Source organism: Mustela erminea, chromosome 5 (genome assembly GCF_009829155.1).
Source record: "Mustela erminea isolate mMusErm1 chromosome 5, mMusErm1.Pri, whole genome shotgun sequence".
Taxonomy (NCBI): Eukaryota; Metazoa; Chordata; class Mammalia; order Carnivora; family Mustelidae; genus Mustela; species Mustela erminea.
In genome coordinates, this window is record NC_045618.1 from 139,351,777 (window position 1) to 139,495,955 (window position 144,179).

A 144,179-nucleotide genomic window follows, 5' to 3' on the forward strand; every position below is an offset into this window, starting at 1 on the left:
GCCGGTTCCCCGTGGCCCAGGAGGGCGTGTTTCGGTCTGGAAAACAACGGAGGATCTGGGTCAGAGCTTAGGATCTGGACAGGGAGGCAACTCAATGCCATCCCCTTCTGTTCTGTAGTCTTGCCCTGCAGAGTTCTCTCCCGCACACACACCTCCCTCCTTCCTCCTTCCTTGGTGCGTCCTGCACGCCTGGAGATCCACACCATTAACCCCAGTGAGTGCCATCTCAGGTGGCCCTCGCCTCCGAGCTTCCCACCACCACACCATGGCAGTTGGGGTTCTTTCTGCAAAAAGAAAACCTAACGGGATGGGCTAAGACCCAGCAGCAACGGGAGAGCAAAGGGACAGGTTTCCGTATCCTCCAAATCGTGAATGTATTTTTCTATCATTATGTTTTTCTAGCTCCAAAACCCTGTTTCAAGGAACGTTTCAGGAACGCTTGTTGAGAAAGCATCCGTTGCGAAAGCCCTCTGACATAGTAGTGCCATGGTAGCGGGGATGGCTCAAAATAACATCCTACAAGAGAAAAGAGGAATAAAATAAAGGTGATAGTTCTATCAATAATGGTAAAAATATGGCAATCGGCACGGCTCCTTTCCAAGTGGAGCGTTACTTTCCTGGTCGAAGCCGTGATGTATTAATATCACTGCCTGTAACTACCGGGTTTTATTTTCTTTCAGGGCAGCTGACTGACAAGAGGTGAGGAGTGAAAATTGCAATTTGAGAACCTCTTTGGTCAGCTATTGGAAAAGAACTAATTCTCTCCTGTTAAAACAAGCTCAAGGTTTTTCAAGAAGCCAGCGTGAGCAGCTTGGATTCCAAAGCCCAGACAGAAGTGAGTGGCAGGACTTTCGGGGCGGGGGGTGGGGGGGGGGAGGAGAGGGGCTTCTCCTGGATGCTTCTCCACTTTACCGGGGCTTTCACTGGCTGGCACTATCTACTGGAAAACAAGATCCATTCTGTGAGTCCTTCCCTGGGTAAAGCACAGAGCAGCCCTCCGCCCCCCCACCCCTACCCCCACCCCCGCCCCACTGCCTGCATCCACGGCAGCTGTTTTGTTCTTTAAATATATTATCACTTTTAAAACTGATGGTAAAGGAACGAATATATTCATCTTTCAGCCCAACGAGGCTGCAGGAAAAAGCAGGTTCTGCTGCCGAGGAACAACATGGCTTAATGTTTTTCAAAACACCACCAGCTCTGTCTCCCTTCTTTTAATGGTATTCATTTTCCTTCTTAGAAAAGGGGTTAAAATTAGTAGGCACATTTCATATTAGCGTATTTCATGCAATAAAGCATAAATTATTTAAAATAACACGACCTTTTATCTTGCACCTTTTGAAGGAAGCAAATTAAAAATGTAAATTGGGAGCTAATTAATATGCAAATGTATTCATTCGCAGTTAACAATTAGCAATTAAACCTGCAGTGTCTACAAAGAGCACGGACAAAATTAGTAACTTAATTTATCATTAAAAAATGAAAACGTACACAAAATTTTAATTGACTTTCAAAATATTTCCCCTGCTTCTTTCCTTTCATTTTTTAATACCAAAAAAAATATTTTTTTATATTACGCCTTAGCTCTGCAGATGAAACTGGGTACATGCAGCATTTGGGGGAGTTCATTAAATAGGATCGGAGGAAAGCATGTTAGGAAAAGTTTGCCTTTTATATGAGGTATTAAAAGATGACATTTAAGAGTGTTGACTTGTGTTTCGTCGTTGAGTTCAAGAGAGAAATAAATACATAGATTCTCCTGTGTTTGGGAATATAGAGATGCCAGACATTTGTACATTTAAGGGGGGTAACACTCTGCCTGTGTGCATAGACATGGGACTGGATCTGTGTGTGTGTGTGTGTGTGTGTGTGTGTGCGCGTGCACGCGCGCGCTCGCACAAGCCAGAGCCTTCTAGAAGACACAAAACAAATGCACAGGGTCATTTAAATGCTTCTGGTTCAGCTTTGAGAATTCCAGTACAAAACAGTTGCATAGAGAATCAGTAACCAATAGCTTCAGATGTAAATAAGACAGCATAGGTTGGTCACGATGCATATTAACATTCTGTGTTTCATCTGTCCTTCCTCACTATGGCCGGGACACCTTTTTTCCACTTTCTGTTCTTCCCCCGGATTTAAAGCACAAACCTTTTGCATATTTTCCTGAATTGGGGGTTCATTCGCTATATCTCCTTGCCACCAGCCCAGCTCTGCCTGCAGATGTGGGCTTATATTTTTACACACTGCCTCTCTCATGTCATGCAGCGGAGGGAAGAACCCAGCAGACATCAGATCTGTGGCTCGCAACCTTATTTTGGTTATTTAAACAGCACCTGCTGCTCCAGCTCCATTGAGAGCTTGCTAAGTTTCATTCACAAGTGTTCTCTTTCGGCTTTTCTTGACTCAGGGCTGACTTAGGCTAGCTGTTCCGCATCCTCTCCCTGGTGAACTGTATTCCTGTTTCAGACAGGGCTGTATCTCGCTCCCCGTCCCTGCAGGGTGTCATTCTGGTGAGAGCTGGACGGGGTTCTCATTTGCTAGAGCGGGATTTCACAGTCAACAGGACATCGCCATGTGTCGCTGCAGCACTCGGAGGGTACTCTGAGCTGGGATGGGGCTCTGGCTGCTTTCCTCGCCAGGCCCCAAACTGGCTTGTGTACAATTTAGCCTGCATGTTCCACCAAGCTCTTCGCTTACAGTCAGAGAAAAACAGCATCGAGGGCGAGGAAGTCAACGACCACGAGGCCATGGCAATCCACATTAAGTCGATTTCACTTGGTTTCACAAAAGGCATTTCGGCCTTCCCGACTGATGGAACAACGCTGAGAAATTGTCCTCGATGAAACTGTTCTTATTCTCTTGCATTTATTTAGCTGTTGGCATACTTCTAGGGAAGATAAATGTGTTGGGGCAAAAGGAAATATCCTATCTTTTCATAATTGTACCAAAGCTACACTTTTTCCTTCTCCTAATGGTCCTTCTTGGGGGCCCTGTGATATCTGTCCAATATATCCCATACTCCACAACCTCCCAGCCATAAGAATGGCCAGTAGAAATAAATTTTAAAAAATCCTTAGTTTTAAGGGAAAATTAGATAATACACTAAATACAGCTCTTGACTTGGGTAAAATTTCTACTTGCCAGGAGGGAATTTTAAATCAGATCCCCCAACCCCCACTCTAGGGATAGAAAAGCTTTTTATTCTGGTGAACAAGATGATACCCCGGCCAGAAACTGTGTGACTTGGAGGTTCATAGAAGGCACTTAGAAACCAGCTTATAAAAATTGATGCGTTCTCTTTTTGTAGCAAACAGACACTATTCTATTTCAGGGTGGAGAAAACATGGACCTCTTCAACCATCACTTTTCATGCACTACTTAGATTTTGAGCATCTCAGAAGCCCCTTTATGCCTTCTGCTCTCCTTGGGATGCTGAAGAGAATAAAGATTTCTCCCTTCCAGAACGCACATTTCATGATAGGCACCGTCACCAAACTCAATAAAAATCGAAGCCTGCACACCTTCTCACGCATCTGCCCCCAGAAGATCCAAACGGCCTTCCAGGCTTGCTGTGTGTGTATGCGCTGGGGCGCCTGTGATATTAAGCAGCTAACAACGATCTGAGAATTAAGTTACCACAATTAGGAATTAGAAGCAGGTGGCATAATAATGGTGCTTTTTTCATTTCATTTATTAGCAAAAAGAGAGAGAGGAGCTTCATTTATTTTCATCAGCGCCTCAGTAAAAGCATAGCAATTTGCAACACAAAAATCATTTCAAGTACCTCAGCCTCTCGCAAACCTCGTTTTTCTTTTTTTGCTTTAAAAGCCTTTTAAAGTTCACCCCTCCCTCCCCCCATCCTGAAAGGGTGTTCTGTGTCTTCTGTGCGGTGGTGAGTGCAGGTGGGCTCTGACTCTCTCCTCCTAAGCAGTTTTGGGGCGCAGTTTGGAGACCAGGGTTAGAGGTGCGGGGGTCCCGGGGGTAAGTAGCATCACCCCGCCCACCGTCCCCCCACCCCACGTATCCCCCTCCATTTCACACGTGCTTGTCTCAGCCTTGCCAAGGCTCCACGCAGAAGAAGCATCTCCCCCAAATAAAGTGCACGACATCCCGACATCCGTTTGCAAAGCATCAACCAGCGTGCCAGCGCCCCCGCCCCGCGGTGCCGCGCACCCCACCGCCTGCCGACACCCGGCTCCCCGCAGGGCACCCCGCTGTGCGCGTGTCTCCCTGGCCGCTCCTCGCGGACCCGGCGCGGCGCAGCGACCCTTGCGCGCCCTCTAGCGTCGACATCTGGGATCGCCGCGGGCCGGCTGGCCCTCCCCGGCCCCGCACGCAGGGTCCCGGGAGAGGGGCCTGGAGCTGCAGGGGGGGTGGGGGTGCAGGGCGGGGAGGGAAGTGTGCGGGCGCGTGAGTTTGACACGAGTCCCCTGCCAGGAGAGGGGGGCCGGGGCAGATGCTACTAGTCTAACTTTGGCGAACTCCTTCCACGGCTGGGGCCTCTCGATCGTGGTGCCCCGCACCCGAGATGCTCTGGGCGCAGGGCGAGTGGACCCAGGTGGGCCAGCCGCCCGCGGTCGTCCCATCCCGCCGCCTGAGTTCGCTGGGACCCCGCGGAGCTCGCAGCGGGCCGCGGGACAGGATTTCCTCGCGGGCCCCGGCTCAGGGCGACCCTCTTCTGCCAGTCTGCACCCTGCTCTCGGTGTCCCCTCGCCCTTCCCGTACTCGCCCCTGCTGAGTCGGGGCGGGGGGGCTGCCCCAGTGCTGCGCCCCGGCCGTCCGTCGTCTCCATCCCCGGGCTCTCTCCTAATTCCGGTCTCGCGGCCTCGCCTTTCTTTCTCCCCGACAGTTTTCTCGCGGCTTCTCCTCTCGGGTTTCGCGTTTTCTTTCCCCACACGATCGCCCCACGATCTGTTCGCTCCTTCTCAATTCCTGTGTCTTAGCCTCCAACTTCTAATTTCTGATTGTATTTTCTTTGCCCCGTTCCTCTCCTTCCTCTTCCTCCCCCACCCCCCTCTCTCTCCTGCTCCCCCGGGAATTTCACAAATAAATCACGGGCCTCCAGTTTAATCATCTCTAATGCAAGCCGACTTCCCCGTCATCCACTGCATGCGAATGAGCTGCGGCCCGGGCCTTGCGAGATGAGCCACGCTCTGTCTGCGGGGGTCACTGTAGCCCGGCCTGGCCAGGCTCTTCCGACTTCTTAAGGCTTTGTTTTGCTTGCTTGTTTTTGTTTGTTTTGTGCTTTTTTTTTTTTTTTTTGTCTTTGCTTAAGGATCACAGATGAATAGGCACTCCTTTGGAATCCGCTGCTCTTATGGGAGGGAATGACATTAGGTAAGGGTGGAAATGTAGCTGGGGGGTTGGCCCCCCACGCTAAGTGACATCCCTAGAGTCACTTGTCAGGGAGAGAATGGGGGGGGGGCAGGGCTCACAGTGTGGACTTTCCAGGAACCACTGGAGACTTGGCAGCCTCTAAACCCAGCACACCTTTCTTAACAAATACATCCAGCTTGAGTCGCCAGGAAACTTTGGAAGGGTTGCTGAGCCTTGAGAAAAGCATGGACTCCTCAACCAATGAAAGGAATTCCCGTTCCAACAATGAGTCACCACCTCCAGCCACCAGGCGGGCACAGAGGAGCATAAAGAAACTCCAGGCAGGTGAGGGGGAAGAGAGGAAGGAATGCACGCACAGCTTTGGAGAATATAAACCCATACAACCCTTTTGGAAAGAAACTTGGCAATCTGTATCAAGGACCTTTAAAATGCTCGTACCTTTTGATCCAGTAATTCCACTTCTGGGAATCTGGCCCAAAGAAATCATCTGAAATGTGAAAGCGCTTTCTGCCCAGAGATGTAAATTGAGCTGCCATTTATGAAAGAAAAATTGGAAATTCCAGAAGTGGAATGTTTAAGTCAACTGCGGTCTGTCCACTGCCCGAAATTGAGGCAGGCATGGAAAGCCGTGTTTGGAAGAGGACAGTGACCTCGGAGATGCCGGTGGTCAAATGTCAAGACAAAAGCAGGATTCAAAGCTGCATGGACAGTGTAATTACAATGCTGGCCAGCAGAGTAAAAGTGACACGCAAAAACCATGCTACAGCCTGCCTCTGTATGGTGGAACTAGGTTGATCCCCCCCCTCCCCGCCACCTTCTCCTTCTACCTCTCTTTTGCCTTCTGGTTTTCTGGAAGGAGTGCATATTTCCCTTTAGAATAGAATGATACAGATATATTTTGTGTTTTTCTCTTTTTCCCTTTTGCAAAGCGGTTGTGAAAGTATCAGGGGCTAGCAGAAGAAAGTTCTAGATGACTGAGACCCCATTCTGGATGAGCAGGGGCTGTGGCATAGAGGAGTTGGGGGAGCTCAGTTTCTAGGATGATGCAGGGGTCAGGGACAGGGCTTGCGCGTTAGAGATAAAGGGGCCCCGGGCTTGAAGCTGGCTCTACTCCCGGACCTGGGCAGTGCTAATTTCCACCCAGTACTTGGTGCCACCTTTGCTGTCCAGTGCGCGGTTGTTTTCTGAAACAGCTGACCCGATGACCTCTTCGTGTCCACATCTGATGCGCTCCAAGGCCATCACCCTCCTCCTTCATGCTGATGGCGCCCGAGGAGAGAAAGCTACTTCTCAAATGGGGTTTCAGCCAAAGCCAGACCCTCGGTTGCCCGGCAACTGCGCATTCCCACGGTGTAGCCCCAGCTCTGGGTTCCAGGGACTGGAGACAGCTACGCGTCCGGACAGGCATCTCCCAGAGTGTGCTGTGGGGAACGCTGTTCTGGAGATGGCTCCAAATGCTTGGTGTGTGCGTTGAGCACCTGCTCTGTGCCAGGGCTGTAAATTCCTCAGCGAAAGGTGGTAGACTCACCCAGCACGTTGACTTTGCTTTCTTTTGCTCAATCCATTCTTCGTTGCAGGCTGGCCCTTGGTAAAATTGGGAAGTCCAGGAAGTTTATTTTAGATGACCTTGTCCCTCCTGTTTTGGAATTTCTCTTCCGTTGCTGGGAACTCACACTCACCCTCCCTTCTACCCGACAAGCCTTGTCCAATAGGACATTCTGTGATGCTGGAAACATTCTGTAGTCTGAGCTGTCCGGTACGGTAGCCGCGAGCCACATGGGACTACGGAGCACTTATGCCGTGTCTAGTGCCACGGAGCGACTGAATTTTTAGTTTAATTTAATTTTAATTAATTTAAATTTAAATCAAATAGCCACATATGGCTAGTGACTGCAGTATTGGACAGTGCCGCTCTATAAAAACCTGTCCTCAGTTCTGCCTCTAGTCTCACTCAAACTCAAATCTATCTTTTATAACCACATGGTATGAGCTCTCTGAGGCTCAGCTGGACGCCGCGTCCGTGGTGTGCTGGAGCCGGCTTGTCCTGGCCACACAGGCCTGTCCCAGCGCTCGAGAGCTGGGACTTCTTATTATAGCTTGAAATCGGTTGTCGTGGGAGTCTTTGTACCACAGACGTGGGCCAGTGCTGTACACGAGGTCTGTTTTCTCCATGGGGCCAGTTGTTTGGTATTTACCAGCAGGTGACAGGGTAATGGCTTGCATGCTCCGAAGAGCCAGGACCCCCTTGAATTTTGCTCGCTGGACATACCGCTGCTCTGGCTCTGTTGAGTAACCTCCTGCCAGCTTCCCGGGGCAGATGGAGCCCATTGTCTGGGAGCCAGGGACTTGCAAGGCTTGCATCTCTCAGTGGACTGTCCCACGGCATCTTTTTGTCTGTCTCCTCCATTAGATTCAGAGTTCCTTGAAGGCAGGTAGTGGCTGTGTCCTGCGAGATGCTGAAGCTCCAGGGCCTGGTGCACAGAAAGGAGTTGATAAGTGCTGGTCGGAGTCACAAAAAAGCTTCATGGAAAGACTTTGGAGCCCCAGTTGGAGTCTTCCTCTGGCTCTCCCCAGCTCTGCGATGTTGACCCTGTCCTCTCTGAGTCAGGGTCTTTGTGTGTTCCTTGGGCATAATGAACGATCTCTTTCCTGCCAAGCATACTGTAACAAGGTCGGTAGCATAGAAGGAGCGCTTTGAAAAACCATGCAAATAGATAACTTGCTTTTGAATGTCCTAGGGCACTTTGAAGTCTCTGTGGTCCTTTGCCTTCTTAGGTTTGTGGGCAAAGAGGACCAAAGGGGTCTGTATTCTTCCCCTGATTTAAATGAAATGGGCCCAGGGCAGCAACCCGCCAGGGAGGACGAGGACTCCGGACGCAGGCTTGCATTTGCAGCTCAGCCGACAATGCTCTCCCGGGAAAGGTTGCAGCACGTGGTTTTCTCTCCCTCACCAGGGAAGGTAAACTTGGCTTCGACCGGAGAGCATTCTCTCTGTTTGTGGACTTCCGTGAGGAGGGGCGGGCCGTGGATGGTGAAGTCTGAACTCTCCGATGAGAAATGGTTTTCTTCTGACATTTAGGGAAGAAGTTCTCTTTTTCTAAAGCCCACAAATATTTGTCAGTTATTTTTCTCTTTGAAACATGTTTTTCTCAAATCGGCAACGCTAAAGACCATCATGGGCATTTCAGCTTCTGCGGCCTGTGAAAGTTGACTGCTTCCCAGGGCTGCTCCAAAGGGGTTAATTGCATGTAAGCATTGGAAAGTGATTATCTAATTAAACTTTGAAATGGAATGGTAAAAACACTGGGTGACAGACTGTCTGTAGGAGGGTCCCCTGAGGTGCTCTCCATTTATTGCTAATCATCATCCCTGCCCAGGCTGTGCCTGTTTCCAGTTGAGCCCAAGCTCAGACCTCGCTCTCCGAGCTCAGGATTCACTCAGAGATTTGCCAGGCAGATTTCCCACCTCCATGTTCTGTGCCCTGCCTGCCCTCTTGCTGAAGTGCCTGGCTACCCCGAGACTTCCATCACTGGTCTTTGGCTCCGCGATTCCTATTTCAAACCAAAAGCTTATTTCTATACTTAGGAACACGAAATCAAAGAAATTGGACGTGTTCACAGTTAGTCTGGATATTTTTGGACACTGCCCAGGGAATGGGGGTCCAAGACCCAGAGCGCACGTGTCGTATCCCTCGTGTTTAAAATCTGCCGGCTATATTCAGTCCTGCGGAGTGAGGTCCCTGGAAGGCACCTGCTGGATGCAGGGGTGACTCAGAAAACCGCGTTCTCGAGCAGCTTGCAGGTGGGAGGGAGACTGGCTGGACGGGCAGGCATTAGGATGGTCGTTGTGGCTCAGAGAACTACTTCGTCCGCTCCTCGTTCCTGCCTTGTGATGTGGTTATCTGCAGTGCTGAGGTGGAAACTGAGGCTCAGGCTTCTTCCCCTGAGCTGCTTCCTCAGATGACTTCCCCGGGGCCCTCAAAGCAGGGTTTCTGACGCTGGGATCCACGTCTCTTCACCCACTGCCCACGATCAGCAGCAGCCTGTGCTGGTCCAGACCTTGAGAAGGAGGGGGTCATCTCCCCTGGGGGCGAGGAGGAGAATGTCATAGAGGAGGTGGCGTATGAGGACAATTTTCACAGAGAGGGCTTGGTCCGTAAGAGGGGACTCACGGAGAAAGGCCAGTGGCATCCAGTTTGGGGACCAGCAAGTTGGCAGAAGTGACATAAGACTTTGTGCTTTGTTTTGATTTCTTATTTTTGAATGATCCCTTTATCCAGAAGTGAATGCTTCCTGAGCACCTGTCTCATGCCACATGCGGGGGCTTTAGAGATAAACTGAACAGTCAAGGCTCTGCACCCTGGGGGGACAGTGGCCGTGTTTTGAGCACGGGAAGGTGTGCTCAGATCTGAGGGTTAGGACCATCACCTTGGTGGCAGTTGGGGGGAGGGGCTGGCGGTGGTGGGGTTAGAAGCTGGGAGACCTTGAGGAGACTTCTGTGTGATAGGCTAGGGAGAGACGGGGACCTGCCCTGGGGCCATGGCAGCCTGGACAAGGAGGAGGGGACAGATCTGAGAGAGGCTTAACTGCAATTCCTTTGTCTAGAATCAAGGCGCTTGAGTGACTTAAATTCCCCTTTAGAATTGCGTCTGTGGACCAACACTTTAACATTCTGTCCTCAGCAAAGATTACATGATGGTGTAAGAAGAGCCACCCAAGGAACATCATTTCTTTTTTTTTTGAAACGACTATTGGGGACATCACTCATTACAGTGCTCAATGCCACTTATGCAAATGTCCCTATGACAAATGCATCCTAGGGCACTGGGCCAAGGAAAATCGGTCCTCCTGCCATGCAGGCTGGATCCTACCTCTCGACGAGAAGGACCCCGGGGCCGGCCATCCTTCCCTCTAGACTCCAGGTGTCGGGAGCTGAGAGGGCAGTTTGGGGCTTAATTTCTTCAGTGTCACCTGGACTCTTGTAGCCCGCGCTCCATTAAACTGTATTTTTTTTTTTAAAGATTTTATTTATTTATTTGACAGAGATCACAAGCAGGCAGAGAGGCAGGCAGAGAGAGAGAGAGAGGGAAGCAGGCTCCCTGCTGAGCAGAGAGCCCGATGTGGGACTCGATCCCAGGACCCTGAGATCATGACCCGAGCCAAAGGCAGCGGCTTAACCCACTGAGCCACCCAGGCGCCCCCATTAAACTGTATTCTATTTGTATTGTAAGCTGCTGTTTGGAAATGGAGGTGGAGAGAAAGCCCAGTGATGCAGGCCGTCAGCACGTGGTTTAATACACCTTCTGGCAGCATTAAACGGAGTTTGCGAACACCATTTCCCAAACTCTGTTCCGTGGCATACGAAGGTTCCGAAGGAGGGACATGATCACGGCTGGTGATGTTTTTCATCTTCCACTTATTTTAAAGTAAAATGTTAGAAAAAGGCTAAGCTTATCGACAGAGCTGTTCTAATGGTTAAACAAGAGAGGCTGGACAGCATGACGGCTCCGAGTGCAGGCTCTGGACCCGGAATCCTCAGGCACAGCCTGACCTGGGAAGTTCCTCGACTTGTTCGTGACTCAGCTCCTTCATCTATAAAATGGCACCAGGGGTGGGAGCTGCACCCGAGGACTAGAACAGTGCCTGCCCCTCAGCGATCCTCCGACTTGGGACAGCTGTTCTTGCTAAGCGATCATCTACCTTTGGGAAGGAGTCTGCATCACCTGGCAACCCCTGGAAGTCCCATGGCAGATGGCCGCAGGAAGCGTGAGTTTCGGGAGCACGTTGTGTATTTGCCTCCCCGCTGCCAAGCTGTGTGTTTCCTATTTGACAATTGCTGGTCTTTGTTAGGCATTTTATCTCATAATTTTAACATTTATGGGTGCAATTATTCAATGTTTACTTTATTTAAGCATATGGATCACATTTTGATCATTTCTTACCGCAATTAATTCAACTGCGAGACCATTTTGGTGCTGTCGACTTTCATTTAAAAGATATCGCAGGAACTTCCATCGGCACCCCGACAAAACAGTATGATTTGAGTCATCTTCATGGTCAAAGACGTTTGGGAAATACTGCCCGAGGTTACATCGTTGTTGCGTATCATAGTCTTTGCGCAAGCGTGCTCAGGTACATGACTAGACAACTTGGACCTTCAAAGCCTCACTGCTCTTCATCATGAAAATTTGATCTATCTAAGCCATGGGTGTTCTTACCATGGATTTGATAGACCAGATTTTCACCACCTTTAAAACAATGCCTTTGTGTTTATCACTGGTTCATTCATTTATTTAATAACTATTTATCGAGTCCCTGGGAGGTGGCAGATGCCACGCTAGGCATTGTTTTCTATCATCCAAATTCTAGACCCGTATTGTCCGGTATGGTAGCCATAAGCCACACAGGGTATTGAGCACTTGAAATGTTAGAAACACATCAAACTTCGAAGACTTCATGTGAAAAGGGATGCAAAATATGTATTTTTAAAGATTTTATTTATTTATTTGACAGAGATCCCAAGTAGGCAGAGAGGCAGGTGCGCGGGTAGGGGAGGCAGGTTCCCTGCTGAGCAGAGATCCCGATGTGGGGCTCGATCCCAGGACCCTGAGATCATGACCTGAGTTGTAGGCAGAGGCTTAACCCACTGAGCCACCCAGGCACCCCAGGAATGCAAAAATCTTTAAAATAATACGTAGCTCATGTCATATTTGTTATACATTAAATATATATAAGTATAGTTTAATATCAGTTACATTTTGAAATAGTAATATTTTAGGCATATCGGGTTAAATAAAATTTACTATTAGAATTAATTTCAGCTGCTTCTTTTTACTTTTTGAATGCAGCCATTAGTTAGCTCACATTCTCTTTCTACTGGACAGAGCTGGTCTAGAAGGTTTGCAGACATGAAACTGGTTGATTAGAGAACAACAAGGGGAGTGCTGTCACTTTCCACACCTCCCTGGAGCTGGAGCCTGACATCAAGAGGCTTCCGAAAAGGCAGGCAGGGGAGGGCAACAGAAGCCCTAGCTCTGTGAGAAGCCTCGAGGCGCTCACTGGGGTTTGGGTGAGGAGGTTGGAATTGTAACCCACGGTACGGAGAATGAGCACCAACATCCTGGGATCCGATGGTGCCTTGAGAGTATATACGTCAGCTTTTGCTGTGTAACAAACAGTCACAAAACCCTGAAGACATAAAAGATTATGCATTTGCTTCTCATTCATGGGATTCGACGGGGCTTCTGCTGATCTAGGCTGGGCTTGGCTTCTCCCTGACAATTGGGCTCAACTTCAAGGCCGTTCAGTTCAGGGCCCAGACTGAAGGGGCAGCAACGAGCCGAGAGAAGCAGTCACATGATGGTGTAGGTTGTGCTAGTGCTTCCAACCTTCAGCTCAGTCACACTGGCTAACATCCCACCAGCCACAGCATGTCACATGGCTGTGGCCCAATGTGGCAGCAGAGAAGAGTACTCTGTGCCTGTGTATCCGGCCAGGGCAAGTCATAATGGCCAAGCCCTACACGTGTTGAACAGAGGAAAATACTCCTTCCTTGATGGTGGGGGTGAGGCAGGAGTGCATTCTGTGCAACTATAATCAAATCTCTGAATGTGGGGCCGCGATTAGGGGTGGGGTTGGGCAGGTCTGTTCTGAATGGCTGGGATAAAAGGGGCAGAGGACTCATGGTCCATGGGAAGGGTGACCATGTGGTTCACCAGTCCTTCTGAGAGTGAAGGGGAGCTATTAGTGATTCCATGGATAGGGATAAACGGGGATGGTCCCAGGACCACCGTCACTGTGAGCCAGATCCCCAGCACAGATGTTCTTTGTTTTACTGAAATATTTTCATTTTTTTCTTTAAGAATAAATTTGAGGGGCATCTGGGGGGCTCAGTCAGCTAAGCGTCTACCTTTGGTTCACGGCGTGATCTCAGGGTCTGGGGATCCAGCCCCTCATTGGGCTCCCTGCTTAGCAAGAAGTCTGCTTCTCCCTCTTCCTCTGCCCCTCCCCACTGCTCATGCTTTCTCTCTCACCCACCCCCAAATACATAAATAAATAAATGAAATCTTTAAAAAAAAAAGAGAGAGAGAATAAATTTGAATGTTCTTTAGGGAAGCCTGTGTTCTCAAGCTCCACACAGCCCAGGCACTCTGTTTGGTCTTCATCAGATCACCTGCCTGGCACCCGAGTTGCGGCTCCCGATGAAACAGCCGTGGCTTGCTCTTAGCGGCCACACTGCGCGGTTCCCGCATTGGATCCCCAGGGCTGCTGTACCAATTACTGCACATTTGGTGGCTAAAACAACAGAAACTCATCTTCTCACAGTTCTGGAAGCCAGAAGTTTAAAATCAAAGATGCCAGCAGGGTTGGTTCCTTTAAAGGCTCTGAGTGAGAATCCATTCCATGCCTCTCTTCCCACTTCTGGGGGTGGCCAGGAATCCTTGGGGTGCCTTGGCTCATGGCTGCATCTCTCCCATCTCTGCCTCCACCTTCATATGGCCTTCTCCCTGTCTCTTCCTGTATCCCCGTGTCAAATTTTCCTCTCCGTTCTCTTATAAGGACACCAGTCTTGGATCTGAGATGATCTCATCTTGCGATCCTCAGTGTAATTGCATCTGCAGAGACCCCATGCCCAGATACAGTCACCTTCACAAGTACCAGAAGTGAGGATTCCAGCGTATCTTTTCTCAGGAGCACAATTCAACCCAATACAGGTGGACTGCCAGGTGCGCTGGGGAGAGCACAGCGTGTGCAGGGGTGAGTGTGAAGCAGGATGGTGGTGGGAGGACTGTCGGCTCCCCTGGGAGGGCTGGGGAGAGCTCTCCAGGAAGAAGCCCTTGAGATGGGTCTTGAAGACTGACTGGAGTTTGGGGGCCGGAGCGAGAGGCGGTGGCAGCAGAGGAATAAGCAAACCACAGAAGGGTGGAAAAGCCCGGGGGGGCCACTGGTGCAGGGTGTGTGTGTGTTGCGGGGGGAGGGCTCCGAACTCGCTTGCAGTCCTGGAGCAGAGGGTGTAGAAGGGAGGACTGCAAAGGGCAGTTGGCCAGGCAGGGCTCTGGGTGTCCGGTTATGGTGTTTGGCCTTTATCGGGAGCACGCATGAATGCCTGACTCTACGTCCTCATTGCTTTACGTACAAGGTCCCAGATGGAAGTGGCAGAGACGGCGGGTTGTCCACCCACGGAATCTTGTTTCCTCCCGGGCACATTAAGTGAACTACAGGCCCCAGGCTCCCTTGCTGTCTGGTGACTCCCTTGCTGTCTGGTGACCGTGTGAATTCTGGCCAATGAAACATGGGGGAAGCCATGTATGCCCCTTCCAGACCTGGCCGTGGAAATCGGCCACGCAATCCTGCTTCCTCTCTCCCCTCCCTCGTCGGCCTGCCAGCTGCAGATATCGGGGCGTCTTGGAGATCAGACAGAAGAGGCCTGGGTGGCTCACAGACTGCACGAGCCGGGGGCCCCACCAGCCCGTGTTGGGCTGCACTGTGGGTACAAATAAACCTTATTCCGGGAAGCCACTGACATTTGGGAGTATTCCTAGGGCACAGTCCCCTACAGACGACGGGAGCCCGTGCGTGGAAATCCGCGGGATTCAAGAACGGGGCCAGCCGGGGGCTCGGAGGGGGCCGCCTTCAGACCCCTTACTCCTGCCCTGTTTGGACCAGGTGAGCTCACCTGGTAAGACGAAGTCTCTAGGGACTGGCCACGGCAGGCCCCCTTCCCAGGGAGGTACGTGGCAGAAAGACCAGAGGGGCCAGAAGCGTTGGGGGGGGGGGTCCGCTGGGAGGGAGGCCCCTGCCGGAGGGCGCGGTTGCTGGAAGCGTGAGCAGAAGCCAGGGCTGGAGGCCGAGGCGGGGAGCTCAGCGCGGCTCAGGTGCACGGTAGGACCGTGGGAGGTGTCGGGGCTGCATGCGGGAGTCCAGCCCGCGGCAGCACCTGCGGGCTGCGAGGCGACGGCGCTGTGACATGAGGTGTGCCGGGGGTCCTCACGACACGGGACGGAAACGGCGCGGAGCCCCTCCGGAGGCAGCCGTGGTCTCGGCGCTCATTCACTCGCTCACTGATTCATTCCACCCGCGGGCCGGCGCGGGCCGCTCACACAGCCGGGCCTCCGAGGCGCAGCTGGTGCGGACGGAGGCTCACGGGCCACCGTAGGTGTGTGTGTGGGGGGGGGGGTCCTAGAGCGGAGCATGCGCGCTGCCCCGACAGAGGGCGGACCGGGGTGCGGAGGCGGCTGTAGGTGGCCCCTGTCCAGAGCCCCGGGGCAGGGTGCGCCGGTCACGGTGGCGGAGTGGACCCCGCCCTCACCTCCGGGATGGCGCAGGGCGTGCTCTCCAGGAACAGACTGTGCCTTCCTAAGTGACCAGTGAAAGCCTCCTCTGTCCTTCTTCCTTAGGAAGGACAGTGTCGTGGTCTGGTCCCCTTGTGCTCAGGGACCGGAAGGCTCTTGGTGGATGTTAAATGCAGTAACACCCACTTATTTTAGCAGTGTCTGCTTTGGTGCCCACTGGTAGCTAGAGAGCTCGAGAACACACACATACACACACACACACACATTTTAGCAGTGTCTGCTTTGGTGCCCACTGGTAGCTCGAGAACACACACACACACACACGCTCACACGCGCGCGTGCACACACACACACACACACACACACAGCCCGTGGGGTCTGGCAGATGCAATTAGCCTCTGGGTCCCTCAGAATTAGATGCAGGTGGCTAATTGTCCATGCCAGGAGGCAACTGTGGGCACAATTAGTCATGTCTCTCCCCCCACTCGGGGCTAATAATGGGTGGGGAATCTGAGGGGGGAGGGAGAAAATCCGATGGGGCTCGGTCTCTCTCTTAGCCCTGGGCTCTGACAGGCAGCCTTGAGTGGGAGTGCTCATCCTTTGGGCCTGGGGAGGAATAGGGTTTCCAGGGCAGGGGAGGGGGAGGGAGGCAGCTCTTCTGAGGATGCAGGGGCTCCTCACCTCCCCTTCCCCGCCCTGCTGGGCAGACTGGAGTCTCCGCGTCCCAGTCTGCTAATGATGCCAACCCCCTGCTTTTGTGTAGCTTGTTCGGGCTTTCAAAGCCCTTTTGCATACATTATTGCATCCAACAACCCCATGACTGGGAGGGGCTGTGGTTATTACATCCCACTTTACAGATGAGGAAGTGGAGGTTCACTTGGCCATCGGCAGAACCTCGGGTAGAACCCAGGCCTGGGACACTCTGCCCCTGAGCTGCCTTTGCCATTCTCCTTTTCTCCCCCAATGGGGGCAAAGAGGCAGCTCCCCAGGGGCCAGAGAGAGCTGCTTAGAGCCAAGCAGGCTGTGGAAATTCCAGATGTAAAGTTCTATAAATTTTAAACAACGATTGTTCAAGCAATGAAGGTCTTCCCTGTCCAAGACCTGTTCAAGGAGCCATGGGTGTCTTGAGATGGGGCAGGCACAGTTCCGGCTTCTGAGGAATGTACGATCCAGTAGAGAGAATAAGTTGTGGGCATCATATCCATCACCCCAGCCAGAATTCTTCCCTAATGAGCCCCCTAAACTGCGGGGTGACTTTGGTCACTTCTTCTTGTCTCTCTGGGCCTCCGTTTCCCGAGTTGCTAAAGTAGGGTGTTGAACCTCAGTAATGTCTTGGGCTCTGACCAGTTCTTCCAACTGACTTCTAACGGTGCAATGCAATCAAGAAAGATAGAATTCCTATGACTGGGGAGGAGAAACTGGAGAAGGGGCTGCACTGAGAAGCATATTCCATTTGGTCTTGGCAGGTAGGATTTCAACACGGAAGAGGGCAGAGCAGGTCTGTATTCTAATTCAGGCTCTGCTCAAACTTGCTTTTGGTTGCAAGTAGTGGAAATTTAACTCAGAGGGCATCAAAGGGAATATATTGGCTAGCATATTGTGGTAACCAGTGTCTAAAACTGTGGTCTCAGCAAATCAAGCCTGTCAGCACACATGCCTTGTGTAGCAGCTCCTCCTGTTGAATCTAGGTTGATCCAGAAACTTGCTTGCAGCCAGAAGTGGCAGAAATGACGCTGCCTGGCTCCTGAGACTGAAGTGTTGGAGCTTCTGCCTTCTCTTGGAACCACTCATCCCAAGGTAAGACAGACGTTGTATGAGGTTCACCTCTGATGATACTTCCACGCTGTAATGAACCCCAAACCAGCCACGTGGACAGGCTGTGTGGAGAGAGATGTCTGACCAGCCCGCAGGGGGGCCACCTAGCCAACAGACATGTTGGTGAAGATGCCATTTTACATATTAAGTTTGCTTGATATTTGAATACAACAGCATGAATGATTCTGAATCAGAACCACGTAACTGAACCCATCAACCCACAGAATCCTGACAGTAATGATGAATTACTGTCATAAGCCACTAAATTTTGGGATTGTTTCTTAAGGCAGCAATAGATAACCAAAATACGTATGTAATGCAAAAGTCCAGGGAAGTTTGGTTTCAGATATGGCTAGATCCAGAGGCTTAAATAATACTGCTGGATCTTGTTTTTCTCTCTTTTTCATGTCTTTTTCTCTTCCATGATAGCTTCTTTCTAAAACACTTCTCTCCACTGATATTGTCCAAAATTTTCAGACTTGTATCACCCCTGCTTCCAGAAATCCCAGGAACACACTTGTTCTGTCTCAGTAGGTACATGAAATTCCTGGAAATACATCCCATCAGCCTAGTACGTGATCTTCCTTCAGGTTAAGGGTGCAGAGGGAGCATTCTCCCCCTCTAGAAGCAGGACTAGGCAGCATCCAAAGCCAAAACCATGCTTGAGCATGGGGGGTGACACTCTCTAAAAGGATCTTTAAGGGGAATATTGTCATGGGGGAGTGGGAAACGGATCCTGGATAGGCACAACATAGGTTTCATTTCTGTCATCTTGTGTAAGATACAGAACTTCCCTACATCTTTGTCTCCTTCTGTTTTAGAAAAATTCAGGGAATAATTCCTATTCTGCCCAAGTTATGGTGAGGCTCTGGGTTGGGAACCATGTGCTGGTAGGCTTGTGAAAGCTGTCCATGGAATCTCTCTGGAAGAGGTGACCATCAGCACTAGTGGCAACCTAGGGATGTCTTAAGAGCTGAGTAAAGCAGGGCAAGATGTGGCTCTCCCAAACCCAAATCCTGTTTCTAGATCAGGAGGCAGATGTTTGTGTCACCAGACACTCTGCCTTTCAGGAGTCTTTTACCCCATGTTCCCTGGGTCATGCATTTCTTTGCACTAACCGAGTCTGTGGATTTTCTGAAATTGGGGTCCCAGCTTGAAGTAGGGGTGAGGAGAGGTCCACCTGTTCAGGTTTTCCCTAAACCTGAGATCAGAGACCCAGCGCAGGAGGCCCCAATCTAGAATGATCCATCTTACCTGAGAACATATGTACTCTCTTCTCTCTAGCCATCAATATCAAAAGGCCAGGAACATACCTAAAGAAAAGAGACTTTTCCATTAGTCAAGGGCACAGGGCGAAAACACAAGGCAATATAAAAAAAATAATAAAAAGAACTGAATGCTAGAAGTAAGAAAACCAACACTCTTTCTACTATGAAAGCAATTCAGTTCTTAAAATCTGGTGTGCACTCAAATGCTATCGTGCGTTCATCCATGTGTTGATGTGTTCACGCGTCTGTCTTTCCCCCTAGCCTTTCACCCTTGGCTTTTTTAACATGGTCAACTATGCCCCTAGTCATATCCATACTAGCCTCAGTCAGAGAAAGACTCCAGTGCCTGGTAGAGGCCTAGAGAGAAATTCTCAGAGCAGAGAAATAGTTAAAATAAATCAAAATAAAATCGGAGTTGGCTGCGGTGCTTATTCTTAATGACACACAGGAAACTATAAACCAGCCATGCTACATAATTGACCACTGAGGATTTTTCACTCTCAGTCAGTTTGAGATGTACCGAATCCAATATCATATCAGTGATTTGATTTGTTAATAATCAAATTGCAAATACCTTTTCATTTGGCTTCAAAAAGCAAACAGCCATTCGGAATAATTTTTATGGGTCTCGGAAAGCAATATAAACTTAAAATATTGTGTTTGCAAGTCCTATTGGCATGACCATATTATAATTTATATTGGCCTATTTTGATGTACAGTGGCATAATGAAACTTTAAAAAATATATTCTGCAAAGCTGCATCTAAGCCCAAGCTAGCGGCACAGATTAGTGTGAGAACGTCATGGGGATTCTTTGCATATTTTCTTAAGGAGATTTCTAGGGAATGATGGTTCTACTCACCAAAATTCTAACTGAAGCAGAGATTGCAAAGTGTTTCAGAGTTTTGCCTCTTGTCACCTTCTCAGACCCCCCGTCTGACACTCCTCCTCCTGCCCTATGCACCCACACCCCTGCCCTACTACTTGCTTTTTTCTGAATGTATTGTGTTTGTACATTTCCATATTCAGTTTCCCATTCCCTCTGTCTGGATTGCTCTTCCTCTCTTCTCTGCTTGGAGAATATCTCTTAGCTACTCTTCAGCTCCTGGGTAAAACGTCGTCCCTGCTGAGAACTTTTTCTTACCCTCCCCATGGTTATTACTTCCATTCTCCTATAGCAATTTCAAGGGGACTCTATTATAGCACTTGTCACAGTGTGTTATTGTTATCTGTTTACACACACAAGTATCTTGACCAAGATGGATTCAGTTTGAAAGCCCCAGTGTCTACCACTGTGGTTCATAATACATGCTCAGTAAGTGTCTGTGGAATGGTGCTGTGGATGGGTAGACGGGTGAATGGGTGGCTGGGTGGGTAGTAGGTGTGTGGGTAGGTAGATGAATGGGCGGGTAGATAAATGGATGCATGGGTTGGTGGATGGATTGAAGGAACAGATCCTCCTAGAGGATAATGTTTTCTTTGGCACTGGAAGCATTCCAGCACAGGTTGTAGAGAGCCTTCAGGAACTAGATGCGTTGTCAGACAAACTAATCTGTTAGATTTCTTCCACCCAGAGAGCCCCTGATTCCATTGTATTCCTGTAGGGTTTTGCCTCAGCACAGAAACGCAGTAGAGACTTACTTCCCTTTCAGAAACTTAGAAATATCCTTTTCCTCTCGTAATAGATAGATGTGTGGGATTCCCGATTATAGCTGAAAAAGAAAGAAGGGAAGGAATAGAATTTACTGAGTGCCTACTATATGTCAGGCATGGGGCTAGGCATTTTCCAGTCATTTTCTCATTTAATCTTCATGAGAATCCCATGAGGAACTATTATTCCCATTTTGTAAGCAAGGAACTGAGTCTCAAAATCTCTTATATTTTAGCACTTATCCATTTCTAGTCGTTCTTAGTAGGAAAGCAGATAATGTTGCCCACACATAATGGAAATCTTACTTTTCCTTTCTAAGAGTTTTTATTTTTTCTCACATAATTGCTAGGACATCCAGCAAAATGTTGAATAATACAGAGAGCAGGTATTCTTTTCTTGTTCCTGATTTTAATGAGATGCTTCTATGATTCACGACTTAAAATTATGTTTGCAGTGACTTACAGTAACTACTGCGTTCCCATGCTGGTTAGGGCCTTGGTTACCGGGCACAACGAAGCGAGTCTAGACTACTGTGGCTTAAGTAAGATAGACGCTCATTTCTCTCCTACATAAGAGTTCACGGTGATGGTCCAGGTTAAGCAGCCCAGGGCTAGTTCCTCCAGTCTCCCTAAGAAGCTTCCACCCTCTCCAGGAAGTGACATTTTCCGGCCAGCTGGAACGGGAAGGGGAAATTCAAAGGAAAACAGACAGTTCCCTCTTTAGGGCCATAACCTAGCAATTGCAGGTATCATTTCTACCCACATCCTATGGGCTTGAAATGAATCACCTGATCACACCCAACTGCAAGGAATGCTGGAAAATGTAGTCTCTGGCTCAGTGGCCATAGTGCCCTCTAACACTGGGGAGTTAGCTTCAACTGGTGAAACGGAGAATGTTTGATGGGGGACTAGAACAATGTCTGCCACAATACCCTTTATCTACTCACATAAATCTCCTTCTATTTCTAGTTAACAAGCAGTCTTGTTTTATTTTTTAAATGTAGGATTAGATGCTTGGTTTCACCTGATGATTTTTCAGTAACTTTTGAAGCGACCGTATGATTTTCTACTTTAATCCATAAGTGAGGTGGACTTCCTCATGTTGAACCATATTTGCATTTCTAGCATCCGACTCTACTGGATTAAACTGCATTGCTCTCTTAAGAGACCACTAATCATGTTTTATTTAGGATTTGCTTCTGTATTCATAAGAGATATTGACCTATAGTTTTAATGCATCATTCTTGGTTTTAGTATTGGGACCACCCCATCCTGAAAGGTCGAACTTGGAAACTTTCTGTCCTTTCCCACACTCAGTAACAGAGGACTCTGGAGAATGTATCCCAAAACACTCTATTTCTTAAAGGTTTGGGATAATTTGTTCATAAAATCATCCAGCATGGTGTTTTAGATTTTGTTGTGGTTGTTTGTTTGTCTGTTTTTAGAGAAAGATCTTTGGCTCCTGTGGCCCACACTGCTGGTTGTCCACAGTATGTGTTCTCTCATTTTTCAATTTTTAGCTGGGTATAAATGCCTGGAATGAGACAACTTTTCCTAGATTCTCTTAATGGCTGGATGTGACTAAGTCCCAAAGTTCAGGTTGGGGGAGATTTCAGAATCCAGTTTGTAAAGGAAGTGAGGTTTGTGCGCAGTTCCTGGCATGTGCCTTTAAATGTGGGAGTGTTTCCCTTCTTTCCCCAATGTGCTGCTTGGAAGGGCCACTGAGAGCTGACAAGGAGCTGAGATGTGGATCAATAGAAGGAGCCCAAGGTGAGACCTTAGTGATAAAGCCTCTTTGTTTTTTGCTACAACCACTGACCCATATCTAATTAATATAAGCTACATTTTCAAAAGCTTCTATTTAAAAACAAAAAACCAAAAACAAAATAAACCTCCTCTTTGCCTCTTTGTTGTATATTTTTTCTCACCCCCCGCTCCCCATCAGTATCTTTCTTGCCTCCTTTGCAAACATACCAGGTATATGCCTCCTTGAGGGTATTTGCACTTGGTCTTCCCTCTGCCAGGAATAGTTTTCCCCAGATATCTTCAAGGCTTTGTTCCCTCCTTCCCCCTGGTCTTTTCCCAAATGTGCCTTCTCAGTGAGGCCTGACCATCCTCTTTGTAATTGTGAACCGACCCAGCCTAAGGTTCTGTATCTTTCTTCCATGCCTTTTTCCTCTCTAGAACATTCATCCTCATCAGACATTTTAAATTGACTTGCTTATTAGTTTATTGTCTCCCCACTTCCACTAGAGCATCATCTCTACAAAGGTAGGGGCTCTTTGCTCTGCTCAATTTCTTTTCCAGTGCCTAGAACAATACCTGGTTCATTGCCTATGTTCCAGAATCTTCAGTGAATCTCTGATGAAACATACTTGCCGAAAGTATTTCTATTCCATCTGCCTCTCAAAGTACAAGTGTTGGTTTTTACTGACTGCCTATTTTCCGGTTTTCTATTTAACTAATTTCTGCTTTTGTGTTTATTAATTTCTTCCTTCTGCCATTTTTTTGGTTTATTTTCTTGTTTCTCCCAGCTCTTCAGTCTCCTGAGTTAAATGTTTAGCTCATTTATTTTCAATCTTCCTGATAGAAGGATTTTCAGATAGAAGATTTAGGACTATAGGTTTTCCTCTGAGTATTAATTTGGCTGCAATCCATGGGTTTTTATATGTTGTGCTCTCATTATTGCTCATTTCTTAACAGTTTTTAATTTTGGTTTGCTTTTCTCTTTTATTCAAGAATTACTGAAAATGACATTTTAACACTTTGCAGCAGTTTGACTCTATTTAGCTATCTTCACAGTTGCTGTTAATTTCTAACGGTATTGATTTGTGGTCAGAAATGTGTTTGTGTTCACTTTTTTTTTTTTTAAAGACTTTTTATATGGCTTACTATATGATCACATTTTATGAGAATTCCTTGAAAAGAACATGGGTTCTCTGCCTGCTGGTTCAGATTTCTATGCTTCTATTATATGAAGCTTGTTAATTGTGCTATTTGAATCTTCTACACATTTCTTTCTTCATTTGATGCCTTCATTTTTGAGAAAGGTATGTTAAAGACTTGCAGTATGATTTTATAGGAGTAAATTTCCTGCTCTGCATCCGTCTTTTAAAATACTGTTGTCAGGTGCAAAAAAAAGTCGTCACTATTAACATTTTCTTGTATATTGTACTTTTTTAAAATATGAAATATTGATTTGGCTTGTGTTCAATGTAGTCTTCTATTAACATTATTACCACAATGGCCTTCATTTTTGACTCGCTGCTGGTCTTATGTCTTTATTTCAGTCTTTGCGTGCCATTTTTAAATTGTACCTCTTGAACATGATAGGTATTTGCATCGAAACAACTCATTCTGAGCTTCTGACTTTTAACATAAGAATTTAATGCATTTACATTTCTTTTTCTACAGACAGGATTTTATGTTTTTGAGTTGCCATGCTCCTTTCCACTCTTTCCAGACTTTTACTGAAAAGATTGGGTTTTCTTTGTTCGATTCCTTTTTCTTTTCCTAGCATTTGGAAGTTCTGTGTCTCATTCATATCTAATAACTTTCACCCTTTAACCGCAGTGTGCATATTTAAACATATAGCGCTGGCATCACTAGAATGGATATTTTCCTTCCACACAAGACAAGAACTGCTGTTGACTTGATGTGTATCCCCGCAGAGCCTTTCCTGGGCATTTATACACATGTGGATAGTCTCCTACGAGGTAGACAGACATCTAAGAATGACTGCTAATCACCCTTTTCCTATATGCGCCTTCTGGCCTGTGATTGAAACCCGCCAATATGGTGAGCTACAATTGTGTCCCCTTCCATGACAGAGGGAGGTTACCAGGGTGGATCTAACCTAATTACATGAGCTTTTAAAAACAGAGTTTTCTCAGGCCAGTGGCAGAAGACAGATCTGAGGCACAAGAGGGATTTAATTTGCTGTAGCTGATTTGAGAATGGAGGGGACCCCTGGCAAGGACCAGAGAGCAGCCGCAAAGAGCTGATGTGACCTCCCAGTCCAAGACAATAAGGAAATATGGGTCTTGGACTAAGAACCATAAGGAACTGAATTCTGCCAATAACAGAAATAGCTTGGAAGAGGACCTGAGCTCCAAAGGAGAAGGCAGCAGACCAACACCTTCATTTCAGCCATGAGAGACCCTGAGCAGAGAGCCCAAGCACAACATGTGTGACATCTGACCTACAAAGCTAACTCCTTCCTTCCTCCCTTCCTCCCCACTTCCCTTTCTCCTTCTCTCCTTCTTTTCCTTCCCTCCCACCTTCTCTTTCTTCTTTCTTCTTCCGAGGTCATATTACACAAGACACCATCTACATATGCCATTGCGTAAGACACCTAGACCCCAAGGTGCTATTAAAATGCTCACAGCTTGGGAGGGAAGGCCCCAGAAGGCACACTCAGGTGCCTACATTGAATGGTACAAGACAGCATCCTCCAGCTTCAAAGCAGGTGGGCCTTGACTAACCAGGAGCGGGGAATGAAGATTCTGGTCCATTCAGTGACCTGCTTTTTGGGTGTATCCTTCTGGTAGGGCCACAATACCAAAGCACTGCACGCTGGCAGCTTAAGCCACAGAAATGACATCTTCCCGGTTCTGGAGGCCAGAAGTCTGAGATCAAAGTGTCAGCACCAGAGAGGCCTGCAGGTGCTCTGGGATGGCTGACGCTGCTTCCTGGGGTGGGCATTTGGTGCCATGCAAAGCTATTTGAGGTATGGTCTCCTGGAAGTCACATGGCTGACCTGTCTGACTCTCTGTCCTGGACCCCCAGGGACTGGCTTTTGAGTTGTTTTATGGTCCCTTCTGTTGATGAAATACACCCAATGTTATGTCCTTAATAAGGATGCTTCTAAAGAAAGCTTTGAGTAAGGACATTCTCCTCAGATCTGAGCTTCCTTCTCTCCCTGTCAACTTCAGCTCTTCAAGTAGGTGGATAAAGGGGGTTTTCCTGAAAGGACAGGCCTCTATGAAAAAACAAAGCCACTCTTTGAACACTTTGAAGATCTGTCTGGGGCCAAAGGCAAGGCTCTATCTCGACGTGCACACACAGAGGTGTGTATGTGTGTGTGGGGGTCATGGCCAACCCACCTGGAAAAGTCGAAGTCCCAATTTTACAATTTCTCTGGTGCGGGTTTTACTTTTGAGAGTATTATACGTGAATAAACTGACATACAGCGAGGAACTAATAAGGAAAATGAGGTAAATTAACATAAAAGATCAATTCATAATAGGCCTCCATTTCACAATAATGTCTACGCACAAAGGCCCCAGGTTAGAGCATTCATTTTGAATTTGTTACTCAATAAGAATAACATAGATGAGGCTTGAATAATTGAAAATTCCCAATTACAGTTCCGACGAGTGGGGTTTTCCAGCCTCTCGTGAGTGACGTGCGAGACAGTCTCGCTAAGCCCAGTCGTCACGGGAGAGGGAGATGCTATCCGTCCTACCTTTCTTCCTGCGAACAAAAGCCATGATGGCTTTGTCAGGTCCCACTTGGAAACACAATATCAATCTTGCCTGATCCATGTTATTGATGGGTTGTGGGTATTCTACTGTAATTATGTCAAAAATGAAATATTTCAACATGTGATTGGCAGGCTGATTACAATAATGCATGTGATTAAAGCCAGGGCTTGCTTCTGTAACTAAAGGGAGAATGTCAGTGGCAATTAACTGTATTTTCTTTAAAGTTTGCCAAGATTTCTCTTGTTTTTCATTGTGTCGTTGGGAAATAACCCACCGAGGCACCTGGCGGTAGACACACTCAGTATTCTTCCTCGGAAGAGCCAATGGGATTGGAGGCAGCGACAAAGGGACTCCTTAGCTCCTGTCTCCGTCCGGAAACTTGGACAGCCTCAGGAAGGGACTAGAACCAGGGACAAAGACCATTCAAATTCCCTCTCCAACTCTCTCTCTCTCTTTCTCTCTTTCATTCTCTGTTTCTCTCTTTCTCTGGGTCTTCATTTCTGTCTCGGGCTCCTTGGAGTCCATCTGTCTCTTTCATTATCTTTTCCTCATCTCTTTAGTTGGAAACCCTTGGAAAATGTACTCCCTGGGTTTATCAGTGAGTATAATGCATCAGGTCCAGCTGCCCGCCATTTTGCATGATGCACCATCTCCCTCCTACTCTCGTCCATCGCATTGGCCACGGATGCGTGGACATGATGAATAGGTCCACAGCTGGCAGGAAGGAGCAGGTGGTCTACATGAGCTGTGCAGACACTCCTAGGCCCCTTGGAGCCCAGTGACCCCGGGAATGGGCTGGCCTGGAGTTCAATTCTGCTCTCATTTCAGTTCAGGAAACACCTTCAGAGAACCTACCAGGTGCCAGGTTCTGATCTGAACGCTGTTGGGCTTAGAGTCCATGTGCTACAAACCTTCCCTGCCCCAAGCAGTTCGTATGGAATCATGAAATCACTAGGAGTCCTCACTGACCTTCTCCAAGCTTCCAGCTGTTCCCTCTGCTAACAGGAATCCCTGTGTAGAAAAAGGATTCTTGTCTTGGATACATCTTGCCACTTGAGGTTTTATCTTGAGATGGAAGAGCATGAGTGAAGTGCCAGAATCCTCCAGGGGAAACATAACAGTGGGGCTTTTCAAGTGGGGAGCCTGTCCCTCACAGCCTGATGGGTTCCTCAAATCTGCTATGTCACTTCCTCGCGGAGCCTGCCCCGACCCCCTGGGCTGGGGGAGGTGCCTCTTCATGGCCACTTTTGCACCTGAACTGGTTTTGAACTTAGTGTGTGACCTTGGGATGAGGTTTTCTCTTTGGAAGGCCCTTGAGTGCAGGGAAAGGGGTGTGTCTCGGTTGTCTCTGTGTATGAGACCTGATGTGTAGAAGAAATGGGGAACACAAGTTTATCAAATGAATGGCCCATTGTATGCGTTTCCTCTGGCTGCCATAACAAAGCACCACCCGCTCGGTGGTGTACAACAATAGAAACTAACATTCATGCTTCTGGAGGCTGGGGCTCTGAGGGCAAGGTGTCTACAGGGTCATGCTTCCTCTGAAGGCTCTAGAGAAGGATGTGTTCTGGGCCTCTGTCCCAGCTTCCTGTAGATCCTTGGCTTGTGGCAGATTAACTCCACTCTTTATGTAGCATTCTCTGTGTGTGACTATGTGTGCATATTTCTGCTTTCTTTCTTCTCTTCCCTCTTCTCCTCCTCTTCCTCTTCCTCCTCCTCCTCCTCCTTCTTCAGTAAGTGGGCTCTACACTCAGTGGAGTGTGAACTTGAACTCATGATCCTGAGATCAAGACCTGAGCTGAGACCAGGAGTCAGATGCTTAACTGACTGAGCCACCCAGGCGCCCCATACTTCTGCTTTTCTGCAAGTTTACCAGTCACATTGGCTTAGGGGCCCACTGCGCTCCAGTATAACCTGGTCTTAGTGTAACAAATCACCTCTACAATGACCCTGTTTCCAAAAAAGGCCATCTTTGTAGGTACTGGGAGTTGGGACTTTAACATGAATTTTGGGAAGAGGCATTCCAGCCTGAACAACCCTCAAGGAAGCTGATCTCAAGGCTCCTTGTCCCGGACAGAGGGTTTGCAACCTTGCCTCTTTGCTGTGTTCCCACAGTATCTCCGAGACAGGTAAACAGCTGTCATGTTACAGAGACCCTTAGGTTCAGAACCAGAACCTGAATTCAGCTCTCTTGATCACAGAGCATGGCCAGGGCCTCTCTGGGTTTGGCCTGGTAGGGAGGATGTTCTCTGCAAGGTCCTCTGGGACTATGCTTCTCCCTCCTGCAGAGGTTCCCCACCCCCCACCCTTGCCCCAGTCCCAAGGCCTCTCTCAGCCCCTGCATTTCCAGTACAGAAAGCCAGGGTGAAGCTGAGCTTTGCCTTTGGCTATGCTAGGCTGACTTTGAGCCTTGGGAGGAGATGAATGGCTTGAAATTCCCCCAAATACCTTCCTTGAAGGGAGGTTTTTGCTGGCTTTGCACTGAGGTCTTGGATTTGACCCAGGAACATAAGAAAGTGCTGCAGAGATGATCTCACCGCCCCGACTGACATGCTGTTCTTGCTGGGCTCCTGGAATTGCACTAAATTCTTATCAGCGAGACCCACCTACTAATAACACTCTCCATATTTACATTGTGTTCCTTGTCCAATTGGCCACCGTCCCTACACCTTCAGAATTGTGGCCACAGAGAGACTCATGCCGGAGTGGAGGTCAGAGCAAGAAGGAACTATGACATAGGAGCTGTGTCTGAGAAGTGTGAGTACATATGTGTGCACGTGTGTGTGCACATGTGTGCACTACTTCCTATTTGTTTCAGGATATATATATATGTACATATACATACATGTACATATATATTCATGTATATATACACATGTATATATGTACATGTATATATGTACATATATATGTATACATAAATGTGTGTGTGTGTATATATTTATTTATTTATTTATTTTACTAGATCTGATGCTTTGAGCTTGTCCAGTGCTCTATTTAGCTCTTGCTGTGTAACAAACCACCCCAAAACTTAAGACATAAGACAATAGCCATTTAATTAGATGCACAATTTTGTGGGTTAGAAATTGGGGCAGAGAGGCATGCAGGACAGCTGGCTTCTGCTCCACGGTGGCTTGGCCTCAGCCCAGAGGACTTGAGCAACTGGAGATAGCTGAGCAGCTCGACTGGGGCTGTGGTGCTTGGCCTTGTCCTCCCTGCTGGCTGGGTTCCTTTGGTTCTTCACATTGTATTTACTTGGGCTGGATTATCTAAGATGGCATCTGTCCTCACATGTCTAATGACTGGGCTGGGGTGACTAGAGCAGCTGGGGAGGCCGGCCATCATGCTCTCAACACACAGCTCCCCACGTGGCTAGCTTGGGCTTCCTTACAGCATGGCTGTCCTCGGGGAGTTGGACAGCTGGTCTCCCTCCAGAGTGAGTATTCCAAGCAGGCTGAGTGGAAACACCAAGGGCTTATTAGACCTAGACTTAGAATTCACATGCTGTCCCTTCTTCCATGTTCTATTGGTTGACAAGTCACTAAGGACAGTCCTGATTCAGGAATGTAAATGCACCCCACCTCTCAGTAAGAGGATCGACAGTGAATTTGCAGCCATCTCTAACCATCCAAGCACACCCTGCCTATTAGCCATTGTCCAATGCTTTAGTTGTCTTTCCAAGCCCTTCTCCATGGGGTTTCAGAGCTATTGTTCTTTTTTTTTTTTTTTAAGATTTTATTTATTTGACAGAGATCACAAGTAGGCAGAGAGGTAGGCAGAGAGAGAGAGGAGGAAGCAGGCTCCCTGCCGAGCAGAGACACCAATGCGGGGCTCAATCCTAGGACCCTGAGATCATGACCTGAGCAGAAGGCAGAGTCTTAACCCACTGAGCCACCCAGGCGTCCCCAAAGGCAGAGTCTTAACCCACTGAGCCACCCAGGTGCCCCAGAACTATCGTTCTTAATCACAGATCTAATGATGTTGTTCCCCTGCCCCTTCACACACACACACACACACACACACACACACACACACACGCACACACACTCATAAATATGCAGCTCTTTACTTCCTCTGAAGGATTCCCACGCTCCCTGGCACACATGCTCAGTAAATTCTTCATGGTCTGGCCCCTCCTCACTTTTGTACTCCTTTCCCCTCCTCCTCTATTCTCCATCCTAATTTTATTCCTTGTGATTCCAGAAATCCCTTTATCTTCCTCCTGGGCCTTTGCACATGCTGTCTGTGCAGTATTCCTGCCTCCTCTGACTGTTTCTTTGGGCAGCAACTCGTTCAAACAACACTTTCCTGACATCCGCCCTGCGCCCTATCCCACCCCACAAGGTGCACATTTATCCTATGGGCCTTGTCACTCTGAATTATCTGTTCAGGTGTCTGTCTTCCCTTTTAGACAATGCGTTCCTTGCAGCCAGGAGCTGAATTTGGAGGGTGTTCTCTTTGCCTCGGACACACATGGGAAGCCGAGAATGCTCTGTAAATATGGAATACACGCGTGAAAGACTGTTTTGGGAATGGACGGGTGGTGTGGCCCAAGGAATGGCTTCATAGCGAAATACCTGAATGAAGTATTGGCAGGGATAGCACAACTAAAAAATAGCAGGAAAATTCCATTTCTGCTCCTGAAATCTTGGAGCCTTGTTCCCCAAGTGTGCTCTGCCCTCCATGAGTGCTGTGGATCGGTGACAGATGTTCCATGGTGGAGTTTGGGAAGCCCATATTAAACAAAATGAATTTTTTCCCTTTGACTATAAAAGCTAATTGGAGATCTCACAGAAAGTATAGCATGCCATGCTTCCCAAACTTATTTCATCCTGGAACCCTGAAAGGGCCACTGGTCCGTGCTACTTTCTCCGGGAAGTGTTGTTCAGTTGCTCCGACTTCTCGCTGCTCTCTGACCGCAGCTCCTCTCGGGGACACCCCTGCCTTTAGCCCCTGACAACCAGGGAGTGAGCCAAATGTCCCTTGTGCTCAGCTATTAGCAAAGCTCGGTCAGTGGCCGAGAAGTGCTAATCATATTCCTCGTTTCCATGGCAGGTGACTGAGCTGGAGGCTCTCATGGAGTCATGGTTGCAAGTGGCCATATTGGCCCATGCACAGCATGAGTGACCATCACAATTCTGTGACATATTCAACTGTCCTTTTACAACAAGGAAGTGGGGGCTTAGAGAAGGGAATGGCCTGCCCAGGATAAAGCTGAGAGATGGGTGGTCTCTGGGCTCCAAGTGTGGGGTTCTTTCCACTACACCACGGCTCCTGGGGGGAACTAGGGTTAGGGTTAGGGTTAGATATTGAAGAAAGCCTCAGTTATTGAAGAATCACACCCACCGGGACAGGGACCCCACATTCACAGAGCACCTATCTGTACCAGGCTTCTTAGCAACTGTACTCAACTGACCCCTCACGGGGACACTGGGAGCTGGTCCTGCTAAACTTACTTTGTAGATGAAGTGACCCGGTGAACACAGGGAGTGAAGGGGACTGAGAACTGGAACTCTGGGCATTCCGCATGGCTGGGGGTTTTTAGCTTGAGCACTGTGCTTGAAGAAGCTCATTACGGTCCAGCCAGAATGGCTTCAATATCTGCAAACGGGTGCACGGGAAGTGTGTCTCACTCCCTAGCTGGAGGTCCAGCCCCGCCATGGGATTTGCTACCGCATGGGCTGCTTCCAGAGCGGTCTTCTGGGGAAAAGGATCAATGGCAAAATTGGTGGATCCAGCAAGGCATTTGCAATAAAAGCTCTTTATGCCTCTTGTTCAAAGCGTTTAAGTGCCTTTTAGATCACAGATTGAACCATCGACATTATAAAGTGGAGCCTTTTAATACCAAAATACACTTCCAGAGTAAAATTCCATTATGGGAAAAAGCATTTCACGGCACCGGGCTAGATAATAATTCTCTCACGTGTAATAGGATGTATGAAATGTTTGATGATAAACAGAGTTTCTCAGCATTGTAATAAGACGACTCACACAGCAGAGTGTGTGTGTGTGTGTGTGTGCGCGCGCGTGCACATGTGTGTGTGCGTGTCTGTTGTATACACATAACAAGACACGTCTCATTCCGGATACCATTTTCTTTATCTGTAAAGAGTGGAATTGGACTTGATGGGTCCTGAGGTGCTTCCTGCTGTCAGATTACAAGGAAAAGCCACTTTCCACTCCCAGCTTCCATTCCTCATCCTTAAAATGAAGGCTTTTGTATCAATCAGGACACTTAGTTGCAATGACAACTTAAAGTGGCTTCAGACACCACGTGGGGACTAAGCAGCTCTTGTAACCACGAATCTCGGAGGTGTCGTGGGTTCAGGCAAAGGTGTGTCAGATGCTCCAACAGGCTTCCCAGGGCTTGGTTTCCCTCCCTCTCATGACATCTCCGCTCCTCAGACACACAACCTTGTGCTGCCCTCCCTTCGCGTCAGGCTCACATTCTCACGCGTGGCAACACCAGCAGAAGGAGAGCTTCTTTCTCTCAGTATCCAACCCTGGGATTGGATCTCACTGGCTCTGATAGAACCACACTCCTGTCCCTGAACCGCTCCCCGTTTTCAGGGTGCAAACTGCCCCGAGAGGTCAGACCTAGGTCACAGGCCCACTCGGGGGCAGAAGCAGGAATGGGGTCAGTCCCTCCCCACCGCAAAGTCAAAGTTACAGAGAGCAGTTCCCCCTTGGAAGAGAGAGGGGCTGCTCTCAGTGGAAGGGTGAAAAGATGACAGACCCAACACCAGACATCTACTGGGGGATTGAACCAGGTCTATTTGGCCCTGAGGCTTGCACACATTCTAGAAGCTGATGAACAAGGCAATTTTGAGATGATTAAATTCAACATTTTTGTTTCAACTTGAGGAGACTGAGGGAAGACGTGACCTGCTCAAGGTCACTTGATTTTTTTTTTGTAGCAGGCCTATCCCTAAGACTCAGGTCTCTAACCCTCAGTTCCCTGCTCTTTACTTCTCCTCTCTGAACTCTGCAGGGAGGGAGGCCTTCTGGGAAGGGTCAGCCCAAGGGAGCCTTTTGGCCGAGTCTGGCGAGGACCTCGCTATTACCACTTCCTTCCACCAACAGCGAACCTTTGGCACAGCCAACACAGGATATGCCAACCTGGATGATGTTTCCAGGTTTTCTTGTGCAGAATCAGGACTCCCGGCTGTGGTTTCCGGTTAGGCTGCTGAATTGCTGCGTATTCTTGCTCAAGTCACTTAACCTCTTTATGCATCGGTCTCTCAATTTGCAAACTTACCCTCCTCCATAATACCTCTCTCCCCACATACACACTCTGGGATCTCTTGTGTTCTTAAAGAGGTGAAATATGCATCTCTACAATCTGGGGTTCTACAAAGGCTTGTGTAACCTCTGCCAGGAAGTGTCTGCATTTTAGCAAAGGGGTTTAAAGAATATGGCGACTCTCAGGGTGCCTGGATGGCTCAGTCGGTTAAGGTCTGCCTTCAGCTCAGATCATTATCTCAGGGTTCTGCAATTAAATCCCACGTTTCTGGCTCCCTGCTCAGCAGGGGGGTCTGCTTCTCCTTTTCCCTGTGCCCCTCCCCACTGCTCATGCTGTCTCTCTCTCTCTCTCAAATAAATAAATAAAATCTTAAAAAGAAAAAAGAGTCGGGCGACTCTCTAATAATGGGAATGTTTCAGGCGGTATGGGATGGAATCTCGCTGGCTTTGGAGAGGACATACCTAAGGTCAACCTTGACTTCAGCATGTATGTGACCTGGAGCTGCTGATTTAACCTATTTGGCCTCTGTTTCCTTCTGTGGAGAGTGGAGACCTTGCAGAGTAGAGGTACATGAGCCCCTCCAATTTGGGGAGGATGCGTTGCAGCAGAACATGCCCAAAGCACCTGGGGGTCAGTGGGCAATTGTCAGAGCAGGCTCCTGTCTTGATTCCATTAAAGGGACTGATGGCAGCAACCTTGGCCATGGCTGTTGTAGTGGGTTCAACAGTGTTCGCCCCAAAGATATGGCCAAGTCCCAATCCCCTCCTGGGATTGTGACCTTGTTTGGACATAGGGTCTTTTTGCAGGTGTTACCAAGGTAAAGATTTCAAGATGAGATCGTCCTGGATTTAGGGTGGCCCTAGGTCTGATGACTGGTGTCCTTAAAAGAGGAAGGAGAGGCCGATTTTGTAGACACAGAGAGAAGGTGGCCATGAAGACAGAGGCAGACATGGGGTCTATGCAGCAGCAGGCCAGGAAATGCCTGGGGCACTGGGAGCTGCTGGAGACGAGGAAGGATTCTCCCCTGGAGCCTCCAGACGGGAGCACAACCCTGCGCACACTTTGATTTTGGACTTTGGGCCTTCAGAACCATGTGAGAATAAATGCCTCTTAGGTCACCAAGTTTGTGGTCATGCACGTGGCAGCCACAACCTGTTTATGATAAAACAGGAACTTCGGAAGTTCTGTAGCATTGACTCAAACTGCCTTTCTGACTACCCAAAAAAAAAAAAAAAAAAAAAAAATCTTATCTCTGTCTGTCTCCCCCCCACTCAGTCTCAGCATGCCCTATCTTTATGTTCAGTCTGATTACCCATGGAAATTTTCCCTACTGAGCTGATTAATCAAAATACTGAGTCATTCCTATTACGCTTAGAAATTCCTGATTGTGCTTAAAAATAATTGGTAGCAGATATGTACAAATAAGCCCAGCTACAAACCAGAGTGTTTATTGGTGATTTAATTCACTCCAGGATCATAAGGGGGTGTGTGAAATTACATGGCAGGAAGGCATTTTTAATCATATGTCTTCACTAATAACAAATATATTAATGCATTATACACATGCAGGCTTTGGTGAGTCATTTATGTGTTCCACAGGTACGTGTTGGACAGTGTGTCAGGCGCCTGGCCAGCCCTCTGCTTGTAGGGAGCTTTGGTTCAGTGCGAGGGACGCTTAGCAATGTCATGGGGTGTTGAATTTGGTGACGAGTGCTTTAGAGGAAGGATGTGGGCTGCTTGGGTTGAGGGCTGAGTGCGTGGTTGAGGTGGAGGGCTTGAGTTCTGGAGCCGGGGCCCCTGGGTTTGAATCCCAGCCCTGCCTGGACAAGCTAATGACACGGTGGGGTCTCTGTTTCTTAGCTCTCCAGTCCTTGAGCCTAGCCTTTCTTCTCAAGTCACGGTCTTTTGTGAATTTCAGTGGGGGGGACAGTCTGACATGTTGATCAAATGCCACCAGCTTGGTGAGACTGGAACCCCTGACTCAGTCTCCCCTGTGGTGGGCAGCAGCTGAGATCCCTGCCTGTTCTTCCAGCCTGCCAATTGTGCCCCCTCCCCTTGGGCTTCTTGGAGTCTTGCTCCTGCAGATGGAATTCATTAATCAGCCAAAGATTTCAGGGGTCTTTGTATGGGAGTCTTCGGGCTGCCCCTGTGGCTCTCTTCTGCCGTCCTTCCCCATTTCCAAGTGCTCCAGCGTCCAGATCCCATCTTCCGACTCCTCGGGCTCGTGAGATTGCAACTTTCCTTTGGAGTTCTAGGCACCTCGTGGTGTATAGACCGGGGAATGTCCTCAGCGGAAAGGTCAGAAAATAAACACAGATCTTCCTTTTCTTTCCAGGATCACAACCCTTTCAGTTTCTGCGTACTTTTGGCTGCCATCCCGCGGGAGGTTAGTATGCAACAAGCTCCTCCCCGTTACCAGCAGGACTGTCTGACTTCCTTCAGTCTTTACCCGCTCCTTAGGTTAGTTCCCCCGTCCTCACAAATAACCCATCCTCATTTCTAACGAGCCAACTATGTGCTGGTGACCTCTAAGTTTTTATCTCTACCCTCTGAAATCGGTGTGGATTTGAACAGAATCTCCTGGAAGACTCAGAAATTGGAGCCAAAGAAATGCTAGCAAAAGGCACAGAAAAGAAGTTTTCAGGAAAGGAAACAGAAACCAGGGCCGAAGTGTATTCTAGACACCAAGAGGAGAAAATGCCTCAAGAAGTGGAGATGGGGGGCGCCTGGGTGGCTCAGTGGGTTAAAGCCTCTGCCTTCAGCTCGGGTCATGATCCCAGGGTGCTGGGATCGAGCCCCGCATCGGGCTCTCTGCTCGGTGGGGAGCCTGCTTCCCTCTCTCTCTCTCTCTGCCTGACTCTCTGCCTACTTGTAATTTCTCTCTCTCTGTCAAATAAATAAAATCTTTAAAAAAAAAAAGAAGAGGAGATGGAAGCTATGGCAGCGCTGCTGTGAGGAGGCCCAGTGACCTGAGCAATGGTCACCATGATTAGTAACATGGGGTCATTGCGACCATCACCAGGATGCTTTTGGTGGCATGAAGGAGGCATGACCCGAGAGGGGTCAGAGAGAGGGTCAAAAAGGAGATGAAGGAGCAAAGACATAGATGTAGAGAGAGGGCCACAGGTAAGGAAGGTGTAGCCCATGGAGCATCATAAGACAAGAGTAGCTTTTTTACTGTTTCTCAAAAGCACCAAGCCTCATACTCCCATGCCTTTGCATATGTCCTTCCCCTGCCAGGAACTGCCCTTCCCAGCACTGTCTGCTTGATTCATATCTAAACCTCCTTCAAGACTTCATTCAAAGATCCAGGTCTGGCTACTCTCCTACTCTCCCTGCTTGGTTAGATATTGCTATTCATTCATTCATTCATTCATTCATTTTTATTCTCCTTCAGCTCCTCCTGTTTACCCCTGGTCACACCTACTGGAGTTCAGGAATCTAGTGAACGAATGCCCCATCTCTTTTCTTCTGAAATAAATTAGAATATAGACTTAGGATCAAACAGATGAAGAGCAGGATGCCACCTTTACAATTGGTAAAGCTTCCCTGGAGAATGCGGTTTCACCTGGGGACTTGTGAGCTTCCTTGAGACTTTGGTCCCCAATCTAAACCTTAGCTTGAGCTCGCTGAGCTGCAGACAGCCAGATGCCGGGGTGGGGTGGTCTCTAGCCCACACCTGTTAGCCTCAACAGAGAGGTTCGTGCTTCCAGCCCTGAGTCAAGAAGGCAAGGCCAGCTAGGACCTGAACCTTCTCCCTCTTTGGTGGCAGGAGCAGTCAGATCAGAAAAAAAGGCCCCGAGCCCTATCTTCGTGCTCAGCGACTTCTCAGTCTACCCATCCGATGAGTCCCTTCTTATTTGCGAGGAGTCAGTTGGGGAGAGGGCTGAAATTCCTTCCGATTGCTGCTTTTCCTGGGATGTGGGATGGAATTGTCCTTGTGGGAATTTGAGGGAAGGAATAGCAACCTCATTTCCTAATGCAGCCATCACTGTCCTGTAACAGTCACTTTGTGTCCATCCGCCCCAGCAGAGCATGGCTTCTTGGGGACAACAATCTCATTTTGTTCCTCCCCATCCTGAGAACCAACACTGTGCCTAGGGCATAGTAGGAGCTCAGTAAACTTTGTTCAACAATGCATGTGTAATGTTAAGCAGGCAGTTGCATCAAAGGTATGCGACAAATGGACGCCAAATGTCCTGAGTCCTCTTAAAGCTGCTTGACAAATTTTTAAAACACCTGAGTCCTTATCATTGCGCTCACCTAAGACCAATGACAGTTGCGGGGAAGAATGATCACATTCACAAATTATCCTTTGGCTTGTATTTTCATTCCCAGAGATAAATGTTACCACAGTTAAGTCATGCCTTATGCTTCTGTTGCAGGTGTTAGCTTATGAAAATACTGGCTGAGCTCAGCTCCCTGGTGTGAAATGCAAATCCGGGGAAATTCAAACATACTGGTGGATTGCAGCCCGAGCTTCTTTTATTAATGGTCACTAATGGTCTGCAATCAAGCCACACCTGCTGGCACAAAACGATTGGCTTGTTTGCTTGAAGCGAGTATAATCTATCAACCTGCTGATTCTTCATCTCTCTCAAGGCATCAGCCAGAAAAAGAGAAGAAAAAAGTCTACTTACCTCGTTTCAGTGGGCGGTGTGGAGTTACCATAGTTCTGGAGTCAGACCGTCCTGAGTATAAAGCCCCATTCGGTCACTAACTAGCTACAGCCACAGTCAACAGGTCGGTGCCTCATGTGCCAGGTTATGATAATCACACCTGCCTTTCAGGGTGGAAAGTAAGGATTCAAGAGGTCAACTCCCTCTCAAAGTCTCCCTTAACAGACATATGGCGCAGAGCAACAGGAGAAGCACGGGCGCTTGGGCTGGTGGTCAGCGGGGTTGCTGCACCTGCTGGTGCCCAGTAGAGACAGAGTGCTCAGCCCAGAGCCGGGTCCTGGAACCTCAGGAACGGGCAGGAGAAGTACCCCGGTGCTGCGGGATTGGCAGCCCAGCTCTGCAGCTCGAGGGCTTGGTTACAGTGTGTATTCATTGGCTTGAGCTGCTGGAGCAAAACACTGCAGACTGGGCTTCAACAGAAGAAATGTATTTTCACTGCAGGTCCAAGATTAAAGTGATGACAAGACTGCTTTCTTCTGACGCCTGCCTCCTTGGCTTGTAGGTGGCCCCCTTCTCCCTGTGGCCTCACGTGGTTGTCCTTCCGAGCTTGTCTGTGTCCTAACCTCCTCTTCTTACAACACCAGTCATGGTGCCTGGGTGGCTCAGTGGGTGAAGCGTCTGCCTTTGGTCAGGTCATGATCCCAGGGTCCTGGGATTGAACCCTACGTTGGGCTCCATGCTAAGCATGGAGTTTACGTCTCCCTCCCTCTGCTGTTTCTCCAGCTTGTTTATGCTCTTGCTCTTTCTCTCTCTCAAATAAATAAAATCTATAAGGAAAAGAGGACACCAGTCATATTGGGTCAGGGCCCACCCATATGACCTTATTTTAACTTAATCACCTCTTAAAGACCCAATCTATAAATAAAGGCATATTCTGAGATGCCAGGGGTCAGGATTTCCAAATATAAACTTTTGGGGGACCCCCAAATCAGCCCAGCCCAGAGCACCATGGAAGCAGTGTCCAAGATCCAACAAGCAGTCCAGGGTTTGGGAGACAAGGTGGGCTCCCATGCTTTGAGGCACATCAGATTTGTCCCACATGGGGTTCTAACACACTCACTGTCTGGGGTAGGTCTTGGGAAGGGGCAGGACACACACAGGACCCTTCTCGAGGACACCTCGGCACCTCATCCTTTTGCTTCCCTCTGCCTTCTCTGCTTCCTCCACCCTCAGTGCTGGTCTTACCTCTGAGACCTTGACCTTTGACACTAAAAAATCCAACCTTTTGAAACTCACAAATCTTTTCTGAATTATATTGCTTTCGGCCATGAGTTTCAAAAGTTAAAATTTTAAAATTAAAAAGCTGAGAATTGCTGTCTCCGTTCTCCGGCTCTCTTCCTTGTGACCTCCTGCCCCTGAGGCAGCGGGTACAGAGAGATTAACGGGGGGAGGGAAGAGGAGTAAAGGAATTCATATTAACAACATCCAGCCCGCTGTACTCGGTCTTCTCAAAGAGCCCTGGCTCACTCAGATTTCTCCTGCGGCTGACCTTGACATTTACCTCAATGACCAGATCCCAGATTTCTGAAGGTCAGGGGCCCTGTGCCAGTCTAGACTGTGAGATCCCACATTCCCTTTGACATACAGGAAAAGCATAAGCATTGACATTGTACAGCTGAGTTCAAGTCTGCCTCCATCACTTACTAGCTATGTGACTTTGGGCAAGTGGCCCAACTTCTTTCTCCAAGACTCAACTTCCTTGCCTGCAAAATGAGTTAATAATGGTACTTACCCCCAGAGCTCCTGGGAAGACCAGATGAGATGGATATATATCGTGTACTTAGGACCATGCCTGGCACAGGGTAACTGCTAAAATCTTTCAGTTATTTTTTTAAGGATTTATCTATTTTATTTTAGAGAGAGTGAGCAAGCACATGCGTGTGTGCGTGTGTGCAAGTGGGGGAGGAGCAGAGGGAGAAGGAGAGAGAGAATCTCAAGCAGGCTCCCCACTGAGCACAGAACCCAATGGCGGGGCTCGATCAGGACCCCGAGATCATGACCTGAGCCGAAATCAAGAGTTGGTTTCTCAATTGATTGAGCCTCCGAGGGACCCCATCTTTCACTTAATATTATTGAAAAATATTTGCCTATAGATTAATTGACAGGCTATGGGTTTAGTTAAAGCAAGGTGGTGATGGTGATGATGTGTGGAAAATGGGAAAAAATGCATTTTCCGGGCAACGACTACATTGGGAAACAAGTCTCTCCAATTCTTTTGTGATAAAATGATTTTGTTTTGCTCAGGGCCCCTTTGAGTCTCATAACAATACTCACAAATAGTGTCTTTTGTTCCGGAATCTTGGAGCAGCCCTGAAATCAAAACATAATAAGAGTTGGATGTTTGAAAAGAAAAGCAACAATTTGCTTTTGTATTGGAAGAGCACTCCTTCCTTTCCTAGTTTGCAACCTGGCAGCTGATATGAACATGTATGTGTATTGAACTTGAGTCTGTGGCTAGTCACCGGCAATCAATGATGACAGCCTCTGGCAGGGGTTCCTGGAGGTGTACCTCCTGATGTTTAGAAGGAGAGAAGTAAGAGAGGGATGAACAGGAGAAGGAAAACAACTTTTAACGAGTGGCCAAGGAGACATGAATTTGGCAGGCACTGTCTCATTCAATCCTGACAACTACAAGCAGTTCCAGAAGAAAGAGGCTCAGTGAGGTTAATAATATCTACAAGGTCACCCAGCAATTAAATGGCGGAAGGAGGTTCCAGACTGCGCTCTGTCTCAATCACAACACCCATGCTACTATCATCTTACCACCCTGCTTCTCTAAGGACATTTGTCTTCACTTTCAGAAAGTGTGGAGTGGAGAAAGGAGGAAAGCTCATGCCCCTGCGTGTTTCAGAGTGTCAAATCTAGTGTGCGATGTGGGAAGTGGAGTGATCTAGAGAGAAGTTCTAATGAAGCAAGCACCGGATACCCTGGAATTTATTCAAATCCACCAATCATAACATGCCCCATTATTTTATATGGAACTGGTAAAGAAAAAGAGGAAATCACTGCCAATTACAATTGGCATTGATCATGAGACATATTCTGGTTTCAGAGATGTTAAATAGTGAAAAGCCTTCATATTAGAATTGATAGGAGAGGCCCATTACCAAGGCCAGCTCCTGTCCTGTCTTAAAGTTTAACACAGGACACAACAACCATTCAAGGTATTTTAAGCACAAAGCGGTTTTTTAAAAAGATTTTATTTATTTATTTGAGAGAGAGAGAGAGCACGAGAAGGGGAAGGGTCAGAGGGAGAAGCAGATTCTCCACTGAGCCGGGAGCCCAACATGGGACTCGATTCCGGGACTCCAAGATCATGACCTGAGCCGAAGGCAATCGCTTAGCCAACTGAGCCACCCAGGTGTCCCAGCTCAAACTGATTTAATACAAGAGGTTAGTGCTTTATAAGATTTTGGAAGGGGTGGACTAGCGGAACTAGCTGGAACTCTGCAGAACTGCCTTGCCAGTTGAAGAGGGGAAGGATGAGGAAGATGCCACAGGGGCTTGCAAGTTTAGATAAAGTTGTGAGAGTTCTAGCCAATTCATGGTATACTCATGGGTAGGATATGGATTAAAATTGCCAAGGGAACGAGCAGAGCCCAGGATTCCAAGTGTAGAGCATCAGTTGTCCTCTTCCCATGGGGTTAGGAAAGCGTGGCTTCCCAGCATCAATATGGGATCATACTGTTGGTTTTGCCCACCAGACACCCAAGTCTCAATGTCCAGAGTTCTTATTGGGGCTCGGCCCCAAAGTGTGATCGATGGCCCACATGGCTGATCTCGGTCTCTAAACCTTCTGGGGGTTGACTGATATTGCATGACCCAAGGCACCTGCCGTAAGTTGTGTTGTTGGTACTTCCAACATGGCCCTACCCTAAATCATATTGTTGGACCATCTGGTGACCCAAGGCTCCCAGGCAAACAGAGACACTCCTATCAAACATGGCATTTCAAGGTCTTCAAGATCACCTCCCAGAAGCTGGGATGAAGGTCAGAGCTCTTTTGGGCAAGGTTAAATTCTTTACTACACATACTCAGAACTGTAGCTGCCATCCAGGGATCAGGAAGCTGTTCCTGCCACCAGAGCAACCGCCTTCTGACACTTGTGAAATAAGACACGTGGGATTGGAACGCGGTGGCATGAAATCCCAAGACTCCATGACTGGGTTGATGCCTCACTCTTGTCCTCCAAACCTTCTTGAGGAGTTTCGCCTGGTAGAGCCTAATACACATTTCGAGTCCTAAACACTTAGGGGGTTGGGCAATGCAGGTTTGAGCTTTGCAGCCTCTGTAGTAAGAAGGGGCCACAGATGATGGTAGATGTGTCTGCTGAATGTCAGTGACCCTATTTGTCACTCCTCCCGAGTAGGCAGACAGTAACGCATCTACCAGCGTCCTCCACTGAGAGCTGGTGAACCAGGACACTGAGAACAGCACAGTCGTTCTTGGAGGTGCACACATTAAAATCTCCTGTACCATTAATCTCTCAAAACTTGGGGAAGACAAATAACTATGGTGTCTTGAAAACTGGCTGAAGAGATAGAAGCACATGAAATAATAAATGGTTGGTGCGCTGCAGGGGAGGTGGTTAAACATTCAGTCTTCTGAGCTGGTTGAAACCTGGCTTAAAGTCCACTGCATCACTCACTAGCTCTGTGAGCGTGAGCCAGTTGCTTTCCTTCTCTGAGCTTTAGTTTCCTTATCTCTGCAGTGGGGGAGGGAGGGGTAATACTAACGTCCAAGGGCTATTGTGAAGATTGCTTAGAATTTGGTTGGGAAAGTATTAGCACAATTCCTGGAAAATGCTTAAAACGATGCATGGAAACGGTCACCCTCACCATGACCTCCATAGTCATCCTCATCAGGATAAAGACAAGGAGGAGGAAGCAATTTCCCAGGCCTTTAAACGCCCCCTTGTCCACTTCTGACCTTGGAATAATCTATAATCTTCAATTATTGTGTCATTAAATCCAAAAGGACCTGTTTCTACTGTGGTACTCACCAGATTAGTTCAGTAGAGTAACTAGGTCAGTGTCTGTCACCTTGTTTATGGAGCTTGGCAGAACAACGTGCCCTTCTTTCTGGGTTCTCCCTGCAGAGTCTGTGTGCCACCCGTAGTTCATCCTTACATCATTACCTTTTCCAGTATCAGCAGCTGGAACTGCTATCAGGATGAATATGGAGTCAGACTGCTCTATTGGTCAGCAGCAGTGACCTTGAACAAATCAGTTCATTTTTCTGGGGCTTTGTCTCCTCACCTGGACACTGGGGATCGTATTATGCACCTCTCAGGTTATTGGGAGGTAGTTTTCCCACACATAATGCATGCTCATAAAGACTCATGGCTCCTAGAATTTGTAGACATGTCTGGCTTTCCCACTGGATTATACATTTTTTAAGGAAACTTGTGCCTGGCACATGGTAGATGCTCAAAAGCCCTTGATAAAATGGAAGTAATGGCTCTGGGAACCTGGGATGAAAGGAGACATGGAAACCAGGGGCAGGGGATGCAGAAGACCCTCATACACATTCTACCCTTCCCTCTTCTCCCTTTCCCCTCCTCTCAGGAGGCAATATTCCCTGGGGTTGTTGTTAGGTTGCCTATATTAACTAATGATGCCCCAGCAGCTTTGTTCCAAGTAGATCAAAGTCCTCTCAAAGTACTGGGGAAGTCAGAGAACTGGTTGGCCCAGGATGATTATTCCCATCCTACAGATGAAAGCAACAAGGACCAGGACTCATGAACTGACTCATGAGCAGAACCAGCGACTGCTGGGCAGCCTGCCAGGGCAATGTTTCCTCTTGGTGACTATATTTGTTTGAACTTTGCAGACAGTTTCCACCATGGTCTAGCTAATACCAACATTCTCTCTCGTTGTCAAAGTGCCCTGCTCTATTGTTACCTTTCTATGCCTTTGTATCAGGGTTACAGGAGCTGGCAGGTCTCCTGGAAATAATAAAAAAAAAGGGCAATCTGGGGCATGGCTATCTGGCAAATCAATAAAGATCCCATGCATAGATTTTTGGCTGGTCTCCCTTTGCTAGGATGCTGGAAAATTTTTATTCATTGAGCTGAGCCCACTTACGGGTCACCCTGCTTTATCTATGATGATCTGTGAGCCAGGAATCCTATTAACTGACTATGACAGCTTTTTGTACAAAGCTCTATTCCTGCATTGAAAATGTTTCTTTCTAAGAAGTTTCCTAATATATACTGGGGCTGTGCATAAGGAGGGAGTGAAAACAATACTTAGTAGATTCAGGGGACCTGGAATAATTTAAAGTCTTGGAGATATTTTTTCCCCCTTTAAGAACTGAAATAATGGATGTGAAAAAGCACAGTGTCTAACAGGTGATAGAGGCTCCTTAAACATTAGTTAAAACAGAATCCCTAGAGTCCCCAGAGGTTAGCTCATACCCTGGCTCAGAGTAAGAGCTCAGTAAGCATCTGTTTGGACTGTAGAAGATTTTTGCATAGATGGGAGGGTTATATTCATGAATCTGTCCTCTCTAGTTCAGTTCTGAAGTTCTAAAACCCAGCCATAGCAAGTTCTCATGGGTCGACTTTCTGCGCAGCCCTGATCTTGTTACCAAGCTACCAACTCCTCAGAATTCAGTGATGTCCCAGGGGTGTATCCCCATCTATAGAGGTATATCCCAGGAGTGTATCCCTGGGATACCTATGTCCCAGGGGTGTATCCCCATCTACAGCATTTCAGACACACTGTCTCCATGACGGCATCTTGGACTGCTCCCTTGCCACGCTCTGCACTGGAAGGACATCTCAGCATGTGTGGGTGGTGTTGGAGGTGTTAGCAACTGCCTTGGAACACAGCTGCACTAGAGTAGCATTTAACAGTAAGCCATCCAACTTCGGGTGATGTAACTACAAGCTCCAGAATAAGTATATTCCATTCTCACCTTGGAACACTCCAGGCACTGCTGCTGGCCTAACTGTGCTTTAAGGCCAGCAGTTGCGAACCCAGCATGGAAGCAGGGACAGTCCTTCTGTGTGTGTATGTTGAAGTTAGGGGAACATGGTCACAGTGTGACAGATAAATCCTCTTCCAAGTCTTAGCAGAGGAGTGCATGTGCGTGTGTGTGCATGTGAGTGTGTAGAGTGTAATTTTCTCAATAGATTCTGAACATATTGTCTTGCTGGGAAATTCCACACTCATGAGATGTGTGATCTTGAGACCTCTTTGGTGACAAATATTTGAGTGCTCACCTTGTACGTGTGTTTCCTTTGGGGTCTCAACAGAAAGCAGATGACACGTTTGAGATAAGATGATCTGAGGAGGGTTCATTTGCAAAGAGACTATTAACAAAAATGTGGGTGTGGGAACCACAGGGGTGGGACAGTAACTTGTGGCTCAGAATAGTTGTGGTGCTTGTCTGCAGATCTGAGGCACAGAGGGAAGAAGCTGTCATTGTAAGCTGGAGGGGAGGGCTGGGGATCAGTGACCTTCCACTGAGGCACCCAGCCAACTGGAGGTGCCTTGCCAACAAGGATCCAGGGGAATACCCACCCTCCTCAACAAACCTCCTCACCAATATCCTTCTGCCTATGGCTTTGGTGATTTTGAGCTAGAACATTGTTCCAGTTCGCAATGAGCTTATAGCCGCATGGTTGATGGAGGTTTAGACAATTTATTGTAAATATAAAGGAAACCACGGCCTAAGATAATTATAGATGAGATGATACAGAAGGTTAGGTAGACATTGAAGTAGGCTTTGAAAGACAGGATTTAGATGTCTGACAGTCGCTGGGCAGAATAATATTAATACTATCTACTATTTATTGAGTATCTACTATGTGCAAAATACTGTCTATAGATCATCTAATTTAATCCTGACAAACAGGAAAGCAAGATTTACAGGGGTTAAGTAACTTGCCTTAGGTCACAAAGCTACAAAGTGAAAGAGCTAGGGTTTGCATTGCGCGGGCTGTTCTCTTCCAGATCCAGGCCCTGGTGCACTGACCCAAGCTGGGGAGATGGTAGGGGGGGGACGAGCCTTCCAGGGTGCTGGAGCAGAAGGTGGGAAAACGCGAGCGCAAGTAGGCAGAGGAGACCCTTAGTCCACGGGACGATAGGGCTTCTTTTACATCCACCCTTTGCAAACACACTTACTTAACAAATCAAGCAGCTGCGAACACTGGCAATACTTATATCGATTCCAACAGCATTGGAGGGTACAGTATCTGATCAGGACTGACTCACAAGCTGTAAACCACACTTCCCGGAAGCCCAGGCGGGCGAAGGGACCCGGATCGCCTTGGGCCTGGGAAAGACTCCATTTCCCAGCATACAGTGGGAGCGCCGGCCCACAACTCCCGGCATGCATGCGGAGGCGGCACGGGCTGGCGCGGGCTCCGCCCCGCTCCGCGGCTGCCCCGCCTCTCCCGCTCGCCCTCAGCCAATGGGAAGGCTCTATACTGCAGGGTGTGACGGGGCCGACGCCGCCGTGGAGTTGCAAGTCGGCGAAAGCGGCGGGAAGTTCGTACAGTGCAGAAGGCGACGCATCTCCGGCTCGGGGTAGGGAGGCCGCGGGCGGCGGGGTCCGAGAGCGCGGGCGCCGAGCGGGGACCGCGGAGGGGCTGCCGGAGGCTGGGCCGGCGCGGGGCGTCCGGGCGTCCGTGACCTCGGGCGGCGCCGCGCGGGCGTCCCTTCCTGCCGCTTCCCCTCAGGCCCAGCGGCGGCCCCGGCTTCGTGCACCTGCCAGGCTGCCCTCTCCCACTCCACCCCCCCCGCCTGTTTGCTCGCTCTCGCGCGCTCAGACCTGCCTCGCGTCCTGGGCACTGGGGGCCCGGGGTCAGAGCCGGGGACCAGGGGCCAGCAAGGACCGAGGAGGTCCCTCTGGCATCGTGAAGTTCACATTCGGGAGGGGAAACACCGAATGGAAGCAAACGCTGCAGTTTGCAGACCCCGAAATCTCCTTTGAAACCAGGACAGGCGATTGGAGGCCAGAGTGGTGGGGGTGAGGAAGGGCAGCCCAGAGGAGCTGAGGTTTGACTGGAGAACCGAGAGGGGGGGAAGGAGCCTGTTCCCCTGAGGAGAGCGTTCCAGGCCCGGGACACTTAGGGTGGGAGACTGGCTCCTTAGCACCCTGTCGAGGTCCGGGGACGCCGGCTAAGAGCTTGCCTGGGGGGCGTGAGGCCGGGCGTGGGGCTCCGTGGGTCGTTTACATTCTAGAGGATTTCGTGGGCCTCCTGCCCTGGCTGAGCCGGGGCAGCCTTTACTGAGGCAGTTGTATCCGAGGGCACCCCACAGTGTTTCCTACCGCCGAAATAGTTTTTGGTTCTAGTCCCAGAGCGCTTAGGTGCTGCAGTTAAATTCCCCGGACAGTGCCAGAGTCGTTGGGCTGAGAGGTAGAGAGAGGCAGACACTGGGTTCCTCTTGAGGCCATCCATTTTTTTAAACCTCTTTTTTGTCAAGCCACTCATTTTTGTCTTTCTTTGTATCGACTCTTCCTTTCCTCCCCTCAACTCCTTTTCTTGCAGCAACTTGGAAATAGCAGTTTTGCTGTTGGAGAGGCCGTTGTAGGGAGCTGTCGAACAGCCGTATTAATCCACCCACCCACCCATCCATCCATCCTCTCTCCCCGACTCCCCCCTCCTTCCCTCCCTCCCTCCCCCCTCCTCCCTCCCTGTCTCCCCGAATTGCTTGTCTGTTGAGTCTGAACGCACAAGAGGGGAAAAAAAAAATGTCATGATTTATTTTTCAGAGTTCAGAATCAAGACACCTTTTTACCATATGCTGAGCATCTCTTTGGGGAGAATTTAATCTACAACGTTAAAGCAATTTCAGAGGAAAGCTAGGGTTCTTTATGTAATCATTTTATTTAGATTATGCTGTTCAAAATGGCGTGTAGTGATTGGAATTAAATTTCTGGATAGATAAGGTTATGTTCATGTACCCATAGAAGGAATGCGACTTAAGTAGTCACCTAATAATAGCTTTCTCTGCTGAAGCGATCCCAGATGGTTATTCTCCGTGCGTCTCAAACATTGCTGATCCGATTCTGTTTGAATACACTAGAGCAACTTGAATTTAATAACAAAAAACTTGTGTGAAGTATCACTGTAAATGTAGTGCTAGTATCTGGTACGGATACCAGGTTCATAGTGTAGTGGCTTCTTTTTTAGTACTGCAGCAATTATGAGAGGGTATTTGTTAAACAAATGGGATAATGGAGTAACGTGTGGAGCATAGAACCTGGCACAGAATAAGTTACTAAGTGCCCAGGAAATGGTTCTGTGGAAAGCTTAGGCTAAGTTCTATTCCAGGAAGCAAGTGTATAAATAAAACCAGCAGTACATTCCAAATGTTGACAGACCCTAACATTTCTTAAATAGGCCACTTTTTTTGGGTATTTGAGAACTAATATGAAATAATGAATATATAAGTGAATGCCTAAATGTCTAGAAAAGAAAAAATACGATTTTTATTTTGGACAACTTGTATTTTGCCTTAAAGTCATCGTAGTAACAGTGTACTATGAATAGAATTTTGAATTGAACAATACAATTTTGAAAGGATTTTTGATTTGAAAAATAAAACTTACTGGAAGCTTTAAATTTACCTTATATCAAATGAAGGGTGATTCCTGAATTTATGCAAATGTGCAAATGCTGATAACACCATATATTCGGCAGTGAACCTAATGGGACTTAAGTGCTGCCTCTGGTGTGTGTGGGTGAGGCTTTCATGCAGATTGGTCTTCTTGGGTTATGAGAGTGGATTGATAACTGAATAGGACTGGAGGGTAGTTTTTGGAGTTGTAGGATATTTTCCACGCTTGCCGAGGTTATTTTTCAGAGTGAGCGGAAGTGGACTCATCAATTCACCGGACATCCCGTACCTGCTCACTGTATGTCAAGAACGGGGCTAGGAACAGTCTGTTCTTGCCATTGGAGAGTTGTGTTTAAACACTTTATTGTTTGTTTAAGTTAATAGAGGTCATTTTTTCATTTCAGTTGTCTAGCATCCAGCACACAAGAAGTTATGTGTTTAGGACATATTTTAAAAACTACATTCTTATTGATAAATTTAGAAAATATGGAATTTTTAATAAGGATATAATTTTAGTTTAGAAGGTGGCAATCTTGACAAAGCACTTAGCTAGGATGTGTTTGTAATCTAGAGTACGTTTGTCCCCTTGACTGAAACGCCTGTGAATATGTTCTTACTTGGCACTGTAAATATGAGAAGAAGGCCAGACCCTTTAATTTTTTCCCAGCTTGGTTCCTGAATGCTGTTTACCTAGCATTGAGCTTGCTGTTTTGAAGTAATTTCATTCACTTTCCCAATTCCTTCTGCCCCACCTCTCCTAGTGTCGTCTTTCATCTCCGCACTCAAACCAAGCACAGTCCACTACAATTCTTTTTTTTTTTTTTTTTAAAGATTATTTATTTATTTACTTGACAGGGAGAGAGAGAGATAGAGCGAGCGTGCACCAGTGAGAGAGGAGACACAAGCAGAGGGAGTAGGAGAGGGAGAAGCAGGCTTCCCGCCAAGCAGGAGTCCAGTGCAGTACTTGATATGGGACTTGATGTGGACTTGATCCCAGGACTCTGGGAGCATGACCTGAGCCAAAGGCGGATGCTTAATGACTGAGCCTCCCAGGTGCTCTAGGACTTACTACCCTTCCTTCAAAAAGGAACGCTCTCTAGAGAGCCTAGAGAGGATGAGATGTGTCCTTCCCTCCCAGTAGGAGTTAGATTTTTAATATTCATCAGTAAATACTAATGACAGAAAAACTACTTAATAGTAGCATTCTCCAGTAAATTTATTAAGACATTTGTTAGCCACAGCATCTTTCTCAACTTGGGAAAATACAGTGTGAATCATATTGTTTCTTTAGTCTTCATGTAGATACATGGATTTTGATGATTCTTTGCAATAATTCCTGTCTCTCCATGGGTTTCTGGCCTATTGGATGGGAACCAGTACTCTAGGATTAAATTAAGATTGACACTGTTCACACTGGCTGATATTTAGGAGGAATATTAAACATACGCACATACCAAGATATTAACCAATAAAGCCATATACATTAAATGCGATGATGTCGTAGGTGGAGTCATATAATTAAATTGCAGGGTTCTTAGGTGGGAGGTTTAGGAGTGTTCCAACCTCTACCTTTTAAAGAGATAATATACTTTATTGGAAAGGCACATTTGTCTTAGGACCTCACTATCTAGTTGGTCCCACAAGGGACTGAAGAACTGGATAGTCATTAGGAACAAGGACAACAGACCCCCCCCCCCCCCCCCCCGCCCCCCGCCCCATCTCCCACTCTTTTAGGGGAAGTTAGAGTTCTTTCTGTGCACTTTTTTCATCTCTTTGCGGGCTGGCTGTCTTGCTGCTGTTTGCACGTGGATGTCTGCTCCGCAGCTAGCTCCTTGTTTTAAGAACCCAAAAGAGACATTATCCATCTTTGTCAATTATATTTAAAATTTTAAAAAATCCTGAATTTGGAAATTTTACAGCTAAGATAACTTTAGCTTTATTTCAGATTAATTGCTTTTTCTCAATTGTTTTACCAAGTAACAGCTGAACAAGTGCCATTGTTTGATGATACTATGTATAAATGCATTGTGAACACATTTCACAATACTAAGAGTTGGAAAGTGCTTTTAAACCTTCAGTCTTCAAAAGCTATGTCTGGAAGACATAGAAGCAAACTTGTACTGTTTCTGTTGGCAATATCGCCTTTTTTTCACTCCTTATTGCAGCTTACTATATAATATGGCAACAGAGCTTGCTAGCAACAAAGGGATTTTATCTAAGTATGAATTTTTTTGTGAGAGGTAGTAAGGAAAAGCCTTTTATTTGGGAATCAAGATAAAAGTTTTAAAAATTCATTTTTTACAAACTAAGCTCAGGTTATGACACTTTAGAGGCTTAGTCTTCCTGGTTTTTCAGGCCTTTAGAAAGTATTTTAGAAACTGTGACTTTGCAAATTTATGTTACCTTTCATGCTGCTGGTAGGAATGTAAAATGGTACAGCCGCTCTGGAAATGAGTTTGGCAGTTTCTTAAGAAACTAAACATACACTTAACAATTGCATTCTTAAGTATTTATCCTAGAAAAATGAAAACTTTTTCACACAAAGACCTGTACATGAATGTTCATAGCAGCTTTTCAAATAATAGCCAGAACCCGAGAACAAGTCCACCTGTCCTTCAGTGGGTAAACGGTTCAATAAAATGTGGTCTAGCCATATAACGGAACACCCACTCATAATAAAAAAAGGAACAATATTGTCGACATGTGACAGTTTGGGTGGAGCTCAACGGGCATTGTACTACTGAGTGACAAAAGCCAATCTCAGGACTGCCTGGGTGGCTCAGTGGGTTGGGCCTCTGCCTGCAGCTCAGGTCATGATCTCAGGGTCCTGGGATTGAGTCCCTCATCAGGCTCTCTGCTAGGCAGGGAGCCTGCTTCCTCCTTTCTCTCTCTACTTGTGATCTCTCTCTGTCAAATAAATACAATCTTAAAAGAAAAAAAAAAGCCAATCTCAGAAGGGTGTGTGACTGTATCATTTTGTTTATATAGTATTCTTTTAAAAATTTTTTTTAAAAAAGATTTTATTTATTTATTTGACAGAGATCACAAGCAGGCAGAGAGGCAGGCTGGGGGTGGGGGGAAGCAGACTCCCCACTGAGCAGAGAACCCGGTGCGGGGCTCGATTCCAGGACCCTGAGACCGTGACCTGAGCCAAAGGCAGAAGCTTAACCCACTGAGCCACCCAGGCACTCCTGTTTATATAGTATTCTTGAAGTGATAAAATTGTAGAAATGGAGAACAAATCATTGTCTGTGTGGTCAAGGCTGGTGGGGTGGTGTGTTAACTCTGAAGAGGTAGCACAGAGGAGTTTCTATGTAGTAACAATTCTGTATCCTGATTGTTGTGATGGTTACAAAAGTCTTTGCACATGATGAACTGTTCTAGGACTATATATACACTCAGAAAAAGAATGTGAAAACTGAAATTCAAATAAGTAGTTTAATTACTAATACTGTATCAATGTCAATTTTCTGGTTTTGCTAATAGTACTGTGTGTGTCCAGTGTATGGCTCAGTCACATTTCATTTAACTGTTAACCCACTGAAGGAGCTGTGGATTGTTTTTGGTTTTTGACAATTACAGATAAAGCTGCTATGAGCACTTACAAGTTCAGGGTTTGGTCCGCCCCCCCCCCCCCCCATTTATTTGAGTATAATTGACACAACGTTACATTAGTTTCAGGTGTACAAAAGTTGTTGGACACATTATGGATTCCACTGCCTGCACCACACATATAGCTACCATCTGTCAGGATGCATCGCTGTTACATTATTAACTATATTCCTTACAATGTGCCTTCCTGTGACTCATTCATTCCATAATTGGAAGTGTGTATTCATGTACAGGTTTTAGTGTGAATTTAAGTTTTTATTCTTCTAGGATAAATGCCCGGGAGTGCGAGTGTTGGGTTGTGGGGTAAGTGAGTGTTTAACTTAAGAAACTGCCAAACGTCTCCACTATAGCTGTGCCATTTTACAGTCCTATCATCACTCTATGAGAGATGCAGTTTTGTCACATTCTCGCCAGCATTTGGGGTTGGCAGTATTTTTTATGTTAGCCATGATGATAGGTGTGCAGTACTATCGCATCATGGCTTTAATTTGCATTTCCTAGTGGCTAATGATGTTGAACATCTAGCTTTTTTGGTGACTTGTCTGTTCGTATATTTTGCCCATTTTTTGTTTGGATTGTTTGTTTTCTTACTGTTGATTTTATTTTATTTAATTAATTTATTTTTTTAAAAAGATTTTATTTATTTGTTTGACATACAGAGATCACAAGTAGGCAGAGAGGCAGTCAGAGAGAGAGGAGGAAACAGGCTCCCTGCTGAGCAGAGAGCCCAAGGCGGGACTCGATCCCAGGACCCTGGGATCATGACCTGAGCCAAAGGCAGAGACTTAACCCACTGAGCCACCCAAGCGCCTCTTATTGTTGATTTTAGAGTGTCCTTTGTATATTGTATATTCTGAATACGAGTGCTTTGACAGATAAGTGATTTGTAAATCTACTCTCTCAGTCTGTGGCTTGTCTTTTCCTCTATTAATATTGTCTTTTGTAGTCCAAAAGATTTTAATTGATGAGTTCCAACTTATTGATATATGAATTGTGTTTTTGGCATCATGCATGTGTCAGAACTCTTTTATCTAATCTTAGGTCAGAGAGATACTTGGAATTTGATGTCTTACATTTAGATCTGTGATCCATTTTGTGTTAATTTTTGCACAGAATAGGTTTATGACTTTAGTCTTTGTTTTTCTTTTCCTTTTGCCTGTGGATGTCCAACTGTTCCAAAATCATGAGTTGAAAAGACTACACTTGCCCCATTGAATCATATTTTACCTTTATGAAAAAAAATCAGTTGGCCATACACAGTAAGCTTCATACCAAAATGAAGATAGGGAGTGAGTGTGCAGTGAAGTATGAAAATTGATACAGATTTATGTAAGTATGGCATGGCTTGAGTCTTAAGTATGTACAGGTTTGAGAGGAGTGGGAAAACGCTCTGAGAATAGCATGAGCAAAGACAAGTCCTAGAAAAAATAAGAACTGGCTGTTTTCGGGAGTAGGCAAGTGAAGGGGAGGAAGGAAGAAGGAAATGGATAGTTTTTCAGGAATGTAACTGTTGGCTAGATTATAGTGTCGCTAACTGGTTTCATTTGATCCTGTGGGTTCTTGAGCAGGAAAATGATACAGCAGAAATGGCATGCATAGAGGTTGTTGTAGACCCTGTGTGGCGATAACAGGTTCACAAAGAACAGGGTATAACCATGGCCCTTGGCTTAGTGCTTTGTGTCACAGCTGTCTACTGGAAAGCTCGAAAAGTGGTGTAATGTCAGAGTATGAAGTCCCTGGTATTTTCTGGAAGAATCCTGGTAGATTTCAGACTTTTGCCACTGTCTTTGGCAAACAGAACTCTGCTGCACTTCCAAACTCTTTCAAATCAATGCTACTTTCTGTACATTTCAGTACACGTGGGAGGAAGAGTAGTTTCTATTGACTCATTGTTGACATGGTTGACATTTCTTATCAACCTGAGGGTCCTTGAGGTGAGCAACTGAAATGGTGAAAACAAAGAGTTATTAATAAGTTGGTCCAATGAGGAGAGCTAATGGCACTGCCTTTATTTCATCATGGCAGAGAGGAGACTTGGTTTATTTGGTCAGTGTGTCCTGCCGCTTGTATATGAAGAGCTCTACAGAGAATGAGGGCCAGCAGTCCTAAATTACTGAAGGCTAAACAAGGACACGTTTCAAATTGCAGCATCAGGATGAGTTATAGGTCAGAATCTGGAAGAATTTCCAGACGATTAAAAACATTAGATACTTCATGAAAGCGACCTGACAGCTCCTTAAGGTCAGAATAGGAACCTCCCTGTACTTCGGGAGCGTTTTCCTTGAGTCAGGAGGATGTGACAGGGACAGGCCATGAGTTCTCATTTGTTAATTTGTGACCCAGATTACTCAGTTTTTGTTTCTTAGCACCCGTTTCCTTTCTTGATTTCTTTATCTAAACAAATTATACCCCCCCACCCCCTGCCATTCATCTGATGGAATCTCTTTTGGTTTCTGCTTTCTTTCTTGCATTTAAAAGATTATCTTGGATATTGATTGGACTTCTGTCATTTAAAAAATAATCACCCAACAAATAAATCTTAATCTCAGGCAAATTGCCAAATATCAGTGCATTTCTGCTTTTTTTTAGTTAGAACATGGAAAAGCATGTCATCCCATTTTCTAAAACAACGATGACTTCTTGAGCAAGAATTTACTGCCTAAAAGATCACTGTGACGTGTGTTAATGAAAGATTGGCAGTGTGAAAAGCTTTGGTGCAACCGCTTGTCTTCAGAGTACCTTTCCTGTTTGATTTAATTTCTTTAGTCTGATTTTTTTCTACCAGTCTAGATCTTTTTCCCATTGATGTGTTGAAATTGACCAAGAATATTTCATTTGTGATTGCAGCCCTTCAGTATTGTCACGGAGGTTTATTATTTTTTTTCCTCCTTTTTCTGCAGAAGAGCAAGCTCTTACAGTGCTATGCAAGCTGCCCATTTAAAACTATCATTGCTTGGCACCTATGCCCTAGTGACAGTTTGACCAACATGTGAGCAGGCACACTGCCATCCTGACAGATGGGCGGGCGTATAGGCAGCCAAGAAACCATGTATCTGCATCTAGTGTATTTGTTAAGGGCAGGATTCCCAGTCGGGGATGTTCAAACGTCTGTCCATCCTGAGCTTTCACGCCTATGGATAAAGGGATGTCATCATTAATTTCAGCTTCTGACTGAGATTCCATGGGTATATAAGAGCTTCTTGGCTCTTACAGAAGTAGGCAATTGGGGACAATCAGGATAATTGTTCTCTCCTTCATCATAGGACTACTCCAAATAATCCTTTCCTCTTTCTTCTGGCCAGCTAGGTTTGCAGTGAGTACAAACCTGTTCAGTCCCTATACTTCTAGAATATGTGCTATTCATTTATTTTCTAGAGAACAAAAGCTTTGAAAGTCATTTAATATTTGTGCTTTGGACAGCAAGGTATATGATTGAAGTCAGGTAGATCTGGGCTCAAATGTTAACCCTGTATGACATTAGGGCCACCTGATTTTACCATCAAATCAAGGTAAAATAATACCTATTTCAGCCTGGCTGTGATCATGAATGGTGAGATGTGTATTTGAATTACTTGGTATAAGGTCTGGCCCACAGTGTGTGTTCAGTCAGTGTTCATCATCACTACCATCATCGTTGCTTTAACATACCTGAGGGAATATTTCTGTGGAGAATTTTTTGGAAACAGGAAATCTTTTTTTCAGCTTATCTCCCACCATTTTTTAAAGTCATGTATTGGATATTAGTAGATTAGTCTATAATGGAATGCTTCCAGTGACAGGGAACTCACTACCTCTAGAGCAGGTTATTCACCCACGGCATTAGTGACATTTTAGGTGGGTCATTCCTGGTTGGGGCAAGGGGTTCTCGGAATTGTAGGCTGTTTAGCAGCATCTCTTGCCATGGGGACAAAATCATCCCAGGTTGAGAATCCCTGCTCTAGAGACAGCCTATCCTGTTTTTTGTTTTGTTTTTCTGAAGGTTTTATTTATTTATTTGAGAGAGAGCAAGAGAGAGGGAGAAAGTACAAGATGGGGATCAGAAGTACAAGATCAGAGGGAGAAGAAGACTCCCCCCGAGTGGGAGTGGGAGAAGCCAACGCAGGACTGAATCCCGCGACTCCTGGATCATGACCTGAGCCGAAGGCAGACACCCAACAGACTGAACCATGCAGGTGCCCCAAACTGCCCTGTTTTTAATCAAGTTAGCAAGCTTTTTCTTATATTGAGTGGAAGTCGTCTTTCTGATTTCTGCTACCCAATTCTGTCTTTTGGAGACACTAGAACAAGTGGCGTCTCTGTTCTGTGTAATGTCTTTTCAAATACTTGAAGATGGTCATCAGGTTTTCTCAGTCTTCTTGAGCTGAGACATCTCTAGTTCATTAGCTGTTCCTTACAAAGCATGTTTTTGTGTCATTTCACCCCATTGGTGGCTTTCCTTTGATTTAATTCCATTTTTAGACTGTAGTGCGTAGGATTGAATGCAGTACTCTGGGGCTGGTTTGATCAGTAAAAATAGAGTCGTATCTCTTGTTTTGGATATAGCATTTCTATAAACTTGTATTACTGTGGGGAAGAATAATACCTTTCTTCTACATACTGTGTTCTTATTATCAGCTATATAATAGCTTTGATGACCACATCATACATCGAACTTGGATGATGTTGAGTAGATCTATCTAAGCTGTATCTTTAGCCTTTTCTCAGGCATTAGTTTTGGGGTCCAACATGGGAGCTTATGTGTATCCTGTTAATTTTTTTTTTTCAATTGGATTTAGCTAACTACAGTATTAATTCTTGGTTGACTTGGAAGTTTTTTTTTAAAAGGAAGTAGGTGATGATGCCATCAACTAAGATTGAAAATACAGGAGCAGGGCCTTTGTGTTCGCATGTGTGTGCATTTGCGCATGGAGATTGAAAGGGGATTAAGATGGAAGCCTGGGGAACCCTGATACTAAGAGGCATCTGGGAGAAAGGAAGGAAAAAAGGCTAGCAAGGGAGAGGTGGGTAGAAGGTAGGATGAAAATGAGGGGAGTGTCTTGGAGGCTGGAGTGACTGTGTGAAGGACAGTGATAGATACTTGAATACAAAATGAATAGGAGTGGTCTGCTTTCTCTGCGCATTGGTATTTGCCCTGTCATTTAACTGTTCAGTTAATGGCATTATCTAGTCAGTTATAGCTGGAAAATTAGAGTCATTCTTCATTTCTTCTTCACACTCTTGCTTCTATTTGAGTTACCAAGTTCTACTGATTAAAAAGAAATTTTTTCCCCCTGAAGTATAATATACATACTGGAAAAAGCACACATATTAAGGACCTAGCTCAGTGACTTTTTTTTTTTAAACAAAGTGAACATACTAAAATCACCACCACCCAGAGCAAGACGTGCACTCTTCTAGCACTCCACATGCCCCTGTTGTGCCTCTTTCCAGTAATTGCTCCCACCCAAGGTAAAACCAGTAGTCTGACTTCTGTAACTATAGCTTAGTTTTGCCCGCTAAGGGAAATCTTACTGTATATAGTCCTTTTTACCAAGCTTCTTTCATGCAGCGCCATGTCTGAGGTTCATCTTTGCTCTGTGTAGTTTGTTGTTTCATAGCTCTGTTGTTCTGGTTATCTTTTACTGTACAATAATTAGTTTTGGTTTTTGATTACTGCATAATGCACCACTCCAAACTTAGTGGGGTGAAACAGCAGCCGTTGTGTTGGCTCACGGATTCTGTGGGCTAGGAATTTGGTGGGCATAGCTTGTCCATGCGCTGCGGTAGTTGCAGTCTAGAATCGGTTAGAAGCTCCTTCACTGACATGCATGGTACCTTGGCTGGGGTGTCTCAAAGACGAGGTTCATGTGGGATTGTTGACCACAACAGCTGCACATAGAATTCTCCACCAGGGCTTGGGTTTTCACAGCATGTCGGCTGGGTTCCCAGAGGAAGCTTCCTGAAAAGTGACTTATCCTTGAAAATCATACAGTGTCACTCTGCTGTACTCTTGGTTGAATTAGATACAAGCCTGCCTGGATTCAAGAGGAGGGAACATAGACCTCGTGTCTTTCTGGGAGAGGTGTCTGAAATTGTGGCCATTTCTAAAAGTTATCACAAATTATATACTACAGTTTATCCACCGTTTTGCAGATGAATTTGAGTAATGACTTCTTTGGAGCAGTTATGGATAATGCTGTCTTAATAATTCTTACTCATATCTTTGGGTTCACATATATATTCATTTTAGTTGGGTATGTGAGAGCAGAGTTATTGACCATAGTGTGTATGTATTTCAGCTTTGATGAATATATACTGCTGACAGTTTTCCAAGGCGGTTGTACCAATTTATATTCCTACTGATAATGTATGTGAGATCCAGTTGCTGTGCAGTCTTGCCTCTACTTGGTATTGTCATTTAAACATTTAGAACTTTTTTGAACCGTTTCTTGGTTGTGTAGAAGATCTCAGTGTGATTTTAATTGGCATTTCCTTGATAGGCATTTTGCGTAATTTTCGTATACTTGTTACTCATTTGGTTATTCTGTGTTGCAGAGTGACTGTTCAAGTCTTTTGCCCATTTTAGATAAGTTGGGTTGTCATTTTCTTATTGAACTATTGGAGTTTGCATATGTTCTGGATATAAATTCTGTGTCGAATACATGAATTGTAAAAAATCTCTTCCCATCCTGTGGCTTGCCATGTCATTCTGGTAATGTGTCTTTTGATGAACTAAAATTCTAAATTTTAATCAGTTCCATCTTACCAGTCCTTTTTTTTTGTGGTTTGTGCTTTTTGTGACCTGTTTACTTTTGCCACCCAACAGTCGTGAAGATTTTTTTTTTTAAAGATTTTATTTATTTATTTGACAGAGAGAGACACAGTGAGAGAGGGTACACAAGCTGGGGGAATGGGAGAGGGAGAAGCAGGCTTCCTGCCGAGCAGGGAGCCCGATGTGGGGCTCGATCCCAGGACCCCAGGATCATCACCTTAGCCAAAGGCAGAGGCTTAACGACCAAGCCACCCAGGGGCTCCGAAGATTTTTTTTTTTATGTTATCCTCTACTGGCTTTATTATTTTACCTTTCATATTTAGATCTGAGTCTCCAGGAATTGATTTTTGTGTGTTATGAGTTAGGGAGGTCAGGATCCTCTCTACCCTCCTCCCCCTGTATATTTAACCATACAAGTAGTAGCCGGTAGCATTGGGTCAGGTGGACACAGCTGGGAATTAGGGTTTCTATATTCCTAGCCTTAACCTACCTTTCATACACCTTCTGAACTCTGGCTTATTATTAAACCCTTCTGGCCTTAGCTTCATCTGTAAAAGGAAGGATTTGAAAGAAACTTGTTCTGATTTTTGTTCTGACTCTGGTTTATTAGATCATTCTGTGTAGTTCTACAGTTTTATTTAGGCTTGTTAGACTCTTAGATCTGAATTCTATCTGATGTGTTCCTGGTAACTCCCAGCTTTCTGCTATTGCCAGTAGTGATGAGTATGCCATTTAGAGCTTCATCTAAGCTACTGATGAAACACAGATTTTTGATCATGTTGGCAAGTCACTGCCCAGACATGGTCTTCTGATCTTCTTGGTATTTTTTGTCCCTTGCCAGGAACTCATTATTCTGTTTTAGTAAGCCATGGTTCAGGACACGAGTTCAATTTTTGAAAGCCTTTTGCATATACTATTCCTTATGCTTGTCCCTTACTTCGGTTTCTACTTGAACTTCTAAGAGTCACAGATATGGTGTAGAGTTTCATGAATCATCAGAAGTCATTTGTGACTGGTGAGTTCTAATCTCAACAGTCTCCCTTCCGAACATCTTGCATATGTGCTTCTGGAAAGTGGTGTGCCTTTGAATGTCAGGTTTACGCACTGTAATTGTGTCCTAAGTAGAGTAGTCAAGAACCACCTGGATGACAGAACAGGAAATCTGTCATTTGCTGATTCCTTTGTGTACTTAGGGCCCTGCTTTGGGGTAACTTCTACCCTTCTTTCAGGAGGTCAAGTTTTGTTTCTACAAAACAGTATAACTCCAGTATAGATATATTGTTCCTTCCTTCATTATCCTTGATACTGCATTTTTCTTCTCATTAACTTCTTTAAACACCTTTATTGAGATGTAGTTCACATAACCTACGATTCCCTCATTTAAGGAGTATTGTTCAGTGGTTTTTAGCATCTCCCCAGGACTGCAACTATCGTCATAATCTAATTGTACAATATTTTCATCAACCTTTAAAGAAACCTCCTACCCATTAGCAGTCACTCCATTCTCTCTTCACTCCCCACAGCCCTAGGAAACTGTTAGTCTGCTTTTGTCTCTGTAATGCCTATTTTGGAAATCTTGCATAATTGGAGTTGTAAAATATGGGGTCTTTTGTAACTGGCTTCTTTCACTTAGTATAATGTTTTCAAGGCGCATCCATGTTGTAGCAGGTGTCAGTGCTTCATTTTTTATTGCTGGGCAATAGCCCATTGTATGGGTGGAGCACGTTGGTTTATTCATTCATCCGCCCAAGGACATCGGAGTTGTTTCCGAGTTTTGACTATTATGAATAATACTGTTATGAACACTTATGTACAGTTTTTTTGTGGATGTATGTTTTTATTTCCTTTAAGTTATGTGCCTACCAGTAGACATGTAGTGTCATGAGATAACTCTATGTTTAACATCTTCAGAAGAACTGCCGGATTGTTTTCCAAAGTCAGCTGCACCATTATACACTTTCAGTAGCACTGTAGGTGGGTTCAGATATCTCCATATCCTCACCAGTGCTTGTTATATTGTCTCTTTTTGTTAGAATCTTTGTGAATATGAAGTGGTATCTCATTGTAGTTTGGTTTTCATTTCCCTAATGACTACCATTGTCCAGCCCTTTTTTGTGTGCTCTTGGCCATTTGAACATCTGTTTTGGAGAAATGTCTGTTTAAATCCTTTGCCCATTTTTAAATTGGGTTGTCTTTTTATTATTGAGTTTGTTAGCCTTTTAACATTTAGTTTGATTTATTTGCAACTAGAAATATTCTTTTGCCTTGGTTTTCTTTCCTTTGTTTTTCTTTCATTTTGTTAAGGGACCATTCATTCTTTTTGTAGTAAGGGGAGAGCGTTAAGAAGGTTTTCAGGCCTTTTGCATTCTCTTGGCAGCAGCTTCCCTTGGCAACCTACAGAATTGTGGAATACCTTAGACTGGAAAATGTACATCTCCTGATTATTGGAATAGATCCTTTATAGTTCATACTGGTTCTAAAATGAACCATGCTTCTTTCTGTACAAATCAGTAGGTACAACTCCTGGCTTAGATTTTAATCCAAGTAATTTTATAGGTGAGGAAAAAAGACCTGGAGAAGTTAGATCATGTCTAGGTTCACAGCAGATAGACCTGGAGCATAGCTTTAATTCAGTCCTTTCTTAAGAAAAATCTGTTGGTTTCTCACAAGGTGACACTTCATGTTAGACTTGGGATACCAGGGCTAGGGTCTTTAATTTCCAGATTCTCACAAAAAATGTCAAAAGAGCGTGACATATATGCAATTAATGGTAATATAGTATCATAGTGCTGTGAAATGTGGGGTTAGTGCTCTTAACACCACTCAGTGCTGAAATTTGCATTTTACTTTCCTTTGCATGTAGGTAAAATTAGATTTTTGAATTGTTGATTTTGTCTGGACCACCTAGTAAAGAATGGTAACAAGAGTGCCGTCATTCAGATGCTGAGTTTGCGGGAGAAATGGACTTTAGAATGTTTTGGGTTTTACACTGGAACCTGAAGATAGTCTCACCAAGTACAGTGTTTCTATACATATACCATTAACTGTTTTTTTCAAATACTCTGCAGTGGTTTATAACATTTTTTCCCCCCTGAGTTTATGTCAATATTTTATGTTAAAAACAACTAAAAACTTCTTTTTGAAGATCTTTACATCAGTGATTTATTTCATTACTACTTTTGTTCTTTTGATCTTTGGAAGTCATTCTTTTTATTCAGAGTTGGGCTGGGTATTTATAGTAACATGTGAATATATTTCTGTTTAATTTTTTATATTGTTTTGATGGTGTTTGTAATAGTATTCGGTTGTAATATTAAAGCAAATATTTTACTACCTTAAGACTTTTTGTTTTGCAAATGATTTATTCCGTGGTATGTGCTCTCTTTTAATGCTTGTGTTAAGTAACTAAAAGGCATTTTTGCAAAAATTTTATTTTTCATACACGTGTTTTGAATCTCGGTTGGCCCTCTTAACTTATTGGTTGAAAGCCATGGACAAATTATTTAACTTTTCTTATTCCCAGTTTTGTTATATGCAGTCAAGATAATGCCACCTTTGTTTTGTGGTTTTTTAAGAGTCACAGATCATGCATTTAAATTAGCCAACACAGAGCCTGCCATATAGGTGCTTAATATTGAGGGAAGCTGTTGTTACATGTTAGTTCATTCATGTGTAGGAACTGTAATTAATGGTTAATTCTTTCTCGTATAGATTCAGTCATCTATATTTTTACTCATTTAGGATTACTTGGGCAAAAGTAAATGATCATATTAATGTAATAACTTCGTGTCCGTATTCACTTTCAGTCCGTAGTCTTTCAGATTGTGTTGCTCTTTAAAGACTGACTTAGGCTTTACCTCAAAACCATAAGGTATTGTCTTGTCTGCTAATTTAGGCACTGAGAGTTGTTTCTCTACATAGTCGATTGCTCTGTTTTTAATTTGAAGCCGTGGCTGGGCTGACTTAGGCAGATCTGAGTACAGGCAGATTCCAAAGTAACAACACTAGAGAGAGCTACTTGGTATTTTATGTAATACAAGTTCTTTCATTATTCATGAAGAATGCTTTAAAAATATTTTAATTGAAAAATAAATGCAGAGAATGAGAAATTTAGACAATATAGGAGGATAAAGAATGGAAATTAAACCTACCATGAAAGCATCTTTCCCCTATTGATTATATAGGGTACCAGTAATATGCTGTCCCCAAGCATGGTGCGTTGTTGCACAATCCTGGGAGTGCTGGTCATATGTATTCAAGCATATGCAGCATACATTTTTCACTTAACTGTATCTTGGAGGCTGTTCCATACTGATGTATATAGGTTTACCTCATTTTTTAAGTTGCATGTTCATTCTGTGGATATGACATCATTCACTTAATAAGTTCCCTTCTGATGTAAATTAAGGATGTTTCTAGTCTTTTGTTATATTATGCTGCAGTGAATATCCATGTACATGTTAACCTTAAAATAACATTTATTTTACTAGAAGAAATGGATTCTTTCAGAAATAATTGTAATTCAGGACAAGCAAACTATGGCAAAACCAGAGGGTAGTTCCACAAAGGAGAGGAACATTATTTTACGGAGAAGAAAGAGGAAGCTGGCAGAGGTTGTTCTGAATGAAAGTCCGCTGGAGAGAAGCAAGGATTCTGGGTGCTGAGGTTCCTCATTGGCTGAACTGGGCTGGTGACTATTTCTTGTGGGAGATATAATGTACATCTATTCCTGTGGGGTCTGTAATTGATGGTTTTTTCTGTTGACCATTCTTTTGTTGGGTCTGTCATGGACAATTCTTCTAGTAATTGGTGTTGAGTGGTATGGCTCCCCTTCTAACCCCCTGACTCCACTTCAGTGAGATTTCCCTTCACTAATTTTCACACACATTTGACAGGATGTGAGTGTACCTATAGGACGAATTGCTAGAAGTGGACTGAGCCATAGGGCTGTGTATGTAACATTTTGGTAGCTAATGCTGTAAAGGGATGGGCCTCATACTCTTGTCAACCCAGTGTATTTTCTAACTCTTTGAATCTGGCTAATCTGATAGCTTAACAATGTGATTTTAGTGCTAAATTAAGTCTTACTGTAATTTTATTTTGCATTTTATTAATGAATGAAGCTGAGCCTATTTGCTATTGATCTTTAGGATATAGTGTTAGTAAAAGAAATCATGATGACAGACAAGGTATATAATATTTTGTCTGTTAACCTAAGACACAGGTGATACAGATAAATGTATTTTATTTGCTGCTTAAAAAGAAAAAATGAAGGATAAACTAAAAACTAATAAAAACAGTTACGTGGAGGGAAAGGACAGGAAGGCTGGGGAATGGAAGAAGATTTCTGAACACACCTTGTGTTGTTTTAGTTTTGGAAATGTAAATGTTTTACAAAATAACAAAAATTTGAAAGGAAGAAATATGTATCAGTTAAGTATTTAGGTTAATGTTTGGAATGAAGAATTTTGACACATGAGAATAGAGACAGAAAGACAAAAGAAGTTATGCAAAAACCCTTTAATCTTAAATTTGAATAGAATATATCAATATAAACTTGTGATGTGTTTTCTCGCTGAAAAGAGTTCTTCTAGCTTAGTCCACTAAAAAGATCTAGAAATAATGACAACCTGAGACCAATGAATATTGTAGGGCCCAGATTTTGATCTCTAATCCATTTTCCACTAAAAGGAGACAGGCTTTTTGTAGAAGTGATTGATTTTAGGTTTGGGACAGGAAAATGTGCATGAGGAACCTGGAACATCTTATTCTAGAAAGCAAGGAAAATATCCAGGACCGTTGGGGTTGAATCAGAAGGGTACAGTGGCCAGCCCAAAGGGCTTCCATTGTTCAGTGCAAAAAGGAAAGAGCAGCCCTGGCTGCAGAAGCTGCCCGACATTCACAGACAGGCCATGTTGTCCTTGGGTTAAATGTAAGCAGTCTCACAGAATACCTCAGACAGGTATGATAAAATGAAACCAGGCACAAAGCCAAGGTCTCTGCGTCATCCACAAAATTCTTGACCAAAATGAGTGATGGCTACCTCTTTACCACTTACAGCCTTATCTTCATTCTAGTGTCCCCTCCCTGACATAGGATTTATGGAGATACCTTTCATAGAATTACCCCACTTTCTGACATCTAATTTAGGGAAACTCCTGCTTCCTCATATCCTTCCCCAAATTACCCAACCAAAGCCTGAATCCTATAATAGATTGTTTTTTTAAAAATTATTAACATATAATATATTATTTGTTTTAGGGGTGCAGGTCTATAATTCACCAGTCTCCCGCAATGCACAGCGCCCAGCACAGCACGTACCCTCCCCCGTGTCCGTCACCCAGTCACTCCATCCCTCCCACCCCGCTCTACTACAGCAGCCATCAGTTTGTTTCCTGAGATTGAGTCTTACGGTTTGTCTCCCTTTCTGGTTTTATCTTGTTTCATTTTTTCCTCTCTTCCCCTATGATCGTAGGTTTCTTTATAACATAATCTTACTGAGCCACCCTGGTGTTCCCTGTGGAATGTGTTCTCTCACCTTGTTTCACTCTAGGTGTGTTCCTGGTGTTCTTTTACCGAGGGGCTCTGACATCAAATAGATGGCAGAGCAGTTTGTGCAAAGACAGTAACAAAGGAGAGGGGGGGACACATTCAGTGACAGTAGAGGGACCTAGTTAGCAAAATTCACAAAGGGGGAAATTTTACAAAACAAATGACAAGGGAAGGAAAAGAAAATAAAAGAGGGAGGTGGCATTTGTCCATTAAGGAGATTGAAAGACTCGTTTGCCAGATGTGGCAAGTAAAAAATAGCTATACGAAGACACTTCTTGGGGCACCTGGGTGGCTCAGTGGGTTAAGCCTCTGCCTTCGGCTCAGGTCATGATCTTAGGGTCCTGGGATCGAGCCCCGCATCGGGCTCTCTGCTTAGTGGGGAGCCTGCTTCCCCTCCACCCCCGCCTCTGTGCCTACTTGTTATCTCTGTCTGTCAAATAAATAAATAAAATCTTAAAAAAAAAAAAAAAGACTTCTTGAGACAATTAGAGAGTCTGAACTTGGTAGTAGATCATATTACAGAATGATTGTTAATTTTGTTAGGTGTGATATTTATTGACTATATTTTTAAAAAGTAAGTTAGAAGAATTTGCGTATGAAATGATGTAATGTGTGGGGTTTACTTTGAAACTGTCTGGAGGGGCGAGTGGATTGGGTAAAGGGAAGAAACAGATTGGCTGTGTGGGTTTAGTTGTTGAAACTAGGTGACGTGTATGCGGGAGTTTATCATACCCCTTCTCTGCTTTGTATGAATTTGAAAATTCTCATAGTAAGGAGTTTCTAGAAGTCTTTTGTATTTGTTTTTCTGTGAATTTCTGTCTGCACCTCACTTCTCCATTTTTCTCTTGGATTTTTGTCTTTTTTTTTCTTCCTTAGAAAGTAATCTTTAAATACTAGGAAAGTTAGCCTTTTTTTCATGTTTTATAGATTTCATATGTCTTTCAGGTTTGTTTATGCTATTTTTAACCTGTGGAGTATTTTTATTTTGTCAAATATATAAATTTTCTTTATGGCTTGACTGTTTTATTTTGTTGTCTCAGAAAACCTTCTTGTCTCTGGGAGTCTTTAAAGTTTTTCTTTCATGTTTTCATGAAGACTTTTTTAATGACTGGACTACACTTCTGAGATGCTTGTACTATTTGGTCATCCTAATTTCCTTTCTGAGTATTTAGAGCTATTCTCCCCTTAAGCCCTGCTGCAAGAATATATAAGAAAAATGTTGTGCAGTTGCTATCCAGTGTAGATTTAAATGTGAACATCCAGTAAATTAACTCTAAACAAAGCTTGGTTGTTAATTTTGCCCCCAGACCAGAGAACTAAAGGGAAATCTATCATTTACAAAATTCCCAAACATGCTAAATGCTGTATAAACATAAACACTATATAGTTCAACAGTTCCAATTTTAGAACAGTTTCAGTGTTGGCTTAACATATGGAAGCATTCCTTTTAGTTCCTTTCTTAGGGCCTATGGGTCACCTACATTTGAAGTCAGCATCTTCACACTTGCTCCCCTCTTAGATGCTGTGCTTTATTATGGGCAGAGCAGGACGTTCCCAGCATCTGCTCTCTGTAGGATGAACGAATATTACTGTAAAGTCTTCTTCATGATTGGTTCCTGGAGACCTTTTAGGACTCCCAGGGATGGATCTTCTAACCAGCACATCTAAAGTCAGAAAGAGAGGTACACAGCGAGACCTCACCAGATCCTTTACTTTTCCGGGTAAGTGTTGACAGCAAGGCTTCCTGAACTTGTGTTTGAAATTGGACCGTCCTGTGTATTCTCACTTGAAAATTAATTCTGCAGTTAGTGCTCCTCTTTTAGAACTTCCAGAAATCATTTAAAGGAAATAAAAGTTGAGGAAGTACACTTGATATACTGTATTTTAAACATTTGCTATACCAAAAAATGTTATAGTGTAATGTAAATCAGTTTCACAATACAAGTAGAAAACATTCTGACTAGGAAGAAATTTTTCTTTGAAAATACCCACTTTCTTTCTCAGAATTAGAAGCGTGAGTCTTCACCTAGTTCTTTCCAGCGTAGGTGTGAAAACCTGACTAGTGTGACAATTGCTTCCAAAGATGGTGTCACAGTTTGAGTTTAGCTTAATGTTTTTCAGGAATAAGTCTATGAATTTATAGGATCATTATCTCTGGAGGTTCACTTCTGTATGCTCATGGATTGTTGTGCTGTAGTTGACTCTTGTTTTGTTAATGTCCTTACAGATACCATACAGTGGTGAATCCTTTTGCAACTTAAGTTGATATGCCTTGTTTTCAGAGTGAGACCTGGGGACTGATTGACTGAGTGTCCCTAATAGGAACTCAACAATGAGCTTTTCTTTGTCACAGGTTTTTATGTTAAGTGGTATTGGTAATAAGTATAATTTTATTCCATGGATATCCTTCCAATTCAGTCTCAGCCATAGGATTTGTGGGAATAAAAAAAGTAAGTATATGAAGACCATTGGCATGATTGGGAAGGGGCTATATAAACTCAAGATGCTGTATTTTAGTTTTTAGATGATTTCTTCATGGTAATCAAATGTATTAATCAACTTCTGATTAGCTGGCTCATTTGTAAGAGAATTGTCTTTAAATAGATTGCTTTGAAATTGTTCCTGAAGTAATTTAGCAAAAGAGGTGATGAAGTTCTTTGTTGACTGATTATCTGTTTGCTTTTATTCTTTGACTTACTGTAGTTTGGCGGGAAGCCATTTATACCAAAACATGTAATTACTTTTTAATCCCAACTAAGTTTGAAGTGTAAATGAGTGATCTTTGATTTGGGATGCGATGGGAGGGGAAAAGGGTGGTCTTTTGGGGAGCTCCTCTTGAGTCCTTCATTCACTAATTTGTATTTTTTTTCCAACTTCTGAAATGACTAGAGGGAGCCTTTATTGACATCCTCTAATTCGGTAGAGTTGTGTGTAACAGAGCTAGTATGTTGAAAATGAGTGACTGAATGAAGAAAGGAACATGTGCTGGCGTATCTAGATCGGTGGTCCAGTCTGTGCTTCACCTCTTCTGGGTGGCATTTCAACTCACGGACTCACAAGGGCTCTTGAGGAAGAGGGCCTTTCTGGTGTCAGAGTTCTGCTGGTAATTACCATGCGCAGCCAGGACTGAGAGCTACTCCCTCAGACCGTGATACTTACGTAGTTTGAGTTGATAATTTTACTCTGAACTTGCTGGCACTAGTTGAAAAAATGAGAAAACAGGTTTCAGAGCTCTTACTGTCTTAAAAACTTGTACCCTACTGGAAGAGGTACTTTCTCCCTGCCCTGAAACCAACAGAGTTTGGTTCTGTAGATGTCTATGACTGCTCACTGTCTCTAATAAATAGTTTTATCAGAGGATTCAGAAACATTCTTTACCCGGAGGGCTTTTTATTGATCCTTGTTTGAAGCTGATATAAAAATCCTAACTGTATGAAGGTGTTTCTGCATGAAACTAAGTGCAGCTTCTTGAAGGCAAAGGTTGCATTTTATCCATGCGCATTTCTAGCTCCTCACATCAGTTTTGGAGGTGTTTTGTAAATGCCTTTGGAATAAAGGAGTTCAGATATTTGATATTCTGGTGAACTACTTTGTTGTAAAGATCGAGCTTAGAAAATCTAGAGTAAGAGATGATTAGCATGTTTCCTAGACCATCTGTCACTAATATCAATTGTTTCTACTTGGCACTGAAGACTTGTTTGGGGGTTGGGGGGTGGTAGCTGGTGTAAAGTTTAAAAAAATCCAAAAAATGTCCTAGGTTATTCTGGACCCCTCTGTTTGGTGGTTAAAAGTCAGTGCAGTGTTTAAAAAATTGACATCCTTATTATCCAGGAAGGATTAATGCAGTCATTGGTTTTTCCAGTAGCAAACCATTGTAATAAGTGGTAGATGTTTCTGCTTTGCCCCCTCCCTATCCGTTTGATGGATTCACCAGAGTGAGCCTTTGGAAAACGTAAGCCAGAGCATGCCACTTCTCTGCGCAAAACCTTCCCTGGATTTTGCATCTCCCTGAGAGCTAAAGTGGGTGTCGTTACAGTGAGTGACCTGTGTGTTGTGTGTGACCGCCAACACTGTGCCCTTGTATGTCTGTGACATCAGCTAATGCTCTCCCCTGGTGGATTCTTCTGCAGCTGCCCCCACCTCCCTGCTACTTTGGCTTCCAGAACAAGCTAGTCATACTCTTGCCTCAGGGCCTTTGCACTTGCTGCTCCCTCTGTGTGGGGTGCTCTTCCTCTAGATCACTGCATGGCCAGCTTCCCTCACTGTGTTGCAGGTCTTTGCCCAAGTGTCATTTTCTCCTAAGGGTTTACCAGATCATCTTTTAAATTTCACTCCTCTCTCTCATCCCCTCTCCTTACTTTATTTTTTTTCCTTAGCACTTACTACCATTGGACACTGAGCATGTTTTAATTTTTAACAAGTTATCTTAAATTTTAAAAAGCTTAATGAGGGCTGGATTTTTTAAAAAAGATTTTATTTATTTATTTGACAGAGAGTTATCACAAGTAGGTAGAGAGGCAGACAGAGAGAGAGGGGGAAGCAGGCTCCCTGCCGAGCAGAGAGCCCGATGCGGGGCTCGATCCCAGGACCCCGAGATCATGACCTGAGCTGAAGGCAGAGGCTTACCCCTCTGAGCCACCCAGGCACCCCGAGGGCAGGAATTTTTATCTGTTTTGTTCACTGCTTTATCCTTGTGTTCTAGAACAGTTCCTGGCACATAGAGTATGCTCAACATAAATATTTGTCAACCAGATGAATTAATGAAGCAGGCACTATGCATTAGAATAATACAGAATTGCATGGAACTCAGTATTATTTTTATTTGAAATTAGGAGGTGTAGCATGGTAAAAATTTTTGTATTTCCTGTCAAAAAGTTACAAACCATTTACTCTAATAGCACTAGTAAGTTACTTAATGTTAAAGGTAAGGGGAAACTAGGGCTTTGTCCTAGGCTCTACTTTATAGGAATGGAAGCTGATCCATTATAAACCCATTCCTACCTTGAGGTGACATTAGTGACAAAGGCACTAAGATTTTGAATTTATATCGGGCTTACATAGTTTAGCCTATGGATAGAGTGGATTCTGAGAATGGAATAACATACATTAGCAAAAACTATCAAACATGAAAACTTCGGTGAGAAATAGGTCAATGAGAGAATTCTTGACTCGTGTTCAGAATGTGATTTTTATTTTGATTGAAGTATTGTGAATTAAAGTGCAAGCACAATACATGTCCCCAGATCTTGAAGAAGTACGTTTCCCCTTTTGCTCAAGTCGGAGTCCTGAAGTGGACTGCAGGGCTGTGTTGGAAGCGTTGTTCCCGTGATACCGGGCTAACCCTCCTCCCACCTCCTCCCCTGTTCCCGCGTAAGCCACACCAGAACCCTTCTGTGTTCGTGTGGCCTGCTCTTACCTTAAGATCTTTGCCCTGCTTGTCCCTCTGCCCACTGTATCCTCCCAGTCATAGCTCCTGTGAGTCTGCTCGCATCTCCCTGCCTTCCGAGCGAGGCTCCCGTGCCCCTGCCGCCTGCCCTCCCTGCCCTCTACCCTCCTGATCTCTCTTACTCTCCTTCCCTTCTTTTCCCTCTAAAGCACAGCACCTACATTTTATAAAATATTATACAGTTTACCCATTATGTCTGTCTGTCTTCCTTTCCTTCCTCTCCCTTTCCCTTTCTTTCTGTCTGTCTGTCCTTCTGCTAGAATATGTGTCAAAAAAACAGGACCTCTGGGGCGCCTGGGTGGTTCAGTGGGTTAAAGCCTCTGCCTTCAGCTCAGGTCATGATCCCAGCGTCCTGGGATCGAGCTCTTGTGTTGGGCTCTCTGCTCAGCGGGGAGCCTGCTGCCTTCTCTCTCTCTGCCTGATTGTGATCTCTCTCTGTGTCCAAAAAAAAAAAAAAAAAGAGCAGGACCTTTGTTTTGTTCCTTGAGGTCAAGTAAGCATCGAGAACAGTGCTTGGCACATGGCATATATTCAATAAATAATCGTTAAGTGAGTGAATGAATTAATGCAATTCATAGAACAAACTCATATGATTCCTAGTTAGCCTTTATTTACTATTGTGGTAGCTAGTAGATTTCGCTATAGGCACACCATGGAAATACTGTAGGTTCGGTGCTAGACCACCACAATCAAGTGAGTATTGTGGTAAAGCAAGTCAAATGAGTATCTTGGTTTCTTTTTTGTTTTGTTTTTTTTTGTTTTTTTTGTTTTGTTTTGTTTTTTTTTTTTTTAGTATCTTGGTTTCTTAGTGCAAATATGAATGCTACATTTACACTGTTCTGTAGTGTTTTAAGTGTGCAATAGCATTATGGATAAAAAAACAATTACATACTTTAATTAAAAAATCTTATTGCTAAAAAATGCTATCATCTGAACTTTCAGTGAGTTGTAATCACTGATCACAGATAATAAGTAAAATAATAATGAAAAAGTTTGAAATACTGTGAAAATTCCAGAATTACACAGGAGACATGAAGTGAGGAAATGCTATTGGAAAAATGGTGCAAATAGACTTGCTCTGCCGAAGGTTGCCACAAACCTTCAATTTGTAAAGAAACACAGTATCCCTGAAATGTAATAAAGCAAAGTGTAGTAAAGGGCGATAGGCCTGTAATTAGCATCTCTAAGGACAACCTTTGAAATCACACCACTTGTAATGCTTTTCCAATTCTGAGTGTGCACATGCAGGGGAAGGGTGATTTCATAGTCTCCAAGAATATATTGGGGTTGTGTCTATAAACTCTTCATTCTTTTTTTTAATTGTGGGAGGAAAATAACAACATAGAATCACAAAAAATTTACCATCCTGTTTTTTAGTGTACAGTTCAGTAGTGTTAGGTATGTTCACACTCTTGTGTAACCAGGCTCCTGAACTCTCTTTATCTTGCAGATTGGAAACTGTACCCATTAAACTATAGCTCCCTTCTTCCCCCTCCCTCAGCCCTGGCAACCATTCTGTTTTCTGTTTCTTTACATTTGATTTCTGTAAGATACCTCATATTAGTGGAATCCTACAATATTTGTCTTTTGGGGATGGGCTTATTTCACTTAGCATAATGCCTTCAAGATTTCACCCTTACTGTAGCAGGTGTCAGAATGTCCTTCCTTTTTAAGGCTGAATAATACCGCAATGCATGTATACACCACATCTTGTTTATTCACCTGCCCACAGACACTTGGGTTGCTTCCACCTTGTAGATCTTGTCAGTAGTGCTGCTGTGAGCAGGGGTGTGCGACTCTCTTTGAGACTATGAAGTGTTTTCTTGAGATCTGTTAGCTTATAGGAAAGGCCTATCAACCAGTTCTGTTTTTGTATATGCCTCCATCTTAATTTCAAAGCCTTAATTTTATTTCTAAGATCTTCAGTTTATTGGGCGCCTGGGTGGCTCAGTGGGTTAAGCCGCTGCCTTCGGCTCAGGTCATGATCTCAGGGTCCTGGGATCGAGTCCCGCATCGGGCTCTCTGCTCGGCAGGGAACCTGCTCCCCTCTCTCTCTCTCTCTCTGCCTGCCTCTCCGACTACTTGTGATTTCTCTCTGTCAAATAAATAAATAAAATCTTAAAAAAAAAAAAAGATCTTCAGTTTATTGAATAACATGTTTTTTCTTTTATGTAATTTACATTCACATTGTAAAATGTCTACTTTGGTGTAAGGTAGGGAAGTGGTCCGCTTTTTTAACACGATTCCTCCTGGAAAACTATGTCAAAAAGCAGGACAAACTCCCTGAAAAAACAGGCTGTTACTCATTGTTGTGTTTCCCAAACTACCTAGACTGTGAGTGGCCTAAACCATAGAACGAGCCCCAGGATAGTATTGTGTTGTGAAGCAAAGGAAGAGACGGTTTCCGGAAGGAAAGGATGAGTAACAGTGTCACACCTCCTGAGCAGGCAGATGGGAGGGTGTCCTGTCATTTGCACTCAGTGCCCTTAGCAAGAGCAGTAGGAGCAGATCCTGAGGACACAGTCGGCAGGGATGGAAGTTTGGCCCCAGGGAGGAGAACAGAGCCGGTAGTAGGGCCACATGATCACGGAGGCATTTGCGTGAGAGGAAGGGGAAAGTTAGGGTGATGACGGGGAGAGGCTAGTTAATAGTGCGGGTCCTGAGAAGGGGGGAGGCCATGGGATACAAGACCGAGGTGAAGGGCCTGATGTTTGGCAGAGGAACAGAGCTTCCCTGAGTTGCGATGGGGGGACGGAAGATACAGAGGAATGCCCGGGTGGGCCTGATGTGGGGGCAGGTGGTAGGCAGGTTTTGATCTTAGAAAGATGAAAGAATTCCCACTCAAAGCTTCAGTTTTCTCTCGGAACTGGGGGATGAGGTCGTCTGTTGAAATTCATGAGTTCAGAAAGGGAGAGATGGTTATGAGGAACATAAGCAGTGTTGGCATAGTCATTGTAGGGAGTGGGAAGAGATGTCTGCTGCCAGGCTTGTGGGAGGGGGGCAGTGTCCATTGCCGTTGAGGGAGGTACAGTAGGCATAAAGTTAGACATCAGATACTTGAGAAGAAAAACCCTTTTTGCTGTTTAATTTGACACATTTATTGAATTCCTACCTACTGCATGTGTTGGAAGATAGTTCTTGTACCTAGGGAGCTTAGAAACTTGCAGAACATTTATTACAAAAAAGAAGAGGTGACAACAGTCCTGAAACTTCAGAGATCAGATCTGATTGAAGAAGAGAGAGCTCTTTGGGTTTCGAAAAGACTTGAGTCAGTGTCAATGGGGGAGGGTGAGGAAGAGCTTTCCGCCACTGAGTGGAGAGAAGAGTCCTTAGGTACCGCGTTAATGGACGGAATAGTGAATAGTCCAGTTTGTGCAGAATTACCCCTGAGTCAGTGTGTCTCCGTGCCATTTAGAAACATATCAGAGAAACTTATCATTTAGAGAAGGTTCCGTAAAAGTGTGTGACACCCTCCCCCTGCCACGCTCCAGGGGAGCTTCTGTGCATCTCTGTTGTAAGGGAACGAATGACTAGTTGTCCATGTATGGCAGGCTCTGGTGCTGCACCGTCAGTTCGCAGTTTGGATTGGATGAATTTGTCGAGCTCATCAGGTGTAAGCGGTACTTTTCCATCCATTCGAGCTTTTTTTTTGTCTTGAAAATTCCAGATTGGAATCCAAGACTTGAAAAATGTCAGTTGTCTAAATACAGTACTATATTGTGATAAATATAGCTATTGAAATTAAAAAAAAAATCTCTTCACAAAACTTTATTTTAATATTCACAGCAGAACTTTTTTGGGAATGTTATCTGAGAAACAGGACCATTTTATTATCAGAGCTGACTATTAATTAGGGTATTGTTTCAGATATAAAAGTTGATCTGCCACTGAAATTCTATTTGAATATGTATAGTTCCAAGCTTGCTTTGTGTATTTAATAACTTTAGTACCATAATTACTCTGTTTACAATTAAATTTTGGTGAATATGCTAATACAGAATGCGGCAGTGATTTCAGCAAAGGGCAGGGCTGATTTGCATCTTGATGTGCTTTTCACTTGCATCTGCATTTCATTTACTATCACTGGGAAGAGAAACGGTCAGATTATGTAATGGATTTTGTGACAGTGAAGTTTTCCTTTTCTTTGAAACCTCCTGTAAGCTACCATGGTAGTGGATTTGCTCTGTTCTGAGTGGGCAGAAGTGATGCCGAAGGGTTGAGTCTGGTTGAGGTTTGTGCCCTCCAGCGAGTTGTTTAATAGAAACGTAATGTAGGTGCGGGCTGCATCATTAGAAGGAACCTGTAAGGTATTGAGGGGATTGTAGAATTCACATTCGTGTTGTAAGTTCTTCAGGAAAGTCACTGAGGAGCTGAGGCAAATGCTTATGGTTGTAAAACTTAATAGTTTTTGAGCAGGGGCGTCTGGTTTTAATACCTAAAACTCTCTTCTTTTCAGAAATCACCTGAAAAGGAACAAGGAGATTGAGAAACACAGTTCTCATATTCTCTGAAACTAAGAGACTTCTGTGACCCTGAAGCAGGAAATCAGAGGGGTGGCCAAACGCTGTGCCAGTCAAATGCGGGTGTGGCAGGATGTGGAAAGGGGGTGCGCTTGGGGCTGAGACCCAGATCTTGGACCAAGCGGGCGGCAGAGGGGTGTTCTTCAGAGCGAGTGGAATACAACCGGTTGAGGCACAACCAGTAAGCCTTTGTTTAGAAGAACAGGAAATGGGTGTTGGCAGAACAACTTTATATGAAAAAAAGAGAAAGAAAAAAATAATAACTGTGTATGAGCTTTTTTTTGTCCTTAGTTTACTTTGGCCGTGTGGTATTTTTAAGTGCCTCGAACCCTGTGGATCTCCCTAATGTGCATGTGTGACCGAGGAAAATAAAAGAAACTGGATAACCATTTGGAAAATCCAGGATTCCTACCTCTGATTATCTTATACCAGTATAAGTGTAAACAAATCAAAATTTTACCAGCAAAATATGAAATAAAGTGCAAAATAACTAAACCGTAATAAACCGTACAATAACTAAAAGAAGACATGATATTTGCAAAGAATAATTTGGGTGGGGACTTTCCAAGGATGACATAAAGTCCAAAAGCTAAAAATAAACAATATCAAAAGTCAAACAGGAAAGACTATTTGCAATATCAAGAGCCAATTTCTTCACTAGAGAATATATAAGAAGTGCCTATAAATAAAAAAGCAAAAGGCAACCGGTAGTTCTTAGAAAATGAGGTACAGATTTTACTTAGGACTGTGTGAGTGTGTGTGTCTGTCTGATTGGACAAGCTCATAAAATATGAAAAGGTTCTCAGTTTTGGTCCCTTGATGATTGTTAATTATAGGAAAGGCAGTTTTTTAATGCTTAAAACTGTAAAATATTTCACAATACAGAAGACCTTATTTTATTAAGCAGATACAGACTTAATGAATTATAAGGTACTGTTAGAGCCACCACCCATGTCATGAAATAGAACCACTGGCCTGTCCTCATCACAACTTCTTTTACTTCCTGAAAGTAACTTGTCTTTTACAGCAATAACTTCCTTTTCTTTATTGGTTTACCATGCAAATGTGCATCCCGAAACACCGTGGTACACATTTGCCTGATTTTGTTCTGTTTGGGCTGTGTTCTTTCCAGTCTTTCCGCATCGGGCCCTCTTCTCCCCCATCTCTTCTTTTTTTCCCTTTATCTGTTGAAGAAATGGGATTCTGTGTACTCCAGGGGTTCTCACCCTTGGGGCTTCGCTGACTGCATTCCTGTGCCATAGTTTATCATGTTCTACTGTTCTTTTCATATCCTGTGAATCAGGACCAGGCTTGATCAGATTCGGAGTCTATTAATTTTTTATTTTTCTTTTTTGGCAAGATTACTTCATAGGTAATGGCATGGTCTTTTATCAGGAGACGTATGATGTCTGGACATCTCTCATATTTTGATGTTAGTAACTATCAGTGCTCAGTGTCTGGATCCACTAATTCATTAGAAGGGGGAAATGTGTTAACCTAAAACCATCCTTATTCATTTATTAGCTGAAATTTTTCCATAAGGGGATTTTTCTATTCGTCTAATATTTGGTTACCCAGTGGTACAATTCATGTAAGAAAGAGGGTAAGTGCTTGATTCTTTTCCTCCCTTTTTTCTTTTCTTTTCTTTTTTTTTTAAAGCAGCTTTCAAAATTGAGTGGTTTCCTATTCTCTAGTGGTGACCACTTAGGTTTTCTGGCTATTATAAACTCTTGGATTTACGTGCATTTTATGTGTTTTAATCCATAGTGGTTATTATCTTTATTGACTCAAATTGGCCCATCTTTGGTCACTGGAAACACCTAAGTTGGCTTCTTAGACATATCTGACATCACTCTAGTAGTTTTTGATAGCTTCCTTGACACCTAGAAATGACAAGATGTTCCAAGTCTGTCTTGTACGTTTCTGGTTTCACATCTGGAATCAGTCCTCTCTTCAAGGAGTCTGGTTTCTTTTACAAGAAACTGTAGTTTTAAGAATACACTTTGTTACTAGAGGTACTCATTACTACTAGGTTGGTTGGTTGTTTCTAAGCTTTTTTTGTGGTTCGCGCTAGGAAATGAAAGTGGTGTGTGTGTGCACGTGTGCGTGGCGTGCATGTGCATGTGTGCTTTTTTAAAAGATAAAATAACTTCTGAATTAAAAATATTTCCGAATAAAACATCTTTAGCTTTAACTCTTCTTTCATTTCTTTCCCCTTTCTTTTGTATTTGAATCTCGATTTCTAAGGATACAAGGGGGTGACTGAATTAAAATATCACGGAATTATTCACTTGTATTATTGCACAGATATGTGTACAGTACCCTTAGTTTACAAAACCAAGTATCACTTACAGTGTGATTATTGGAGAGCTGGGTTTTTTGGGCATATGTTCTCCCATTTTTTACAGTCGTACTGTATCTACTTCGTCAGAGCATCTACCCATGATGTGTTCTGTCCTCTTAGAGTCCTTGTTGAGTCTCATTCTACAAATCAGTGTCTGCTTACTGCCCACTACCAGTTCTCACGGTGACGGATATCTAAGGCTTGTTCTCTGATGGATTCTTAATTCCCTTTTTCTATGTTGAGAACGCTCTGGTCTTTATACTTGAAATTTGACTGCGTATAAACTCTTCCGGTTCTTGTTTTCTTTGTCTTAACTATGTTACTTCCCCTTTCTTTTCTGGCGTAAGTGTTGCTGTCAGAGTGATGACAGTCAGATTTATTTTCCTTATAAAAGATCTGTTTTTGGCCTGGATGCTCAAAGAATACTTCTTTTCCGTGGAGTTCTGTAATTTTACAAGGTGGTATCAGAGCGTGGGTTGTCCTGGGCTGATTTCTCTGTGTATGGTGTGAGATGTGAGCTTTCATTTTGTAGTTTTACTTTTTTATTTTGTTTTTTAAGTTTAGGAAAGTCTTCTTAGATTAAAGCATTTTTAGTATTTTGTTCTCTTACTTTTTCTTTGTTATGTGTTCGCTGGCTTTTCTTTTTCTGCTTTCTGAATCTATGATTTTCTCTTGAAATGTTTATCTTTTTCCACCCTTTTTGATTTTTAGAATTTTTTCCTTTTCACTTTCTATTTCTGTTAAGTCACTGTGTTTCAGTTGCCTTCAGTCTGATGTTCTTTCTAGTTTAGTTTTCCTCTCTTAAATGATTGTGACTAGTTATTTCCTTCTACCGTTTAGTCTGAGTTTTTCTAATTCTGATCTGTTAATCTTTCTATATAAAAAATTTAAGCTTGTATTGAATTATTGGTTCAGAGCTCTCAACTTTTTGGCAAGCCTGTTTCATGTATTTTTCTGCAGGAACTTTTAAAAAAATTCAGTTTGCATGGGACTAGGTTTTGTTCCTTTTCTGTTGCTGAGTTCTTCAAGCAGTTATTTTTCTTTTATGTGCAATTTGTTCTAGATGGTATAATTCAAGTTGACTTTATGCCATTTTCTAGAGCTTCCTCTTCTGTTTTGTTTTGGTGTAGTGTTCCAAAACATGGAGGCTAACTTGACATATCTACCTTTGTATTTGAACCTTCTTTTTCCTTTCTTTGTGTTATCTTTGTGATTTTCATTTTGGATTCTGTTCCCAGCCCTTTCTCACCCACCCGGGGAGGTTTTGACCTGAGAGCTTTTCCACTGGTTGGTCCTGCGAGCAGTGGAGGGCAGTCTGCTCCAGCCCCTCCAGCAGAGCCCCACACAAGCTCATGGCTGGAGAACTCACGGCTGGATGCGCACGGCCCTTCCCGGCTTTGGCTACTGTTCCTACGTTCTCTCTGTGCTTCCGAGAAGTGACTTGGGGTCACTTGGGGATTCTCAAATTCACCAGAGACACCACCCTTGCTTCTGCTGCTTCCCTTACCGCTGCCGGTAGCATGTAGGTCATCTTGCTCTCTGCGACCTCTTCACCCACTCCCATTTTGCAGTTTTGTAGGGAATGGTGTCGCCTAGTTTTGTTGTGGTTGCTGCCCATTGGGTTTGAATCCTGCTCTCCAGTTGTCCTGTTTGGCTTTATGGGGGAAATCTAGGGAGATTAGACGTGGGAAAAGCCAGCCCTACCGTCTTCAGTGGCAGCGAGATTTTGGACGCAGTGGTGTGTTCAGGGATTCGGCAGACTCACAGTGAGGGCCGACTCTGTGGGGCTGCTTTCAGGAAGGAGGAACAGTTTTTCCAGACTGCATTAATTGTAACAAGTAGGCTGTAGCAATAAAACTCAGAGTAAAAGCTAACCACTTAATTTGGAGGAAAAACACACTTTTTCTTGACTATAGTTTATATTGAGTGGAAGGTGAGCTAGCATATTTCTTGAAATATGGTCACTTTGGGAAAGAAATTCCAGTAAAACCCAAAAGATAGTATGGTCACTCTCTTGAGTTACAGAAAGAGGGAAAAGTTTTTTTTCTTTTCTTTTTTTAAACGCATTTTAAATTGTCTTGGCTTCTATAAGGAAATCATCAAATAGGAGATTACTCTGATGATTTGTTACAGTGGGGTAAATTCAGAAGGCATCTGTTTTATATTTAGAAGTGCTATGCCTTGGTTTGTTCTTTTTTTTTTCTTCTTCTTCTTCTTCTTTTTCTGGTCTTGGTCATTTCTTGCACTCAGTCTACAACCATAGCTATAAAACTCACCTTGTCTGGTGTATTGAGTCTGGTCTGTTGTGGTTTACACTGAAACTCCATTCAGGAAGATTTTACAGTGATTAAAAATACACATTAAGAGAACTGTTTGATAGGAAGAAATAATAGCCATACTCATTTATTTTGAAGATTTGTTATTTATTATTTATTATTGTTAGAGAAGATTTCAACAATGAAAGAGGATTGGCATTCTATAGGAAAAATTAAATTTAAAAATCCCCAATAAGTTAATAAAGAGCATTTGCATGTATGGAGTTTATGTATGTGGTGTGATAGCGGGTGGATATTTGCTAACAAAAATCTGCATCTAGTATTGTGTGTATGTACTTAGGGTATCCAGGCTCCAAAGCAAACCACCTTACGTATTGTAAGTTGTCTGGTCTTAACAAACCTGTCTTTCACCTGAAGAGCCATTTCACGTGTTGCAGGCTATAGCCTCTGAGAAAGTATTTGTTTCAAATTATTTATTTGAGAGAGAAAGAGAGAGTGAGAGACAGCACGAGAGAGGGAAGGGGCAGAGGCACAGAGAGAAGCAGGCTCCCTCCTGAGCAGAGAGCCTATCCCCAGGACCCTGGGATTATGACCTGTGCCAAAGGCAGGTGCTTAATCATCTGAGCCACCCAGGTGTCCTCGAGAGTGTTTGTTTTAAATCTTTTTCATTTAGTAGTTGTAGAGCTGAGAGTTTGAGCCCCCCTCGCCCACCCCCCAGTGCTTTCTCTCCGTGAGGTAAGCTACGTCTCAGGGCAGTTAAAGCCCAGAGAGAAGTGACTTGGTTACGGTCACCAGACTAACTGGTGTCATAGCTGCCCTGGAATCTGGGGCTTTTGATTCTAGCCTGGGGCAGTTTTCACTACAACACCCTGCTTTCTCTCAATGTTACGTTCAACTTGGCTGTGAGTGAGAAGGGTGAATCCAGATTCACTGCCAAAGGCGTAGGGGTGAGAAGGGAAGCCTGGAGTGCCGGGTGTGGCCAGCTTTGCCTTTTTCTGTGAAGCCAAATGACCACACAGCCACCATTCCATCGTCGCTGTTCGGGAACGTCCTCTCCTCCGCCGTGGTGACTTGTAACGAAGGCCCGTGGCGTTGAGGCTGTGGAGGCAGGTTAGTCCTCAGAGCAGATTACTGTTGCTTTGCCACCTTCTAGGCACAGAGCCTTGGACAGCTTGCTAAGCTTTGCCGAGTCTTCATTTCCTCATCTGTGAGGTGGGATGATGATGTGATCTTCACGGAGATGTGAGGATGGCTTGGGGGCTGTGTATAGAGTAGCTGCTCTCGTGTCGTACGGCCTCTTCCACATTTGAACAGTGCCTTCGTGGCACAGAGCTTTCCTTAGTGTTTTCAGCACTTCGAGGATTGTAATTCTGAGTGCCGCTTTCTTTCTTTTTATAGTGAAAATGCCTCGTGTAAAAGCCGCTCAAGCTGGAAGACAGGGCCCTGGAAAGAGACGACTTGCGGAAAACTTTGCCCCTGGGGAGGTGATCACTGACATGGCGAAGAAGGAGTGGAAGCTGGGCGCTCCTGTTGGCCAGGGCGGCTTCGGTTGTATATATCTCGGTAAGCGTAACCAATTCTCAAAGTAGTTTCTCAGTTGGGAGAGGTTCCTAATGATCTACATTCAACTTAATATTGTATGATTTGGCAAAAATATATCAATGACACAGGAGTGGACAAAAAGTTAGTTGATTTAGTCACAGTAGAAAAAGAAGGTGATGTATCTGCAGTATTGTGCTTTAGATTTTAAAGATATTGTGTAAACCTGTCCTGGTGCCGCTCATTTTCAGGCTCATTTGGATCCTCACCGCGGCAGAGACTCGACTCTTCTCTGCTGGGTCTTGTCCCTTTGCATCCCGTTGTCCACGCTGTGGCTTGAGTGACCTAGCCTAGTTGAATTTCCAGAATGGCTCTTCCCCTGCCCCCCGGCGCTGGGGATAAAGTGGCAGACGCAGGAGAATGGCATAGAGACCCTCCCTCTCGTTGGTCCCTCCGTAGCTTTAATCTTCGTCCCTCACATGCCCTCAGGGTCTGCGCTTTGGCCGTTCTGCTGCCCTTTGCCTCTTGATCTCCATACGTGATGCTTCTCTGGTTTCATTTTTCCCAAGCTCTGGCTAGGGCAGGGACTGTCAGTTTATAGGCCCTTTGTGTCAGCCCTTTCACAGTCCTTTCCACGCTGTGCTGAAATGACTTTTCCGTCTCAGCAATTGGGCATCTCTTCTTACTGTGTTCCTTGTGCTTGACGTATTTTATAACATGACGTTTGAATGAATTATCAAGCTTCCTTTTACCCCTTTCCTCATTTGAACTGTGCAGTATTATTGGGATACTATCCTTATTTTGTACTCTAAATGCTTATTTAAAAAATTCTAATCTTGCTGTGTTACTAATCAGCCTCTGAACGATGTGTCTTGGAGCTCACACCTTTCCATTTGCCCATGGTAGTTGTTTTTGCGACTTGGTGTTCCTTCTTCTCTCTGAACTACTGTAGCTGCCATTTCTTCAAAACCCTTCTGTTCCCAGTTGGTTGGTGGTTTCTTATTTTCCTTTGCCGTTCTCTGTCTCTTCACATCTAATGGAGAATGCCTTAGGACGGGGGCCTAGCGTGTCTTCTTTTCTCTGGTACACTCACACCCTAGGGGCTCTTCCAGAGTCATGGCTTTAAATGACTAGTGTTTCGATGTCAGTGACTCTCAGACTTATTTCTCCAACTTGGGCCGTTCTTCTGAACTCAAGACTTGTATATCAACTGCCTCTTTTGCACGTGAACTTGGATGTTTACCAAGCATCTCAGACGTAAGGCTCGCCAAAGCACCAGCTCTTCCTGCAGCTTCCTCCATCTTAGTAAGTAGCAACTTCCTCTTCCCAGGTGCTTAGGCTGTAAACCTGGAGCCCTCCTTACCCCCTTTCTACCTTTTGCCCTCCTATCCAGTTTATCAACAAATTCTGTTGGCTCTTCTTTGAACATATGTCCACAGTGTGACCACTTCCCACCACCTTGACTGCTACCATGTCTCGTCAGAGCCTGGCTGACCTCCTTGCTTCTGCCCTTGCCCTCTGCACTCCGTTCTCCACTAAGAAGCCTGAGGAATTCTTAAATCAAAGTCTCGTCTTGCCAGTTCTCTTCTTAGAACCTTCCCGTGGCTCTCCAGCTCAGTCATAGTGACAGGCTTATGTCACCTGTCATGCTGGTGTTTGGTCCCTGCTGCTTTTCTGATCTGTCCCTTGTTACTTTCCACCTCACTCACTTTTCTCCAGCTGCTTTGGCCTCCTTGCTTTCCTCAGACTTGCAGAGGCTTCCATGTCAGGGTGTTTGTGCTGGTTTGCCTGGAATGTTCTTCCCAGGTATTTATGTGGCTTATTCCCTCATTGTCACCTCACTGTCACAGGGTGTCAGCTCCAGGGACACCCTGTCACATTTCTCTTCGGAGCTTGCAGCACATCTTCCGGCCTCGTTTTCCTGCTGTAGCACTTACTACACCATCAAGCATTCTTTATATTTTAATTGTGGTCTGTGTCCTACCACTGAAATGTTAGCTTCATAAGAGTAGTAATTATATCTCCTTGCTCGTTACTAAGTCAGTTTCCTAGAAACTGGCATATCATAGGTACTTGGTAAAAATACGTGTTTTATGAATGTGGGCAGTCTTATGTTCCTGACTGGGAATACTGATTCCAGGGCACCTGTGCTTTATTTGCATGAAATAAAATGACAGCCATGTGACAGTTATGGTGGGCACTTCAAAGTTCTAGTGCCAACATCCTGAACTATCGATACAGATGAATTTCCTCTCCCAAATTAGTGCTTCTGGAACTTTAGCTTCCTTTTACCTCCCCTCCGCCCCGCCCTTCTTAGGAAAGTTCCCTGGTTTGTGAAATTTAAGAAATGTCATCAGTTACCATCCTCTTTGGACTTCACAACCTACATTAGCATATCAAAAGCCATGAGTACGTTTAAATTAAGGAAATCTTTAACTCAGAGTTTTCCATACTTAATTGATGATCGGATTGAAGATACCAGCAATTATAAAAATGCATTCCAATTTCAGACATGTTAAATCATGAAAAAAAAAAAAGTCTTCAAATTGATGAAATATACTGTAATGATATGCTGAGACACATACTTGGGAACTGAAATTTATTCTTTCAAGGAGTTGTAGATATACAAACCTAAAGATTAACAAAGGGTTAGTAACAGACTAATCAAAGTAATGCTACTTCTTGTTCTGATATTACGTATGTCACTTTTTCAAACAGCTGATATGAATTCTTCAAAATCGGTGGGCAGCGATGCACCTTGTGTTGTAAAAGTGGTAAGAAAATATTTTAGCTGACTTTCTTTTTTGTTGAATGGGTGTAGTGTTTATTTTATAAGGATAAAGGATATTTTATATCCTTTTTGATAACTAGAATTAATTAAACATACGGTACTACATTTTTAACAGTGTTTAATAAGACACAAAAGTATCTTAATAGTTTTAAATAATTTGAATTCAAAAAGTTCATTTCCTCTCTTTTAAATTAGAGTGATCCTAGTATTTGGGGAAAAAAAATGAACGTAAGTATGGAGGTGTACCAATGTAGAATAAAAATACTCAGCTCATTCTTATCATTTCAACTGTATTTACAATAGATGAGATACTTTCTTATTTACATCCCACAAGACCCTACTACTTTAATGAAACTTTACTGTATTTTATCTAGCATTTGCTTCTGAACTTCCACTCGGTCAATCTTTTTTCATTTTATTCCCAGTTTTCTTCCCTTTTACATCCATTTTAGTGAATTATATATTTAATTGTGATCACTTTGAACCTTCTTTTTGCTCAACTAATGTTGAAATTGGTTTGTAATGAGTAAAGGTTAACAGCATCCCATCTGATAGGAGCCTATTTATACAGCTTATACACTGGTGCGCTAAAAGGCATTTTAACTACTGTTTTTTGTTAAGAATATATTATGCATCTTTCTGCTTACAAACTTCCATTTCTAACTCTTCTCTCAAAGTTCTTTACTTGTGTGAAGAATATGTTTTTGTTAAATAATAGGAGAGACAACAGGGTCTGTTATTGGGGCAAATTACTATCGTAAGTTCCCCATTCGCCCTTTTTTTCTAAGGGCTACAGAAGTCAGAATTATCCTGAAGTTTTGTGTGTTGGTTTGTTTTATTTCACGTTCTTTTAAATGAGGAATATATTTGATCCCTTGTGAATTAACTCTTTTGGATCTGAATTGTTTTAGTGATTGTTTTTAATACTTTTTTTATTAAGCCATAGATTTTACAAGGAAAACTATAATAGATATTAAATAATTTGAATACTTTTGACAGGTGCATATACCTGGAGAGCTTCCACCTGTATCAAAATGTACAGCATTTCTGTCAACCCAGAAAGATTTCTTATATCCTTTTTTGGTCAGACCCCTATTTCAGGGACACTTTGAGGGTTTTGTTTTGTTTGTTTTGTTTTTTTTCTGTGCTGTGGATTAGTTATTCTTGTCTAGAAGATCACATCATATAAATGGTATTATACAGGTATACTCTTTTGTTTCTGACTTCTCATGCTCTGCAGAATGTTTAATAGGCTCATTGGTATGGTTGGTATATCAGTCACTCATTCAGTCTTACTTGTCAGAATATTATATAGACATAGTTTTTTTTTCTCCATTTCCTGTTGATTGTCAGTTTTTGGCTATTATAAATAAAGCTTTTATGAAAGTTTTTGTACAGGGTTTTTATTTTTCTTGGATAAATACCTGGAAGAAGAATTGCTGGTTTATAGGGAAGGTGTATATTTAAATCTATAAGAAAGTACCAGACAGATTTCCCAAGTGGTTGTGCCATTTTGTACCTCCGCCACTGACGGAGGAGAGATCTGGTTGCTCAGATTCTCTGGAGTGTGTGGTTGTTGGCTGGTTTGGAATGTTTAGCCGCCATGATGTTGTGTGTATAGTAAGGTCTCAGAGTTTTACCTGATGGCTCACTTTGATTAGTTTTTCCAAGTAATTGTGCTTATTGGCCATTCATGTATTTTCCTTTGTGAAGTGCCTTCTCAGTTTTTGTTTGCTTGAAAGACCTAGGTAGTTTTACTTGTTATAATTGAGTAGTAATAAAGTTGTTCTGGATGTGGGTCCTATTCCAGATGTGTGCATTGTGAATATTTTCTCCCCGTTTGTTGTTTGCGTGTTTGTTGGTTGAATGCTTTTTGTGCACCTTTTGAGGTTGATCATAGGATTTCTCTCCTTCATTCCATTAATGTGGCAGTAATATCGACTGGTAATTTGAGTGTAAGACTTGTATTCTTAATATACACACCACTGAGTTCTGATGTATGATACTTTATACGTAACGCTGGCATTGAATTGCCGGTATTTTGTTAAGGAATTTTCCATTTTTGATCGTGAGGGATATTGGTCTTTGTTTTATCTAATATTTCTAAATTTTAAAAATGTCCAATCTCATTGTTTGGTTTTGGCATCAGGGTTATTGGCGCCTGGTCTCCTTTTTGCCCTGCAGAACCCTGAATCGCCTCCTTTTGACTCCTTGTGCCTCTGTGAGGAAAGCGGAGGCTGGTCTGGGGCTCACTGTGTTGGTTCCTCCTGCCTTTTTAAGATGTTATTTATTTATTTAAAGAGCGAGAGAGAGTGTGTGTGCAAGCGGGAGGCAGGGCCAGAGGGAGAGAGTCTCAAGCAGACTCTTTGCTGAGCGCAGAGCCTGACTCCGGGCCCAGTGTCGGGACCCTGAGATTGCGACCTGAGCTGAAACCAAGAGTCGGCTGCTCAACTGTCTGGGCCACCCACATGCGCTGATTTGTTTCCCAATTTTTATTTTATTTTTTATTTTTATTTATTTAATTTTTAAAAATATTTTATTTATTTATTTGTCAGAGAAAGAGAGAGGGAAAGCGAACACAGGCAGACAGAGAGGCAGGCAGAGTCAGAGGGAGAAGCAGGCTCCCTGCAGAGCAAGGAGCCCGATGTGGGACTCGATCCCAGGACGCTGGGATCATGACCTGAGTTGAAGGCAGCTGCTTAACCAACTGAGCCACCCAGGCGTCCCTGTTTCCCAATTTTTAGAGGTCACAGTCTCTACTGCCTGTTCTGTCTAATGTCTGAAAGGAATGATTCCATCTGTTTTGTCCAATTTTTACATTTGTTTACAGCAGGGGGCTAATTGGCTCCCAGTTACTCTGTCAGGCCTGTAAGTAAAGCTGATACCCTGATGGGTGTGTCCTGGCATTTTGCTTTTCTTTAAGCCCTTTCATTTTGGATTTTTCTTTCTCTTTATGGACTAATATTTCTTTTGAAATATTTACTTGCTGCTCTATCAGAGGAAGGAAAATTCTTACTATTAAATTGGATTGTTTATATGGAAACGCAGAATGTTATCTGCATTTGCCTTTGATATGACAGATTAAAATTAAAATCTAGGGGCAAGACTACATTCTTCTTAGGATTTTTAAGAAGTTTCCATTGTGAGAAGAGAGCAAGTCCACTTATATATCTACGACTTCTCATAATCTTGAGGTTCAAAACATGTGGTTGGCTGTGACCACCTTCAGCTGGCTAACCTGCGCTGCCCTCCCCAGGGCCGCACCTTATGGGTAGGACTGGTGGGGCACAGTCTTTGTTCTGGAGAGCCCGAGGTTCTCCCAGCCGTGGTTTGGTTTAGAATGATGATGCTCTTCTTTATTATGGGTCATTCTAAATTTTTTAGTTGTTATTTCATGTAACGTCACTTGTACTACCTGTCTTACAGAGTTATGAAAAAAAATGGGTAGGGACAAGTATTTTCTAACTGCTTAATAAGGTAGTAAATTACTCTCTATTTCTAATTTTAAAGGCTTTTGTTATCAAACCTAGTTTAGCGCTCTGCATCTCTCCTGTCTCCTAATTTAGTTCTGTTTCCATTGGCTGGTATTACTCCTTCTCTTTGTAATGAGGACAATGATAAATATTCAGTCAATTTCTCTTTTGCATTTAATATCTCAGTAACATTTTCAGTACGGTAGTTTGTCTGTGATCCTGGAAGAATGCCATAAACAAATCAGTGTTACTGACGCTTCCTTTTCTCTCTCAGGGAGAGCCCAGTAGCTGCTAGTGCTGATTCCTTTCCGGATCCTCATCCCCTCTGAACTCCTTGAAACTCCAGTAGCATTCATTCTGTTTACATTTATTTTTACCATTTCAGATGTTAATATCCTTCCCAGACCACAGTTGCTTTTAATCTTGTGTTTTTTTCCTTAGCTGGATTTCAAGTTGTTTTGTTTTGTAAACTTATTTTATTGTTCTTGTTGTAAACTTGTTTTCTTTATGACGTTTATAAATGCCTGCTTAATTCTGAAAACTTTGTAACCATAATTTCCCAGCACCTTTTGATTTCTTGGGGCCACCCACTTTCATCTGTGGTCTGTGTCTTTTCAAGTAGCATCATTTGCCTTCACTTGTGACGTGCTGTGACTTAGCTCTGTCCACAACTACTCTGTAAGTCTTTGCTCTCAGAGCTTTATAATATTAAAGGTGGAAATGGTTTGTCAAACACAAACCTGTAAAATGAGTGTCAGTTCTTTCCAGGATGAAAATCAACTGCTTATGAACATTTGTCATTTGAAACATTAGGGTCTATTAAAAATCATGTTTACAAAGAACGGGTACTACTCTTTGGGGACATTTCATAAGTGATTACTGAAAAAAAAAAGCAAAATACAAAACTATATGTAGTATGGAGGTGATTTTATAAAATAGCCATATATGTGAAGAAAATATGCAAAATATTTCCAAATTTTCTAGCATAAGCACATATATTATCTTTGGAGGAAAATCACCTTAGCAAATGTTATTTTAAAAATAATGGAAGACTGGGGCACCTGGGTGGCTCATTTGGTTAAGTGTTTGCCTTCAGCTCAGGTCATGATCTAGGGGTCCTGGGATGGAGCCCGGATAAGCCTTCCTGCTCAGCTGGGAGTCTGCTTCTCCCTCTCCTTTGGTGCATGCGTGTTCTCTCTCTCTCTCTCTCTCTCTCTCTCTCTCTCAGATAAATAAATAAATAAATCTTAAAAAAATAGTTGAAGGCACATTGATTTTTAATGTGAAATTAGACTTAATAATGCAGTGGCATATCAAATCAAACAGTGGTTCTCTACTGAGAAGTAGAGTGTATACCGCAGTGGTAGTGCGCTATAATCAGAATCTCTGAATGCAGAGCCTGGTTATTGGTATTTTTAGTAAAGCTCCCGAGGGGATTCTTTTGTGCCTCAAGGTTGAGAACCGCTGGTAGAGTGTGGTGCACAGAGCACCTTAATTATTTTCCGTGGAATCACGCGTGCTCCTGTGTACCTTTGGGGATCCTTTCTTTTCAGTGGAGATGGCAGGTACCCTGTGCTTCTGTTAGGGCTTCCCCTTCGGGTGGAAGATTTGTCAGAAGACGTGGTGCTGCTAATACGGGTCCCTGCTCCGTGAAAGAACCTCGGATGGTTAACCTGCAGATTCCTACATTTGGTCTGGAAATGAAGTGATGACAGACATATTCAAGATAGATGTTTAGGTACAATACTAAGTATTTTCTTTCTCCTACCAAATGACCGCTCTGGTTTTGCTTAGGGCCTTAGTCTGTATTGACTTAGGGAGCAGCCTCAGAGCCATGGTGCTAAGGTCACCAGAGATGGTAAACTTGTATACTTTGCCTTTAGATAACTGAGACACCCTGTCTGTATTTTCTCTCAGGAAAGATGATGTGCCCCGAGAAATGGGAAATTGGTAATAAGTTGGATAATGCAAGAAGAAAAAAATACTCTTGTGTTTTCTTGTTAACAGCCTTGATAACAAATTAGTTTTCAGTTATACTCCTTTTGCAGTCATGTCAGTGAGCTCAGAGCAGAACTGAGGGGGAGGGTGGACTTTTGGGTCTTGTACCCCAACAGTTCTTTATATCGTGGTCACTTTGAATGGACATAAAGTCTTTATTTCAAAGTTCCCTGGCAAGAAGTTTGCAGACTGATGTTTAATTTCTTTCACTGACTTTATGAGAAGTGACCTGAATTTTCAATTCATATATCATAATTTTTTGGTAGGAAGGGGAAACTTTATACAGCTTCATTTTTAAATGGCAGCCAGTTGCTTTTAGAGGGTGCCATTGAAATATATCACATTTTAATTTTTTTCTGTTGTCATCTTCATTTTGACACTTAGAAGTCTTAAAGAAACGTTTAGTGATATTCTAGTTAAAATGTCAGTCCCAATTTCTTTTCTAAATCTTGGCTATTATAGAGTTGGCAAAGTATTTTAGATTTGAAATATGTTAATAAAATTTTAGTTATGAGTTAAGGTATTTTTCTTCCACAGAAATAGCGAGCTTTGGCCAGAGTGCAATGCCAAGGAAGTAGCTCCTTTATTTTGTTATAATGGAACCTTATTGGATTAGAAAAAAGTATGAAATGAGCTCAAAGAGCCTTCATTGTAGTGGGGCTTTCATTATAATAGTCTGATTTATATAGGTTGATTCTTATTATTATAAGTTTAATAAATTATTGCCCAAAGGGAAGCTTGGAAATTAAAGTTGATATGACATAGGTTGAAACGGAATGAATCAGAATTTTATACTGATGGTAATAAGCCAGGATTTGTCTTAGGAAAACCCCTTTCAAACCTGAATTATATTAATAAGCTATTCTAAAAGTTAGCCTTTGGAGAGTAACTTCACCAAAACGTCTTCTCTTGAATTTCCACTACTTTCTTCATTTCTTTCACTGAGACTGCTGCTCCTGTTGAAGGCCTGCTTTGGGTCCTGAGCAGGAGCAGGTGTCTGTCCGGAGAGCATCGATGCCAAGGAATGAGCCACAGGTTATGGTGAAGCTTGAGGTACTGAGTCCAAAGATGAGGGACTTGCATTCATAGCTTATGTGTTGGTTAGTTTCTATTTCTTAAGAGGTGATGAGATGCCAAGCCCTGTGTACCATTCTGTTTCAAGGCTGGGCTGACAAGTATACTCACCTGGAACAAGGCACGTTTATTTTCAGGTTCTGGTCCATGTGTTGGTAATGCATGTTGCCTGCTTGCTGTTGACTGCTTGTTCTTAGTTAGTTGCTGCCCGGTTCCTTGCAGATTGGCTGACCTATATGCACTTTAACTGGGGATTCCTGAAGCTAGTGGGCCGCATGGTCATTTCTTCTAACGTTCTGCTGACCTTGCAACTCCAGGTACACGGCTCTTCTGTCCAAGATAACTTTCTTCCTATATTTCCTAAAGGAAAAGCAGTCCTATAATTAGTTTAGAAATGTTAGCTTCCTCGTTCAAAGGTTTCACTGCTTTTCAGAATTTTCCTTGGGTTCTTGATAAGCAAGATAATACCAACAGAAATGATCAACATGACATACAAACCACTTTTTTTTTTTTAAAAAAGATTTTATTTATTTATTTGACAGACCGAGATCATAGGTAGGCAGAGAGGCAGGCAGAGAGAGGGGGAAGGGAAACAGGCTCCCCGCTGAGCAGAGAGGCCGATGCAATGTGGGGCTTGATCCCAGGACCTTGGGATCATGATCTGAGCCGAAGGCAGAGGTTTTAACCCACTGAGCTACCCAGGTGCCCACAAACCACTTTTGATTCAGATACAATTTACTATTTAAGAAGTTCACAAAATTGTAATATCTTTTTTATCTTTCCATGTCTATTTAACAAGGCGCAAAACTCCCAACAGGCTGATATTTCTTGTTTGTTCATGCCTTTTTGTGCTATATATATAATTCTTTACAAATCATTTTAACTGTTAGTAGCCTTTAAAATGTAAAATGAATGTAGTCCGGTAAAGTTGGTGGGAAACAGTTATTACCGAGCCCTGGTTTCCTCTTGACTTTGAATTCTCACGTGGGAAGGTAATCGTGGGGCTCCTTAGTTTGAAGAAGGCAGGAATCAGCGTCAGCAAGGAAGGGATGCCACTAAGTGCACGGTGCTTGCTCGGGACTCTGGAGTTCCAGAAGATTCCCTTTGTGACAAGGTTGGTGTCTGCCAGTCCTGATCAACTAGATACAACTGTACTGAGAAACAGGGAATAGAGTTGGATTTTGCCACCAATTGGCTAAGTCAGGTATTGGAATTTTATTGGATCTCAGAAACATCTGGTAGCCCCTTGGTTCACATGGTTGCCAATCATTGCTTAAGAGAAAACTTAACAAAGATGAAAATGAGTTTAAAGATTTTTCTTAAACTTCTGCAAAGACGGAGCTGTTTATCTGATTTTGAACATGTTATCACTTACAGAAATGGACTTTGAGAAAAATATAAGATTCACGGACTCTTCTGAGAATATCTAAAACGTTTTGAAAGAGTGTGTGCCATAAATATAGTTACAAACTTAAGTATCACAATTACATTGGAAAGAAACATTGACGTTAGTGTTCTTTGAAGTTTCATTGAAAATGACTCCATAATGTTAATGACTGCTAGCGCCAATAACCTCTTATGTTTTAAGGAGCCCAGTGACAACGGACCTCTCTTTACTGAACTGAAGTTCTACCAGCGAGCTGCCAAACCAGAGCAAAGTAAGGAACACAGCACACATATGTCTACCTTGTTCAAGTGACTGCTACTTGTTGTGTGAAGTCAAGACAAGAGCCCTGGATCTGATATTATGATGCTTTGTTATATTTATTTTTCACTTTTTAAGTAAATTTCATTTTAATGAGATTTGTATGAAAGAATTTTGATCTCTTACTGGGTTTGATATGATAAGATTTCATCTATGTTGATATAGAATAAAGTTAGTTATAGGATACAGGATTTAGGAAATATCATAAAAAATTGAGAAATAATCCTAATTCATGCATGGGACTCCCAGTCTTTTTGAGAATTTTTTCTAAACTTTGGAGAACCTAACCTGGGTGGAGGGGAGATGCTGTAATCCATGACTTAGAACAGTCCGCAGGGAGGAGGGCAGGACCTCTTCAAGCTCCTACCACCCCTTGAGCGTCATTTCCCGGTTACTGACCTTTAGAAATGAGGTAAACAGCTTCTAGGTTAGGTAAAAAGTCTTTCTGGAGAAGTGAGTAACCATTTACATCATTAGAGCTTGTAACGACAACTGGCATGCTGTGGTTGGATTTTCTTTTTTTTAAATGTCTATCGGAGATTTTTCATTTTAAAGACAATGTTTAGAGCACGATAAAATTTTATATGTTAATAAAAATGCTTTGATTGAAAGGTACTTGTTATTTGTTATTATAATGTATTGTTCACTTTTTTATGAAAAAAAGATGAAATCTTATTACATGTACAAGTACATTCTGCTCTTAATGATTTAAAAAATCATGTAGAAGAAAAGTGAAATCACAAGCCTGTGTTTTTAACTTGTAGTTCAGAAGTGGATTCGTACCCATAAACTGAAGTACCTGGGTGTTCCTAAGTATTGGGGGTCTGGCCTACATGATAAAAACGGAAAGAGGTAAAAATTTGCATGCTTTATGTTTCTTCTCCCTCTTTTGAGCACTCACTGTCCATGGTTTACTAAGCACCTGCGTTTCTGCTGGGTCTCCCTCTGGGCTGTGGGGCACGCACTTGGCAGAGACGAACAGGACATGAGCCCTAGTCCGGAGGACTTGTGTGGAGCACTGGCACCTGCCTGGAGCCCAGCTGACGAGCAGGAACAGAGCAGATGCACCCTGCATTTTCTCCTCTTACAAATAAGCAAGCAGACAAGAACTCCCATGTCATTTATGTATGGGAAAGGGAGCCCTTCAGGCTTCAGTTTGGCCTTTTGTATTAGATACACGATCTGCCCACAGCAGCGTCCTCTTTGTGATGTTTCAGTGTAGCTGGTGAGAGAAAACAAAACACGTATGAGACAATTACAGCCACGAAGTGCTACTAAACTCTGTGACTCTGATTTGTTCGTGTCTTAGGAGTTCTGAGATTGGAGAGAGAACATTGCTGGCACTGCTGAGTTGGAGAAAACCTCCCATGCTTTGGTGCATGATTGACATTTTTAAAAATACTTGCATGAATGAATGGAACTTCCTGGAGTAAGGCTGGCAGCCGTCCGAGGAATAGATTTAGTTCGGCCCTGGGGGTGTATTGGTTAGGGTGCTTTCAGCTGTAAGTAAAGGAAAACTTTGATTCTGCTCTCTGATGTGACTCTCAGGGGCCCAGGTTCCTTTATCTTGCCCTTTTGCCCTCTTCCTCTTGGCTTTGTGCTGTATTAATTCTCCACTGTGTGGCCTCAGGTGGCTGCCCCATTTCTGGGCATCACATGCAGACAGACACAGCAGCCCATGGCAGTAGGAGGTATTGCTTGTTGTGTGTTTTCCTTTCCTGGCAAAGGAACCTCCCTTCTTCTTATGTTTCTTGGTCTGGGTTTTATCGGTGCTCATTGTTAAACCTGCCACGGGAAGGGGTTGAGCGATCAAGTGACTGGCACGGTGAAGCACGTGGCCGTGTGGCAGAGGATGGACTGCTTGGATGCAGTTGCTGCTCCGTTGGAAGGGGTGGAGAGGAGAGGTAGTTGCTGGGTGGGCAGCCCGCGCTATTTTATGTTTGGAAGTTCTTATCATGTATTTGTATCTCTTAGGAAATAGGATGAATTTACTGAAATGACAGCTTTTTTTTACATATGGTTTTGCTGGGACAAGTCTCTATAGTTTTTATGAAAATTTCTGGAGAAGTAGGATAGAACTGGGAATAATTACACATATAGCAGGGGTTCTACATCCGAAGTAATTAGAATAGTGCCGTGTGCAGAAGGCTTCAGTCCATGCTCACTGTTGTTATGATGGTCATCACTCATCTTAGCCCAGCTGGAAGGGACATTATGAATGTGGTCTTAGTTTTTACTGATTTATGGAGTGATTTAACCAGACGAGTCAGAATCTGGAAAACCAGATAGAGATAAAAGTGATCCTCAGAGCATACAGTGAACTGTGTTACTGGAGTGAGGTGTTGCTCTTCGGATACTCATAGAAATGGCACTTATGATTGTCGAATGTTGGAATTTGAGTGCCAGAAAAGACCTCAGCACGCATGAGGCCCCACGCTGTCATTCAGTACCTATAGGAACTGGGGCTTACAGAAGTAATGTGACTCGGCCAAGGTGACATAGTGGGTTTGTGGCAAAAGCAGAAATTTGCCCGTTTCTCCAGAATATTTGTTCTTCTTCCTTTGAGTATTTAACATACAGTCCCTTTATACCTTTTACATAATTTTATGGAATTGAGTTATTGTGACGGCATCTCTTTATAGTCTCAATTTTAGTAAAATGTTAGTACTGCTAAAATGTACCCTAAAAGTAAAGAAAAACAGTCACAGACAACGAGCTAAATACAGAAACATAAATTAACTTCGGTTTGGGGAAAATCTGTGATACCAGTCTTCCACGGATTGTTTTATCTTTCCTGTGAATGAATCTGCCAGCGTCTTGTCTGTGGACTGATCACCTCCTGTTGACCAGTGTCTCAGGAAGCTCCCTGGCTGCCACCAGGAGGAGGCCCTCAAGGCAGCACCGGGAAACACTCCCAACTCTTGAGCTTTCTAGTTGGAAGAAGGGGTTTCAAACATTTGTCTTTCTTTCCTTCTCTCTCCTTTCTTTCCCTTTCATTCTGCTCTCCCACTAAACATGGCCTTGGAAAAATTACTGTCAAGGGAGACTGGTCACCGCAAAGTAGGTTTTTTCGAGTTCTGTTTAGTTCGTTGACTTTTCTTGTTTGTCTTTAGTTACAGGTTTATGATAATGGATCGCTTTGGGAGTGACCTTCAGAAAATATATGAAGCAAATGCCAGAAGGTTTTCTCGGAAAACTGTCTTGCAGCTAAGCTTGAGAATTGTATGTGAGCTACATTCCTCTTGTTTTAATCCAGTAAAGGCGAGTTGTGTTGAAGCTCGGTCCTCTGCTGGCTGGTGTTAGGTACTGCATTAATTTATTCTATATGATGCTTTCATAGCTGGATATTCTGGAATATATTCACGAGCATGAGTATGTACATGGAGATATCAAGGCCTCAAATCTTCTTTTGAGCTACAAGAATCCTGACCAGGTAGTTTTATTAACTTTAATTTCTACTATTTAAAAGCTGTTGTTTGAAAACAAATATGGTTGCTTTGAACTTTTGAACTTGTGCAGAAGTTTTACTTTTTGGAGTAGATATGGTAATAATAATATTTCTTCTTGACACTTTTATCTAGTTAACATTCTACACTTTTGATGCGATTTGTTGGCACTTTATCAAGTTGGCTATTTTGCCCTAAATAATATTCAGAAGAAGTGCTTGTGATACAAAATGAATTTCAAATAGCTATTTGGGGGTGGAAGCTTAAAATTATATAGTGCACCGATGAATTATGTTTGCCTGTCTGCTTTGTCATTTTTTTATTTCCTTTGTTCAAGAAATCCATCAAATATAAGTGTTCTGTTACTTGGAAAATTTGGTGTTTAACATGTTGATTATTCAAATCAATTGGTTTACAGAAATATCTTAGCTGTCTAAATTTGTATACCCTTAGTGTTTAGAATTCAAATGTGCATTTTTTTTTAGTTTATTGCATTCACTTTGTAATTTTTACTTTTTAAGGAAAAGAGAAAAGCTAGTGTTATTATACCTTTATTCAGATCAGTTGAGTTGGAATAGAGGGGTTTATACAATTTTCTTGAAGCTGTTTGCACAATTTTGGTTAAAGTAAGGTTTGGTTGGCACTCCTGGTCAGACCACTGCATGGGATCGGTCCCATGTGTGTTCTTGCGTCTTATTGATGCTGTATAAGAAAGGCTTGTCTACATATTTTAAGTGTGTTTATGTTGACATTCCGTTTTATTTTTTTCCCTCAAACCAGTCTTTAACTTTGTCTCGCCCAGCTTTCCCTTTTTCCTTCGCCTTCCTTTTCATCCTGCCATCTCAGGTATTGCCCCATCCCCTGTCTCTGTCACGCTGGCGGTCAGGATCTCCGTGTACAACAGAGGAAAGTTGCTTACCTCTAGCATGCTCACAGGGAAATCTTACAGGCACTCACAGGACTCCCAGATATCTTGTGTTAGATGTTTTTAAAAAGGTTAAAAGCGAGCGAGCAAACAAACAGGACACACTGAGAACCTGAACCAGGATTCCATTAATTGAAATGAACTGGAGGTATACAATGTAATAAATAAAAATATAGTTCAGTTTGCAGTTAGCTAAAATATGCTGCCTCTTGTTTATAGGAAAATATTTTTGCAGCTCTGTTATCTTTCGGGCATATGCTTTGGATGGGATTATTTTTCTGGTGTTAGATGTGTGTGCTAGATCCGTCCCCATATTTTTACTTCAGTTTCCTCTTGTGATCACATGCATACATTTCTGAGACAGTTACCCAGAATTGGAGATGTGGTATGTGACTATGGAGTTGAAGAAAGCCAAATTTACTGGCTTTGTATGCTCATCAGACCCACACGTACATGCCCACAAATATGTGCTATTAAATATTAAAATTTAGTTTCAATTATGAAACTTGACTTTTTAAAAAAAATTTATTTATTTATTTATTTGACAGAGAGAGAGAGAGAGAGAGAGAGAGATATCACAAGTAGGCAGAGCAGCAGGCAGAGAGAAAGAGGGAGAAGCAGGCTCACCACTGAGCAGAGAGCCCAATGTGGGGCTTGATCCCAGGACCCAGGAATCATGACCTGAGCCAAAGGCAGAAGCTTAACCTACTGAGCCACCCAGGCACCCGAAACTTGACTTTAATATATAATATTTAAATGGAGATAAGAGCCTTAGCTGAAGGTTATTCAGATCATTATGTTATCTGAGATATTTTTGTGAAATGAATTGATAAACTGATTACTTCATAAGTGGAGGAGCAGAAGAATAGAAAATAATTAATGTATCATGTGTCATCTAAGTCAGTACTCTTATACTTAGTGTGGGGCTGTTGTTTTGCAACAAGTATTGGTTTCCTCTGTGCTCAATTGTGTTTTGGACTCTGAAGAAAAAAGTATAAGATTTTTAGTCTTTGCTCAAGTTAAGGAAATGGGATTAATCACAAGTATAATATATTTACCTTAAAGAAGTATACAGAGTCAGGTGATATTATCTGGACTATAGTGATGTGGGCATTCAGCATTTTTCTTGAAATAAAAGGTTTTTCAGAATTGGGGCACGTGGGTGGCAAAGTCAGTTAATTGTCTGATCTTGGTTTTGGCTCAGGTCATGATCTCAGGGTCCTGAGATCAAGCCCTGCATTGGGCTCTGCACTCAGCATGGGGTCTGCTTAAGACTCTCTCTCCCTGCGCCCCTCCTTGCCTAGGCACTCATGCACCCACTCTTTCTCACCCTAAAAATAAATAAATAAATCTTTAAAAAAAAAAAAAGTCTTTCAGGATTAAGTATTTGCTATTTTTAGCATATTGGATTTCACTTGTTCGGGGTACAATGTTGTGGTCCTGCAGAGGAATCCACCCTTGAACGAGAGTATTTTGTCTCTGGGCCATAAAGGAGTGTATGTGCAATCATTTTGACTTTGATTTTTCTTGGTGCTTGGACATTTGTAGGTGTACTTGGTAGATTATGGCCTTGCTTACCGGTATTGCCCAGAAGGAATTCATAAAGAATACAAAGAAGACCCCAAAAGATGTCACGATGGCACTATTGAATTCACCAGCATCGACGCACACAAAGGTGTCGGTATGTCAACAGTGCCTGACCAAGAAATATGCTAACATTTCCGTTGAAGTCCTACATAGTTCTTAATTTTGTACAAACAAACAAGCAGATAAATCAGAATTGCAGAGGCAGGAAAGGGTGGGAGCAGGAGGCTGGACTCCTGGAGTTGCGTAATAGGGCCAACAGGGCCTTTCCCTGGTGGTCTTCTGTCCTCCCCTTTAGCAGGAAAGGTGGTTCGGTCAGCTCACTGAGGATTTCTTTTTGGTTCTGTTTAGCTTAGTCAAATGGAGGGTGTTTTTTTCCCCCCTTAAAAGTCTGTCAGTTTCTTATGCAGCCACAGTTTTGTAGCAGACAGACTGACTTTGTCACCTCTGAAGTCAGCCTGTTCCTTTAGCAGGTGTTTTGCCTTTCTGTGCTCAGCACTGTGGAGGAGCCGAGACCCCCAGCTCTCTGGGCTTCTCTGTAGCTTATAGCATTTTAGTGTCTTTGAGCTTTCCAAGGACAGTATTAAATGTGTCTCTGTATAATAATTTATTTCCTAGACCAATAGTCTTAGTTTGCAACTCTAGAGTTTGCTAGTTGGATTTTAAAGTAAGTCGTTAGTTGGATGTAAATTCATATTTTCATATTGCCCAATATTTATTCAATACTTTTATTAAATACAGTGATAAGTTTTGATGAAAAACAAGACTGTAAGATTGACTGTTTTACCTTATTGGTTTATATATATTTGAGACTATACCTCAAAGTGATTTTGGTGTTTAACCCGTTTCTTTTATATTCATAGCCCCGTCAAGACGTGGTGATTTGGAAATCCTTGGTTATTGCATGATCCAGTGGCTTAGTGGCCATCTTCCTTGGGAGGATAATTTGAAAGATCCTAACTATGTTAGAGATTCCAAAATTAGGTAAAGGAAAACTTATAATAGATTATTTTGGGCAAAATCTTGATAAGGTACATGTATTTAAGGCAGAATTTCTTGATGGATACTATAGTTTTAACTGCTCCTAATGTAGAAATAAGAAAGTACTTGCTACATAGGAAGAGTCTTTGGTCTTCTGTTCAGTTTGTTTTAGAAGAAAGTCTGTAAGCAGATTTAGGAGGTAACACAGCACTGTTTATTGTGCTATTTACTGTTATTAAATATTAATAAATTTCCATGGAGTAAACTTTGAAACAGTGACTCATTCTTTAACTTTTAACAGATACAGAGAAAATATTGCAGATTTGATGGACAGATGTTTTCCCGAGAGAAACAAGCCAGGTAGGACTTCTTAAATGCTCATACGGGTTTCATTTTCTGTGAAAAAAAAGACTAAAAGGCATGATGTCTACAGCATTTCCTATAATGTGAAAGCTTAGGTATTTGCAAGTGTGATCATTGTAGTGGAGCTGTTCTCATCACCACAGCAGTTCCCTTTCCAGAGGTGGGCTAAAGGGGTCCTTGAACTTCCTTAAGTTATTATTCAACTTTCAGGAGAGAAACCAGATTTCTTTCATTCATTCAATGATTTTTTTTTGTTGAGGCTTGATTGTGTGCCAGGGAGCATTCTAGGCACTAGAGATAGACCAGTGAGCAAAATAAAGCAAAATTCCTGTCTCTATGAAGCTTGTGCTCTAGTTGGGAGCGAGGGACAGTAAACACGTGAGTGAATTGTAAAGCATATTATGTGGTTAGTACTACAGAAAAAAAAGAAAGCAGGGGTTAGAGCTAGTGGGTGTGGGGATGAAGTGAGGAATAGAGTGGGAGGGAGTTGGAGTTTTAAATACAGTGGCCAGGATGGCCTTACTGAGGAGGTGACTTTTGAGCAGTCGGAGATCGGGAGTGAGCTGTGTGGAAGTCTGGGGAACAGTGTTGGAGGCAGAAGGCATATAGGTTCCTGGTGTGCTTGCGGGGTGCCTTCTTTTAGGGCATCCATCAGAAGAGCTTTGGTTTCTACTTTGAGCAGGAGTGTAAGGTTTGGAATAGAAGAGTGGTGTCGATGTCTGCCTTTAAGCAAAATCTCAATCTCCTGTCCCGAGCATAGACTGCCAAGGGAGGAAGGCAGGTATGAATAAGAGCAGGCTCAGAGGGCCCCCCAGTAATCCAGGCAAGGGGAGTAGCACTGGGGGTCTTGAGAAGTGGTCACTTGGCAGATTTTCAATGTGTTTTTAAGCCTTTGCTCATTTGTCTCCTTTTCAGGGAAGTCCACCCTGACCTCGTGCTGTTTAAGATTACAGTCCTGCCACCCACACAAGAAATGGAACCGTATAGGCTTCTCAGAGTCCCCCCTTGTGCCTTCTACCAATCACAGGCCTTTCCCGCTGGCTTAATAAATAACTAGCCTAACTCCCAACCCCAAAGATTTGTTTTTGAGCTATGTAAAAATGGAATCATAGAGTGAACAACATAGAAAAGAATCCCTGTCCTTGTGACATTAACTTCTAGCTCTGTTAGAGTCCTGTTTCTTTTACTCAGTATTGTATTTGTGAAATTCATTCCCATTGTTGCATGGCTTTTTTAAAAAAATACTTCTATTTATTTTTTTTAACTTTACTGATGAATATAATTGTATACATTTAAAGTGTACAGTGTGATTTGACTTACATTTATATTGTAGAATGATTCACAAGATCAAGATAATTAACACTTCTGTTATCTTACAGTTAGCTTTGTGTTTGTGTGTGAGTGTGTGTGTGAGTGTGTGTGTGTGTGTGTGTGTGTGTGTGTGTGTGTGTGGTTAGAACGCTCAAGATCTGTTCTCAGCCGCTGTCCAGTCTGCAGTACCAAATTATGAACTGTAGTCCCCATGCTGTGCACTGGGTCCTCCTGGGACCATGTTGTTGCACGTTTAACAGGGATGAGTTCGTTCTCATTTCTAATAGTATTCTGTTGTATTTATATCTTATTACCTGTTCTGTTGTTGGCTGTTTCCAGTTTTTGGCAATACAGACCACCAGTTACACATATAGGTGTATAGTTCCCCCCATAACTGATTATCACGCCTTACATGAAGAGGGGCCAGATTTCTTCCCCATCCCCATATTTATAAACAGTTGTTTATAAACAGTTCCATTATTTATAAACAGTTGACCCAGTAGCTTTTCTTGAAAGAAAGAAAAACAAAAACCCGCTCTTTCCATATGGTGCTACCTTTGTCTTAAATCAGCTGTGGATCTGTGGATTGGTTTCTGGACTCCTTTCTTACTATTATTATTTTTGTCCCTTCTTGGGCTGCAGTGTCAGAATGACTCTAGCTTTACCGTGAGTCTTGACCTCTGGTCGTGTAAGTCCTCCAGGACTGTTGTTCTTTTAACTTGACTTTGCTCTTTTGCAAATCTTGACCCTTTGAGTATCTGTATACATTTTCCACGCACATGCCGTCCCTTTCCGGGTTGCTGGAATTTTGAGTGGGGTTGCACTGACTAGACTGGCTGACGTCCTTACGCTGTTGAGTCTTCTGATTCACTAATGGGGCATATTCTCCACTTCATTTCTTTCACTGCGTTTCGTAATTTTGTCCGCAAAAAAATCTCGCCCATTTTCATTGTATTAGTTGCCAGGTATTTGATGGTTTTTCATGCCATTGTAAATGATCTGTTATTTTATTTTAAGATTTTATTTTATTAGAGAGTGCATGCGCATGAGTGAAAGGTGGGGCAGAGGGGGAGGGGAGCAGACTCCCTGCTGAGTGTGGAGCCTGCTGTGGGGCTGGATGGATCTCATGATGCCGAGATCATGACCCCAGCTGAACCAGGAGTTGGGGCTTTTTTTTTTTTTTTTTTTTAAGATTTTATTTATTTATTTGACAGAGAGAGATCACAAGTAGGCAGAGAGGCAGGCAGAGAGAGAGAGAGAGAGGAGGAAGTAGGTTCCCTGCTGAGCAGAGAGCCCAATGCGGGACTCGATCCCAGGACCTTGAGATCATGACCTGAGCCGAAGGCAGTGGCTTAACCCACTGAGCCACCCAGGCACCCAAGAGTCGGGGCTTTAACTGATTGAGCTACTCAGGTGCCCCAGAATTTTTTTTTTAAATTTTATTTTCCAATTGCTTGTTGCTAGTACCTAGAAAACAATATTTTAATGTTTACTTTGTATCCTGTGATCCTGGTAAATTTACCTATTAGTCCCACTAGTTTTTTATGGATTCCTTAGGATTTTCTGCATACATTGCTGTGTTTTGAATACACCATTCCACTCTTTATGCCCTCTCTTTCTTTTCTTGTCTTACTGTACTGACTATTACACTGAATGGAAGTGGTAAACGTGGATATGCTTCCCTCTCAGAAGGAGACTTTTCCATATGAGACCACATAAGGTGATGTTTGCTTTAGGTTTTCCATAGATTCCCCCTTATCAGGTTAAGAAAGCTAAAGGGAGGGATTCTCATTTCTTTTTTCCCTCACCTTTCTCAAGTACCTAGAATTGTGCCTGCTGCTGAGTAAGTGCTAGTCAGTGAATGAATGGAGGGGTGTGTGTGTGTGTGTGTGTGTGTGTGTGTGTGTGTGTGTATGTAGCACTGACACGATCTCTTGGTTTATTGCATGTGAGGTGTGGGGGGAGATTTCCGGTTTGAGGAGCCAGAAGAATGGAATTCTCAGTAACTGGGGTAGGGGAAACCACAGGGGAGCAGGTTTAGGGGGAGGTCAGGAGTTTGGATTTGCATCTGTTGGGATTCCAGAGGACAGTTAGAGATCCAGGAGTCCGTGTATGAGGCCATGGGCGCCCAAGTTCCCAGAGGCTGGTGGAAGGGGAGGCTGGGGAGTGTAGGAGTTGTTAGCCCAAGCATGGATTTCTGGTGTCCAGGAGAATCGATCATGACTAGTAAGATTTCTTTTTAGGGGAGTGGTCCTGCCTCAGTGTACAGTGGGCCTTTCATCATTCAGAAGCTGATTTTTCTCTTTTATGGGAAAACTAGGTCTTGCTTCTTTCTTCCTTTTTCAGCCTGGTTTTGGTATGTTTTATTTCCCATTTATACAAAGAATACAGCTGTTTTCTATAGAACTAATGGCTTTCATGGCAAAAAAAAAAATGGACTGTGATATTCCTTGTACTTTAGTATCTTTTACTTTATAATCTATTTGAGGTCCTTTCCTGTTTTGTTTTTGTACCCTTAAAAGTACAGCAGTTATTTCGTGCCTGTTTAAATTCTAGTATGTCTCTTACCTTTTGTCCCTTTTACATAATATCTCTTATATCTTATCTTTTGTCCCTTTTACATTATATCTCAAAATAAGTTTCTTATTTCACTTACCTGACAATTCCTGACTTCAAAAGCATACTTTCCATTGAAGAAGTGATTTATGTAAAAAACATGGTCTAACAGGATACACATTTGCATTCTAATGATGCTATAACCGTGAGTTATTTTCTTCAAAGAGATAAATTTGTTGTATTTGTAATTAAAAAATTACAGAATAATTGTGTTACTCTTTTAGATGAGATTGCTAAATACATGGAAACAGTGAAATTACTGGACTATGCCGAGAAACCTCTTTATCAGAACTTGCGAGACACTCTTCTGCAAGGACTGAGGGCTATAGGAAGCAAGGATGATGGCAAGCTGGACCTCAGCCTCGTGGAGAATGGAGGCTTGAGAACAAAGTCAATAACGAAGGTGAATTTTGTCCCTCAGTTATCCTTTGGCTTCCTGTGATGGTAATTGCAGCAAACACTAATTTTAGGGAAATAAATGAGTAAAGAAAAGTGTGGCAGATTGTTTGGCAGTTACATATCTGTCACCGTTAGGTAAAGGAACATTCTTTATGAGACATGAAAGATGTAGACGATTGTAGAAGAATAAATAGATATCTTTTTCTTTTGTCCGGTAGCAAGTTTGTAAATTCCTGGAGGAGTCTAACTTGGCATACTGACATCTGGCAGGGTGACTTGGATGGGGCACTCGATTCATTGCGTGGGTAATTTTTCCTCCCAGGCTACCTAGAAGGGATGGTCTTGTCTCTTAGCTCTTCCTCCTTTGTTGGTGGGCTCAGAGCGTTTAGCATTTGAAAATTGGTATTTGAAAGTTACTATTTGAAAGTTAGCGTTTGAAAGTTACTGTGTGAAAATTAACATTCAAAGGTTTCCTTGTTTGGTGGTGTTTACCATTTGAACGTTATTTTGCTCTTTATAGAAATATTATTATGGGCAAATTATGGTGCAGGTGTAAATAACTCCTGGTATCCTTTAAAATTTAGATTTTACAGGTATGCATTAACTTATTGGTTATTATTAATAGTTAAATTATTGATTAACTCAGAGATTTCCTTGATAGTCTGAAATTATTGATAAAACATGCTATCTGCTTTTAAATGGGAAAGAACTACTTTTAGAAGAAAAAAATATATATATATTTTAAAGATTTCATTTATTTATTTGAGAGTGGCAGTATGAGAGAGAGAGAGCACAAGCAGGGGGAACTGCAGAGGGAGAGGGAGAAACAGGCTCCCTGCTGATGCGGGGCTCAATCCCAGGATCCTGAGATCATGGTATGAGGAAGACCAACTGAGCCACCCAAGTGCCCCAGAAAAATATTTTTTCTACAATATTGACTATTTTTACTGTCATTGACTTTGTAAATTCCAGTAGATTCCTTTGGAAATCTTGTATTCTGAACTATGAGAAAAAAGGTTTAAAAACAAATTTTCTGTCTTTAAAATAAGAGGCAGCATTATTAAAATGTTTCTATAATTCTTTTTAACTTAGAAAGGAGATTGGAATTTTGAAATTGTATTTTGAATTTTACTTTTTGGCAAATAATAGGTATTTTTGTAGTTTCGCTCCAAAATCTGAATTAGACACATACATCTACATATACATTTTTTTTTTCTTTTGTAAGTTTTGTCTTAATTGCATCGCTCCATTTTTGTGGTCAACAAGTGTGCTGAGAGCCACATCCAGCTCTGAAATGAAGAGGATAATACGGCAGCCCGAGTGGAACTTTTCAGTAAGGTAGTGGACTTAGAGTTTGAATGTATGTATAAACATACAGCCTGGGTCTTCGTGCTCAGGACAGATTTCTGTGCATTAATATTTATAGATAGCTTTTGTGGTGTTTTCCTTTAAAATTTTGCTGATTGAGCTGTGAAGATCTCTGTTGCAGTGAGAACTTGTCCAGTGCCATACCCCCTTACTTTGCAGATCACTGTTATTTGGACTTACATGCTGGAGAAAATTTGGTTTCTGCAGCTTGGCTGACTTTATAGCTGAATAGGTCAGTCTGCTGCAGAGCTAACATCTGTGACCTTACAATTCTCCTGTGTCCTTGGGTAGTTCAGAAGGCTGAAAATTTCCTGCTGGATCATCCCCTATGTGTATAAAGCTTTATTTAGAGGGGGAAAAATAAATAACAAGTGAACTATTAAATTTCCTTTATTAGTTTACTGCCCTACCCCCATAGCTGACACAGGGCTATTCTTTGTATTAAAAAAAAGTTGATAAAAGTTAAGATTAGGTAAGATCATGAAGCTGCTTGATGGTTATGTAACTGGTGGTGAGTTGGTAATTTGGTGGCCTTTTGTCTTGCATTTTAATGTGGAAGAGTTGGACCAGGCCAGTTTTCATTTTTAAGATTTAGTTAGTTTGTTTCTTTCTTTTCTTCTTCTTCTTTTTTTTTTTTTTCCAAAAGCCCCAGAACATTTTCTTCGAATAAATTGTAAATACTCCACATTTAAAGCAGGTAAAAGCAGAGCTCCACCAACTGAGAAGTCAGGGGCTCTCTGCAAGGAAAAGCTTTTCCTTTGATAAGTTAGTATTCCCTCTCTCTCTCTCTCTTTTTTTTAAACAAGGGGAAGATAATCAAGATGTCGTTTTTTGCTCTGGTTGCTAGGAAGCTCAGTTCATTATGATGCTTAATCAGAAATTGTATTAATCTTTATAATTAGCATATATTCTCCTTTCCTTTTGTCATGATTTCTTAAAACTTTCTAAGTACATGTTCTTTGTATTTATGACACTCAAATCTCTTTCAGAAAGGAGGGATAGTTTTAATCAGTTCAATAATTATTTCTCTTTATGTTTCTGAGTGTTGTCCATTATGGTGAAAACCTATGAGAATTAATTAGCAGTGGACTGAAACAAGGTTTCTATCCATTTTTAAATAGCCATGCTTGCTTATGGTACAGTAAATTTGGGAACTAGAGTGAACTACGAATTTACAACTTGAAAATATTTTCAGCCTCAGTAGCGCAAGAGTTTTATTTAAAGCACAGGATCTTGGGATGACATAAGGCTGAAGTAGAAAAAAACTAAGTATCAGTCTACCCTTAGGAAGTACATAGCCAAAGATTTTCATTGTTGATTAGAACTGAACACTTGCATTAGAATTGGGCAGTCTAGTTCCAGCAGTTATTGGATTCAGTGTGTACTCTTAAACCAACATTCAACAATATAAAGGTCTAATTTATGTACCTGGTCTAGGCTAGGTCCCTGGGGCTATAAAGATCAATAGCATGTAGTTCCATCCTTAAAGAATTCCTCCCTGTCCCATCTGGGTTAAGAACAGCTTAATTTACTGGAAAGAACTCAGCAAGTTAAAAGGACATTAATACCTCCATTAGCTATTTTCTTGTAAGGTTTTGATTAAGTTGCTTGCCCAAGCCAACAAAAAGGGCTGTTCATTAGAATTTCTCGAGTCTCATCCCTGGAGATTCATTGAGTAGGTCTGGAGTGTGGCCCTGCAATTTGCATTTTTTATTTTCAGACAGTATATACTGTTGTTTCCTATGAATGACTCGCACATACCCTTCTCTCCACTCCCACATTTTTTAGTTCTTTTAAGTTATATTATGCTAGTTGGCCTTCCTAGAGTTTCTCTGAAAAATGATTAACCATTAAATAAATCCCTGCTGGCACTCAGCCTGGAACATGGTACAAAGAGACAAGTAATAGTAAAGGCCTTCCCTTGCCAACCAGTGGCCCGCAGCTGCTCTGGTGGACAGCTTCCTGTCTCTTGAGGAGACGGCACCCCATGCAGCCGGTAGTTTCACTTAGATAGCCCCAGATAAACCTTACGAATTCGGTGAAAGTCTGACTTGGTTAGCACGCTAGAATAATAGAAACAGTATTTTCCTTAGATTAATTTAGATGGTTGAAGTCAAGACGTTTCTTTCTGTTTTCTGATGGGGATTTAGCCTTAGTTTTCTATGAAAGAGGATTCATTGTTTACTAATGATTCTTTCCTTAGATGCTTGAGCTCTCTATTTTAAAGCTTCTTTTATTTGACTGGATTTTGTCAGGTGTCTTTTTTTCCTCTATGTATATATATATTTTGAAAGATTTTATTTATTTGTCAGAGAGAGAGAGAAAGCTTAAGCGGGGGGGAGCAGCAGGCAGAGGGGGGAAGCAGGCTCCCTGCTAAGCAAGAAGCTTGATGTGGGACTTGACCCCAGGCCCCCACAATCATGACCTGAGCCAAAGGCAGATGCTCATCTGAGCAAGCCACCCAGGAGTCCCTTTTCTCTATATTTTTAAGTAAGATTATGACATATGTAAGAAAAATGTACAAATAAGTGTGCAGTTTGAACTTTACAAAGTGAGCGCACACATTTAGATGTCCCCCAGATCAAGAGCCCCAGAAACCTCTCTCAGGCCCCTCTTGGTCTTATCCCTTCATTAAGAATAACTAGTGTTTTAACTTACAACACTGTAAATTAATTTTGCCATTTAAAGAAAATTCATAGTGGTAGCACCATACAATGTGTACTTCTATTGGGTCTGGTTTTTATTCATTATATGTCTGAATTTCCGTGCTGTTGTGTGCAACAGAAGTTTTCTATGTCTTGTTACTGTTTAGTATGGCACTCCATTATGTGAGTATGGCATAATTCCTTTATCTCTTCTGTTGGTGGATGTTTATACTGGTTCTGGCTTCTGACATTGTAGTAGTGCTGGTTAAGAACATTCTTGTAATTTCTTTTGGGAACTGCATGTATTTATTTCAGGTGGGCTATATCCGTGGCAGAAGTACTGGGGTAGAGGGCTTACTTATGTGTAGCTTTCGTAGGTGCTACAAGCAGTTTCTCCCAGCAGCTGTCCTAGTTGATGCTCTCACCACCAGCTTATGAGAGGTTCATTGCTTGTCAACACTAGATGTTGCATTATATTTAATTTTATCCATTTTGGTAGATGTGCACTTGTGTTTCTTTGTGGTTTTAATTTAATCTCCTTTATAATACTGATTTTGAATACCTTTTCATATGCCTCCCTGTCTCCATCGCCCTTTTTCTGTAAGGTGCATTTCAATTCTTTTGTTCATTAAAAAGGGGGAGGTTGTCAGTTCTCTTTTGATTTGCCAGACTTGACTACTTTGTATATATATAATCTGTGTATTATACATATATATATTTTTTTACAGTTGGTAGTTTATCTTTTCATTCTGTTAATGTGGTAATATCTCTTGATGAACAGAAAGTTCTTTGATTTAGTGAAGCCTAATTTATCAGTCTTGTTTATGGTTAGTATTTTGTATTCTATCTTGGGAAAATTTTGTCTACCAAGATCGTAAAGATATTCTGTTATTATCAAGAAATATTATCTTTTGTATTCAAGTCCGTAATTTCACAGCAGCTGATTTTGTGCATGGTATAAGTCTATGTTTATTTACCTCCTATGGATAACCAGTTGATTTGAACCATTTATTAAAAAGTCTGTAATGTCCCCACAACAGGTAGCAGACTTTCAGGTAACCATATGTGTTTGGGTCTGCTTTTAGAACCTCTGTTCTGTGCCACTGGCCCACTTATCTTTTTTGCCAAGCTGCACTGTTTGAACTACTGGCTTCATAATGATACCATGATGATGGTGTAAGTCCTCCAACTTTGGTCTTCCCTTTTTTTTTTTTTTTTAAAATATTTTATTTGTTTATTTGACAGAGATCACAAGTAGAGAGAGAGGCAGGCAGAGAGAGAGGAGGAAGCAGGCTCCCTGCTGAGGACCCTGGGATCATGACCTGAGTTGAAGGCAGAGGCTTAACCCACTGAGCCACCCAGGTGCCCCTGTTCTTCTTTTTGTCTTAGCTATTCTTGGCCCTTCAGCTTTCCATATAAATATCAGACTCAGCCTATTAATTTCTATACAAATAGTTCTGGGATTTTGAAGGAGATTGTATTGACTCTATCAATTTGGGAAGAATTGGCATCTTCACAGTATTCTTTTCTGTCCATGAATATGGTACACCTGGCTGTTTATTTAGGTGGTCTTTCATGTATCTCAGTCACGTTTGCAGTTGTCCCTGGCTGTGTAAAGATCATACGCATCTTCCTTGGCTATTTTCTTGTAAGTGTTTAATTCTTTTGTATTATCTGTAATTACCACAGAACTTCCCTTCATGTCATTTGGTCGTCAGATCTGTCTGCTGTTTTTTGATGTTTCTAATATATTTATGAGTTCTGTAGTGATTATTATTCTATTTATTGGCCGTGCAGTTTCCTTGTAACCTCTTCATTTTCTTTTTTAAATTGTCATTTCTCATTTACTCAGTTTTTAAAATCTTTTTCTTTTTTTTTTTTTTTTTTAAGCCTCCAGTGCATGTTATAAGATTTTCTTCTTTTGGGACTACTGTGTTTTTTTTCAGAGTGGAATCTTCAGCTGTCTTTTGCATGCTATGACCATTTATTTCATCTTCTCTTTCTGTCCCCAAGGATTCTGACTTTGTTGGCATGCTTCTTCTCTGGATTGTATTAATATTGAATACAATAGCTTTACGTGGGCTTAACAGATTATTGTATTTGTGAATCCTTGGGTTTGCCATTTGATGAAACTGTTTTGTTTTTCTTCAGAGATTGGGTTTGAGGGTTTGGCATTGCTAAGGGACTTTCCTTGCCTGTAGTTCATACTCTGGGAGGATCTGGAGAGCCATGGCTCAGCTGGTACTGCAGGTCAGATTACGTGTCTTTCCTCAGTACCTGCTGCATTCCCTTCCTGGCCAGACGATGCCAAAATTTGGTAAAATCTAAACCCAAAGTAAGAGAAACCCCGTTGGGGATTCTTCTCTTAGCTATGTTTTACTCATTTTCTCTTTTGTAATCTATTTTGGTAAATCATTGTTTATTGCTGAAAATAATTAGTCTTGAATGATTGTGGTTATTTGGCCCTCTTTCTCCAGGCTTCTGCTCCAGGGAAGAAACGGAATCACAGGTTCTGATTTCGCGGAGGGACGGTGTGGGCATAGGGAAGGTCTTTTCCAGGGGCTCGTCCAGTCTTTCTTTTCAAGCTTCCTGTTTATATTCCGTAAATTGAAGGTCAGTGGTGAAAAATTTCTGAATGGTGTTTGCTCATGTTCTTTTCCCCAGTATGGTTCAGGGGTGCGTAGGAGCCCCATGTTGCTTTCTAGCAGTGTCTGACTCTTCTTGGCCACCAGTTCCCAATGGTAATGGTGAGAGGCTCTGTCACTGTTGCTGCTGAAATATTACTTGTTATTTTGTGTTCATTTCTTCAGAGTTTAGGTGAGGCAGAGGTTGAAGGACTAGCCCCCAGATGTCCCTTATTTTTACACACAGTTTAGCTTGTTTGTGGGTGTGACGTATCGGGGCCACTGGAATCTATGCCCTTCCCCCACAAAAGACCGCGCGTGTTTGTACTGTCACCTTCTCAGCTCCTCATAGACCGTCTCCCACATTACAGTCCCCTGGCAGTTCACTTTTGTACACGTGCTAGCATTAATTCATTGTCGGATAACAACAGTAAATTGTTCATTCCTCGTGGTATCTTAGGAGTGGAGAACTTGAACCAGTGAAGAACAAAGTATTCCATACTTTGTTAGTCACATGTGGAAACATTTTCTTTGGCTAAACCCTTTCCCCCAGACCTGTTAACAGTTAGCGGAATTCACGAGTTGTACTTGCTTTCCCTACCTCCGGAGTAGATGAGCTACACGTGTTGACAGGACATCTGAACGTGAGCAAATAGCAACAGCAACTGCAGATAAAACGAAGTCCCGCATGGGCTCCATTTACGGTGCGTCGATGCTGCACCACATGGCGTTCATGCACGTGGGCTTACCTTGGACGCTTCCGTACGATGATTTGCAGAAGCCTGAAGTGATTTCTTCCAGGACTTAACAGTGTAGAAACTTGACGTGTGTGTGTTTAATATTTTGATAAAAACTAAGATTACTCTTTTGCTTGAATCTGTTTTTTAAGCATGTATTTTTCAGCTTGAGAATGCAGCCCGTGACCTTGCCAGGCACACAGTAGGTGCTTAGTAAATATGTGGTGGGTTCTCTGCCCTGGCAACGTGAAGGCCTGTGTTACTGCGGAAGGAAGTTGTAATAGTCATGATTCTTGTTACAGCCTTTATCACTAGAACTCATTTAAAATAATAAATCACTTTAATGCATTCTAGCAGAATATTTTTAGATTATTCTCCAAATTAATCTGCTCTTCTTTTTAAGAAACTCACTTCCTGACCCGCTTCCCATCTTTTCATTTCTCCTTTTTCTGATTATGTCTGACCTTTTCCTGCTTTTTCTCAAAATATATCTGTAATGACTTCATGTGCACTTAAACGTCACACAGGCTGTAGAAGGCTTGGTGCGAAAGAGGAAGTCATCTCTTCATTGTTACAACACTAGTCGAATGGTTGCTCGGCAGCTGCAGCCCCGTAGGTATTTCTGTGTAAACTACCATGCTAGGCCCCATGGGAGCTGCACAGATGAGGAGCCGTCGTCCCTGCCGGCTGGGAGCCCGTGCAGAATTGGGAAGCAAGAGTGCGGACGAGGCTCTGCTCTGGGGACTCTCCCTCTTTCGGAAGCGAGGCACTACCGTGAGAGCACAGCCGCCAGGAACTGTAAGGGGGCGGCGTCGGGCTGGGACGGCCCCTGGGGCAGGAGTGGAGGACTCTGAGTCCTGGTCTCTCCCACCACAGCTGAGAAACACTGAGCCGGTTCTCTTAGGCTCCTGCTGTCTCCAGCCTCCGCGTTTTCTGCCTCCATTGTGAATTCTAACTAGCTCCACTGGTTTTGTTGGTACCGTGTAACACACGTGTCTGCTCTGCTTTCATAGAAGATATGTGTTCTGTGCTTTTTTAGTTACTGTCGAGTAACAAATAATGGTTTTTTGGTTGCTATTAATGAATGTAGGAACTGAAGTAAATAATGCTATTAGTTTATAAAGTATGTACCATTTGCATGGTGACTTCAGGTGGCCTTAAGTAAATAAATAAGACAAACTGGCGCAGTCAGTCTCTAAGTAATTGTATTTAGAGTTCTCTGTTCATCGACACACGTACAGTACCAAACATTTAGAAATTTTAGGTTGTATATTCAAAGTTTCTATAATAAACATTTGTGATTTTTTAAATAAAGAGTTAAAAACCAACAACAGTCCTAAATACTACTCACCTTTGATATAGCAGTGGATCTGATTGGCTTTTCTTAGAGGCTGTTGAAAGCATCTAGAGGTGATCTTTTGATGTGTGACCTGGGAAGCAAAGAATGAATGGGTCTTTGGTTTTTGCTTCACAAGATTTTTATTCTTTGTCCTGTTAAAACAGCTTTAAGTCTCTAAGTGGTCTCTAGTCAGTGTTTAGACTATTAGTAAATTATCAGTCCAAATGCATCTAGCTGATTTGTCTTCCTGTTTCTAAGCTGGAAGTGAGAAGCTGCTAATTAACTAAATTTTAGCCTAGCATATCTGAACACTTCAGAAATACAATGTGTAATACATACGCTAATACCCTTTGAAATAAACCTCATTTTCTGCAGATATTTTAGCTGTGCTGAATTAAAAGAAAACTCTATTCTAAGTTTATAAGTCATTCTGGTGTGTCGTATAATGTTTTGATTTCATTTATAAATGTAGAGGCACTTTGTGGGACCTGGTGTGGAACATGGCAGAGTCAGATTCACGTAGTCCTTTTCTGAAGCCGTTTTCTGTTCAGAAAGAACCAAAATATGCACGATCTGAAGCCCAAGATGTTGACAAATAACAAAATGAAACATTAGGAGATAATCAGGAGAAAGAACCTGCCAGTGGATTGTTTGGAATTTTACTCATTGCCTTATAGAATTAGTAACACACTTAGATGCTTTTAAACATGAAGGGTTTTTTTGTTTTGTTTTGTTTTTTTAAACTGGTCTTTTCCTATAGACATGGGCCCCTTTTGTCAAAACTAAATACATTCTTAGAAAAGTTGGGCAGGAGATACCCAGCTGGAGTGTGGTCTAATGAAATTCAGTGCTTTACCTATTGCATGGATGCTTAAAATACAGGTGTTTTGTTGTTGTTGTTGTTGTTGTTTTGGTTGGTTGAATACTGGCTGATTTTCATTCCTATGTAATTTACTTGCATGGAGATTAAGATAGCTCTTTTTTATTAAATAAGCTTGAGAACAAGATGAATGCACTAGGTTCTTAGGTAGAATGTATTGGAGAGCTCCCTTTATAATAAGCATTTAAAAATCTGCCTCCTTAAAATCGGAAAATGCATTCTTTCCTGTATGGAAAGCAATATAGTAGTGAAATATTCCTCCTTAATTTTGGTCCGAATGAACAAAAGTGTCTGTGTTTATTCCTGCCTAATGCATCACAAATCTGCTGACATGCTAACCTTGGAGTCTTGGCTGGCGTTAATCAGGCCTGTGCACCGGCAGGAAAGATGTACCTAATGCACTCCATCAGTGCAGTTTGCATATGGAAGTTCTCACAGGGGAGCTGCCCTGTGCCAGCTGAGGGTTACCTGCCCACTGCAGTTATTGTATGTAATTATCGAACCAATCTGTTCAGCCCAGCAGGGTCTAGATGGTAATCATGAAGCAACACTTTGGAAAAGAAAGATGTAAGGCACTCTCCCCTTCTCTCATCAGTTATATGAAGTTACAGCCACTCTGAACAGCTATTCTTGAGAGGCAATACCTCCATATACAAATCTGCTAAATGAATGCCTTTGAAGGTTTCTTAAGGGTTAGTCAAGTTATTTTTGTCTGGGTGAAGCGTTTTCTTAAGGAGCATGGCGGGGATCTCGGAGTTCTGGTCTTTCCACGGCCACCTTAAGCATATTTTGAAACAGTGGGATTATTTGTAATATGTAGATAATAACAGTTCTGACCATTTGGGGGTTTTAAGGTAATGCGGTTTGAGTAGAGTGGAGCTTTTCCTTGCAGCTCTCTGTGGAACAGAATCCGCGGTTGCCATCAGGCAGGAGAGCGGTGCGCGGTCAGCAGGCAGTGTGCAGAATGGCCTGAAGCAAGGGAGAGTCTCAGATGAAGTTCAACTTAATATCAATTGTTAGAAATAGAAGCGAGGACTTTCTGGTGCATTGTGAATCTGAAATTTGGGACAGATGAGAGGATTTCCTAAATGAAATCTGGGCAACCCAGGGAAGCTTTGAGTTATCATTTGGATTTTAACACATTTAAATTTGAGACTACGTGGGATAAAGCTATAATAGGAGAAATGCAAAGTTGTAAAGTTATTACTGAGTTCTTCCGTAGTCATTCCTACATGTAGATGTGTTGAGTAATTTAAAAACTTCACACAGGACTGAATTAGTTAGAAAATGTCGTAGTGGTAGAAAATAATGAAAAGAAACTGAACGAACGCTTGGGAAGGCTGGCTGGTGACAGACTATAAGCATTAACTCCTAAGTAGCCCTTCACTAGAAAAATAAATAGAAACTTGGAAAAGCTTGAGGGGATGGTGGAAAACCCAACCTGTTTTTGAGATTTTAGGAGAGCTGTGTACTTTTAAGACTCTTCCTTTACAGGAAGGTGTCCCCCTCCTTAAACTTTTAATGAGAAGTATACCAACGAAGACATTTATTGGAAGTTTGTCTTTATTGATTCATGTGTAGAATTTTACCACTGATTGATAGGGTATAACCAGTGATATACTATATGGACAAGGTGTATATTTTCCCATTATCAAGTGGATTACTACGCCTCCCCCCGCATACGCCACACACATTGTAAAATGGGGAGAGTGAGTGTCATTGGCCTGAGCGGTGAAACCAAGTTTGTTACATGGTTTGCTTTTAAAAGAGAGTTTCTGTATCATCAGTTCTGCTGGTTAGGCTGTCCATGATGAACTATAAGAAGGGTAAAAAGTTCGAGGTGGTTGTAACGAACAAGCTGATGTTCAGACTAACTGTACAGTTGAAAACTCTCTTTATCCCATTTTCTTCATCCACAGTCCCTTCCCCTAAGGTAACTACCACACTGTGGTCGTGTGTATTCTGACGGTATGTTTTGTTATACCCACCCCTTGACAGATTTGCAAATATACTAGTATCTGGCAAGTTTGTGTATTTACTTATTTGACCATCAGCCCGTATCTCTCTTTCTCTCTCTTTTAAAAAATCTCTGTGTAACAAGCGCAAGAAAGGAATTGAGGAGAGCACCAAATCCAGTGTCGAAGATATGGACTGCTCCAGTACACAGGCAGAAGAGGCCACAAAAACCCGTAAGCTGAACAGTCTTGCCTATTAGCTTTTGCCATATATAAACACACATTACATTTCCTTCTACTAAGTAAGAGGTTAGCTTATAGTCATAACATTTTGATTTTAAGATCTTCTATTTTATAGTATCATCACATGTTCTTTGTACATACATTGCACTGTTTACTATTCACAGTAATCACAAAGTTGGGGTGGGGAGCTACTCTGATCTTGCATCGAGGGAGCCCAAGACACAGAGCCCTTAAATGGCAGAGCCGGAGCTCTTAACCTCTCAGGCTGCCGTCTCTCCGTTTCTGCACGTTGATCCACTTGACAGGATCTGAGGGAAGGTTCGGATCAGGCGAGTAGTATCTGGGCTCATGTAGCTGCCGGTTCTACTGGCCTGAGCCACCCCAGTGCTCCCCACTGAGTCTGCAACCTCTTCTTTTCTCTCAGCAAGTTGGGACTCAAGGAATTAAAGCCTCAATCATCACTTTTCCAAGCCCTTGAAGTAAAAAGCAGTGTATAAAGTAATTTATGAGATGGCTCGTAAACTGGTGGTGAAGCCTCTTACAGTACGGAGCCGAGGTGGCATTGACATCAGTAGGGCCACATCTGTGAAGGCCACAGCGGGGCTGGGGCTGGGCTTCCTTCCGTGTGTGTGCTCCTCTTAGGAGAGGGCCAGTGCGGGACGTGTAGGTAGACCTTTGGGTGGCTCAGAAAAGGGAAAACAGTTGCCAGGATTCCTAGGAGATAATTTCTTTGACGTAATGAAGAGATTCAGTGCTGGCTGCAGTACCATGTTTTTCTTTTTCCAGATTTCTTTTCTGTCTCGCTGCCTTTTCGTTTATTTATGAAACAGTTCCCACTTTGTAATAGAGACGGCTCATTTTTGGTAAAAGTTTCACTAAAGCCCAAGTGCCCTGTTGAGTCAGGCTAGGAAGGTATTTTCCCTTTCCTCTGATCGTGTCACCTGTGCATGTTTGTGGAAGACCAACACTTGACTTCCAAAGAGAATCTTCTGCACTCAGTTCTGTTAGTGTTGTCTTTCTTGTATAGTATGACTAGAACATCCTTAGGTTTACATGAATTCACCGCAGAGAATCCTGGGGTATCTAGAGAGGGAGGATCGAACTTTCCCCGGGAGGCTGAAGGTTTTGAAGAAGTTCCTTTTTCTCTCCCGCAGCCATTTCCCGAGCCCCACTGTTCTCCCGCCTCCCTTCTTGTTCGTTTCGTTACTAGGAAGTGAGGAGTCCCAAGGAGCAGTGCATGGAAGCCTGTCTCAGCCAGAGGCTAGCAGCAGCAGCTATGACAGTGAGTGGGAGCAAAATTAAGGAGCATTTGTAAAGATAGAGCAATATTCTTACTTTAAAAAAAATCCCTTGTATTTTAAAAAGGGCAGTTTTATTTCAGCAAAAAGCCCACATTGTGGTAGTAAGGTTGATACCCATTTAGATCAGAGTGAATTTACAGCTGTGCATGGAGAAGACTCATGCTTCTTTTGATGCCTGAAGGTCATTTGTTACCTGAACTTTGCTTTAGTGAGCATCAGTTATTTGTTGTGATACATCAGTGATTTTAAAATTGGACTATAATTATGAAAAAATGCTTTTTATACCTAAAATTTTAATTTAAGGTCCTTACATTGCTGGTTTTTACGGGGAAAAAATATATTAGTATTTTCATTTTATTTATTAATAGCAAAAGAAGAGTGTGGACCCCGTTGCATATTTAAGGAGAACAATCCAGATTTTTTGTTTCAATTTAAACAAAAAGAAGATAGAGAATAATTGAATTCTCCCTTATTCATATAAACTCCAAATTGCTCTACTTAAATGCTGTTTCTCTTCTTATTATAATTTTTCCTTTCTCCTAAAGTTCAGGGCTAGTTAAAGTATTTTACTGTCTAAATATTCGTAAATGAGAGAAATATTACCTGAGATGGTAAAATGTTATTGCTTCTGGGGGGAAAAAAAAAGGCCAGTGTTCATGAAATTTATATTTGTATTCATCATTTTAAAGTAACTTGAAAGAGGAGGCACATTATTATGTTTGAATTTTGTTTTAAGGAAATGTATAATACAATTCAGTGACTTCTGTGTTCTAGAGCTTTAAGATTTTGTGTCATAAACGTGTTTCAAGAATGGTTACCTCTAACAGCAGCAGCTTTAGAAATGTCAGTTTCTTCATTAACAATTTTATTTTCAAACACAATTTATGGTTTACAATATGGTAAGAGATTTTTCTCACTGTGTGATCTTTCAGAATGCTGTGCCTGGCAAAATGGGAGCAACTTTCCTTTAATATCTATTTAGACCATTTTAAAAACGCGTATAATTTTCTTGATACACCTAAACTCATTTTGACTAGTTGGGGGTCTATTGTGTAAGAACACATTCTGAAAGCTTTCAAAATGTGTATTGTGTAGGTTTTCTCAAAGAAAGAGAGGGGGTGACGGGGTGGTTTTCAAGAAGAACAGAGGCCTCTAATCCTTTTATTTTTATGCAAGGCATAATTTTTACCAATTGAGAAAATTTGGTTATTTGCTGCAAGTAATTTTTTCCCCCACAAAATGATAAGCCTTAAAAACCATGCATATTCTGGCATTTCAGAACTGTCCCAGTACTTCAGAATTGTACTAAAAATTAGTTAATGTAGCCATGATATTTATGGCTAGCTGCTTTGTCCCTCCCGTTCATAAAATGGACAGTAATCCACAGCCTTCTCTTGTTAATGTTATATTTGAACAATCTTGAATTTTGGTCCATTCTTGAGAAATCTGAGGGAAGCAGAATTGACAGTTACCTCTCAAAGATCTATGATCCGGTCAAAAAAGGGATCTTTTTAAGGGCATACTACAAAGACACTTCCCACTTGTTCTAAATTTTTGCATTAATAAAATTATACAAGAGTATCCAGACTTATACTTTTCCTTTTTCAGATTTTAAATTTTACACATTAGTCTTTTACATTTATGAAATGGGTACATTTTACATTTATGAAATGGGTACATTTTCATAACATGAGAAGAGGAAAAATATTTTTTCTGCCACAGTTAGAATTATTAGAGAAAATACTGAATTGATGCCTGCAGCAAAGACTCCACATTGTAGAATCCTGATTATATAATAAATTCCAGATAGTGTTTTTAGTTGCAGTGAAAAATTTTAAATCTAGATTGCAAGGTATAAGCAGCAGTGTTATTTAAGAGTAAAATGACAAATTAGGATGTTAATGAGAATAATACTCCTTGAACATAGTGATAGCTATTGTTAAGTGTCCTTTGTAATGTGACGATAGATTTCAAATTTTATTGAAAGGAAGATGTACTATAGTACTGATTACTGATCTGGAATTTGTGATACCCTACTACACCCCATCTTAGGCCACCACAATATTCCTAGTTTTCTGTGCAAAATTAATTTCAAAATTCTTGAAATAAAAAATTAGAAGTCTACCTTGGGATATATTTTTATCTATCACAAAAATTGAAAAAAAAACTCAAAAGTTTAAACCATAGTATAGGCTATGCATATCAATGGCAGGAAAAAAAATATCCATGTAAATTTTAAGTTTGCTTTAATTGAAGTATATGGCAATTAAATAAAAACTGGAACTTGGAAAAATATAAAAACACTAATTTTTAAACTGATCTTCCACAATGTAACTAAGTCTGTAAACAGGAAACCTTTAGAATTTATTATTAGATGTACGGTAAGTATTTTGTCCTAGATTCAAAGAATGTTTTGTACGTTTCAGGAAAGAAGTATTGATCTGTTGTTTAGTGCATTCATTGATTAATTATGGGCGACCACGCTGCCCCTCACGCTGGTACTGTTGCTCTTTTCCTGACCAAGGGGCGGTGGGAAGGCACACTTTGTTTGCCAGCACTAGGCAGCCGTGATGAGGCTTACACATACTCTTCCGACTGCTGTGCTTGCCTTGAGGTCGAGTGGGGGTGCTGGGTGGGAACAGTCTCCCTGGTGAGGTAGAATTCCCGTGTGGAATCCCCATTCAGAGCTCTGCCCCCAGTGAAGAAGCACTGGTTTATTCCAACTCAGGAGTACTTGGATAGAAACTGTCGTAAGGTATTTAGACCATGATCAGGTGTGATGTTCCTTTAGAAGGCTACTCAGTTGGGGTCTCTTTAACTCCTAGTGGAAAGACTTCATGTCTTGGAATGGCCCAGTGCTGTCCCGCCTAAAGAGTATAGGTAACAGGCTTTAAAAAGCAACACATTTTATTCCTTGCTTCTCAGAAATATGCATTACTTCATCACTTTCCTCCCAGAAATGAATGCCTGTCTTGTTGCTATAGGTTACATTAGGACTTACTGTTTTAAATTGCAAATAAAAAGTTTGGGGAGAAATATTTCAGTGCCTTTGTAAATTGGATGTGTTTTTCACCTTTGGGAGAGTTCTGTTGTGACTTAAGACTGAAAGGTAGATGTTAGCATATTTTTTGACATATTAAAAAATTGACACAATTTCCAGAGATTTTCAGGCTATTAACCCTTACCTTTGTGTGTGAATTTTATCTCTACCAATCATCATAGTCAATTAGATTTTTAAATACAAATAAGTATATATGGAAATGCTTATATTTTTCTTCTTTAGCTTTTGTAAGTTAATGATTGGAATTTCTTTGTTTTTTCTCTTCAAGGTTCAAAAGCCAGAAAGAGAGCCCAGAAGTAAATCAAATGCTGTAAATCGACTTTTCTTCCTGTCATTTGACTTACTCCTCTTTTCCTATTTTAAATGTTATATTTTCATGTGAGTCTTTGAGGATGGGGCTGACCATGAAATAACTATGTCTTTGAAAAATATAAACTTTTTTTTTATTAAGTAAATACTGTGTACAATTTATTAAAGGCTAATTTATAAAATTGAAAATCTTTAGGTCATACTCTTTAAGCTTATCCTGAGCTGTATGTGTTTGAGGCTCTGCAGTAGCTACAAGAAAAACCACCATGGTGTTACTTTCTGATCACTGTCCGTTGTCCCGAGTGTTTAGAAATGCTTGGCAAATTCCACACCTTTAAGCAGATACACAAACCTTAAAATAAAAGTCTCTTTTTGTGTGATACAAATACACCATTTGTTGAGGCCATAAGATTTGGATTGCGTTGGTTCTGGTCAGTTCCACAAGCATTTACTGGGCACTTGCTGTACGAAGCAAGAGGAACAAAGAAGGGAAAGGGTGAAGAAGGCAAAAGCGGGTAGTAAGTAGGTCCGTGGGAGAGCGGACCCAGGTGTTGTAGAAGGACCGCGTAAGCGTGCGAGTGGCATAAGATGAAAACAGGTCATAAGGTGTTGGGGGGCAGTGTGAGCGCGGATTTATAGACTGGCTTCGTTTAAGGCGATCCTGTGAAACAAGTAAAACAAAGCGAGCTCACTGCTCATTCACAGGAGGTTATTAGAAGTGTTGGCTTTTTGTGGCATATGATGTCTGTGCAGTAAACCAAGCACTCGAGAGTTTTAATGATCAGACATTTTTAGATTTGGACTTTTTATAGTTGCCCTGACAATAAAAGCTTTGGATTTAAACCTTTTTGAACAATTTCAAGGTTTACTTTGTTACAGAAATTGAAATTGGGTTGGATTTTCTAAAGGGCTATCCATCTCACGGCTTAATGGCATGTTCCATGTTTGTAGATGGTGTAGAGACGCACTTTTATTTCAGTATTTAAGCATTAAGCATGTCTTCTAATATGTATTCAGAACCCAAGTAGTACAGGAAACTAGTGATTTCTCTTTTGCTTAGGACAAGCCTCAAGTAGGTATTTCTGTTTTTAAAAAAATGCGTTGATTTAAAGAAAATGGTAAGTAATAGTGCAGGTGGGACGTCGACATACCCCAAATTTGTCAAGGTGGTGCCATGTTTGAGCAGCTCTGAGCCAACACTGGGACTCGAAAACTTTGGCCCCTAGTGCGGGTGTTTAGGTGTCACGTGCATGGAACACGTGTCACTGCCGTGTTCGGATGCTGAAAAGCGCAGACCAGATCGGCAGACTTCCCTTTGAAAAGTTCATCCTTTAAAAGCCTCCTGAAGTTCTCGAGCGTGTGTCTTTGCAGAAGCGAGAACTAGATTTTGGGCAGAGCCTCCTCCTGTTTTCTGTAGAATGTTGGATTTCTGTGCTCATCAGTGTTATGGTCCCAAGTTTATTTGTAACACCTAAATCAACTCTCAAGTTCTGTTTCAAACACATTGATGCTTAAAATAGGATAAAATGTGTGTGGTGTGTTTTTGTGTATATGCCTTAGCCTTTTTTATTTTTCAGAACACAAAAACATAGCAAAACCTGTTGGTTAAATATTAAGAAAACAAACATTTCCTCACATATTGTTTTTAACAAGTGCTGGCATCTTCGCGAATGTTACTCTGTTGGCAGGGCTGCAGAAATTAAAAACTAGTAGCCAGAGTAGCCAGTTGGATTCATTGGCTGCATCTCCCAGTTCCGCTGCTCTTCCCCTTCCTACCTACACTAGGCTTTGTAGGCTCCCTTTGTTTAAACCAGTGAGCAAATGGCCTTGTCATTCGGAGTTCTGCTGCTTTTTTTTCTGGCCATCTTCAGTTTTGTACTTACTGTTTTTATTTTGCATCATTTCTGTTTCCTTTCCAGTCCGTGTTTCAGAGGACTTGGCCAGTCTCTGTTCCTTCATAACCCAGCGTCCACGTTGTGACAGGTGTTCCTGGCACCACGCGGTCCTGCCTTCTCTGCCGTTTTCCTCGGTCGTTAGTGAGCTGAGATGGTCTGGTCTCTTGAGGATCGACACCTGTGCCAGGCTCTTGTCCTTCACACTGTGGGGCAGTATGTGCTCTAGATGTTCTAGAAAGCAACCGATACATCTTTGGTAACCAACTGAGCCCTGAAGTAAAATAGCTTCTAGGTAGTCTTCAGTGGTGATCTCATAAGACAAATAAAATGCTAATAGACCAGAGCTATAAAACTCCAGTTATTTTTTCGAATTACTAAATTAAATGTGCATATAAAGGCCCAAGTTACATAGCAGTAAATTAGTGGTGGAAATACAAATAAATTATATGTATTTATGTGTATGTGTTTATATGTGGTGGAGCAATCTGTGCTTGATTATCCCTTAAAATGCTGTTTTGTTGGCTATATTCTTGTGATTACCAAAGTTTATTCATAATACCTGGTCACTGTAGGAAATTTGCAACACACAGAAAAGTATGAAAAGACAAACTAGCCATATTACTCCCACTCACAGGAAACCACTGTGAATGTTTTGACACATTTTCTCCCAGGCTTTTCTATGCATTTTTATCTTAAAATAATTATTATACTTTATATAAAACTTCATAAATTGCTTTTTAAAGCTAGAATTAAATACTTTCCATGTTAGTATAGATACTTTATGGATATAATTTTTATATTTCGTAATATTTTGTCTTGTGGCTTTATGACACTTTCCTGACCATCTCCCTAATGGTCATTTGGACATTTAAGTTGTCTTTGGTATTGATTACAAGTAATTTTTTAAATTTTTAAAAAAATTTTTTTTTTTTAAAGTTCATTCAGGTAATCTCTACACCCAGCATAGGGCTGGAACTCATGACCCCATGATCAAGAGTTGCCTGCTCTGCCAGCTGAGCCAGCCAGGAGCTCCTATAAGTAATATTCTTGATTAAACTAGGCAGGAGTCTTTGTCTACATGGGCGAGTATTTCCTTAGATTTTCAGAAGGCAACCACTGGGTCAAAGACTATGAAAATGGAAGATTACTGATGCAGATTAACAAGTTGCTTTGCAAAAACCCACCAGCCAGCTCTTTGCCTAGAAATCAGAGTACACAGCTTAGATTTGTCATCCTTGAGTATTACTAATTTTTATCATTTGATAAGGTAAATTTTTTTTTTAATTGTTAGTGAACCAAAGCAATTTTTTATTTATAAACAAATCACTGTGTTTTCTCCCTGGTGTATTTGTTTGTACTGTTTGTGTAGTGATGATCTTAATCCTTGGTTATGTTTGTTGCTGACTTTTTCCCATTCGTTTTTTGTTGATGGTAATGTTTTTTATTTTTGTGAAATTTAATATTTATGGTTTTAATCTTTTGATCTTTTTCATTGTAATTTCTACTACTTTTTAAAAAATATTCCCCATCCTGAAATCAGAAGCATTTACCATGACTTTTTCTAGGCTTTTTGTCTTAATGCTCCTAAATTTTTCATCCATATGGAATTAATTTTGGCACATGTATTCCAAGAGGTGAGGATCACAATTTATTTTTTTTCCAGGTAGCTAACCGGTAGCTTCAGTACCGTTGTTAAATAAATCTTCTTCCCCAGCCCCTTATACCCTGGTTTATGATGCCTGCCTTATTCTATATTAAGTTATTTTACCAGGGTCTGTTTCTGCACTGTCTGTTCGATTTTATTGATCTGTCTGTCTGTCCTTATGCCAGCACCACCCTGATTTAATTAATGCCATTTTACTTATTAATTCTTACTGTTTCCCAGGTTGCATAACAGAAATCAAAATGAAAGAAAAAATTCACTTACGAGCTTACTGCACTACAGAAATCAGACTCGTTCTTTGGCTATGGTATCTTTTAAGTCCTGCTATCATGCCTTTGTTATTTCTCACAATTACAACAGTTGAATAGATGAGGTTTTGTGAGTTTTGGTTTCTTTTAAATTTCCACGGGTATTCTATGCCCCTCATTCATTAAGCTTTGCGTAATGAGGATAAGGCACTCTGAAGACTCAGTACTGGAGAAGGGGCTCGGAGTACACATGCCGCGGCTTCGCGCATTGGATCAGGGATCTTTGCAGTGTACCGCTGACCGGATGGTTTAGGCAACTCCGTATTCCTTGGGTGTGATCTTGCAAATAAAATGCTTACCATTTCCACTATACTAAGTGTGTTATTCATAAAGTGGTGAGTCTTCTCTTATTATGACAGAAGTTGTGCAATTTATGAGTAGTGTTCCTGAATTTTTCTAATTTTGGCTCAAGTTAACCTATAATCTTTCTGCATTGAGCAAATTTTTGTTTTATTTAAGTAAGCCACCATAAATATGATCTTTGAAAAATTCTTTCCTCTTTTTGATATAAAGTGCAGCACTCATTAGAAGTCTGAATTGTCAGAAGGATGACTGGAGATGATCTGTAAGGTAACTTTTGTGCCTGGTGCTCGGCAGTGGGAAGAAGTTCTAAAGGCCAGTTCAGAGTTTGCAGGGGGAGGAGAGGGGGCAGTGGTCTGAATCTGTTTCTGCTTTTCTGTAGGTTGTCTTTCTGCTGCTAGTACCTTTTAGAAGTGAGTAAGGAGTGATCATAGTTATATACATGAAAGCTTTTTAACAGTCAGGCTAGTTTTTTTAAAAACTGAAAAATTGCTCATTCAGTATTCTTTCTGAACTTGAGACAAGAGTCTTAGTACAGAAGTTCACGCTGATCCTTCTTGGCATATTTCTGAGATGGGAGCAATGCCCCGACATGCTCTCGCAAACTTTCTTCATGAGTCCAGTTGGTGAGAGTACTGTCTAAATGTCCGAGTGGAGCCACTGAAGGGTCTGCTAACTGAACACTGGAAAGTTCCAGGGTAGTAGATCACAGGGAAGGTTACGGTTGGGTAGTACGTACTGATTCTGTTGATTCTGTTCCATTGCCCAGTGAAGAGAGAGGAAGAGTTCTTGTACTTCCCTAGAGAGAGAGATGTGCCTCAGACCCTAAGGAGAGCTCATCGCCCCCCAAATCGGGGTAAGGAAGTTGTGTTCTCTTGTCTTCTTTTATTTCGTTAACTATACAGAACATTTTGGGGCTAAGGCATGAGCCCATTGAGCTGGAGAAGTATTGTGCACATCCCACTGGGTTTAACACTAGTTGCAAAGCTGTGTGATCTTGTCTCCCCGGCCCCTGCCCCTTTAGGCTTCTAGTTCAGAAATCCTTGGCAGAGATTGAAGAGCTTAGGACAAAGATATGTAATTTGTCCTACCATTTGTAATTTAAAGAAGAATCATTTAGACATTTCTTAAGATACATACATAGTTGTGGTGGGCTTTCCCCCCCCTTTTTAAAAAAGTTCCTAACCAGGTTTTTGAAAGAAGTTGTCTGTATTCCAGGTGCTACAGCCCCCAAATAAGTCTTTTTGCTCTGCCGTGCAAAGTGTTCAGAAAGCAAAGGTGGCTGAAATTACATGAAAATGGTTCCAAGGCCCTGTCTGTTCCTGTAGAGGTCAGAGAAAGCACAGCCTGCAGGAACACAATTCGAGGTCAGGAAGCCCAGAGCCCTGCTGTTCCCAGTGAACTGTGTGATGCACACAGAAAATGTTTGGAAGCAAGGGTCGAGCTAAGTGAACAGTCATGATAATACCCGGTTGGTCTTTTAGCAGCAAAATTGGGGGGAAATATGAAACTTTTTAAAATGGTGGCTTATTTTTTATTTTTTTGGTGTTATTGTTGATATCCGTATTTGAATGTAAAGTCCCTAACAAAAGAAGCAAGCTGCCTTTAGACTGCATTTACTGCTCTTGATGACTCCAGTTGTGTGTAAATATTAGAAAACAGCAGGGTCCTACATTCCAAGAATCACTTGAGCAGTGCCACGAAGACAAGTGTCCTTACTGGTATTGTAGTCATACTCCCAAGCTCTCCCGCTGTTTCTAATCTGTGCGCACAGCCGTGAAAAAACTGGACTGACATTTACAGGCACAGCAGGGAGACACTTGACTAGGGAATGTTAAAGACTCCAGTACCTCCGATTCAAAGTGGCCACCACACATGATAAATCTTCACAGGAGAGCTAGTCTGCACTTCAACTGATGCCATAATGAGGGTATCTGTAATGAAGCAAAGAAGTAGAACGGTTTTTTTTTTCCCTTAAGCTCAACTTTTTAGCAGTCATATTTATTGTTGTCTTTTTCAGACCTAGCCATCTACAGGGAGACTCTCCTGGGTAGACGAAGGATCTTTTCCTTTCGGACTGTGCTGTTTGGAGGGTCTCTGCCTTCATCCTCCGTGCTCAGTCCCTGCCGGGGCTATACAGGAACTTTCCTCAGTGAAACGGCACTTACCCATCAAGTGTGAATAATAAAAAAAAAATTTCGCGGAATCTGCTCTAACTGGGATGTAAGAGAGGGTCAGTTGCTTTCTGCCTCAAGTTGGACAGACTTTACTCCCGGTTTTGTCCCAGGGAGCTGCCAGATTTGTATGCCATAATACCAGTAATGCAATTAGGTTTGCTGCACATTGTCTGGTTGACTTCTCAGTTAAGAGTTTCTTTCCCTATGGGAATAAGACTAGACAGACTGTCATTTGCTATTACTAATTCTGCTTAGCATTATCACTGGAGCTTTTTTTTGTAATTAGCTATCTTAGTTGGCTCTTAAATTTTAATAGCCAATTGAAGCTACGTTTTAGCCAAGTTCCATATCTAAATTGCATTCAGTCCATTAACAAAGTTGGTTAAAAGGCTATTAAAGCAAAAGCCAATATATGGTGGTTCACATTTCCATCTCTGCAGCCGCAGCAATGCCAGCCTCCCGCGCCTTCTCTGAAGGAATTCTCCTCGAGCAAAGTTACGCACAAGCTGGACTGAACTTGCAAGTGGCAAGAAATTAATGTCGACAACATTTGTGTTACGTTCACGTATTCAAAAATGTCACCGCTCATACCCGGTTCCTTATTGTGAGGGTTCTTTGGGGGTTGGGCTTTATTTGCTTGGTGGCTGGCGACAGAGGGGGAAAAAGGGGGCATTTTGTATTGCAACTTAAAATTGACAGTTTTTGAAAGTGAATAATTGAAATGGTGTTTTTTTCCATTTCAGCTGATCAAAATTATTAGCAAAACCATCTGAGGCACCTTCTGGTAGAATTGTAGTCTTGCTGGGTTTAGTTTGTAAAACATTCTGCCAGACATTAAAAAAAAAAAAAAATTGTAGCCGAGCCAGCACATAGGCTCCAAGCGCCCGTTGCCTAATTGATAGTCCCCATTGTCATTATTTTTAAATTCAGAGGACCATTTCTAACCCTTAACAGCCCGCCCTTCGCAGATGAGTTTATGGTGATTTTAGTTTCTACATGGACTCTTCCTCCTTTCAGATCGGAATGGTGGGTCTGTGTTCCATGTTCAAAGATGCTTGGTTTCAAAGATGTGTATAATTTGTGAGGCAGGCTGTTAAGAGGAATTAGACTGGTATGGGGCGTGTTCAGTTGACATTTCGTCTCTGAATCCTTGGAACCCCAGAAACGAAGATCTGGGGAGAAACCAACAGGCAAATGAGTCTGTCACCTTGACTGAGCCAAGTGCGCCGGATGCGCTTCTCCACCCCCACCCCGCCCGCTCGGCCAGTGTCCTGGTTTGAAATGAACAGGTAGTTTTTCTGCTTCAGAAACATGTATTAAGAAAAAAAAACCCCAACAACTTCAAATAGCGGCCGTTCAGAAGGTATGGGGAGTTGTAGTTTAGCTTTAAATTTTTTAAAGCAGTGAGTGGGTTTGAGAACTTTCCATTTCGCAGTGTCTGGCCATTCTCCTTGGCCCTCCGCGGCCCTCAGGACTACTGTCCGACTTCCGCTTGGCTGGTACCGCCGTCCTCACCGGAGGCCGCCTGGCAGGCAGATTCTAGCGAAGGCCAACTACTCCTCATACTTGGGTTTCCGGGTGAGAAGCCCCAGTAGCCCGCCTCACATAGCCGCTTTTGTCCTGACCTGCTTCTCCAGCCTTTGGCAGGGTGGCCAGGGGGCCCTCCGTGGAAGTGTGGCTTCAGTGACAAAGGTGAAGAGCTCCACTTGTCCGAGCAAAGGACAAGCCGGAAATGCTGGAGGGCCTCTCCGGTGGTTTTTGTTCTCTGCCAGAAGCTGATGGAAGAAGGCAAGAGAGGCCATTTTATTCGGCGTTAGATTATGTGTCGAAGTGAAAATTAACACACTGTTCAAAAGGTGTATGTGACTAATTAGCCTTTAATAAAGATGGAACTGGCTCTGAAGATTAGATCACAAACTCTCTAAAAGGTCAGGGCCCAAGGGCCTCTCCCTTGGAAGACTGAGGTCAGGACCAGCCCTGCTGCTGGCTTTTCAGGAACTCCTCTTGCTATTTATGGGTGAACTTTGAGGGCTTTAAGCGAATGTCTGGAATGTATGTTAGACCTCACCTGCCCATACATCATTTGAAACTAATCATTAGGAAATTCCCATTTTTGGAATAGGTAGTACATGTATGTGATAAATGTACACATGATACAGAAATCAGTAGGGAGAGAGCAAGTAGTGAGACATCTTCCATTGAAGATCATGGCGCTCCAAGGGGTCTGGATGGAGAATAATCCTGTTTTACTTGTTGCATTAAAAACTGTGAAAGAGGGGCTCCTGGGTGGCTCAGTGGGTTAAGCCGCTGCCTTCGGCTCGGGTCATGATCTCAGGGTCCTGGGATCGAGTCCCGCATCGGGCTCTCCATCTACTTGTGATATCTCTCTGTCAAATAAATAAATAGAATCTTTAAAAAAAAAAAACTGTGAAAGAATCTATGGCAGAAAAATTGAGACCTTTTCCTTCCTCCTAGGACCAGCTGCCCTCTGTTACAGGCTTGGATAGTTTTCCAAAGCCACAGTCCATATATCTGTGTGTGTGTATGAGAGAGAGACAGACTGAGACGGAGGGAGAGAGGCAGGGTTGGGGTAGATGAAAAGTTCTTATATTTTCTATAGAGTGGTTTATTGGAGAAAGCCTTTCAGTCAGGGTATAGGGCCAAATGCCAGATTTTAATGTAACTCCTCGTGATGTTCGGGGACATAATTGTCTCATCATTTGGTCTCAGTTTTACATCATTATCTTTGAAGATCTCTTAATGACCTGTCAACAGAGGTGACTGGCTTTGCCTGTTCACACTGTCACACAAGTGGCTCTGGCTCTGGAGCCCAGCTCAAACCATGGGCAGAGATTCGCAGAGCCACCACGCCGGTCTGCACAAGTCTTCCTGGTCGCCTTCTCCCCTACCTGGGGCTTCCTTTGCACATTCTGTGTGTGGGATCTCCTGTTTCCTGGTCCAGCGTGTTCCTCTTTCTGGGTTTACTCCTCTTAGCTGGTGGAGCACTTCCTCCATTAGTCGCTTGAGGAAGATGTGTGGGCGGTAATTGTTTTGAAATCTTCAGGTCTAGAAATGTCTTTGTTCTCTCCTTCCTCTTGACTGATGGTTTGACTCACATAGAATTACAGATTGGAAATCATTTTCCTTTGGTGTGTTGAAGGCATCACTCTGATGATTTCTGGGTTCCAGGATTGCTGTTGAGCACCTGTCTGTCTTGTCCTTCTGGAAGTTCTGTTCTGCAGATGTTGGGAATCCTGGGCTGATCTCAGCCCGTTTCTTCTCCACCTGCCCTCCCTCCCCCTCACCTGCTTTTTGTCGCTTTTGTCTTTTTTCCTCTACTCCCTGGGAGATTTCTTCAATCTTTTCTTCTATTCTTCTAGTTCTTAAATTTTTTCCAGGCACTCCTTAGTCATCCTACTTTCTTTAAAATGTCTGCTCTCAGTTTATAGATGCAGGATCTTCTGACTCTGAGGACACTAATTATAAGATCTGGAAGCTTTCTTGTCCTTACCTAGTCTCTTGTTCTCCCAAGTTGCATTCCCACTCCCCTTGTTTGTTTGTTTTGGTCTTTGTTTTTCGTTTGAGATGGCTTTCTCAAATGTCTGGTTTTCTTGGTTGTCTGTTCATATAGAGCCACTAAAAAGGTTATTGGGAGTCCGAGTCTGTGTGATGGGGAGGGGTTTAGAGCTGTCATTTATTTTTGGCTTCCCTGTAGCGTGGGTTGTTTTTAGAAGAACCCTGTTTCTTAACATGGTACCTTCAGAAAGCCACCCCAAGAGAAAGACTTCTGTGCATGTGGTTTATTGTGAATGTGGTCCCTGGGAGCGGTGAGGGATAGGCAGGAAGGGAGCCCAGGTACAGGGATACATCATCGGGTTGGCTGTGAACACAGAGTGACTGGCACTCAGACTTCGTAGGACCTTCTAAATAATGCGGTGAAATGCTTCTCACAGCCTTTCTTTGGGTGCTAACTTCCCATAATTCTGAGTTGCATAGGTGGAATGCCCACTGTGCCTGGAGGTGTTCCCTGCAAATTCCAGAGAAGGAAACAAGAGGGGCTATCAGGTTATCCCCGGGAGCCATTGGAAGCCTGTGCAGAGTCCATGCCTGGAGCTTGGGCTGGAATGAGAGGATTTGAAGCAACACAAGAGGGACCCCATGCCCTGCCATGGTCAAGGTTCTCTGGAGAAGATTGTTCCTGTCCCTTGCTCAGAAGGTTGAAGTGTTAAGAGAGCCAAACTGTCTTACCTGAGGCTGCTGTGACAAAAATGTAATAGACCTCAGTGGCTTATAAACACCACAAATGTACTTGTCATAGTTCTGGAGGCGGGAAGTCCGGGATCGGCAGGCCAGGATGGTCAGGTTCTGGTGAGGGTTCTGGGTTGTAGGCTGCTGACTACTATCCTCCCGTAGTCGCAAGCAGGGAGGGGAAATAAGCAATCTGTCTCACAGCTCTTACAAGGGCGCTAATCCCATTCCTGAAGGTTCTACCCTTGACTTCATCTCTCTCTCGTTTCCTCCCAAAGGCCCCACCTCCTCGTACTACACACTGGGTGCTGTGAGATACATTTCAGTGGGGGTAATTAAGGGCCCGTGAGATTTGTGTGCCAGAGTTCCAACATGAATCTGGGGGACACAAACATTCACCCTTAACACCCATCCAGTGTATCCATTTTTGCCTTGAATGCATTGTGCCATTGGTGTCAAGTCTAAGAACTGAGCCCTACATTGAAAAGATTTTCCATTTTTCCTAAAAGTTTTATAGTTTTTTTTTTTTTAAATGTACATCTGCCATCCATTTTGTTAATTTTTGTTTAAGGTCTGACACTTAAGTCAGGTTTCAATTTTTTTGCCAATAGATGTCCATTTGTTCCAGGACAATTTTTTGAAAAGGCCACCCTTTTCCCATTAAATTGCTTTTGCACTTATGTCAGAAATCAGTTGGACACATATGTAGGTCCTCTGTGTAAGGATTTTCTGTTCAGTTGATCTGTGTGGCCGTCCCTTTGCAGCTGGGATTCTTGTAGCTATATGTCCGCCTTCACTTTAGGTAGAGTGATTCCTTCCACTTTCTCCCCCCCCCCCGCTTTTTTTTTAAAGATTGTTTTAGTTATTATAGAACTTTTGCCTTTCTGTGTAAAATTTATGTATTAAAGATTTATTTATCAGAGAGAGCAAGAGCGACTGCGGACAGGTTGGGAAGGGGCAGAGGGAGAGAATCCTCAAACAGACTCTTCACTCACGCAGTAAGGAGCCCGTTGTGGGTCTCAGTCCTGCAACCCATGGGATCATGACCTGAGCCGAAACCCAAGAGTTGGATGCCCGACTGCCTGAACCAGCCAGGACCCCTGTAAATTTCAGAATAAACTCATGTATCTTCAAAAACAACGTGCTGAAATTTTGATAGAAATTGCATTAAAACCATAGATCAATTTGGGAGAATTGCTGTCTCTGGTTTGTTGAGTCTTCTGATCTGTCAACACCATATGTCTCTCCATTTACTTAAGTCTTGATTTTTCCTTCAGATCTAGAATACATATCCTCTACTTAATTTCTTTAAGTGTATACCTGGGGCTTTCCCCCCACTTCCGTGAAGCAGTTGTAAATGTTGGTGTGTATCTACTTTTGGTTTCCACATGTTTATGGTGAGTATAAAGAAACACGATTGAGTTTTGTGCGTTCATCCTGAATCTTGTGACATTGAAGAGCTTACTGTCAAACTTAACACTCTCGCATTGTGTTCTTGTTATGGTAGAGGAGCTCTTAGGTCGTTTCCCTCTTCCGTCCTCTCAACACAGTTGCGTTTTTACATGAATTGGTACTTGGTGTTTATATTATTTTGGCTAGGAAGCTATTATTTATTTCAATGTACTGGGATAGTTCCTCTTTCTTTTGTAAAACTTGTTGTCTCTGTTGGCATTAAAAAGGACCTCTCTAAATTTTGTTATTTTCAAACATTTCTACATAGTTTTGATCCTTTACACTTATTCCATCGACCCATCATAAGATCTGTCACTGGTTGTTTTCTTTTCTATGCTCAATCATATCAGAAAATCCATCAATTTTCTTTATTTTCCTTTTTTAAATTGGAGGCTTCCTTCCTGCTCCCTCGAATGTCAGTGAGTCCTGGTCCCGCACCGCCCCCCACCCAGAGCTCCTTTCCCTGCACCACTTGCTCCTCTTTGCCACTTGACTGTATTGTGTCTCCTGTGCCTTACTTCTGTAGCTTCTTTCTTTATTTCCTCTTTTGCTTCCCACTAGTATATCCTCCAGGAGCTTCCTTAAAAACGTGCATGGGAGGTTCTTAATTTTTTAATCCTTGCCTGTCTGAAAATGTCATCTTTAGTCTGCCGTCCCATCTGAGAGAAAGTTTGGCTCGGTATAGAAGTCTGGGTTGAAAATTCTTTCCTTTCAGATTTTTTTAGTGTTGGACCAGTATCCGCTAGCATTTGATGACTGCTGAGAGCAAGCGTAAGGCATCCTGATGCCCTTTGCTCTCCGAAACTCCTAGGATCTTCTCGTTATCCTTGCCTCGGTGAGGCTTCTTGTCATCTGTTATACTGGGAACCCAGATGTTTGTCAAATAATTGACTTTTACTTTGTCCCAGGTGCTGTTGCTGGAGCTTCACAGTGGGCAGAGCTTATAATCCAGCAGGGGGTAAAGATAAGAAATGGGAAAATAGCTCAATAATCTCAGATAGCGACAAGTACAATGAAGAATACAACACAGAAAAGCGGTGTCGGAGGAGGTCTGTTGGACAGTGCGTGCTACGTCGGGGCCCAGGGAGGCTCTCCGTGAAGAGGTGATGTTGGCGCTGAGGAGTGGAGGGCGGGCGAGGAGGAAGCCCCCCGGGGAGCAGTTCCAGGCAGAGGCACAAGCTAGCGTAGAGGCCCTCGGAGGAGGAGCGGGGAGTGGAGTGCGGCCGGGAAGGTGTGCACAGAGGAAGCAGGGTTGCAAAGTGAAGTCCCAGAGTTCAGCAGAAGCCATAGCTCGTGTTCAGGACGGTGGAAGGGAATAAGGATTCTGTCCGATTTGCAGGGAGAAGCCTTGGAAAGGGCCATGGGCTCCATTTTACCCTTTACAAGACCCCAGCTGTGCTGGGAGGACAGGCCGGAGAGGAGCAGGAGTGGACTGTCCCGGGTTTCCGCGCGGCACGGCCTGGTGGCCCTTTCAGACCAGAGGACTCTGTTTCTCACTTCCGAGAAATGATCGTGCGTCGCAGATTTGTTTCTTCCCTCCTGATTTCTGTTCTTTGTTTCTGAACCTCTTAGCCCTTACTTCTGTTAGACCTCTGTTTTATTTTATTTTTTTGTCTGTATTTTGAGAAATTTGTTTTAAACTTCAACATGTTGAGAGATGTCTTTAAATTTTGGGGGCGCTGTTAGTCCACGCTGAGTGGGGAAGGCAGGCCAGGGTCCCCGTGAGCACCCTTGTTTCCAGCCCTGCCCCTTCCCTCGCAGCTCCCGGGAATGGGGGTCCTGTGCTGACCAGGGGAGCCTCTGCTCTGCTGGGTCAGTTACCACCTTTCATCCTCTCTTCAAAAACTTCACTTACTTAAATGCTTATTTCATACCCACTGTCTTTTCCAATGAAAGCATAAACAGAACTATTTGTGTGTTAATTCGTTTCAGTTTTCCTGGTGGAAACTTTTCTTAAGAGGTGCGCCACGCTGAAGAGAAGTACGGACTTGAGAGGCGTACACCCCAGATGAATCCCAGGCACTGCCCTGTTGTCCCCCAGTGGGCAGTGAGGATGTCCTAGTGTGTGTGGCAGAACCAATGTTGGTGATTTTTTGAGAAATGGAAAAAGTGAAAAACGTCAGAGAATTGGAATGGGTGATTCTCCAAATTTGGATTTAGTTACTCAAATTGTTGGTGCTAACCTTTTCTGTTTTGAAGCAAGTTTGCTTTCTGTCCTTTGTTCCCTCCTCCTTCCTTGTCCGCTGGCTTTGCTAGCGTTGAGGAGGAATAAACAGGGGGAAGCTCTATTTTAGCAAGGGAGAATGTCCTGGAAAAAGTGCAGGAAGATGGGCCTTACACTGTCAGAAGGAGTCGTGGCGGGCTGATGGAGCTCAGCCGGAGTCCCCTCCGTCCTGCTGTGATTCTCAGTCCTTCTCTCCACATTCTAGTTGTGTTTTATATAAAGACATAAAAATCTGCTTATTGTATTTACAGATACAATAGTTTACTAGGACTAGCAGTTTATACTTTGGATGATTCCAAGAGTGTAAAGAGTCGGGGCAGTACTGCTGATTGCTGAGGAGTCCCCGCAGCTGCCGGGGAGCATCTTGTCGTCGTGGTCATTGTAGCCCCAGTGCCGAGCACAGTGTTTGACACATGGTCGATGGGGGATGGATATTTGCTGAACGAATGAATGAGTGGTTGGAGGACAAGGAAAGCCGGGAAGTGAAATTAATCCACCAGGCATTTGTATTAAGGGGAGGAAGTACCCGTTACCTACGAGCAGCACGAAGGAGACATGGCCCAGTAGCAGATGCCCGGGGAAGGGCAGGGGGTTTGGTTGATCGCCATCCCCTGGGTGAGGTCAGCAGAGCGGGATGGCCACAGGGAGGCTCCTTTATGACCCACTAGTCTGCACGCGGTAGCACATCTTGGTGCCCCAACATGCGTGGCCCTGGACAGATCGAGGGGCTTCCAAGAGAGGGTCCATGAGGAATCGCTGGAAAAGCCAGGACTGTTCACTCTGGAGAAGACAACAGAAGTGGTCACTGGATGTGGAGGAGAAGGTCCGTGTGCGCGAACATGTGAAAGTCTATGCTGTGAGAGAATAAGCCTTCACTGAGTCGCCAGAGAAGCAGAACGAGGGCCTGAGGAGGCGGGAGTTAAAGGGAGCTGGCCGCGGGCAGAGAGGTGACCGAGGGACGCAGTCCAAAGAGCACCAGCAGCCCTTGGCGGCTTCCCATTGCGCCTGCCAAATGTAGTGCGTGGGGGAGGGTACTGTCAGACCCTCGTCTCGAAACAATAAATACGAAGACATACTAACCTCAGCTCACTTTCACTGAGCGCCTTCCGTGTTCTGTGTATCTTCGTCATCCCCTGTAATCTTCGTAAAGAGCCCATGACGGGTGCCGCCTCTTTCCAGGAGTTCGATGCTGAGGTCAGGCGGCTCCCAGAGGCACAAGCAGGACTAGTACAATGGGGTATGAGGGGAACCTTGTCCAGAGCCACCCTTTCTGCTACGGCCCCCGGTGGCCAGCATCTCTGTGAGTGACCTGATACCCCATGCTCAGCCGTTGTGCCCTGGCCTTGCGGCCCCCAAATATTTTCAACCCTGCTTGTGTCAGGCAGTGCGGCAGAGGTCATTCTGCAGCAGCAAACCCTTCTGGAATCCCAGGGCCTTAAAAATCACAGGGATTTGTCCTTTCCCATGTTTTAGGACCCAGGCTGCCCTGGAAAGGATATCTGGAAATACTTGGTGACCGACAGAGGCTCTCACGTTGGCCAATAGGAAGTTAAAAATAACAAATGATTGGTGTCAGAGCGTGACCTAAAGGTCATGAATATCACATAACGAGACTTGACGTGAGGCTCCTGGAAGGGGAGCTTGTGGTTTTGTCGGTACAAAGGGCCTGTGGGGACTCTCCTTCAGCAGCTGCCTGCGGTGTAGACGTTGGCAGCTCATGTAGTTGGCAGAGGTGTGCAGACTCGCGTCTGCACCCAGCCTCTCCCCTGCAATTTGGTCTGAGAACACTGGAGGAATCAAGGCATTTTCCGTCTGCCGCGGAGGGCACGTCCTGTGCTCCACTGGGTTTCCGCTTTCCCTCCGCCTTCCCAGGTGTGGCTTAGTCCTATGGTGCTCGGAAAGGAAGGCACCAAACCCAGAAATAAACTGCCTTGTGGAGGGACAGAAGTTCTCACGTTGACTCAGGCCCCCTCCATTCTCCGAAGGGCGTGGAGAGGGTGCACGTAGGGGCAGGGCTCGGGCTAACCACTCCTGGGTCAGGAACTGAGGTCAGTTAGAGGACATTCCAGACGGCCCATGCTGTGTTCAGTGAGCGGTTTGGGGCACGTTTTCCTCTGTTTATTCCCCACTGCTCCGTGATTCCTCCAGAATTTATGATTCGGAGCTGGGAAGTTCAATTTCGAGTTGAGAATATTGCCGTACTCCGTCTCCTCCCACTGGCCGCAGTGTGCAGGGGTTCCGGTGGGCCAGGGGGACCGCCGACGATGACGCACATCTGCGGTGACATAAAATAAGGGGACGGACAGGCACAGCTTTGTGTTGAAGCTCACAGATTTCTCTTACTCTTCTTGATTTCTGAAAGTTCCCTAAAATTTGGGTTGCCAGGTAAAACAGGATGCCCAATGAAATTTGAATTCCACATAAACAAATAATTTTGTAGTATAAATCTGTCCCAAATACTGCCTGGCGTATGCTTTTCCTAAAATCATTTTTCATTATTTATCTGAAATTCAAGTGTAACTGGGAGTTCTGTGTTCTGCTTGCTAAACCCCACCCGAAACACAAGTGCTGCTAATTCTTAAATACTCTGAGACCATTCAGGCAAGCACGTTGCCAAAGAGCTACATGGATGCAGAGTCTCCGACTTCATTCCCGGTACACGTGGTTTGAGTATTGGTAAGGCACACGAAAGAATGCTGAAGACAAGTGGCTTTCATCTGCTTCCAAGAAGGCATGAGTCTACCTCTTGGGTTACTGGAAATCCCCCTGCTGACCCTCCCCAAGGAGGGAACTCCGTAGCAAACGCACGGCGAGGTGATGATCAGCCCTCCCCGGAAGCTGGACGAGGGTAGAGGAAGCAGAACGAATCTTTTACGAAGCCAGAGTGTGACACTGAAACCCGAGACCCTTCCTGACGGAACAGCCAGCAGCCTAACGGTGGGACACACAACAGAGTGGTTCTGAAGACGAGGTCTGATTTAACTATCTGTCCGTTACAAGCCGCTCCTAGAATTCTCGATTGTCTTCTGTTTCTGGCGGCAGCCGAGGAGACTGGTGCGTGGGGCAGCTGGCTGACCTTTCTGTCCATGCTGTGTGATCACCGGACACACTGTTGAGCCACCAGGGCCGGGTGAGTAAGGAACCCTGCTCTCATGGGAGCACTGTCTGGGAACTCTCCGCTTGTGTGCAGAGAGACCGTCTCAGGCTGGGTACCAGCTTGGAACCTTTTGTCCACTGGTTTCATTTATTCCTTGTGACAACCTGAGATGATCTCCATCATGTAGGTAAGGATGGGCTGACGTCTCTGGCCGTGCTGGGATGAGATACTTTTTCCATGACCTCACCGACACCCTGCACACCCACATTCCACGTAACACGGTCCAGACGCACATATGTAGGCCAAGCCTCTCACTTGAGATGCAGAAACTAAGGCTCAGTGAGATTAGGTGAAATACCCCAGTCCCCAAGGTGGAGGCAGGGCTGGTTTAAAGAGGGGCCCCCCCGAGGTCAGCTGGCGCCTTCAGTTGGGTTCCCAAGAAGCAGACCCTGACATGGGGAGGAGTCTTGAGCTCAGGAAGCTCAGTGAAGCATGTCGCGGGGCCGGCTGCATGGGCAGCCGTGTGCTGCGCTGGTGAGTGTTTCCTAACAATTTCCTGGTGGGGAAGAGTCCTGTCTTGTGGTTTGCCAATTCCATGGTGTCCGTTCTTCTACGGTGGCCGATTCCTCATTACCAAGCTGCCCTGACGGCCAAGTTGGGAAGTGGGGGGCCTAAGATTGGCTCCTGGCAGCCTGCGGGGGAAGAGAGGGACACTGACGGGGCAGAGGGGACGTTCCACTGCGGTGCAGGCACCATGGAGGGAAGCGGGACCATCCTGCAGGGTGGTCCCACACTCGGGTGAAGGGCTGTGCCTCTGTCCGCCCTTCTCCCACTTCTGCCTGCTACTGGGTTTGGGCTGCCCACGGTGCTCCGAAGAGCAACCCACAGCACCTCACCTGTGGCCCTTGTGAGTTCCAAGGCTGGGCGGCAGTCACGTCCAACGCTCTTCTTACCGTTCGTTGGCAAGAAACACTTAGCTTCTGATTCCCCTGTTCCCCCCCACATTTTGGGACATGTGGCTAGTGCTTGGCGAGCACTGGACGACGAGAGATGGGGGAACGTGTGAGCCAGTGAATGTTCAGTAAAGGTCTGCTGACGAGATCTGTTGAGCACAGGCTCCTGGCTGGATTCTTGACTCTTGTGCGAAATCTCGTTCTCCCACAGGAGACTGAGAGACCCTGGCCCTAACCCGAGCCCTCTGCTTCTCCTGGGAGCCACAGAGCAGCTCGCCTCCCTAGCGCTCGCTCTCAGGAGAGACTGGGTGAGTCTGGGAACCAGGGCCTTGGCACGATCGATTTACCGGATCAGGAATTGCCCTTGGGCAACTTGACTTTTTGGAAGCATTCTGGTTTTATATTTCCCTTTGGAAAAAGATTGGGAAATTAAGAAGTTAAGAAAACAGCTCCACGTTCCTACAGGGTTACGGGATTCCAGGGAGTGGAAAAAGCCCTTGGAAGGAAATTGCGTTGTGTGTTGTGTTGGGGGAACTGCAGAGAAGCAGCGTTTCTGGAAGGCTGCAAGAGGTCGAAGTCGTCTGCTCCCCCACAGCCACAGACCCTGTCCCTCCTGAGTGGACACGGGGGGTCTGGAGGATTCTCTTGAGTCTGTGACTGGTGATTCATGGGACGCAGATGACTCTGGCTCTGCGGTCACTCCTTTCTGACCAAGCGTCTGCCTTTATTTCTGGGTTTTCTCGCCCAGGCCCCTCAGTCACTACTGCCGGTTCCATCCACCCGAATAAGTGGCCCGGAGCCGTCCCAGACAGCCTCTGGTTTTGTGTGCGTGGGGCACCTGTGCGTAGGCGCACGCCTGCGGGGCGGCGGGAGGGCAGAACGGAGCCCTTTGTAGAGGTGGACTTGAGTCTACCATTTCTGCCTGTGGCGGTCAGAGGCGCTTCCTGCGGCCTGCGGACCCGCGTTTCCCCGGGATGTCCGAGAGCCTCACGGCCCTCACTCCCATCCGTCTCTTCAGAAATCTCTGTCACCCTGGCTTAGGGATTTCTCTCTCCTACTGGCTCTCTTCTAAAAAAGTATAGACTTACGGCACTGATTCATGGTCATACCGAGGGAAAAAGATGGAAGACCCGAGGAGGTGTCCTATTTATTGTAGAGGAAAACCAAGCTGAAGCGAAGGGCTGGCTCGTCCTGGTCCGTGTTGGTGCCGGCATCGTGGAGGAGCACGGTGCAGGTCTTCCAGTGAGCTGCCCTGTCCTGTCTCCCTGTCTTTGCACCCGAAACTGCCTCTGCTCCAAAAGCCCTTTCTCCTCTTTCCCCTCTAACTACTTCCTATTAATCCTTTAAGAGTCGGTTCTGCTTCCTCCTGGAAGCCTTCCCTGATACCACTAACCTGGTTTAAATATCCTGCTGGTTCATTGTCTATTAAACAGCTATTTTTATATTTATATCTATAGGTTGTCTTTTTCTAAAAGCTTACAGAAATACTGAAGCAGTAATTGTCTGCTGACTTGATCCTTAATGCACAGTGTCTGGAACATAAGGGACTCCCAACAAAATAATTTTTACTGGGGTAAATGAATTACGGTTATTTTAAGGGAATTGTAGTTGTCTTGCTTCCAAAGGCATTTGATCCTCGAATGATAAAAACCCCTATTTGCAAAGTTTGGGGCACAGAGACACTGGATACCAGGAACGCAGGAGGACATGATGGCGGGCGTGATGTTCCCCCATCTCTTATTTAAATATCTGGCTGAAATAGAAGTCAACAAAATATAATTCATTCAAATAACACACTATGTATGCTTCCAAGCCTAATGGGTGAAAGTTATACCTCCTGAATTTTCATAATGAAATTCAAGGACAAAGAGTAAAAAACAATGATTAGTCACATTATTTAAGTATGAAAGGAATACAAAAGATTCTAATACAAATGACGTTTTCATGCTATTTTTACGGAGGCGGCCTTATAGGTAATAATGTGGTGGGGGTGGGGGCTAAAGGTTTTGCTCTTTCCTATGCAGCTGGAGCCAGCCGAGGTCTGGCGGGTCTACACAGCTCCGCGGTGTGCTCCCCTCGTACGCAGCCCTCGGGTTAGCTGCTCAGAGCAATATATGCTCTTCCATATCTTCCCAGTAATTAGGCAATTTTTATGTACGAGGTGGTTTATAACATGCACACCTACATCATTCTGACCTTTCTCCCGTTTACCTGCAGCATGTGGTATTTTGGGAAGTGAACTTTTCTTGGTGAGTGACGGTGTCGCACCGCTCGCCAGCTCCCGGGGAAAGCAGGGCAGCCAGCCGCCCTGGTCGCCCTCAGGAGCAGGAGCCACAGACCCCGCCAGGGCACCTCCATCTGTAATTCCCAGCCCAGAAATGCCAGTCCTTTTCTCGGATGCCCTGTGCGGGCCCGGGGTTTTGTTTTCAATAGTTCACAGCATGTAATTCCAAGAGCCGAGGTGGATGCCGCAGGACCGCGGCATCCTCCTTGAGGTGATGGATCTGGGCCGGGGACCCCCACCACAGCCCGCGGGGGGGGGTGCCCTGCGCATGAGAACAGGCCCTGAAGGAGAACACTGTGACTAGCGTGTTGGTCTGTGAAATGGGCTCTCCGTTCCCATCATCTGTCTGGGTTCAGCGCCATGCTCCCTTGAAAAAGATTTTGCCGACATTTCTAATGGCAAATGCTTTGCTACCCTCCTAGCATTGACTGCGTGCGAGGTATGGCTTTTAATTAATCATCAGAAGTTTTGAAACAAACATTGCACATTGTTTGTAACTTAATGAGTGTGTTGTCTCTCGAAACAAGTGGAGCCTTTTTTTTTAATTTTAAAAATTTTATTAGAGTGAGCAAGAGAGGGAGAGAGAACGAGCGTGCACGCACATGAGCAGGGGGAGGGGCAGCGGGAAAAGGAGAAGCAGGCTCCCCACCAAGCTGGGAGCCCGACATAGGGCTTGATCCCAGGACGCCGGGATCATGACTTGAGCCAAAGGCAGACGCTTAACCCACTGAGCCACCCAGGTGCCCCAGCGGAGCCTTCTACATTCCAAATCTCAGGGTCCGTGGTGGGTTTGCAGACAGGGTGCTACCCATGGGTTTTCAGGGTCCTTGGCCTCTGGGCTCCTGGTTCCCTGCCCAGAGTTGCCCAGCCCGTGTCCTGGAGCCAAGGGTCAGACAGAGATTCTTCCCCCCAGGCAAGGGTGAAGAGGGTGACCCACAGAGGGACGTCTTATCTACAAGAGTGGGTCTCTTTGAACACAGTGCAGAGGCCGTCCCCAACCTTTGGGGCCAGATTTGACTTTTGGAGATAGTTCAGATGCTCTGGAGGCAGATCTAGCAATGGAATGGGCAGTGGCGCTGAGGAGTTCAGTGCTGGAGAATCAGAAACAATGTATGGCCATAAAAACAAAGCCATTATATGCTTTACAAATGGGCTCCAGTGGCAATTCCAAAATAAGAATCCAAATGAGGTTGGAGCAGTGACAGTCTCAATCAAACTGTGAGTATGTGGCTTCTCCAGGGGACATACTAAAAGGTCCCAGGCAGGCACAGAGGGGGATGTATTTGCCAAGCGATTAGGTAGCCCACAACCACAGAAATGACGGATGTTGAATCAAGGCCAGGGTCTTGCGGTCAGTCTACACTCTGCCATGCCCCGGGCACACGGTCCTGGAGAATCTCTTCCTCCCCTGCAGCAGGCACTGTTTGCTGCTCTAAGTCGGGTGCTTTTTACCCCCTTGGCCACCAGGTTGGCTCCTAGACATCCTTCAAGACTCAACTTGACTGGGGCGCCTGGGTGGCTCAGTGGGTTAAAGCCTCTGCCTTCGGCTCAGGTCATGATCCCAGGGTCATGGGATTGAGCCCCACGTCGGGCTCTCTGCTCAGTGGGGAGCCTGCTTCCTCCTCTCTCTTTTTGCCTGCCTCTCTGCCTACTTGTGATCTCTGCCTGTCAAATAAATAAATAAAATCTTTAAAAAAAAAAAAAAGACTCAACTTGACTATCCTGGCATAGTCCACTCTCTGCCTCATTTCACATTTGTGTACATCTCCATTTTGTAGACTCTCCCAGTGCATTGTTAAAGTTTGTTTGCGTTTTGTCTTCTCGAACGCCCGCCCCCAGACCGGGCCCATCTGAAGGCAGGTGGCGGTTGCCTTACTCACACCTCTATTTCCAATGCTTGGCCTGTAGCAGATGTGCAATAAAATGCTTTCTGAATAGCCGCTCCAACTTTGGTGAACCCATTGCCTCATTTATCACGTGTCCTTCTAAACTTGCAAGATCTTGTAGAATGAGAGAAAAGCTGTGGGAATTGTGTGATTATGGGCGTGGTTGCTGCGTGCACACGCACGGGACCCCGTGATTGCTTTACACTGATACCTGTGTGAGTGTATCCCATGGGCTTGTGTTTCTTGAGCACTGATGTGTGGCAGGCACTGTTGGGGGTGCCCTAGATCTACAGAGCTGGTTCCCCTAATGAAATCCACCTCTAGATTTGATGTGCAGCTCAACCCTGCCAGAAATAGTCCCATTTAAGTGCGATATGTAACAAGTAGTATTTGAAAGTCAATTACCAAAAGGATACCACTGCAGAATAAAAAAGAACTAACCGTGGAAAATTAGAAAGCTATGCAGAACAGTCTTTAGTCTCAATTAGCCACATTTCCCCGTCTTCCAGCAGCTGAACTTGGAGTGTCATTTGAGCGGGGGCTTGGGCCTGGCAGCTCGCGGCACTCTTGCTTCTGATGTCCCCAATTATGCAATAATGGTAATCACGGATCGAGGGCTCAGTTGAGAAATGTCTGTTTCCCCGTGTCTGGAGCTCCGTAATCATGGGGGAGGAGGACGTCGGAGCAGAATTCGTTGATTTCAAATTATTGTTTGAGGAGGCAGCCGGGGAGACCAGGCTTTCACCGCCAGGACTGTGAAGTCTGAGGGGTGGGAACACCACACTCAGAAGGATGCCGCGGGCAGAGCTCTGCCCGCCTCCTGAAGAAGTCGACCCTAAGCCGGGGCTCCCTCCCCATCCTCAAAAGTTCAAGGACCATTGGAGATGGAATGTCTGGCAACGTCTCACTTCCTGCTCGAAATGACTGGTTTTTGTCAGCGAGGGCTGGAAGCAGGAACACGGGATGGGGCAGGCTGGTTTTCCGTTACTCACCCCAGGAGGGCTTCTAGCCTTTCGGCAAACCTGGCCATCGGCAGAGGCTTTCTGAATTCCCGTGCGATGTCTTTAGCATTTCTGAAAAACTCCAGGGCCGCGGTAGGTTGCGCAAATGGCCACAAATTCTTCCCCTCTCGTCAAGGGGGGAGTCCACCTCTCTCCTTGAAGTGGGGTTGGCAGCGTGGCC

The 144,179-nt window shown here is 43.6% G+C and overlaps 1 protein-coding gene across 6 annotated transcripts; it reads left to right on the forward strand.

The window, feature by feature from the left end:
• Window positions 1–46,202: 46,202 nt before the first annotated feature.
• On the forward strand, window positions 46,203–120,898 carry VRK1 (VRK serine/threonine kinase 1). Of its 6 annotated transcripts, none has more exons than XM_032345217.1 (13): window positions 46,203–46,305; window positions 81,242–81,406; window positions 84,101–84,156; window positions 92,307–92,376; window positions 93,188–93,275; window positions 95,537–95,645; window positions 95,764–95,856; window positions 98,343–98,475; window positions 99,242–99,362; window positions 99,661–99,719; window positions 103,874–104,052; window positions 115,743–115,830; window positions 117,050–119,947. In XM_032345217.1, the coding sequence occupies exons 2-13, from the start codon at window positions 81,247–81,249 to the stop codon at window positions 117,139–117,141; spliced, it is 1,248 nt and encodes a 415-aa protein (XP_032201108.1). In that variant the 5' UTR covers window positions 46,203–46,305; window positions 81,242–81,246; the 3' UTR covers window positions 117,142–119,947. The 6 variants fall into 6 exon arrangements, with proteins under 6 accessions (XP_032201108.1, XP_032201106.1, XP_032201109.1 ...); XM_032345215.1 differs by lacking the exon at window positions 46,203–46,305 and adding an exon at window positions 66,804–66,978; XM_032345218.1 differs by lacking the exon at window positions 46,203–46,305 and adding an exon at window positions 77,902–78,025.
• The last annotated feature ends 23,281 nt before the right edge of the window (window positions 120,899–144,179 follow it).

Bases quoted from the DNA above. Each gene is read 5' to 3' on its own strand.
- VRK1 (XM_032345215.1), top strand. From the start codon at position 66,900: ATGGATCTTCTAACCAGCACATCTAAAGTCAGAAAGAGAGGTACACAG. The intron at 95,646-95,763 runs GTATGTGAGCTA...ATGCTTTCATAG, and splicing joins TGCAGCTAAGCTTGAGAATT to CTGGATATTCTGGAATATAT. The intron at 99,720-103,873 runs GTAGGACTTCTT...TTACTCTTTTAG, and splicing joins TCCCGAGAGAAACAAGCCAG to ATGAGATTGCTAAATACATG.